This window comes from Delphinapterus leucas, chromosome 20, assembly GCF_059928025.1.
Source record: "Delphinapterus leucas isolate spDelLeu-1000000601 "Yukka" chromosome 20, BTC_Dleu_Yukka2, whole genome shotgun sequence".
NCBI classification, from domain to species: domain Eukaryota; kingdom Metazoa; phylum Chordata; class Mammalia; order Artiodactyla; family Monodontidae; genus Delphinapterus; species Delphinapterus leucas.
Window position 1 is genome coordinate 59,734,912 of NC_143148.1, and position 121,896 is coordinate 59,856,807.

Sequence of the window (121,896 nt, forward strand, 5' to 3'; positions counted from 1 at the left end):
TAAAAAAGATCAACAGGCTGTGCCTACAGGCTTGGAAGTGGTGGCATCTGTCCGTCGTCCCCTGCAGGTGCCTGAGGCCAACCTATCGGGATGGCACCCAGCCTTTGCTCTCCAGCCTCTGTGACCCCAGCGGGAGCCAGCGGCCAGCCTCAGCCGGGCAGGTGGCAGGGCCTTGGGGGGCCGGTGTCCCTGCGCAGAAGCGGCTGGCCCAGAGCTGCCTGTGTGTGTACGCCAGTGCATGTGCCTGAACATGTGCGTGCACACAGATGCACGCGTGCACACTGCCTGCCTCAGAGCCTGCCTGGGCAGGAACCTTGTGACAGGCACGATCTCCTGGACACCTGGGGCAGGGGAGGGGCACAGACTGGGAGGGAGTCACCAGGCCTCTGAGAACCAGCTCAGCTGAGACACCACCCTCCCAGCAGAGCCCCGGGGGTGGGCAGGGCTGGTGGGGTCATGCCCATTTTTCTGATGGGGAAATGGGGTCCCGGAGAGATGTTTTCCTAACATCGCTTTTAAATATCTAAATTCATCTCTTACGTCCAGGCCTGTCTGTGCATCCTCTGGGCAATGGGAGAGGTGAATTAATACAAAAATAATAGTAATGAAATAATAGTTTACATTCACTGAAGCGTATAATGAGCTCAGTGCTTTACATACACTGTCTGATGTAACCCCACAGACCCTGTGAGGTAGGGACGACTGTCAGACCCATTGACAGGTGGCTGAATGGGGCTCAGAGAGGTTAGGTCAGTTGCCTGAAGTCACACAGCAGGGAAATGGTGGTGCATGTGCTGTGACCACGACACCACACGGCCTCGGTCCCACTCTCCTGAGAGGGAGCTGACTGGCCTGGGCCCCCAGCCCGTGAGCGGGGCCAGGACCCTTCTCTCTGGGGTCCACCTGCCCCGGGCTGCCGCTCACACCACCTGCCCCTACGGACAATGGTCAGGGCGGGGTCCCTGGTCCCATAGTGGGGAGGCTGCAGAGCCCCCAGGTCAAGGGCAGGGTCTGGCTTTCTAGTGCGTGCAGTGGGGCTCGCTCCCGCTGCCTGGGAGACAGCCAGGGGACCATGGGCACACGCCAGCCGGGCAGGGAGTGGGACAGCACATTGCCTCCCCTTCCTCTCCCGTCAGCTGGAGCCCATGGCACGCATGTCCTTCAGCCCCTGAGGCTTTGGTCCCCTCATCCCAGAGCAGCAGGACATACAGGCTGCAGCCTCCACAGGGCTGATTCCAGGTCAGGGTCACCCCCAGGTCAGGGTCACCTCAGGTCAAGAGCACTCCCAGGTCAGGGTTACCCCAGGTCAGGGTTACCCCAGGTCATGGCCACCCCCGGGTCGGCATCCCTGGAGGGTCACCTTCCTGCCAAAAGGCGTGCACTGCCCCGTCCTTCCCTACTCTATGTTCTCCCCACTCAAGATCCCCTCTAACCATCTGGGTCTCCAGTGGTCCCTCCTAGCGAGCTGAGAAGCCCCCAGCGGCCTAGGGGGGCAGACCACGCGTGGCAGGTCCCTGTGCCCACGGCCCCCAGAGCTGCCACGCATGCTTTGGGGAGAGACTGGCCCTGGTGATTTGCCCCTCCAGGCTCATGGCAGCTCCAGGACCTCGGCTGGGCACGCGGTCAGACACAGGCAACGCCTGGCCCGGGACTCCCCTCCCCCGCAAGAAGGGAAAGTGGAGGACGAGCCCTGGCTGCCAGTCTCAGCACCTGGCCTGTTGTAGTCACTCGCTGTACCATGACCTGGAAAGCCATGTGCCTTTCTGAGCCACAGCTTCCTCACCTGTAACACAGCCGCTGACCAAACGCTATGGGCCAGGCGTGTGACACCTGGCGTCTCTCTTTTTTTTTTTTTAAACATCTTTATTGGAGTATGATTGCTCTACACTGGTGTGTTAGTTTCTGCTTTATAACAAAGTGAATCAGTTATACATATACTCATGTTCCCGTATCTCTTCCCTCTTGCGTCTCCCTCCCTCCCACCCTCCCTATCCCACCCCTCCAGGCGGTCACAAAGCACCGAGGTGATCTCCCTGTGCTATGCGGCTGCTTCCCGCTAGCTAGCTACCTTATGTTTAGCTGGCGTCTCTCTTAATCTCACCACAATGCTGGGAGTTGGGGATTGATTAGCAGGGTTGCAGGAAAACTGTTTACGATGTGTGCTCCCCTCTGGTCGGATAACGGAAGACAAGCGCACCGTGCTTTGTTCCCTGTTTGCCTTGGTGGCCCGGAAGCACGGAGCTTACTTTGAACCTCCTATGAGGTTTTTGGCTTTAGGTTTCTGTCTTGACCACCTGTGGTGTAGGCATCGTTTTTCCTAAGCCCCCTTTAGTCCGTTTTTGGAGCAGCAATACAAGCTTTACAGAAACAAAGGGGAATTAAAGCTCGCGGACAGACAGGGAGAGGGCTGTTGCCATCAGGGCAGTGTGAGGGGACAGGCCTAAAGAGAGGTCAGGGTCACAGGCTCCAGGGCGCTCAGAACGGCTTTGCCAGCCACCCAGAAGTCATTCCAGCAGATGCCCATTTAACGCCGACTGTATGCACAGCACTGCCCTTCCGGAATCTTCTCGCTCCTCCGTGTCTCTCTCAGGCCCCCTTCCGGTCCCCAGGGGTTGGCTCACACAGGCTTCCTGGACGGGGCCTCGTCCCCTCCAGTCCCCGCAGACCCTCGCTGGCTCGAGGCCGGCCCCCCTCCACCACAATCTCGAAGGCCAGAGGGAGAGGACTCCCCGGGTCGGGCACCCCGTGGCCATGAAGGAGACACATGGTCACAGTGCCTTTTCGGTCCCTGCAAAGTATTCCACTTTCTTCCTTTCTTCCCTCCTTCTCTCCAGCTGATGAAAGGAAAACAGCCAGAGGGCTGGGGAGGGAGGGACGTTCCTCGGGCCTCCGCCAGCGCCGCCCTCGCCCTCGGAGGCCAACAGAGCCAGGGCTTGTCTGGGATGAATATCTCCGTTATTCATTCGGGCTGCACCCCGTGGGGCCAGGGCCCCTCCCTGGCCAGCCGTCTGCATCGGGCCCCTCTGCAGGGAGGCGAGGGGACGGGGGCTTCGCCTTCCAGGACCACAGCGTGGGTCGTGCCTCCAGAGACCCCCAGAGCGCGGTCCATGGAGGTCCCCCCAGGAACCCTGAGCTCAGGTCAGTGTGCGGGGAAAGGACGTCCCCCACCTCACTGTGGCTCAGCCCCACCTGCCCCCGCTGCAGCTCTGCAGGTGCGATGTCAGCGCCCCGGGGGACGCCGCAGAGCTAGCCGTGAAATGGCAGGATGCTGGCAAACAGAGTGGGGGACAGAGGAGGGGAACGCGAGACCGTGGAGTCTGATCGCACCCCGGCAAAACTGCCGCCTGCGATGGAGGCTGGCGACCTGCCCGCGTGGGGGAGCCCCGCAGGGGTCTTCAGGGCGGCGTGCTCCCCGTACGTGCTGTGTGTGTGTGTGTGTGTGTGTGTGTGTGTGTACACATACGTACGCGCACGTATATGCTGTATAAACGTGCATGCTCTATGGATATACGTAAATATGTGCTTTTTTACGTATGATACACTTCATGATGAAAATTTTTTAATATTTATTTACTTATTTATTTGTTTAATTGGCTGCGCCGGCTCTTAGTTGCAGCATGCGGGATCTTCATTGCCACGTGCGAGATCTTCGTTGCGGCATGTGGGCTCTTAGTTGCGGCATGCGGGCTCTTAGTTGTGGCACGTGGTGGGATCTAGTTCCCTGAGCAGGGACTGAACCCAGGCCCCCTGCATTGGGAGCGCGGAGTCACGGAAGTCCCTGAAATTTAAATTAAAACTGGATAAAGCAGGGCAAGGAGATAGCAAGTCCTGGGGACAAGGTGTTGAGGTGGACCCGGTGGTCAGAGGTGCCCACTGAGCAGCCAGCCTGTGGCCAGAGACGAGCCGTCCGTGGCTGTCTGGGGAGGCCGGCTCTGGGCAGAGGAGGCCGAGGTGAAGGCCCTGGGTCGGGTGTGCGAGGGCTCCAGGCAGGGGTCCTGCTCTGGCAGCTGCTGGGAGAAGGCAGTGGGGAGGTGGTGACGGGTGCAGGAAGGTGACCGCAGTGGTCCAGCAGGTGGGAGCAGGGCCACCGAGGTGCAGGTGCCGGGAGGACGTCAGACCCTGGATGTGGTTGAAGGTGGAGCGGACGGGAGCTGCTGATAGATTGGATGTTGGGGTGGAGAGGAGGGGGCAGCATGACCCCAAGCATTTTGGCCAGAGTGGACTGTTCACAGAGAAGTGGACGGTTGGTGAAGCCGCGCTCCCTCTGAACGCTCTTGGGGAGGGTCCCTCCTGCCTCTTCCAGCTCCTGGGGCTCCAGGTGTCCTTGGCTTGTGGCCACATCCCTCCAGTCTCTGCCTCTGTCTTCACATGGTCTCTCTTCAGTGTCTGTGTCTCTCCTTTTCTGTCTCTTATAAGGACGGTGTCACTGGATTTAGGGCTTCCCTAACCTAGGATGACCTCATCTTAAATCAGTCACCTCTACAAAGACCCTATTTCCAAATAAGGCTGCGTTCACAGGTGCCGGGGGTTGGGACTTGGTGATATCTTTGACGGGGGACACAGTTCAGCCCACAGCTCCCGTGTGCCCTGCCCCCCACACTGCCTGGGCACAGACGGGGGTGGAGGAGCCACAAGCAATGAGACACAGACTAGAAGGTGAATCACTCCTGTTCGGACTCTCCAAGGAGGTGCACTGAGCTGAGGGGCCCAGAGCCCAGGTAGCTGACACGGAAGGTCTAAGAGGAACGTTCCAGGCACAGGGAACCTCAAAGCAAAGGCCCCGAGGTGTGCGTGAGCTCGAGGCTTTCTAGAAGGCCCAGGAGGCAAGACCCCGATGGTGCAGGGGCTTATGGGCCAGGGTGGGACTTGATTCCAATACCAGCGATGCTGTGGAGCATTTACAGAGGGGGATGTGGCCCCATCTGTGCTTGGAGAGACCCCCTGGCTGCTCTGGGGAGAGTGAAGTACAGGAACCATCAGGGAAACCAGGGATAGGGCATCACAGTCACCTGGCAGGAGATGGTGGCCTGGTCCAGCGAGAGAGGGGCACCAGGGATGCAGCCAGACAGAGGCCAACCCAGGTCTCCGGGCCCAGCAGCTTGGCGGCTGTGTGTTCATGGGCAACTGTCTCAACCCCTCTGGGCTTATCTGCAGAGTGAGGAGCAAGTTCTCCTGCTTGTCACACACTGGAAGGGACCCCATCCCCCCTTCCAGTGTCCTGGGGATCTAGCAGGCCGTGCCACCAGCCAGCCCTGCCCTCCCCAGGGAGGGACCCCACCCTTACCAGGCAGGCAGCTGGCAGTGGATCTGGAAAGGGCGAGGCCCGCCTGCTCGTTGTGGGTGGTCAGGTGACGGGCAGTGACAGGCAGCCGCTGGTATCTGCCACCCGGGAGGAGAGCCTGAACGCTTCTGTCCCTGCTGGAACCCAGGCCAGCCTCAGGCCAGGAACATGCCTGGGTGGGGGCCTGGCTCAAGGCCCCAGTGCTCAGCTTGCCCCCCGTCTGCTCGGCCGCCCCCAGCCGGCCCTCTCTGCAGCCCATGCAGCCTGTTGTGTGACCTGGGGCACGTGGAGTAACCTCTCTGACCCGTAGTGAAGGATTTCCCCAGTCCAGTAGGGGTTCCGGGAATCCTAGAACTTCCCAGGGTGCCGCAGGCCTGCACCAGCCGTGGCGTTGGGGGACCTGTGTTCACATCCTGGCTGCCCTAAACTGGGCCTCGTGGACTGGGGTCCGTGTCCATCCCGTTCTGTCCACGGTCCTGTCCCAGCGCCTGGAGGGGAGCCTGGCCGCCAGGTGAATGAGTGAATGAGCGGCTGGGTGAACCTGGCCGCCGCCCCCCCCCCCACGGTGGGCCCAGTCTGGGAGGGACCTCGCCCAAAGAAAGGTCACACGAGAGCAACCACAGGCCCAGTCGCCCCAGGCGCTTCGGCCCACAGTCCTTATTTTGTCTTATATGAATTTGTTGCCAGAGTTTCAAAATGGGGAGATTTCACTTTAAAACCTAGATTTCTGGCTTTTCCTAAAAACTCAGAGAGCTGCCTCTGTGCTGCATTTCCTGGCTCCAGCAGCTGCCCAGCAGGCGGGGTGGGCGCCAGGCGCTCATGCAGCCGTGAGCCCGTCAGCGGGAAGAAGCGTGGGGGCGGGTGCCAGCCCCCTCCCCCTCCTTGAAGAAACACGTGCTCATCCGGGCAGGGTCCTCCGCACTGGGGGACACAGAAACACATAAAACTAATGAAAAGCTCTGTCCACGGGGAGAAGCGGCTGAATAGGCGTGTCCGAGAGGGTGGGGCCGGGTGAGACCAGGGAGGCTGCCCCACCCGGGGGGGCGGGGCAGCGGCACAGGCCTGGAGGTCTCGCTCTGGAGCCCTCCTTCCTTCCTACGGCCCCAGAGGAGGGCGGACGGGACAGCAGGGCGCTGAGCAAGTGAACAGACGGTAGATGAGGGTAGATGAGAGGCTGGGACGGGGCGGCCTCCAGGAAGAGCCGTCGCTGCCCTGGAGGCCCAGCGGCCCTGTTGTCTTCAGCACCGGGCTGCGTGGGTGAGCGCCCGCCCCGTCGGCCTGCAGCCCCGCTCCACAACCCGCTGGCTCTACGTTCACCCTCCAGGTCTTGGTTTCCCCTTCCACGCAGAGCTGGTGGGTGCCGTGATGGGGGGGCTCCCTGCCCGGGCCTGGGGTGAGGTTGCCGAGGGGTGTCCTGCCGAGGCAGGGGTGGGTGGCTTAGTACGGGCGTGGCTCCGTCCCCGCGCTGCCCCTGGCTCTGTGGCCTCGGCCTTGGCTTTCCCATCTGTGGACAGTGGTGCCCCCTGCAGCCGGGCCCTGGGTGAGCTCTGGGGACAGCGGGGAGGGAGCCCAGTCCAGCCCCCTCCCACCACCACCCCCCTCCCCTCTTTGTGTTCTAGGAGGGGAGGTGACAGGTGCCGTCAGGGGAGGAACCGGCAGGGAGGATGCCGGAGGGGCCTTGGTGAGACGGTGACCCTGAGCTCTGGCAGAGCCAGCGTGAGGGCTGGGGTTGGGCAGCGAGGCAGGCTGGCCCTGCAGCCGGGACACGGGCTGGAGGCCATGGGTGGGGCCCCTGGCTCCCTGCACTTTGTCACACCTCACGTCCCTCGGGCCCTAAGTCCCAAGTGTCTCCAGGAGGAAGGGGCGGCCCCGCCTGGCCTCCTCCTCCGGCCTGCATGCCCCCCGCTACCCACAGACGTCACCCCAACAAGCCGAGGGCTCCCCAGACGTGAGCACCTACCGGGCCTCAGGAACTAGGAATGGATGTGAACAAAGGTGACCGGCCTGGCCCATTGGACAGCCTGACAAGCGCCAGTGAGAGGGAAACACGCGCTCCTCCCCCACTGCAGCCAGAGGAGCCCCCGGAGGCCCCGCGAGGGTGCGAGGGCCACAGAGCCGGGGTCCAAAGCCAGGTGGGAGCGAACCGGCCAGGAGGCACGGCAGGGGGACGGCAGCAGGGGCGAGGCCCTCAGGCGGGTCAGGGCTGCGGGTCAGGGAGCGAGGACCACCAGGCTACAGGGGGAGGGCGGCCTGACCGCGGACCCACCTCCACCCTCCTGCCCTGTGGCCTCCCGCCCTCTGGAGCAGAGAAGCCTGGAGGACGCCCCACGGAGGGCAGCCACCCCCACTCCTGGGATCTGGGGCTCTTCGGAGCCAGGCCGCTGCAGCCAGGGGTCCACCACCACCCAGCTCGGCCCCTCCCAAGCCCGGGTCACCCGCCCACAGCAAGGGCGCCTTTGGGGTTGCTTCACAGGGGACCTCAGTCAGCTGGGTCAGGCTGGCCCGCGGAGAGCTCAGCCAGGCCCTCAGAGCCCAGCTGCCCAGAGACTGGCCGAGGCTGCACTGCCAGAGGACAGCCTTGCAGGAAACACAGGGGGACAGTCCTGTCCAGGGCCACTTCTGGGTGTGTGGCTGTGGACGGATCACATCCCTTCTCAGAGCCTTGCTGTCCCGTCTGGGCACTGGGGTGATGGCAGACGCCCCTTGCAGCCGAGGGAGCCCCTGCAGCCTCGGGGACCCGCAGCAGGATCCCAACCCCCGTGTCCCTGTCAGGACGCGGGCCCGGCTTGTCCGTGGAGGGTGAGGCAGCAGGAGGGTGGACAGAGCTTGGAAGTGGCCAGAGCGGGGCGCCCAGCCCAGCCCAGCACCTACATGCTGAGCCTCAGTTTCCTCATCTGTAACGGGGGCCGAGTTCCTGCCTGCTTCCCAGGGGTACAGCCCTGAGTCCGGCCGGTGGCAGGCGTCTCGTCGGGCCGATTGCCCTCCCCCAAGCCCCCAACTCAGAACCCCACGTGGGGGCGTCCACTGATCTCTGGTCCTGAGGATGTGAAATCATCACTTTTAATTGAGAAAAGAGGCCGATAGGATCCTGAACCTGACGGGACAGTAATTAACGCAGCCAAGGAAGCTCATTAATCTTGTCACTCAGGAGATGGCTCGTTAAAGCCCACCGTCCCCGGGCCCCGCCGAGCACAGTGACCTCTACGTGGGCCCCCGTTTCTCATGTGGAGGCCTGCTCGGGGCGAGATGGGCTGCTTCCAAAAGCCAGGAAGTTTCCAAACCCCATCCGGGGGTCTGGGGGGCGCAGGCTGGGAATCCCACAGCCGTGTCCCAGTTCATTTACCTGCCGCAGCCTCAGCTTCCTCTCCTGTAAAATGGGTCTGATGCACACCCCGGGCTGGCTGGCGGGTGAGAGGACTGCCCGGGACGCCCTGTCCTGAGGCCTGGAGGAGCCAGAACCAAGCCCGGCCCCAGATAAGCCCGCAGAGCACGCGGGAGGCCCGATGCGTTCCGGGCTCCCCAGCCCCACTCTGCAGCGTTCCCACCTCTCCCTCCTCCCGCCTGGATCCCAGCTCTTCTCTGTCACACGTCAGGGTCACAGGGTGACAGCGTGTAAACTTCCCCGCACACTCTGACCCCAGCCCAGGCTTCAGACTCAGGCTTCAGACCCAGACTGGGCCTCTGGGCACTGGTCCTTGGTCTGCCCTGGGCAGCAAAGGTTTGGAGGTCCCTCTGTCACCCGAGGGTAGTGGAGCCTGAGAGGGCCACGGACAGAGCCACTCCAGATACCAGTGCCGTCACCACGGTGCCCGCGGGACTCCATGTTGAACGGTTAAAGTGATGGAGGACAACTTCGATGTTTATAATCAACAGTGGAGTGTGGGTCGTTTGGGGGAAAGGACGGAGACAGGCTTTCCAACAAAATCAAAATCACATGGAGCTTTGAACACCCTTCACCCTCCAGGGTGTTCCCAGCCTGACCCTGAGCCCAAGGTCCAGGGCCCGCTGAGGCTGGGGTGCTGGGCTTCGTGCCTTTCTGCTGGGGCCCTCGGGTGGGGGCAGGGTAGTTACGGACAACAGGGATTCAGGTCTCCAAGAGGAGACGTCTGCTCCGGACAGAGCCCAAGGCCTGGGTCTGCAGCCGTACCGAGGGCCGGGTCCAGCCTAGGGCCCGAGCAGCCTCCATCCTCCAACTTCCCCTCCGGGGCCCTCAGAACCCCTCCCTCTCACCTACCCTTCCCTTCTCTGCAGACGGGATGGGGGCTCGTGTAGCTGGAGCTCCGAGACAAGGGCAGGCCTGGGCGCTGTTCGTGCTTTTCCAGAACCGCCACTCGGCATTCAGAGTGGTGCCGTGTGGTCTGAGCGTCGCTGGGCCGCTGCCCTGGCCTGGCTGTGCCACTGTGTGCCCTTGGGCAACTCCTCGTCTGTGAAGTGAGTGCACTGGACGAGGTGCCCCCAGAGGTCCTTGTACTGGAGAAAACGCCCCGTCCACTGTGGCTTTCCAAACGGCTTCCATGAAGCCACCGTCCCAGGTCCTCACAGCCCCTCTGCCCTCCATGCCCTGACCAGCCTGCCCCGGACGAGGCGCCTCTTGGCTTTGGGACAGTCGGCTTCGTTCACCCCGGACTCGGCTGGGGGTTTCCCGGGGCTGCTGAGTCCCAGTATGCCCCCTGCACACGGGACCCAGGTGGTCCCTCTAAGCAGGGGAGAAGGACCCTCCGAGGGCCAGGTGAGGGGCAGCCGGAGTGCGCTAGGCTGAGCTTGGTACACTGCTACCCTCAAGGGTGTGAGACGAGTTCCCAGAACACCTTGCCAGCACACGTTCCTGGACTCGGGCACTACGTGGAGAGATGGGGAGCCCCAGGGCACGGTCTCCGTACCCCAAGGCCTGCCCCGGCAGCCCCCCGCCCACTGGCTGCTGTGCACGGAGCATCCCCGAGGCCTCATTTAGAAACGAGGGCCAGAGGCAGAGAGCGGGCAGCCCCTGCACGGCCCCGGGAGGGGTGTGCGGTTGTGGGGCATGCGTGTGCGTGTGAACGTGCGTGTTTGTGCATGTGTGTGCGTGCGTGCAAATCAGCGTGTTTGGGCGTGCGTCCGCATGTTTGTGGACGTACATGCCTGTGGGCACACGTGTGTGCAGCCGTGTGTGCTGAGGGGGACCTGACCCCGCCCTGCACACCACCCCTGCTGGCCCCCCAGACCTGGAGCCCCAGGTTTGAAGAGCATCCTCCTCTTGAGGGCTGGGCCCCAGGCTCCCCGATGCGTGTTTCCTCCTGTTCTGTGGCATTGTGTTGAGGGGTCGGGGGCGTGCCCCCTTACCGACAGAGGCCGCAGCGCTTCCCTAGGCGCCCCGTGAGGTCGGCAGCAGGGCTGGGCAGACCCGGCTCCTCTCCAGCCTGGGCCGGACCCTGGGCAGGAAGGGGCAGAGAGTGGGGCCTGAGCCACTGCAGCCTGGGCCCACCTCGAGCGGCAGCTGTGCGGAGCGGGGGACGGTGCAGCAGTAGGCAGAGAGCAAAAAAGGACATTCCCCAAGCGACTGACAGACGGGCCTCGTGGCAGAGGCTGTGCCAGCCCCCAGCTCGGGGAGGCTTCCGGGCGCAGGCAGCATTGGGGCTGCCCCGGGGAGGAGGGAAGGAGGCATCCAGGGAGGGCCCGGCCCGTGCAGGTGCCCGGGCAGGAGCACGCCTGGCCCGTGGCAACGCAGAGGGTGGCAGAGGCGAGCAGGTGCCTGGGCGAGTGGCGGCAGGTGAGGGCAGAGGGCAGCGGGGTGGGAGGGCCCAGGCAGCCCAGGTGTAGACCTCTCACAGGTGGGCACTGAAGCAGGCGCTCAGGGACGAGGGCGCAGGATTCCCCGCGGCCCCAGGCAAGCGTGCGTCCCCAGCGTCTCGACCTCCGCAGACTGCGCACCTTTCTTCCCCTGAAGTCTCCGGTCTCACTCCTCGGCCCTTCCCTGCTCAGCCTGTGCGGGCCAGTGTGGTCACTCCCATCCTGCAGCTCCGGCACCGAGGCCCCCGGAGAGCTGCTGGTGTCCAGGGGACCAGAGAGCGCCGGTCAGCACAGGTGTCGGGGGCGGTCCCTCGCGGGGGTGGTGGCCGGGCGGGGATCCTGCCTTTGATTCCTGGCGGCCCTCCTGATGCCAGCCGGCGGTCAGCAGCGCCGGCAAGCGCGTTCTGGGTCCACATGGGTCTTTGGGATGCGCCAGGCGAGCCGCTGCCACCTGGGGGCTGAGGTCGGGGGTGGGGGCTGAGGTCAGGGAGCGGCTTCTCGGGCAGAGCCCAGGCGTGGACAGCCAGCCCCTTCTCCTGCCACGTCCACTCTGCCCCAGGCCATTCTGCACCCCCAGCTCCGTCCTGTGCAGCGTCCGCCAGACCCTCCGGGCCCTGCTTGAAATTCCAGGGCTCCCAGCACCCTCAGAGTTATGGCCCTGGTTCTGCGTCGTGTCCAGAGTGAGGGCGTGGGGTGTCGGCAGGTTGTGGGGTTTGTTCTAGGAGGACTCGGCCAAGATGTGAGTCGGGAGCCTTTTCACACCCTCCAAATGCTGGTCTCAGAGGAACACGAGGACGGAGGCGAGTGGCCGGTACCCGGCGCCAGCCCTCGGCGGCTTCCGCGGGCGACGGGTCCTGCCTTTAAGCACGAATCGCGGCCTCCTCCCTGTCAATTTCGAAGACATCGTTTTCTCCCCACGTGCTCCTCTTATCTCCCTCCTGTTAAAGGATCTCAAATATGCACCCCGATAAGGCGGAACGCACCCCCGCTTCCCGGCCCCGTCCAACGCCAGCCTCCACTTTCCCCCAAAGTAATTAAGATAAATGCAGTTGATAATTTGCCTGGTGTTCTTAAACGGACCCTCGGGCCGTATCTCAGATATAATTTTACCTGCAGAGGTTTATCTGAGCGCTCGAGTAACAGATAGTTTTTTAAGCAAAGCAGCAGCTTTTGAAGCGAAAGGAAAAGGGAATGTTTGTAAAATAAATGTCAGAACGAGCCGCCGTCACAGCCCCTCAGCTCAGGGTCGGCGAACGGAGACCCCGCGCCGTCCGGGGCTGGCCAGGAAAGGGGCAGGGATGGGCTCAAGGGATGGGCTCAGGGGCACCGAGGGAGCGGGCCGGCGGGGGAGGCTGGACCAAGCCACAGGCCAGCGCCCAGGGAGGCGCAGCTCAGGAGGCTCGGCCAGGATGGGGAATCAGTGCAGTGGGCCAGGCTGGTGGTTCCCACTGTGGTGGGGAAGGCAGGGTCCTGCTCCAGGCTCTTCTTCGGACAGGCTGGAGTCCCCTGGTAGCCTCGGTTTCCCCGTCTGCATCCGGTCAGGCTGGAGCCCAGCTGCCCGTCACAGCCTGGTCCCACCCAACAGCGCCTACGTCTTGCTTCCTGACGGGCATCCGGGAAGTGGGGCGGGGGCCTGGGGTGGGTGTGTGTCCACGGCACCCCTGACCCGCCAGTAAAACCCGCGCTGGCCCGCCCCCTCGCCAGCACCGTGCACTCACCGCCCCAGCCTCACCGAGCCTCCCACCCGGGACACCCGTCCCCGACGCTTTGCCGGAAGGACCTCACCCGAGGCCCGGCCACGCATCGCTGAGGGTCACCTCCTCACGGGGGGCGGGGGGGGCCTCTCCGACCCCATGTCCCCGCCCCCCTCTGCCAGACCCCTCTCGCTCCCTTTGCCCCGTTCACGCCCGGCTGCTGTGAGCTCCGTCCTAACGGGCGTCACGATGCCTGTGCCTACCCACACCCCTCTGGGGCCCGACCTCCCCTCTGCAAGCCTCTGTTTCCGGCTGTAGCGGGGGTGAGCGCTGACCTTGCAGGGAGGCCATGAGGTCGAGGCGGTGTCCACACCGCCCTCTGTGGTCCTTGCTGTTGCCTCGGCGCCATCCCCTAAAGCTGTGAGCTCCTCGGGGAGGGACGGCTGGTGGAGGAGAGGGTCCAGCAGTCTGGGCCTTGCCCCATCCATGCCCTCCTCCGCACGCCCGCCCTGTCACCCAGCGCCACGCCACACACGGGCGCCGCCAGGCCGAGGCTGGGATAGAGCAGGCACACAGCCCACCCTCACGACCTCCTCCAAGCCTGAGCACCTCCAAGGGCACTGGGGGCGAGGGCTTCAGCACACATTTGGGACAAAGCCAGGACGGGACGAGGGGACGAAAGGGCAGACGCCTGTACCCCACTGAGCCGTGCGGCCTCACTCTCTGGCAGGATGGGAAACAGAAGGCCGGGCCCCTGCCGGTTAAGAAGGCACAGCCCCACCCTGCTGAGAAAGCACCATAACAGGAAAATTAAACCCTCCCACGTCTGGGCACGTCAGCAGCAGGGAGGCCGAGGGGGCCGCAGGGCGAGAGCGAGGTCCGGTGCTGGCCGGGCCCCCAAGCGGCCATGTCACCGGGTCATGGAAGATGGGGGCCGGGGTGGCCTGAGGGGTAGTCAGCTCGAGCCCCTCGTCTAGAGCTGGGGAAACTAAGGCCGGGGGGCCCAGGGGTGCGTGTGGGGTCGAGGCCCAGAGCTCTGACCAGACAGGGCCATCTGTGTGCTGAGCTGCCCAGTCCCCCGGTGTGCGGGGACAGTGCCACCCCCGAGATCATACCTGCTTCGCAGGTGGACACACGCATAACTGGGAGGGCTTCTTGGAAGAGGTGGGCTGGAGAGGAGCCTGGAGGAGCAGTGAGCACGTTCGGAGCTAACACCTGCAGGCTCAGTGCGTGCAGGGCCGTGTGGATGATTTGCTGTCCCGTCCAAGCCCCTGGCCACAGCCCTTTGACACCAGAGCTGTGATCACCCCGTTTTGCAGCCAGGAGGTGTCAGAGCCAGGATTCAAGCCCGGGCCCAGCTGACGCGCCCCCCCCCCCGCCCCCTCACGGTCTCCCTGGAAGTGGGTGAGAATCGGGAAGCTGGAAGAGGAGGGTACGGAGAGGCCCCGGCTGAAACGGGGCAGGTTGAAATGGGAGGTGAGGGCAGAGGGTCGGGAGCAGAGGCCAGACACGGTACAGGGCCTGGGGTCCGTGGGGAGGGAACACCAGAGGGCAGGGGCCCAAGGCCCATGGCGGGACACCCCTCACCAGGAGCTGCTGCCCACACCCCAGCTGGAGCCGGCCAGCACCACCGTGGGCTTGAGTTACCCAGAGGCTGGGGCCAGGTGGTGTTTCTCAGCGAAAAGGAGACGCCTGAACTCGTGGGGTTCCTGGGGGCAGGCCGGGATCTGGGGGATTGGATCTCCCCACTTCAAAGGGGCCCCAGGCCTGCTGAAACCCACACCAGCTAGCACCAAGGGGCTTTGCCAAGAGCCTGGGCAGGGGTGGGAACCCGAGACCCGGACACACGCTGTCCCCCACCTGCCCCACAGTCTGAGCACCCAAGATGGGCCCTTGTGCCCCCGGAGGGGCAGCCAGCATGGGGTGCTGCAGGCAGAGGACGTCAGGCCCGCCATCCTGGGACAGAGGACAGAGGCTGACGGGGTGGCTGAGCCCTGCCCACAGGTCAGCACGTGGAGGCAGGGCCGCCCCAGGGAGGAGGGGGCCCCGAGGTGGGGGCTGAGGTGCAGAGCTACTTTGTCCTGCACGGGGCAAGCGTGGTCCCCAGGGGACTGCCTCACACCCCTACGTGTGCACTACGTGCTGTGTGACTTGGCCAAGTCACACAACCTCTCTGAGCCTTCGTTTCCTCATCCATAGTTCCTGTTGACTTTTCACAGCAGAGGCAGAATCAGTTGCTCACCACTGTGTGGCCCATCATCCAGCAGAAACGTGGAGATCCCTGAGTGAGTGAGTGAGTGAGTGAATGAATGAATGAGTAACTGGGAAGCTGCAGGGAAGGCAGAGCCCTCCCCAGGCCTCGGCCTGCCCACCTCCAGGTAAGGGCACGCTTCCCGCCCCGTGACGCCGGGACTCACTTGAAAGCCTTGAGTCTCCACATTGTCAGGAGGGCGGCACGTCAGTACAACCCCCAAGAGTTGTCCCAGTGGTTCCCTAAGGCTATGTGACACATAGCAGCTTGAAACAATGAACCGTTATATACCGTTGCCGTGGGTGCCGAATTTGGGCGTGTATTCTGTGCGTTAGCCGCGAGTCGCCACGTCCAGCCCCTGTTCAAGGGGAGGGATCTGGGCTCCACCTTTTGGAGGGAGGAAGATGAAAGAATCTGTGGCCAAATGTTAAAACCGCAATAGTGCTTAATTTGACCATCTCTCTCCAAATCCCAAATGCACTTGCCCTTGACGGTGCCATTTCTCCTTTGGGTTCATCCTGCTGGTCTCACTTACACGTATTCGTGGCTCTGCTATTTGTAAAGGCCCAAATAGGACAAGCTAGCATCCACCCGTCCGGAGGGATCTGGGTATACGAGTAGCCGTTCCGCAGAACGTTCCGTAGCTGCGTGTGGGTGGAGCAATGGACAGGCAGACGTCAGCCAGACGTCGCCTTATGAGGGTCTGTGGGATTACCTCTAAGATTCACCGTTTAATGCAAAAAGTACAGTGCGTGTAGTAGACTATCTTTTGTTGAAGAAAGGGGTGAATGGGAATATTTATTCGTATTTTCTGGTATTTGCATCAAGAAACTCTGGAAGGAAACACAAGAAGCTGCCCCGTGTGCTGACCCAGCAGGACAGCGGAAGAGGGTCCATGGGCCGGGGGAGCCAGTGGGGGGGGGAGACCTCTCACTGCAGAACTTCAACCACAGGAACGTGTGATCTGTGCACACGAAATACCACGACAAGAAACGTAAAATCACCACCAGCCCAGCAGGAAGGCGACCAGCTGACCCCACCCCTGCAGGGCTCCCCCACCCGCCAGGCCGGACTGAGCTGCCCACGGGCCTCCTGTGGTCACCCAGCTCCCCGCAGTCCACGTCGGCTTCCTGGGGCTCTGCAGGCTCCATGTCCTCTCCGGGCCCCACCCCCCCAGGGCTTGCGGCCAAGCACCACATTGATGCTGACATGCTTCCCATTTTCTTTGCAGCCAAGAAATCCCCATCCCTGTGGAAGCTGCGCGGCGACCCAGCTGAGGGCCGACTCCCAGGTACGTAGAGGGGACCGCTGGAGTGGAGGCTGGCGGGCCGCACGCGGCCAGAGCTGCCCTGTCCCCGCCCTGCCACCCGTGTCTCCTTCCGTATTGCTCGCTCAGGCAGTAATGGGGGCTGCCAGCGGTCTCCCCGGACCACCTCCGGGGCCGGGTGTCAGGGCCGGCCCTCGGCTCTGAACCGCAGCCCTGGGCCAGGCTTGTCACCTGACGCTCTGTCCCCTGGCCAGCTCGTCAGGCCACTCGGGCCAGACCCCTCCTTTCCCGAGGGGCCTGCAGCACAGCTGATTCAAACCAGCAAATGAGCCTCTTACGCCTGTTTTCAGACCCTGCCCAGCCTTCCGCACAAGCCGCCCTACATCTGCTTTGTGTCCGTGAGCAGAACAGGACTCAGGGGGTGACGGGACGTAGCGGTTATGGTATTCACAGGGAAATACTTCGGTTCCCACCACACCGTCTGCTAAACACCCGGTGAGGAGCTTGTTCACTGCACTCTTTAGGAGCCAGCATCAGTCCCGGGGCATGGGTGGAGACCTTGAGCCCACTGAGGCGGGGCAGGTGCCGGGGCCACAGCCAGCAGGGGCCGAGGGATCAGGACCACGGCCATCAGCCGCCCAGGCCCGAGCCCCACCCACCCATCCCTCTCAGGGGGCGCAGTTTGGAGCCTGGACCTGCGGGGCCTCCATGGTGTCTGACAGCTACTTGGGCGTGACCGGCCACCCCCAGAAAGCTCCAGAAGCTGTGGGGAGGCCAAGCCCTGGGCCCTCCCCGCTCCTCACAGCAGCACCTGGGCAGTGTGCATAGGGGTGGTGAGGAAGGCCCCTCGAGGTCAGGGGCCCTTGTGCATCTGCCCACCTGGCCCCTGGGCTTCACTGCCTGGCAGATTCAGGAGCAGAGGCCCCACAGACCAGAGCCCGTCCTTGCTCCTAGGGAGGGGCGGACACCAGCCCCAAGTGGGTTCAGAGCCCCTGATGCCTGCCATGCGGGAGCCCCCTCCTCTGACCCTCCAGGTCCTGAGTTAAGTCCCACCTAGCATGCAGTAAGTGCTGCCTACCCACTGCCCTCCACGCCCAGCCTCTCTGGGCTGTCCAGGAGCTCTGAGCCAGGGTCAGGTGTCCACAGCTGTGCTGTGTCTGCTCCCCTGAACGCTGGGCATGGGGCAGATGTCCAGAAGCGCCACGTGAACCTGAACTTGAGAACAAGGGGTCAGCCCCCATATGGGGCCTTTCCACCAGGAGCAGCTAACTCACAGCCGCTGGAACCGAAAGGGCCCTTCAGACAACCGGGTCCGACCATCCCCCTCTGCCGATGGAGAAGGGGAGCCAGGAGATGGGCGGTGCTGCTGGCAGACAGGCAGCTAGCCCACCGCAGCCTGTGACCTCGGTCCTTGGAAGGCAGCAAGGCGATTCCCGAGTCCTGGCTCCGAATGTCTCTGCCTGAAAGAAGCATGACCCACTGCTGCTTGCAGCTTAGCGGCCAGAAGGAGCCACGTGGCCCGTGCTGCTTGCAGCAGGACACACGGACCGTCCTTCCGCAGGGCACAGCGCACTCGTGGGTCATGATGCAGTCTCCCCACCTTGAGCCCAACGGGGAGCCCTCTGACCAGAGCCCGGGCTTCTGGCGTTCAGAGTGACGAGTGTGCGGGCCCGAGGCCGCAGGTGCCCGAGAGCGGGGGAGGGGCGCCTGGGCTCAGGGCTTCCACTCCTCCTTAAAAACTCAGGCGGGACGGCCCAGGTGACCCCGACAGACCCCGACTCTCATGTGGCTTCAAGCAGTGCGGGGGAGAAGCAGCTTGGCAGCCCGTGCACAGACGGGGGACACGGAGGCCCGGGAGGCGCTGGCATCCGGGGGAGCCCCTGCGTGCCAGCGGCCGGCCAGGCTCTGTGCATTGCTGAGCCTCAGGACGGCCCTGCGAGGGAGGCTGTTACCATCACTACCCCAAGGGCGTGCAAACCCACTTTCCCCAGTCCTGGGCGCCTACTGTGTGCCAGACTCCAGGCCAGGGGCGCGGGCAGAGGAGCAGATGCAGACTCGCCCTCAAGGGCCCAGGCTCAGGCGGCAACAGAGCGAGTCGGCAACCCCCCCCAAACAACACACGTCCCACAAGGGGCTGACCCAGAGTTGGCAGAGGGTCGTCCCTGCAACAGCCCCATCGGGGGCTCCACTGGGATACCCATTTTCCAGGCACACGGCGACTAAGGGACTTGCCCCAGCAGCGTCACGAGGGGCCCGCCCTCCCCTTGGCCCCCACGGCTCTCTCGTGCGGGGGCCGTCCTGGGGGCCCTGACTGCTGCTGCCCCTACACCAGGCACAGCCTGGCTCTGAGCAGGTGTCCGGACCACATGTGGGGCTGGGAGGAGGCCCCGCAGGAACCCCCGGTGTCCTTCACTAGCCCTGAGGTCTTGGGCGAGTTACGCACCTCCCTGTGCTCCATAATCTCACCCGTAAATCAGCGATGACAGTAGCGCTTCTGACCTCTCGAGCCACTGTGAGGACCAGAGGAGTGGTTGGGAAGCACTCAGTGTCCTGGCCCCCAGTGAGGGCCCAGAAGGAGCTCAAGCTACTGCTACTGCCATCATTTATTCATTCAGCAAACTTCACCCACGAGCCCTGCCCCAAGGGCTCTCAGTCCACATGTGCAAAGGGAAGCTGAGGACTTGCCCCAGGCAGTGGAGCCCAGAGGAGCGGGGAGGTCCCTACCTAGGAGGGAGGGCGCCCCCAGGCTGATGGGATGGGGAGGGTCCAGTGGCGGGGCTGGCCTGGCAGGGGATGGGGCGGCGGTGGGGCGATGTGGCGCCCGCTGCTGGCCGGCACTGGAACCACGCCCAACCTGGGTCAGGAAGCCTCTGCCCCAGCCTCAGAGCTGGTGGCCTTCACATGGGGCTGAGCTCCCACGACTGTCTGGGGAGAGCCAAGAAAATCAGCGTTGCTGACAGCCGGCCGCGGGATTGCTCTGTGGACGAGACCCCCAGAGCCGCTAGGGGGATGGGAGTGGGGTCATGGAGAGAGAAGGAAGGGGTGAGGGCCATGCCCCCGGAGGCTCCCCTCACCCAGTGCTCCTAAAGCTCAGTGTTCTGGGTGGGGCTTTTCTCCAGAGGCCCGTGGGGCTGTGCTCTGGGTTAGGGTCACAGGCACAGGCCAGATACGTGTGCCCCCAAACAGGAGCTCAGCTCAGGGGCCCAAGAAAGGAGCCAGAACCTTCCGGAGACCGGGGGTCCGCAGGGCGAGGGCCTGGAGGCCGTCCTGTGTGATCCCAGGGTCAGGGGATGGGGCAGGTGAAGGACCAGGTGGGAGCCTCAGCCAGACGCCCCCTCCGTCCTTCCTGGGCTCTCCGCCCTGGCTGTCAGGTGCCCGTCACCCACCCCGGGGCCACTGCAGGTCTGGGAGCCACGTGCCACTTGGGGCTTTGCTGCTCAGGGCCCGGCTGGTGCCTCGCACGGCTTGCTTGGGGGTGGCCAGGGGTCTTCTCAGATCTCAGGCCTCGACAGTATTTTCTCTCTTTTTCCTTCCTTTTCCTCTCCAACCCCAATCCGCCCCCCCACTAAGCCCTTTCTCAGTCTGGCAGCAACTCTTTTCCCCTCTCATCTCTCAAGGTGCCGACGGAGCCAATCCCCCTCCCCTAAAAGTACAGGTTACGTGCCCGCCGCTTCTGCTCCCAGCCTGCCACGCCACCGTGGGAGCCACGAAGCCCCACAGTCCCCGACCCACTCTGTCCTTTCCTTGCAGGCTCCACTCAGGACCATGAGAGCAGGCCCCTCCAGGGCCCCTCGAGGGGCGAGGATGTCCGCCCAGCCCGCTTTCCGCGGCCCGCCTCAGACCACAGCATCCTCCTAGCACCCAGGACGGAGGGGCCATGCCTGGGGAGCAGCCCCTCGGAGCGCCACCCCCAACCATGACCGGAGACCTGCAGCTCTGCCCAGCGGCCAGTGGCACGGGGGGCCCCCTGCAACCTCCCAGTGAGGTCAGTGCCCCAGCCAACAGGACCGCCAAGACCACGGGCAGCGGGGCCCAAGCCATGGACAGCCCTGAGACTCAGGTGCGGCAGGCTGGGAAGGCGGGGCCCAAGGCCCCACTCCCCAGAACCCAGTCCCTGAGCAGCGCCCCTGGGAAGGGAAGCAGCCCCCAGGCCCCAGCAGGGAGGAACCTGGTGCAGGCTCGCGCACGGCGGGCGAGCAGGCTGGACAGCAGCCCCCAGCAGCTCTACGGTCTGAGCATCGCCAGCTCAAGGCCCAAACCCGCCCTGGACGAGAAGACCCCTGAGGGCCCGCAGCAAGAGGCCCCCCGGCCCCCAGAGGCCGAGGCCCCCCGGGGCCAAGGAACCAGAGCCCGTCTCAGGCCCGGCCCCCCCAGGGCTGAGGCCTCGCCTGGCCCGGAAGAGCTCAGCTTCCAAAAGTGCTTCCAGGAGACCCCCTCCAGCTTTACCTCCACCAACTATACCTCACCGAGCGCCACCCCTGGGCCCCCGCCCCTCAGGGCCCCCCAGAGCAGCGGCGCCAGCCCCTGCCGGCCGGCCTCCTACGTGGAATTCCAGGCCAGCAGGGCCGACGCCTGGCCTCCCACGGCTGAGAACAGCTTCCCAGGTGCTAGTTTCGGGGTGCCGCCCGCTGAGCCGGAGCCCTTTCCCGAAGGCGGCAGCCCCGGGGTGGTTGCCTTCCAGTACCCCTTCCCAGAGCTGCACGGAGCCGGCCCGAAAGCCTTCCCCGAGGACGCGGCCGGGCCCGAGTTCGCCGAGAGGGCGCTGGTGTTCGCCTTCCACCAGCCTCGGGGAGCGTGGCCCGAGGAGCCGGTGGGCACGGGCCCAGCCTACCCCCTGCCCGCCCGCTCGGGCCCCCCAGCCCCGCCCTGCTACCCTGGCCGGCCAGGCGGCCTCAACGCCCCCAGCGACCTTGGTGGTGCGCTCCCTCCCCCTGGCGCTGCTCGCCCGGCCCCCAGCCCCTTCTCGGAGAGCACGGCCACCTTCCGGGACAGTTTGCACGAGAGCATGACCAAAGTGCTCCCTGAGAGGCCGCCTTCGGCCCACGATGGGCTGGGGAGCCCCAGGGGGCCCCCAAACTCGCTGGCCCAGAGGCAGTTTCCCGGGCAGGCGTATGGAAGCCCCGGAGCCGGCGGGGTGGGCGCCAGCCCAGGGCCTCGGGACACGGAGCTGACTGCCTCCGGGCCCCCCGCCGCCAGACTGCCCCCGCTCTGGGACCCCGCCCCAGCCCCTTACCCCACGCCTCCCCTGGGCCCCCTGGCCACTACCAGGAGCGCATTCTTCGAAGCCCAGCCTGGCCCAGGCCAGCAGCTCAGCCTCCCCCAGAGCCCCCCGCTGCCCTGGCCCCAGGTGCTCCCGGCCGCCGGCCCCGGCCCCCACCAGATGGAGATGTTGAACCAGCTGCCTTTCCCCCCGGAAGTCCCCGAGTGGCAGGGGGGCAGCCAGGGAGCCCTGGCTGCTGCCACAGGCAAGACGCCCGGGCCGGGCGAGAAACTGGCGGTCCTGAGAAACAGCCCGGGCCAGCACAGCGGTGGCTCCCCTGGGCTGTTCGCCTACAACGGGCTGAAGGACCCTGGAGCCCAGCCCCCCTTCTTCGGGGTGGCCCAGCCCCAGGCCTCCCCCCGGGGCCCCCCCGGCCCCCCCCCGCCCAGGGTGGTGGGAGCCTCCCCCAGCGAGTCCCCCCTGCCCTCGCCGGCCACCCACACGGCCAGCAGCACCTGTTCGTCACTGTCCCCTCTGTCCAGCAGCCCAGCCAACCCCAGCTCGGATGAGGGCCAGCTCCCCGCGCCGCTCGGGCCATCCGCCTTCTTCCACCCACCCACGCACCCCCAGGACACCGGCAGCCCCTTCCCGTCCCCTGAGCCCTCGCACACCCTCCCCATCCACTACCAGCCAGAGCCAGTCAAGGCCTTCCCTTTCCCCACAGAGGGGCTGGAGGAGCCCCCGTTCCCTAGCTCGGGGCTCGAGGTGGGCAGCGTGGGCCTGGAGGGCTTCCCCCAGGAGCCGCCCCCCTACTCCGCCCACCACTTCCCCCTCAGCAGCGCCAGCCTGGACCAGCTGGACGTGCTGCTCACCTGTCGGCAGTGTGACCGGAACTACAGCAGCCTAGCCGCCTTCCTGGGGCACCGGCAGTTCTGCAGCCTGCTGCCGGCCAGGGCCAAGGATGGCCACCAGCAGCCCCCCGGGTTCCCCACGCCCCCCGTCACCCCCTCTGCACTGGCTGCCCCCAAAGCACCGGCCAGCGGGACCCCGAGCCCACTCAGCCACACCAGGACAGCGCCCTTCCTGCTGGGTGGGGACGTCCGGCCCGATGGCAGAGATGACCCCCTGAGGATGAGCTTCCTGCCCAGCCCGGCCGCCGCCCCCTTCCCACTGCCTGCAGGGGACCTGGACCTGGACGATGCCGCCAAGCTGGACAGCCTCATCACGGAGGCGCTCAACGGCCTGGAGTACCAGTCAGACAACCCTGAGATCGACAGCAGCTTCATCGACGTCTTCACTGACGAGGAACCTTCCGGCCCCCGGGGCCCCGCCACCGGGCAGCCCCCCAAGACCAGGCTGGGGGCAACGCCAGAGAACAAAGCCCAGCTCCCGCTCCCGGCGGTGGCTGCCCCGCTGGAGCCCCAGCCGACCCGGCCTGGCGACACGGGCTACCCGGCCGGCCCCAGGCCCAAAACCCGCTCCCTGGGCCCAGCGCCCTCAGAGGCAGATGGGGCCGGCCTGGCCGGCCAGCAGAGAAGAGGAAAGCGATTTAAGTTGTTCCGGAAAGAGCTGGACACGGTCAGCACCGCCAAGAGGCCGGGCAGGGGCTCCAGGGCCAGCCGCCTGAGGCCGAGGAGGAAAGGCCGGGCTGAGCCGGCCCTGTCCCGCCCGCGGGACCTCAGAACCCAGGCCCCCAAGAGCCACGCAGACCCGGGGGGACGGGCCCTCCTGGTGGAGACCCGGAGCTCCAGGCGCCTCCGACTGTCCCCCGGCCAGGACTGCAGGCGGAGGCGGCCGCGCGGCGGCACCTGGAGCAAGGAGCTCATCCACAAGATCGTGGAGCAGAAGAACCGGGCGGGCCAGCGCGGCCCAGCCCCGGGCACCGCGGACGGTGGGCCCCCCGACCGCGGCGGCGCCTCCGAGTCTGAGGAGGAGGTTGGCCCGCGGCTGCGAGGCTCACGCTTCAGAGGCCGGCCCCGCCCCAGCGGCCGGCGATGGCGCCGGGGCGAGAAGAGGAAGGAAGTGGACGGGCAGCAGCAGAAGCCCAGGAAGGCCGTGAGGCAGGAGACCGTGAGGCCTGAGGCCTCCCCGGGCCCAGAGGAGCCGGGCAGGCCGTGGCCAGGTCCCATCAAGAGTCCCGAGGCCCAGGGCCCATCGCACGGCTCAGAGGCTGGAGTGGGCCCTGAGGAGAGAGGCCCCCAGCGCCTCCTGCAGGGTCCCACGGGCGCCGAGACCCCAGAGGAAAGCCATCCCTCTCTGGACTTCCTCCGAGACACCGCGAGCCCTGAAATCGCTGAAGACCTTCCCCCTGAGGCCACAGAACTTCACAGAGAGGCTCTGAGCTCCTCTCCAGCCACCTGTGGGGGAGGAGACCCCTGCCCCCCAACCCCAGAGCAACCACAGCTCCGCAAGGAGGACACAGTGCCGCCCCGCGCGAGCTCGCCCCCGCTGGGTGCCCCCCGGTGCTCGGAGCCCCCTGCCTCCCCGCCAGGAGAGTCACTGGTGCCCGTCGCTAACGCAGCCGACACGGCCCACCCCGAACCCAGGACCCTCTTTTTGAAGACCCCTGGTCTTGGAGATTCCGTGGGGCTTCCAGCCGCCAAAAAGGGGCCTCAGCCCTGCAGCAGCCCTCCCGGCGGATTGTTCCTCAGACCCAAAGACCTGGCTGGCTGTTGCCACAAAGACCTGGGCTCTCAGTCCTCAGCCCCAGACAGCCCACCGGCCATCAGAGCAGGCCTCTGCCAGGGTGGCGAGGATGCCAGTTCCCAAGAGCCCAAGCCGCCCAGGAACCCACCCTACACAGTCGTCACGGGCCCAGGCAAAGCTGAATCGCCACCGGCCTTGGAGCGCACGGCCCTTTTCTCGGGGCTGCCTGGGCATGGCTTCGAGCCGCCAGTCTACGGCAGCCTCTCTGGGAACGGGGACACCCAGGTGCCGCGTGCGTGTGCTGCCCCTCCCCCGAGGAAACCTCAGCTAGACCCGCCGTACCCCTCGTTTCTGCCCAAGATGGGCTGGTCCCTGCTGGAGGAAGTGTCCCCCGTGCCGCCTGGCCATCTGCGCCCTTCTCCCAGCCTCTCAGGGGAAAAGGCATTCAGTCAGAGGTGTCCCAGTGAAGGGACTGTGGCCACCAGCCTCCCCACTTTGCCCGGCAAGGTTATCAAATGTAGCACCGCTTGTAGCGGTGACCTGTCAGAGGAGGAGCTCGAGATCAAAAGGCTGGTCACCGAACTGGAGTGTCAGCTGCAAAGCAAAGGCGCACAGGACGCCCCGGGAGAGCCGTGCGGAGCCAGCGTCACCAGTCCTGGGGAACTGAGTCCACACCCGGAGGGGGCAGAAACAACTGTGGCCACCACGGGGGCCACTCTAGGGGGCCCCCAGGAGGAGTGGCCCTCGTTCCACCCTGGAGAAGCAGCCCTGGCCCCCGGCGCCCACAAGGACGTGGCTCCTGGGGGTCCTTTCAGGCCCACTGGGGCCAGCCTCAGTTTCCGGCCAGTGCAGAAAGCTGGGGTCTCCAAGACGGGGCTCCCCAGGGCCGAAGGGGGCCTCGGGGCCCACCTGGAAGTCTGTTTACCAGAGCCCCCATGGGACATGGGGAGTTTAGCGAAGTGCAGCCCAAGCCCTGAGCCTTCACTTCCTAAGGGTAACAGGGCCGCCAGAATACAGCACAGCCAAGACCTCCCACTGCTCTTTCTCTGCCCACGGAGAGGGGGGCATTCCCCGGGATCCCACAGGGCACCTGGGCCCTGCCGAGACCCCTCAGAGCTGGAAGCGTTCGGCAGCCCTGTTGCTCCTCTTGCACCTGGTTTGGCATTTCGGGGGGCCAAGCTTCTGCCCCTGGGTGCCACCCCACATTCTGGGGCCAGTCACAACGGTGGCCCCAAGGGACACTCTGTGAGCAGCACAGGTGGGCCAGGAGGAGCAAGGCTCCTGTCCCCTGTAGCAGGGGGCCCTGGCCCTGAGGGTAATGAGGGGTTTGTACCAGCGGGGGCCTCCCCAAGTCGTGCCTCTGTGCCCGACCCCAGCCCTGGCAGGAGGCCCCAGGACCCAGCCTCGAGCCCCCTTCATCAGCTCCAGCTCCTGGTGGCCAGAGCGGCTGAGAGAGAAGATGACGCCCGGGGCTCACAGGGGCCCCCGCCTGATGACACCCAGAGTCCTCAGCACAGCGGCCCCTCAGATCCGGGAGAGGAGAGTGTGGAAGGTGGGAAAATGGCCTGCAGCCCTGCCCAAGGCTTCCCAGGGGGTATGCGGATGACAGCCGTCCCTGCTGTGGCCGGACGCCAGCTGGGGCCAGAGGGAGATGGACATCCAGGCTCACACGGCCAGGCCGAGAAGCCCGAGGGCCAAGTTGGAGCCAGCCAACTGCAGCCAGATGACCGGGGGAGGCCGGGGCGGCCGGCCCAGCTAGCCGGGCAGCTCCAGAGAAGCAGGGCGGCCGTGGGCCTTTGGAACGGGGCACGGACCACCCCAGGCCCCGCCTACTCTGAGGCAGAGTCTTCAGTCCCAGCCTTGGCAGCAGCCGACACGGGAGATGGGCCCGAGGACCAGACTCCAGAGGCAGTAGCTGGCCCGGGCCTTCAGAAGCATCTGTTGTTCACTGGCGAGAGCCCGGTGCCCCCCACCAGGGACCTGGCCATGCACACCCCCTCGCCCACTTCTGCAGCCACCCCTGACCCCTGCGGCCCCACGGAAGGCCCAGCTCACCGCCCTCTCTGGGGGGACTGTGGCCCCCTGGAAGACCCTCCCGAGGAGCCCAGCTTCGTCGGTGTCTTCACTCCCGCCCATGGAGGGGACTGCCCTGGAGGTCGCATGGCAAGGACCCTAGAGGGTTCCAGAAAGGAGAGACCCAGGGAAGCTCCTGCCTGTGTCACCCCTCCCCCCCCAGCGAGGGCCACCTCCCCGAGAGTGACCATCACGGCCGCTGCCCTATCCGGCATCCCTACCACTGGTGGCCTGGGGGCAGTCAGAGGCCCCAGGGCCGAGTGGCCAGACCCCAGGGGAGCCCTGTCCAGCACCCACCCCGATGGGGTGCCCAAGGGCCCCTCCTCAGAACCCCCAGGCAACAGGGAAAGCCACGGTGTCACCGCTGTGCCCACTGACCCTTCCACACGGGGGGCCATGGGGCCAGATCCCCACACCTGCCAGGAAGGTGAGGCAGAGGCCAGCCTCCAGGAACAGGAGGGCCTAGAGATGCCCGGGGCTGGGCGCCCTGCTGTTACAGAGGCATCCGAAGCCGGCACCAGGGGTCTGAGGGTCACCTGCCCTGCCACAGAGCTCCACCCAGGCAGAACCACAACTCCGAGCGGCACAGCCAGTGACTCCAGGCCGCGCTCCCCCCAAAGCCTCGGGGACACCCTCCACCAGAGACCCCAGGGGGATCCCCTCAGTCCCCAGGACCCCAGACAGAAGCCTCGTGGCTTTAAAAAGAAGCCAGTGTTCACTGAGAACGGCCACTGGAGGGGCGGAGCCCCCAGCGGGCAGCCCGTGACCTGTGAGGTCTGCTCAGCCTCCTTCCGCTCTGGGCCGGGCCTGAGCCGCCACAGAGCCAGGAAGCACGGGCTGCACAGGGCTACTGCCTCCCAGCCAAGCCCAGCGGCCCCACCTGCTCCCCAGACGTGCCACCCACCGGGAAAGAAGAGCCGCAGGGTGCCGGGGAAGGAGAGACCGAGGCGCCTGGTGGGAGACCCCAGCCAGGCCGGGAGGCTAAGCCCTGCTCGTGGCTCTGTGGCTCCTGAGGATGCCCTGGGTCCCGGGATGTCCAGGGGGCTTAGGCGGGGGCTCAGCCTTCTGGGAGCACCGGGCTGTCCCCCTCGCTGGGAACCACATCCCCCAGACACGGTCAAGCAAGGGGTGGACGTGAGGCCTGCAGAGCCCAGGAAACAGGACCAGCTGGAGAGGGATGAGGCCCGTTCCAAACAGACAAAGAAAGGCGGGGGCCAGAGGCGGGGCAGGCCGCCCGCAGACTTCCCCAGCGAGTCAGAGGGGAAAGCCAGCAAGAGGGCGAGAAAGCCAAGAGCGAGAAGGTTCCGGGAGGAGAGCGGTCTCCAGGGCCCCGCAGATGAGATTTCGGGGAGAAGAGGCTGGAGTCCATCAGCTGCCATTGCCAGCTGCCCAGCTCTCCCGAGCCGCCGCCTCTCACCAGAGGCAGAGCAGGAGGCCGAGTCCCCGCAGCCGCCTCGCGGCGCCACGGACCTGGAGGAGACGCCTGCTCGGAAGCCTCCTGGGGATCGGGTGGCCTGTCCAGGGATGGTGGAGGGGGCACCTCCTGGGCCAGAAGGGCCAGTGGGGCGGAAAGCAGCCTCGGCAAGAGGGTGCGGGGGACCCCGAGAGACCAGGATGTCTGGCGTCTGCAAAGAGCCGTCGAGGGCAGCTGGGGGTAAACCTGCAGGGGACAGCAGAGTGGCCGAGAGCAGAGCAGGGCAAGGTGTCCGGGAGGGGCACGAGGCCCCCTGGGACCCCCAGGCCCCTCCCGAGACTCGTGGTGCTGAAGCAGGCGGCACCATACGCAGTTGCCTGTGGGACCCCCTGCACAGTCCAGGAGAGGGGGTCCAGGGGCGGGAGAGCACTGCCCCTGGAGCCCCCAGCCCGAATCTCGGAGACCCTCTGAGCTTGTTTGATGATGAAGCCTCCTTTTCCCAGCTCTTCCCCCTGGGAGACCGCTTGGTTCGGAAGAAGAACCCCCGTGTCTATGGGAAGCGCTGTAAAAAGTCGAAGCCACCTCCCCAGCCCGCGCCCAGCAGCCGGGCAGGGGGCAGCGCCACTCTGTCCTCCTTCCGCCTGCCCACAGACCTCAGTGACTCTGGCTCGCTCTGCCTGTCCCATGAGGACCCGTGGGGTGACGAGGCTGCGGGTCTGCCAGAGTCCTTCCTCCTGGAGGGCTTCCTCAGCAGCAAGGTGCCTGGCATTGACCCCTGGGCCGTGGGCCCCAGCCTGTGGGCCCTGGAGCCCCACGCGGAGGCGGACCCCTGCTGCGCCGAGGACCACCCGTCAGAAAGCATCCCTGAGCTGCACATGGTCCCGGCAGCTTGGCGAGGCCTGGAGCTGCAGGCCCCCGCCGACGGGGCCACCTCTTCTCTAGGAGACGCGAGCCCCGAGCCCCCCAACCTAGAGCGAGAGCACCACGAGTGTGGCGTCCCCGGGAGCGCCGCGGGTCTGCAGGTGCAGGACCTGTGCTTCCTAGGACCCTGCGAAGACCCCGCAGGTCTCCCGGGCACCAGCTTCTTGGACTTCAAGGCCACGGCCAGTTCCCAGGGCCCACAAAGCAGGACAGAGGAGGCGGCCGGGGCAAGAAGGGCCCCAGGCGGAGGCCGGCCCACCAAGGCCAGGAGGGCGTCCTACAAGTGCCGGGTGTGCTTTCAGCGCTTCCACGGCCTGGGAGAGCTGGACCTCCACAAGCTGGCCCACAGCCCCTCGCCGCCCCCCACCTGTTACATGTGCGTGGAGCGCAGGTTCGGCTCCCGCGAGCTGCTGAGGGAGCACCTGCAGGAGAAGCACGTGCAGAGCAAGGCCGGGCTGTGGGCCTGCGGCATGTGCCGGCGGGAGGTCGCCGGCGTCTGGATGTACAACGAGCACCTGCGAGAGCACGCCGTGCGCTTCGCCCGCAAGGGGCAGGCGCGGAGGTCCCTGGGGGACCTGCCCGGATGTTGGGAGGAGGACGGCGTGGCCACGCGCTTCCTGAGCGGCATCGTGGGACAGGTCCCCAAACCCCACCGGGGCAAGCGCTCCATCGGCGGCAAGGCAGGCGGGGGCCCCGCGGAGGCGGCAGGGGCGGATGTGGGAGCTGGGAAGGAATTCCCGGGGGAGAGACGAAGACCCAAGGCCCGCGCCCCCGGCTCAGACCCGGACAGCGCCTCGGCCCAGGGCAGCCCGTCAGCCTGCGTGAACCCCGCCCCGCCCGGCGGCTTGTCCCCCGACGGCCGTTCGCACAGCGAGTCCCCGCCCCCAGCCGTCCCGGTGCACCAGGACTGCAAGGACCCCGCCCGCGACTGCCACCACTGCGGGAAGCGGTTCCCCAAGCCGTTCAAGCTGCAGCGCCACCTGGCGGTGCACAGCCCGCAGCGCGTCTACCTGTGCCCCCAGTGCCCGCGGGTGTACCCCGAGCACCAGGAGCTGCGCGTGCACCTGGGCGGCGATCACGGGCTGAGCGGGGAGCTGGAGCTGCAGCACACCCCGCTGTACGCCTGCGAGCTTTGCGCCAACGTCACGCACATCAGCAAGAGGTCCTTCGTCTGCAGCTCCTGCAACTACACCTTTGCCAAAAAGGAGCAGTTCGACCGGCACATGGACAAACACCGGAGGAGGGGGCAGCAGCCCTTCACCTTCCGCGGCGTGCGGAGGCCCGGCGCCCCCGGGCACAAGGCCTTGGTCCGAGAGGGCTCGCTTCCCAGCAAACGGCGCAGGGTGGCAACGTCCAGCAGCCCCCCCGGGTCCGGCGTGGACGGGCCTCTGTCCCGGGACAGCGGCCCCACCCTGAGCGAGCGGTCCCTCCCAGCCCTGCCCCAGCCCGGCCCAGAGGCAGCTCCCAGCACCACAGCAGGGCAGCCCGGGACCCCAGAGAGGCCCACAGACCCCGTGGGCCACCCGGTCGGCGGCGGCGATCTGCCCTCTGCCCTCCAGGAGCTCCTGCCCCCGTCTCTGTCTCCTTTCCCGGCGGCCTCGGCTGATGGCACAGATGGCCACGAGCCGGACCAGGCCCTGGAGAGCTCCGAGGACGAGGCTTCCCCAGGCAGCCCTGGGCGCTTCCTCCAGCAGGCTCTCCCCTTAGGGGGCTCTCTGCCCCAGCCGGGGGCCAGAGGCCAAGACGCAGAGGAAAAGAGGGCAGCTGGCCCGCTCTCAGGGAAACACAGGACCCCAAGCGCCCCTGGCAAATGTGCCCCTGACCATCACCCAGAAGCCCCCTCTCTGCTCTGGAAGGAGAAGCAGGTGTCCACGTGTCACGTGGCGCCTGCCGGGGGTGCAGGAGGCCCCTCCCTCAGAGGCAGTGCCAACAAGCCCGGGGGCTGCCAGAGCTCGTCCAAGGACAGGTCAGCCTCGTCCACCGCCAGCAAAGCACCCAAGTTCCCAGTACAACTGAAGAAGGCGGTGCCCAGCCCAGTGCCCACAGAGCTCCCCCATGGCACTGAGGACAGGCCAAAGCCCACCACCCTCAAAGTCAAGCCGGGCCCCGGCTCCCAGGGCGCTGGAGGCCCCCGGCAGGGCACCAAGGCAGCGGGCGGCAGCCAGCCCCAGCCGGCCAGCGGGCAGCTCCAAAGTGAGACAGCCACCACCCCAGCCAAGCCCAACAGCCCGGGCCAGGGCCCCGCCCCAGACAAGGCCCCCCCTCGAGCCCCAGCCAAGGGCTACCCCAAGGGACCAAGGGAAGCCAGTGACCAGGGGCCGCGAGGGAGCCTGGGCCCCAGGGAGGACGGGGACAGCAGTGAGAAGAAGAGGAAGGGCCGGGCGCCGGGGCCAACCAGGAATGAAGCCGTGGGGAGCCTAGGGAGAGGCCCCGCAGTCCCTGACAACCCCCCCCGGGCCCCGCGAAAGCAGGCGACTCCCAGCCGCGTGCCCCCTGCCAAGCCCAAGGCCAGTAGCCAGAACGGGACGACACCGCCCCAGCCCTCAGAGCCGCGGAAGGGGGAGCCCGGCCACGCCCAAGGGAGCAGCAGGCGCGGCAAGGAGGCGCTGGGCAAGGCCCTCCCCCAGGCCAGACCCCTGCATAGGCCCCCCAGGAGGGGCGGGGCTGTCCTCGGTGCTGAACCCCCCAACTCCCGGGCCTGCCGGACAGCCGAGTCCCAGAGCCACCTCCTCAGCCAACTTTTTGGGCAGAGACTAACCAGCTTCAAGATCCCTTTAAAAAAGGATGCTTCCGAGTAATTTATAGGAGCCAGCGCGTGCCTGGGAGTGGGGCTGGGGACGAACTGGCAAACGGGGGACCCTGGTCTATGCTGAGGAGCTCCAGTCCTCCGAGAGTTTACCTGGTGGCTACATCTTAACCCACCTGCCGTAGCGTGCAGATACTCAGACTTTGGTGTTAGACCTGCGACTCTGATGCCTTGAACAGGGCCTGGGGTGGACAGCAATCCCTTTCTAGCTGGAAGGTAAGGGTGAGGGGCGGGCCAGCTGCAGCCTCTTTGAGACCATGCAGCTGTTTTCTCAGTACCAGGACGTTAACGAGAAAGCCGCTCACCCCCACCCCAGCCCCGTGTGCCCCACAGCCAAGGCCCGGTACGCCAGAGAACCCCTCACTTTAAAGGTTTGCACAGGGCGCCCCACCTGTGTCATCTAGCAGGAGGTAAGTTGAGGCAGCCTCCGTCTTAGTGTCTTTGCTGCTGTTGCTGGAATTCCAAAGCGACCCTAGAAATCAGATGGGGGCAGAAGAGCCATCTGTGAGCTGCCCGGTGCCCCCCGCACCACCACCCCCCCCCGAGCACAACAGGCCTTCTCTGACCACAGGGTCGTGCCGGCCACTGTCCGTGCCACTGACGGAAGCGCCGGTCTCCAGATGCACCTTGACCCCTGGTCCTCCCTCCCCACCCGCGCTACCCCCAGCCCAGCCTCCGCAGTTGCCCTCTCTAGAGCCTTCCTTCTACGTGGAGCTCTCTGCTGCAAGTATCAGCAATTTTACTCTGAAGATCCTGGTGCTATTTTCATGTTGTAATGTGAATACAGGCTTCCTTGATTTGTTTTACCTGGGGGGTGGGGTCGGGCCAGGAGGCGCAATGTGCCACCCGGGCGGCCCAAGACACCAGTGGCCTGACAAGCCCTTCGCTGGCTCCCGACCGTCGGTGGGAGGCTCCAGCCCCACGGGCAGCTCACGCACTGACACGACCCAGGGGCTGGCTCGCGTGTCCTTTCTACAGAATCGTGTCTTCGCGGGGGCAGGAGGCAGGGAGAGGCTTCCTTCTGTTCTTAGGTATCTCTGAGGTTTGTGGTTTGTTTTGTTCTGTTTCTTCATTTTAGCCTTGGGTGCAATGTGTATGTCAAAAGTTTTAATTTTGATATTTCGAAAGAAACCGAATCAGGCCCATACTGCCTTTGTAGAAGGTACGTGTGCCACTCAGAGTGCCTCTTTAGTGCTAATGAATAAACCCGGGGGCTCTGAGGTTGTAAAATCTTAGCGCATCCATGCTGTCAAATATATGTCCACTGTTTTCACAGGGCACCTCCTCTGTGGCCTCTGTCCTCCCGCCAGCCCCACCCTGCCTGCCCCCCCGAGCCGCCGCTTCGTCCGTCCTGTCCCAGGGCCACCTGGCCCTGCAGAGCTGCCCCAGCCATAGAGTGGTCCCACCAGCCCCCAGACTTGTTGACACGGTGCACACAGTGCCTTAGTGCGGGGCGGGACCCTCTCAGGAAGGAACTAGCACAGCTGGGTTAGGGGACCCAGAGGGCAGCAAAGGCAGCAAGAGGGATCACACTCCCACCGCACGCTCAGACCCCTGGGGCCCACGTGTCCTGAAGACCCCCGTGTCCGGGACAAGCGCCCGGATGGTAGGCAGGGCCCGTCCAGAGTCGGGCACCAGCCCTGATCCCATCCTGCCCCTGACAGCTGCCTGGACACAGGGGTCTCTCAGAGCAGGCCTCAAACAACACATGTCGGGCCGGGGCGGGGGTGGGGGGGAGCCTCGCCAAGCCCTTCCACAGGGAGGGATCCTGCGCGTGACCCGAGACTGCCGAGCCCACGCCCCCCACCCCCCACGCCCTACGCACTCCCCCTTGTCATGCCAGGCCCCGGCCCTGCCATTCCCTCCGCCAGGGACGCCCTACCCTGTCCTCTCTCTCGGTCTCAGCCGCTCCCACCAAGTCCCCCTGCCCAGGTGGGCTGCCTCCATTTCCACCCCTACCGTGGTCCGGGAACAAGCCAGCGGCTTACGAAGTGGTGCGGGCTGGGAGTTGCGCTTTCCATGGGTGGAGCTGGAGCTGCGTCGGGGAAAGGCTATCTGGGGACTTGGTGGTGGATGCCCGTGGGCCGGCTGGGTCCACGGCACTGGGTGCCCCCCCCCATCGGCTCACCACACCTCGGGCAGCCTGGGGCCGGCGTCTGCATCCCCAGAAACATGACGGGGCGTCCAGGCCCTGCCCCAGACTGTGAATCCGGGGCTGGGGCGAGCCGGGCGCTCCGCGCCCTCGGGTGCCGAGGCTCACCACGTCGGGGACCCCCGCAGCTCTAGTCTTCTCAGGGCTGGACGTGAGCAAAACCCACCCTGCTGGACCCTGAGCCCACCCCGCAGCCGCAAGCCCCGTGGCATGGACAGCGCCAACCTGGCCAGCAGGTGGCAGCATTCGCCGGCTCAGCGGGGAAGGGGCAGCTCGGCTGCCGGGCCTCAGTGGGCAGCGGCCTCCAAGCCCCACACACACACATCACAGGTACACTGGGCACCCCCGTCCCCACCGACGGGCCCAGAGACACACACGACACACGGGGGTGCAGTCCTCCACGGCTTCGCACACACACACACACACACACACACACACCCCCACGTGAGTGACTGTGGGGCACATCCATGGGACCCAACCCTCGAGGCGTCCGGGGTGGGCATCCCGAAGGGCCCCATGTGAGCCGAGGGAGGGGACCGGACAGGGTGGGAGAGGGTCCAGGTGGGTATAGGCCTGTGCAGGGGCCACGGCTCCCTGATCCCCTGAGAAAGCTGAGAAGCAGAGCCCAGACCCCACTGCCCTCGCTGGCCTCGGGCAGAGACCCCCGGGCCTGGCTTCCCCACCTGGGAGGCCAGAGTGCCCCTCACCCTGAGACTGCAGGGTCCCCCGGGGCTGCCCTGCTCTGGGCAGGGGGCCGGGGAGACAGAGGGTCAGTAGCAAGGTCACATGAGCGCTGTATCGTACAACTGCACCCTCCCAGGTCCCAAACCTGACCCCGACCACCCCTCGGCCCCCAGCCTGGAGACGGGGCAGGAGAGAAGATGGTGCCTGGGACCAGGTAAGGAGGGCCAGGTGGAGGGGACGGGCGGGGGGAGCGGGTGGGGGTCTGCCAGAACTCGGTGGACAGGGCAGCAGGAGGGAGACGGCTGGTGGTGGAGCGGGCAGGCCAGGCTCCATCCCCAGGCCCCGTAAAGGGGGAGGCTTGCCCGCGTGGCTAGAGGGCACATTCGCAGGGACCCTGCTGGAGAATGTCATTAAAGTGGGCTTTCCTAGGCTCAGAGAATCCGGTCTCCCAGGGAGAGTGTGTAGACGGCTACGCTCACGCAGGTGGAAGAATCTGCAAGTACAGGGTCCCACAGAGAAAGCCTCAGACGCGCAAAGGGCCTCCAGGGAAGGGCTGGATCCTCCTCACCGGGGTCCATCCAAGCACCTCCCGTGCGGGGACAGGAGTTGGAGGCCGTGGGTCCCGTCCACGTCACCTGCGATCGTGCCGCGGGTGGGCTCTAGAATTGAGCCTGAGGCTGTGTCTCCCCAGACCCCGTGTCTCTGCCTGCCTGGTGGGTGGGCAGTTGGCCCGAGGTCCCGCTGCTGTGGCCGTGCCGAGCCTTTGGGGCATTGCTCCTTTCCGCCCGCCTGGGAGCTCAAGGCCACAGCCCCTTCCCACAGGGTAATGTCTACCTTGCTGACTGGCTGGCATGGCCTTGTGGGCTGCAACTCAAGGCCACCGGCCTCCTCCCCGGAGCCCCAGGCAGAGAGAGGATGCAGATGGCCCTCCCGGGGCCCAGGGTTTAGCTGGGCCTGAACACACCGCACCTCGGTCTCAGCTGCCAAGAGACCCAGGACCGTTGCTGGGGCCCAGGCAGGGGGGCGACCACCAGGGGCCAGAGACATCAGGCTCATCACCAGCCCTCTGGGCCTCAGTTTTCCTTTTTTTTTTTTTTTTTTTTTTATAAACTTATTTATTTATTTTTGGCTGCATTGGGTCTTCGTTGCCGCACTCGGGCTTTCTCTAGTTGCTGCGCAGGGGCTACTCTTCGTTGCGATGCGCGGGCTTCTCATTGCGGTGGCTTATCTTGTTGCGGAGCACGGGCTCTAGGCGCGCGGGCTTCAGTATTTGTGGCTCGCAGGTTCAGTTGTTGTGGCTCACGGGCTCTAGAGCGCAGGCTCAGTAGACATGGCACACGGGCTTAGTTGCTCTGTGGCGTGTGGGATCTTCCCGGACTAGGGCTTGAACCCGTGTCCCCTGCATTGGCAGGTGGATTCTTTACCACTGTGCCACCAGCGAAGTCCCTTCCTGCCTATTTAAATGGGCCCAACAATCACTGAAAACCCTTCCAGCCCTGACACTCGGGGCTCCCTCCGAGGGCTAAGTGCTGGGGCTCACTGGCTTTGCCCGGACCCTGTCCCCCCGCTGTCCACCTGGCTCCCTCCCTCCCCTCCCCTCCTTGAGGTCTTTGCTCAGGTGGCACCTCTTCTCTGTGGCCTCCCTAACCACCTGCTAAGATGGCAGCTGCACCCCCATTGCCCCAGGCCCCAGCCTGCTGTACTTAGACCTGATGTGCCCCACAGCCCACTCCTTAATCCTGGCTATTGTCCTGCCGCTGGACCCTGAGTGACGCGTCCTGTGTGCTGTTCACAGTTGTACCTCCAGTGCCCAGTATGGGAGCGCAATCCACGTCTGTGGGGGGAGCGGGGGGGGGGGGGGAAGGGGAGGGGGAGGGGGAAGGAAGGAAGGAGGGCGAACGAGGAAGTGTGCGCTTCCTATCTGGTGATGTAACCCACGTGACCCCCACTCTCTTGGTTGGGAAATGTCCAGATAATATTTCCTGTCTGCGCCTGGCTGGTAAATGGGCCACACCTGGGCAGCTGCATGAAGGGGTGGATCTCACTAATACCTGAGGACAGTCTGCTGGCAAGAACCTTTGCGTCCCGGGGTCTCAGAGGGTGCAGCTTGTTAGAGGTGCCGGTTTCAGAGAGGACTGCTGAGGCGGGAGGAGACCAGACTCGTTCCCCCCCGTCTCTGCTCCCCCAAGACGTCTGAGGGGTGGGCGGTGGATATCAAACAGGGACCACCTGAGCCCATCTCCCAGGCCGGAGCCAGTCCGAGCCACCACGGGGGCAGCCCGGGCAGCAGCCCGCCGCCCCGTACACCTCCCCTCCCCGCAGGGTGGCCCGGGCAGCATCTAGTCGTCACTGGCATCACCCGGCTTCTCCCCTGCCCCTCCTGCAGGCCGCCTCTGATCCCTAACTTAATTTATTTTGACATCCTTGCTGCCATTTGACCTCCCTATGGAGTCACGTGGTGCTTAGAACTCATTATACCCCCTTGAAACAGGAAGTTAATTAAACCCTTCACAGAGCCGGTGTTGACAAGCATCGGTGAGGGCCCCTGGCACAACTGCCCAGCGGCTCCAGGGCCTTGGGCTGACCAGCAGCGGTGGGAGCGAGGCCTGGGTCCCCTTCCCCCCAGCGCAGCCACCAGGGCCCATTCTGGAGCAGCAGGCGTGGGTTTCCTAAGGAGACTGCTGCTCTGCTGCTAACCTGCTGTGGGGCCTTGGGGGAGTGACTTCACTTCTCTGAGCCTCAGTTTCCTTGTCTGGCAAATGGGAATTCGAACCGTCCCTTCTTCAGAGAGCTGTTGGGAGCAGACGGTGCTCAGCACGGGCCCTGGCACTGAGGAACCGTCCACAACTCACTCATACCACTGCAAGCGTAAGGTAACAGCGTGCTGAGTACCACAGAAAAGGCACCTGGGCCCTGCAAGCTGGACCAGAGAGGAGCAGCCTAATGTGGTCTGGAAGCAGTCAGGACCTCCCTGAGGAAGGGTGAGGGGGCCAGGCAGTGGGAGGGAAGGGTGCACCGGGTAGCAGGAACAGCTTGTGCAAGGGCCCTGTGGCCACAGGCCACCGGGACCCACATTCAGGGAGGTTCAGAGGAGAAGGTAAGGGCAGGGCAGGGCCTGAGGTTATCATTCGCTTAACGGAAGGCCCGGCTGGCTTCAGCCTGTAGTGGGGCCAGGAGTGGCTGTGGGGATCCGGTAGCGGTCAGGGTGGTAGGTAAGGGAAGCTTGGAGCGGGGGTTGGGCTGACAACAGTGTCCCCACAGGGCCTCTCAGAGCTATACAGAGGTGAAGTCAGGGACACTGGGGGCACAGTGAAGCAGAAAGAGGCCCCTCACCTGACCTGGGCTTGGGACACGCTCCCCACGGTCTGTCCAGCCCTCCCAGCCTTTCCCTCAGCTGAGAACGCCCTTCTGCCACCACTCTCTCCTGAACAGTCTTCATCGTTCGGTGTCCAGCTTAAGTGTCTAGAACATTCTGTGGTTCCCTTGGTCATCACCTAGCAACCAGTGCAGAAGCTGGGATGTGGGAGGTGCCACAGTCAGCCCCCTCCCCACCGGCAGCCACTGCCTGGCCCCGGGTAGTCCTTCTGGGTCGGGGCAGCAGGGAGCATGCCCATCAGCAGAGCCAGGCCCACGGTTGCCAACCCACAGGGCAGAGGGCAGCGGTGAAGCAGACGTGAGCCCAGAGCCACAGTGGCACCAAGGCTAGGGGAGCCCTGAGGGTCATGCCCCCCACCCCCAGATGAGGAAGCCAAGGACCTAATTGCTTAAGGACTTGCTCAGGGTCACAGCCTCCAATGTGGCAGAGCCAAGGTTCAAACCCAGTTCTCCTGGGGCACAGCCAGGGTTAAGAACCCGGGCTCTGGAGTGCGACTGCCTGGGGTCACAGGAAGTGCCACCACTTCTGAGCTGTAGGGCCACTCTGAACCTCAGCGTCTTCATCACCACTACGACAGCCTTGGAAGCTGTGTCCTAGGCCCAGCTCTGCCACTTTCTGCCTGGGTGACCACCAGAGGTGGTCAAGGACATCATGAGAGACCATGAACCAGCCCAGAAGAAGGGCTCGGAAAAGGCTGGTGATGCCGCTAAAGACCTCGCCCCTAGAGCCATCCCCAGGAGACTTCCCTAGGCCCAGACAACCTTGGAGCCTTCCCGAGAGGCCTCCAGACTATTAGACCTTGAAATCCAGCAAAGCAGGAAACATCCAGGCCGTGGTCAGGGCAGCCCAGCTCCACGCCAAGCCCTTCTCAGCTCCACAGTGGGTGTTGCCAACCCCCAAGTAGACTGAATGCAGTTCTGTTTTCTCCACCAGTGATGTTTGGATGTGAATCTTGGCACTCCCACAGGGGATGCAGGTGGCCAGATGGAACCCTCTCCCATCTGAGCAGGGATCCCTACAAAACTCCACAGAGATGGCACCTCCTCCAGTTAGCCTTCCTTGATTTCCCCAGGCAGAGGCGGTCGCTCCTGCTCTGGGCTGAGCCGGGCCTGCCTTTCCACAGCATTTCTTGCTCCTCTTTCCTCAGTTTATCGTCCGTATCAACAGACCTCCCCTGAGGGTATAGTGGCCTGTGTGAGCGAGGTCCTGTGACACCGCCATCGGTCACAAGCAAGCTGGAGTTTCCTCATCTGTACGGTGGCGGTAATAATATCCCCGTGCAGGGCAGACAGAGGGGGCAAAGCATGGAAGCAAAGTGCCCCAGAAACATCACGGGCCTGGGTCAGGGCTGTCATGGCAGGTTTCTTTGTTTGTTTTTTATAAATTTATTTATTTTTAATTTTGGGTGCGTTGGGTCTCCGTTGCTGCACGCAGGGCTTCTCTGGTTGCGGAGAGCGGGGGCTACTCTTCGTTGCGTTGCGCGGGCTTCTCATTGCAGTGGCTTCTCTTGTTGTGGAGCATGGGCTCTAGGCGCACAGACTTCAGTAGTTGCGGCTCACGGGCTCAGGAGTTGTGGCGCACGGGCTTAGTTGCTCCGCAGCATGTGGGATCTTCCCAGACCAGGGCTCGAACTCGTGTCCCCTGCATTTGCAGGCGGATTCTTAACCACTGCACCACCAGGGAAGTCCCCTGTCACGGCGTTTGATGGGCACTTGACCCGCACAGGTGCACAGAGCCCTGCACTTGGCTTAAGGCTCTTCTGTTGCTGCCCGGAAATTCTTAATTTTTGAACAAGGGGCCCCACATTTTCATTTTTCACTGAGCCCTGAGAATGATTTAGTGGATCCTGGTCAGCAGGAGCTGCCTCTGCCTCTAAGTCCCTGGGCAACTGGGGTTGTCTCTCCTCTCAGAGCCTGAAGTGGCCAAAGTCCTGCCACTCTTTTCCTCCTGCACCCTAGACAGACATCACTAATTGATCGTGGTTCTCCTCCACCTGCTGACCCTCAGAACCCTCCTCAACACAGACCTCCAGGCATTCCAGCAGCACCAACCATAGTCACTTGCTATGCATGGAGCGTCAAACCCAGCACAGGTGCAGCCCGTGGCCACCTCCTCCAGGAATCCCCCTGACTGCCTGACTGTGAGGTTCCCATCCTGTAAAGAGGCCCCCTTTTGGGAAGGCAGCAGGCCCAATGAGAAACCCAGACAGGTGGGGCCCCTTGTCCAGTTGACAAACATGTGGGAGCCCTGGGCCGAGTGAACCAGCCATCCATGGGCCCCATGCTCCCCAGAGGAGGGGTGCAGCACCGGGTAACTCTAGGAAGGCTGTACCCCTTGGCCCTGGAGTGGGAAGAGCTGGTGAGCACGTGACCCCGGACAGGTCTCTTGGCCTCCCGGCCTTAGTGTTCTTCTCTGTCCAGTGGCAGTGGCTGGTCCTGGGGTGAACCTCAAACTTCTGCCCTGCCTGCCAATCTCCTGCCCTCCTGGGAGCAGCGGTAGGGCAGGGGAGAGTGCCCAGGTTCTGAGGGCAACCTTTTCCTCTTCCGTGGGGCAGGGGCAAAGGTAACAGGAGTCAGAATGAGGGGGGGGTCTCACGGGCAGAGTACTCAGTACCTAGCCAGCCTCCATATGTGACAGTTGTGATGATTATCTGCCATCAGATGGGTGGGCCCAGCTTTCTGGACAGGCATCCAGGTGTCCTGTTTGCAAAGGTCTTCCCATTAGCCCCTGGGCCCTGCTAACTTCCTATTTCTTGTGAATATCGGGGGTGGGGGCAGGCACCAAATGCAGGCCAAGAATGTTAAAAGAATACACTTGAGCCCCCAGGGACAACTCTAATGGTGTATGACTTTGAGCCTCCCTGGAAAATGGGGGGCCCCTGGGATCCCACGAACATATCCCAAAGAACAGAAGGCTCGGTCTCCATTTCCACGGCTGGAACAGGCAGTACTGACCTCGCTCCCTTCTGACTGTTCCAGGCGGGGGGGGGGGGGCTTAGGGGTTCGCTCAGTCCGCGAAGGGCCTTCTTCCTGGGCCTCCAGCAGGGGCGCCCTGAAGAGGCACGGCCGGGGGAGGAGAGGCCCAGAGGGGCAACGCCTGGGGGCAGCTGCGGGGGGAGCAGGCACAGGCCCAAGGGAGGAGGACCCGAAGTCCCCCACTCTCCACTTGGGGCTGCAGCCACCGGAGGTGGCGAACCCCAGGGATGCCGCTCTTCCACCACAGCCTTGGGCAGAAGCCCCACCCTGTCAGAGCCGGCTCCAAACCCCAAATCTGGTCCAAGGCAATGTGGAGCGTCAAGGCCTCGGGCTTCCTGACCCGGCCCTCACTGTCCCCCATCCCGCGGGCCGAGGAGGGTGGTCGCAGAGCCCAGAGGTTCTGGGCGGGACCGAGCCCTGGAGGCGGAGTTACAGAGCGGGGGGCGGAGTCATGGGCGGTGGAGGTCGGAGCCATGGTTTGGGGGCGTGGTCTGGGCGGGGCTTTGGTGTCCAGGAACCGAACCAGGTCAGGTCAGGCTGGGGGGCGGAGCTGCAGCTGCGCCGAGGGGGCGGGTCCAGGAAGGTCTGGAGCCCGGCCGGACGCGGGGCGGCGGGATGCCTTGGGTCGCCGAGTCTGAGCCGGGTCTGGGGACAAAGCGGTAGGGCCGAAGGAGTAGTCGAGGAGGCCACAGGTCTACCCAGGGCCGGGGGTGGGTTCAGCTCTCTGGGGGCGGGGCCAGAAGGCGGGGCGGGGCCATTGCGGCGAGGAAACAGGGCCAGTCCAGGGGCGGGCCAGGGCGGTGGGGCGGGGCGGGGCCAGGGCCGCGAGGTAACAAGATCCGCCCGGGGGCGGGCCAACTCTGTGCAGGCGGGGCGAGGCCGCGGCGCTGGGGGCGGGGCCAGCGGTGGGGGCGGGCCCGGAGGCGCGGCGCCGTGACGCGAACGCCCCGCCCGCACGCCCCGAGCGCCCGGGCCGAGGCCGCCCGGTTCGCCGCGCGCTGCCCGCAGGTTCCATTGAGAAGAGCCGAGCGGCGGCGGCGGCGGCGGCGGCGGCGGCGGCGGCGGCGTCTGCGCGGAGGCGGAGGAGCCGGCAGCAGCCCGCCGCCCGCCGGCCCCGGCGGTCCGCGCGGCCGCACAGCAGGGCCGAGCCTCCGGCCTCCGCAGCGGCGCCGGGCCGGACGCGGCGGGCTGGGGGCGCGGGCCGGGGCGGCCGCGGAGCCCAGGGGCCGGGGGCATGAGCCGCCCCGCGGCCCCGCCGCGCCCCCGCCGCCCGCCGCCGCCCGCCAGGGGCTAGAGGCGGCCGCCACGAGGGCGCGCGGCGCCGGAGACATGTCCAGGAGGAAACAGAGCAACCCCCGGCAGATCAAGCGTGAGTCAAACTTTGCCCGCCGGCCCCGACCCCCGCCAGTCCGCCCCCGGTCCGTGCCGCTCTGCCCGCGGCGCCCGCGACCTTCACCCCGCGCCGCGCCCCCCACGCTGTGTGCCAAGCGCGCCGTAATCTAATCTCCGCTGGCGGGCCGGTCCCCCGCGTCTCGGCACCGGCACCGGGGGTCCCGCCTGGTGGGGGTGTCCGCCCAGAGGGCCGGAACGGGGTTGCTGGGGGCGCGGCCACCTCGCGGCCTGCCCCTCCCCCGCATCCCCCGAGATGGTGCGGCGATAAGGCGGCCCGATCTGGGCTCAGATAAAGTTTAAAATATTCCATTCTGCAAGTCCCATCCTGATAAGATCGCTCTGTCGGGACGGGCTGAAATTGTGATCTTATCTCGCGCGGTTGACTCTCCCAGGCTTTGTATCTAGAGGGAGAAAGAGAGAGACCTGGGAGGGAGAGGGGGCACCCGGGGCGCGTGGAAGTGCACGGCCAAGAGGCGGAGACCCGCCGGCGCCCACCCCCACTCCCGCTGGCTTGCAGAGCTGCCTGGCTTGGGGGGTGGAGGTGTAGCTACCTCAGCCCACGCGCTGGGCTCCAGCCCTGTCTCTGGGTCTCGAACTCGAGCCTTCCCTGCCCGGGGACAGCCTCCTGGAGGTCCTCCCCTCCCTGGGTCCCAGCCAGGACTGCAGGGGCGCTGTGCTCTGGGTGGCTTGCGGTCACACACACCCTCTAGCCGAGGGGTCGGGGAGGGGTCTCCTGGGACTCAGTCCTGGGCCAGGGTCGCCTCCGCACGCGTCCAAGTGTCTCACCCGTGTGGCCCGCAGGCCACTCCCCCGGTGGGGGAGGGGGGCAGGCAGCTGCTGTGTCCACACGGATGATGCCCCCCCGAGATAAAGAGCGCCCCGTACTCTTGGGGCCACTCAGCTGCCTGAGCAGGGAGAGAGAGGGCAGTGCACAGGAAGCACGGCTCCCCACCCCACGCCAGTAATAACTTCGCGCCTCTGCTGCCAGGGCCAGAGTGCGGGGCCACATCTCCCCGGCCAGACCAGCAGGTCGCTGGGGCTGCCCAGGAGACGAAGAGGGGGCCAGACCACTGCCCAGCCCCATGTTCCCCCGCACTGCCTCTTCTGTCCACATGACCATTGCCACCAGAACCCTGTGTGCATGCTCCTGGGGGAGTGTCTACTCCCGAGGTCCCAGAGAGGGGGAAGGCAAGCATGAATCCGGGTTCCCGTAACCCGACTCCTCAGTGTGCAAGCGGGACCTGTTTTCCGAAAGTCGCTTTCTATCAAGTCAACTCAAGTATTAAAACCACCCACAGGTCCCGATCTGCGCTGGTTCTCTGGTTTCTTTTTCCCCTCCTCCCCTGTGCGCCTCTGTTCGGTCTGTTCTCGTGTGTGCGTGTGTATGTGTTTCAGCGTGATGAGAAATGCAGATAGCGCGGGCAGGGAGATCGCAGGTTGGGAGCCGATCGCCAGAGCCGATAAGGCCCAGAGCGGAGCGAGCGCCCAGGCTCAGCTGGGTCGACCGAGCGGTGCGTGTTGGGGACAGGGACCAAAGCGGGCGCGAGGGCGAGCCCCCGCGGTCCACCTTCAGCGCGCCCGGGAAGCGGGCTGGGGAGAGGGCCGGCCCTGGGAGGCGGGGCCGGGGCACCCTCCCTTCAGCCCGCGGCCCCGGGCGCCTCCTCCCCCTGGCAGATCTTGGCGCGTTAAGATGCGAGCGCTGATTGTCACCAAGCGGCGGCGCCCGCACGCCCGCCCTCTGCCGCCCGCCCTCTGCCTGCGGCTGTGCGTAGGGCCCTGGCGGCTGTGTGCCCGCCGCTCTGGCCTCACCTGCGACCAGGCCGCGGGTGTGGAGGGGAGGGGCCCGAGCGCTTGGGGCCGCCGCCCCCCCGGGCCCCCACCAAAGCCGGGGCGCAGCTGCCCGCGCCTCTGTGCGCCTTTTGTTCCGCGCAGAGATAGATGTGCCGCGCTGATAAGGCGCACAACCGATGGCGGCGGCGATAGGCGCTCCCATTTATTAACTTCAAACGTGGGAGCGGGGGAGGGCGAGGCGGGAGCGCGGCCTTGGCCGGCCAGATGGCTGCGACGATAGGCCGGGCCGCGCTGGCGGGGAGCGCGGGGCGGAGCGCAGCTCGGGACCCCCGGCGCCCTGGCCCGCCGAGGTTTCCTCCCGCCCGGGTCGATGTGAGCTCAGATAAGCGCCGGGCCGGTCGGCCGGATGGCGATCTCCCAAAGCGATAAGAGCCCTTATCTATGGCTACCAGGCCCCGCCGCGTTCGAGGCAACAACAGCGCGGGGGCGTCGCGGCTGGGGCGAGTGGGGGGCCTCCGACCTGCCGGGGAGGGGTGGAGGGGCGTGCGTCCGTTTGGGCGAGTTTTCATCCCAAACACACTTCATTGCCAGGAAGTTGATCCTCCCCCTGCGGGTGGTACAGTCCGTCAAAATGAAAGAAAACTGACTTTGCACCGGCCAGGAGCGGGGAGGAGGGGAGGGAGGACACCCAACCCTGATTCCTATTAGATGGTGTGAGATAGCAGAGTCAGGGTTGTCACCTCCAGAAGGAGAGAGGGTGTTTTCCCCCTTGAATCAAGTTGGGGTTGGTGTTCTTCCTGTCAAGTGGTAAGTGTAAGCTGCGTGGAGTTTTCTTGAAAAAAGAATCAAAGTGGCTTCTGTTGCCGAGCCGAGGTTGGGGGGGACACAGTGTGCTGGCATCTCTGAGCAGGTCCCCCAAATCAGAAGGGAAGGTCTGCTCAGACCTGCCTTCATTCACTTAGGACGTCTTCACTGAGCACTTGCTGAATGCGAGTACGGGGTCGCAGCCACTGCCCTGGGGAGCCAGGGGGGTGGTGAGCTGACCAGGGGCCAGCAGAGAGCAGTACGGAAACCGGGGAGGTGGGGGTGGATGGGGGCAGGTGGGGCACTGCCTGCAAGGGGGGACCCCCAGAGGGGGTCAGGAAGAGGCCAGCTGTTGGGGGTGCCTCCAGGGACAGTGGGCTAGCCTCAGTTTCCAACTCTGGACAGTGGGGACAGGAGCAAGCCCCCAGGTCAGACTGGGGATGCTGAGGGGACCACAGAGCCCTTTTGCAGTGGGAGGGCCCCTGGGGACCATGGCTCCAGATGCCAAGTGGAAATCGAGGCCAGCCAGGCGCGGGGCTCCCGGAAGAAGTCCCAGCCCGAACAGCTGCTCCATTGCAGATGGAGGTGTTTTTCACACGTTCTCGGAGCTTGATTAAGCAAATTATTGGTGGCCACAGGATGACTCATTCACTCCGAGCTTTAAGCCACCTGCCCCGCTCTCCCCAGCAGGCAGACGCCCACCTGGAGGCTGGCCGTGCCTCTGGTGAGGGCCGGTTCCGGAGAGAGACTGGGTTTGGCCGGAAGGGGGGTGAGGTGGTCTCTCAGTTTTTATGGACTTGAGAGGATTATCTGCACAGAGCGATGCACCTCCCCCTGCCAGGTATGGGAGGCTCCTGGGAAGCTGCCTGGTTCCCAGGGGTCACCTTGCAGTACCCACCACCCCACTGTGATGGCAGAGAAGCAAGGAAACACGGGGCTTTGGCAACCCGGCTGCCCGTAACTCGAGCCCCATGAGCAGGTGGCTGTGCCTTCTGCAGCCTCAGTTTCCCGTCTCTGGAAATCAGGTGTGACCTTGCCTGCCACCCGGGGGTGGACGGGCACCATGGCTGCCCTCAGCTGGCCTCCGCGCCCTCCTCAGAGCCCTGGGGGCATGGGGGCCAAGCTACATTGAGCCAGGGACCGGGGCCTTAGAGACGCAGAGACTGGCTCCCAGCCCCCATTCCCTGAACCTGGCCTTGAGCAGAGCTCTGGTGGGCGGCAGCCGGGGGCCCCCCCGGCCCCGAGCTCTCAGGCCCTGAGGCTGGGCCTTCACGCTGGTTTTCCTGCATTCCTGGGCCTTTGGGAAGACAGACGGCTCATTTGCTCGTTAGATAGTAATAATGATATCTATAGTAGCTAATACACACGGGGCTTACTCTGTGTCAGGCCACGTGTTATCTTAAGGCAGGTCCTGTTCTTACCGTTTACATCTTGGGGAAACCGAAGCACAGAGAAGTTAAGTTTCTCACCCAAGAAAATGACAGCCAGAGTTGGAAGGCAGGCAGCTGTGAACATCACGCCGCTTCCCACAGTCTCTTGCCTTTGTCTGCCTCTGGGCTTCCCCGGCCTCAGTCTCCACACCTGTGAAATGGGCCTCTGGCAGCAGAGGTGCCCAGGGGTCTTTCCCCAGCCCTGCCCTTGCCGAGTCTCCTGTGACCTCCTTCCGGAGATGTTTCTGCGCAGGGTAGGGGGGTGGGGTCCCAGGAGGCTTCATCCAGCCCTGCCAGTGCCCTGAGCCCCAGTATCATCCCGCCCACCTAGCCAGCCCCTCCCCAGAGGTCACTGGGAGCCCAGCATGGCACCAGCACCGCCAGGGATTTAAATGGGTCAGTTGGGGAAGAAAGGAGGAGGGAACACGATGCCATTAATTGTACCCCTTATCTCCTGTTTCTATGCCAACCAGACGTTCCTGGGGCTTGCCGGGCTCGGGAATAACACTCCCGGGCGGACTATCTACCATCGACAGGCCCTCTCCTGGAGGCAGCTGTTGCGTCCCGGCCGCTGTCGCCAGCCCCGTAGCCCCGGGCCCGGGTGCCTGGCTGGGCTCCTGCCACCGGCCCCCATACCCTTGGATCTTCCTGGCGCTGCCCCATGGCCCCTGTCCCCATTTCACAGACGGGGAGACTGAGGCCGCCATCACAAGTTCACTCTCTGGACCTCACCTGCTGTTCCCTACCCAGGCAGGAGTGACCTGGCCCGAGAGGGTGGCAGGAGAGGGGGCAGCAACACCTGCGGAGTGTGCCCCTGTGCCTCCGTGTCCTCGGCTTTGGCAGCAGGAGGCGGATGGCCCCGTGGGTAAGGGCTCAGCCGCCTTCAGGCCGCAGTGCATGTGTCCCTGTGAGGAGGGGAGGGCAGGCTCCCGTCAGGGCTGCCCCCTCACCAGGGCCTGGGTTCAAGCCGAGACTTGGAGGATTTCCCTCTGGCTTCTTTCAGCCCCTTCCAGCCTCAGTGCCTTCGCCTCGGTTTCCCCATCTGCAGAATGGGGATGCCGACACTGGTGGTCCCTGAGCACAGCTGTGAGCACAGACGGGAAATACACGTCTTTTCAGACAGCTGCCAGCATCCCCATCGTCCTCCCCCACAGTATCTTTGTGGTCCATCGGTCAAGTTAGATCTGTGGTTTCCAGCTTATCTGTGATGGACAAATCCCTTTTCCCAAGCTGTCCCCAGAGAATGAAACACATGCAAGGACCCTGCCTAGGAAGTGGGGCCCGCACCTGCCCCCCTCCCGTCTCTCCTCTTCGTGGCTGGCCTTCGCCTCCAGCCGTTCCAGCTACAACTTGCCAGGCAGGTGCCCGGGCTATGCACACTGCACACGTTGCTTGCCCTCTCCGGGCTGCGGTTTCCTCGTCAGAGAGGAGGGGAGTTGCCAACGAAGTTCCTCTGTCCCCCACCCACCCCTCACCTCCCCGCCTGAGCTCTGGATGGGTTTGGACCAAGCCAGCCCAGAGTTGAGGGGCTGTGGGGTTGGGCAGCCCACTGAGAGGACCCCAGGGCCTCCTGTGTCCCTGTGCCCATTTCACAGAGGAGGAGCTGGAGGCCTGGAAAGGAACGGCGGCTTGCCGAGGGTCCCCGGGCAGCATCAGTGTGGGCGGCCCCTCTCTGCCTCAGTTTGCCCCCTGGTTCAATGGGCACATCCCAGTCCAGTGCCCCATTTTGCAAATGAGGTTTTGAAGACATCAGGAGGCCGGGACTAAAGTCCTGCCTCCAGGCAAGGAGGCGATGAGGGCAGTCTGGGTCTGAGAGACGCCTGTCCTTCTTCCCCCCCCACCCCCCACCCCCCAACTTTCAACTCCAGCACCACAGCCCCGAGCTGAGTGGCCTCCGGGAGCGTCTCCTATTTTCTCATCTGTAGAACAGGGGTGACACGTGACACGGCATCTACCCCAGAGGCTGTGTCCGGTGCTCACGCGGGGCTTGGACACAGAAGGTGATGAGCAGAGCACACCTGGGATCCCAGGTGAGATAGGGGCTGGGCTGTTGGTTGATGGGTGGCGTGTTGCTCCCACCCACCCCAGCTGTCCCTGGGACCACTGGGCGGGCTGAGAACAGGGACCTTTGCCTCCGGGCCCGGGGTTTCCATCCCCACCTGGTGCCCCACAGCAGGGAGTGGGAGCTCAGAGATCGGGGCCCGCACCGTCCTCCGAGGGCTCCGGGCTGCAGGCCAGCCCTTGTCTCCGGAGCGGGAGGCCACTGCAGCGGGGGGCTGCCACGTGGCCTCGAGTCCTGGCCTTGCTGTGACCCTGTGGGCAGGTGGCCTCTCTCCTGCCTCGGTTCCTGCTTTTGGAGCAGAAGCTTAATAAGAGCACCTCCCTCCTGGGACCTGCATGTGGGGTCCGTGAGATTCCCAGATACAAACTGTAAAGTGCAGTCCCGCAGGCAGGTCCTTGGTGGACGTGGCAGCCCCGGGAGCTGCTGGTTGCACTACTGACGTTTTGCCAGAAGCCCCAAGGGCTGGACGCTTCACACAGAGGCCTGCCTCCCACCCTCCTCCCCTTTATGTGTTAGTTTTTGAAGAGGGAGGGAGTCGTGGGCCGGGTGCCCTGACTGCACCTTAGGCGGGGCGGGCCCAGGCCCCATCAGTCCCTTTCCTGCCCAAGGGTCTTACCTGCTGTTACGATTATCATTGTTATTGACTGACCCATTTTACAGGCAAGAAAACTGAGGCCCTGGGAGACAGTAACATGCTCAGGAACTTGTGATCCAGGAGCTGGGTCTGTGGACCCCAGAGGAGGGCTGAGGTTTCTCTGGGCAGTGCCCACTCGGCCCCCCAGTCACCTGTCCTGCCCTCCTGAGTCATCCTGTGTCCTCCCAGGGCCTCCTGGGCCCAGCTCCTCCCCGCCTCCCCTCCCTCCTCCCTCCCCCCGAGTCTCCTGTTTGGGAGAAGGCAGCGCCCGCTGGGGCAGGAATGTGGTGGCTGACCTTGGGCCAGAGCTGGGGCACAGATAGGCAGGCCCCTCCCCTCTACCTCCTGTCCCTCGATCTGCCTCCCCTGGGCCTGCCGGCTCCACAGCCGTGTTTTCCCCTCCCGTAAAAGAGGTGATGGGGCCCTGGTGTGCAGCTTCCACGAGCCCCGGCGTGGGGCGAGCTTGGCCCTGGCCCCAGTGCTCCTGGTTCCCACGGGCCCCACCCCAGGGCTGGAGCGGGGTGGGGACAGAGACCCAGCCAGTCAGCCTCAGAGCCTACCCCCTGTAAGCACTTCGCCGACGTCCCCTCCTGTGATTCTCCATACACCCACTGAGGTTGGGGTTCTCAAACCATTTTGCACCCCAAAAAGAGGATCAGAGAGGGTGGGTGGTTGCACCAGGGTCACACAGCACTCGAACGATGTGGAGATGGGGTTGATGGGGTAGTCTGTGCAACCCTGTGCCAGCTGCTAGACACCCCCAGAAGTGGCGGGCGGGCTGCTTCCTGGGAGGAGGGGGCTCTGCACTTGGGTGGCTGCCGGAGCTTCCCTGCGGTGGGGCTCTTGGGCTCTGCCGGGAGGCTCACCTTGCCTCCCTGAGCCTCAGTCTCCACCTCTGCAGGACGGGGATGTCTTGGGGACACCGGGCTGGGTGCAAGTCAGTTGGTTCCCCTACAAAGTACAGCTGTGATGCTGAGCTCGCAGGCAGCGAGGCTGGTGAGACCTTACAGCAGAGGTCCAGCCTGGGCCAGGGCCTCTGCGTCGTCTGTCGTTTGTCAAAGTTAAAATGAAGAGGAAGGGGGACACCTCTCCCCTCCCCCATCTCCCTTGCACTGCTTCCTGTCAGTTCCTCTTGGTGTCTCACTTTAAGCCCTCCAGCTTTCCCGATCTGCCCTGGCCACTTGCACCTGCCACAGCCTCCTGCCTTCATTTCCCTTTTCTCCACCCTGCAAGTCAGACCCGGGGAGCGGGAGGCCAGGGGGCCACAGGGCCAGGGGTCTCGGCTCCTTCCTGCGGTGGGCAGCGGGTAAGAGCTGCTAGAGAGCCCTCCACTGGAACAGCGGGCCCATGCTGCACTGCTGGACTCTCAGCCCCCAGGGAGGGCTTGGTGGGCCTGGGGAAGCCCCTCGCTGCTCTTCGGGCTGCTCTGGCATCGGGCCCTCGGCCCCTTGCAACGAGAGACAAAGCTGAGGCTTCCCCCATCTGACCCGAGTTTACTGGGGCCCCAAGCTCATCCCGAGACTAACCCCAGCTCATGGTCACTGGTCATTAGAGCAGGCGTTAGCTGAGCATTTACTAAGCCCCTGCTGGGTGCCCAGCACTTACAGCCGTGAGCTCACGTCCTCCCCTCACAGCCTTTGAGGGGGGCTCAGCAGTTAGCCCGGTGCATGGAGGGGAAACTGAGGCTTAGAGGGTTTAAAGGTCAGACTCAGGACCGCGGCTCGAGCTCCCCACCCTGGGAGTGAGGAGAGGATGGCGACGGTTGTGGTGTCCAGGGCCAGAGCTCTCCCTGCCGGGCTTGGTGCCACCCATGTTTACATCCAGGAAACTGAGGCTTTCCTGCTGTTCCAGGCAGCGTCCTACTCTGGTCTCCTTGGTGGCTGTGTGACCTTGGGCAAGTCCCTACCCCTCTTGGGCCAAAGTGGCCGCTGCCCAGCCTTCCAGCTGCAGGAGAGAGACCAGAGCCACAGCTGAACCGGCACACGAAGGCCAGGCCCTCCTGGGGCAGTTCCTGGTCACATGGGACCTCTAGGCAGCAGGTGGGGGGTGGTCCTCGGTTGAGACTCTCGCTCCGCATCTCAGCTTAAGTGCTCCCAGGGAATAAGTGGATTTGGAGGCCCTTTCCTCTGAATGGGCAGATGTGTTCTGTTTATGGGCCCTGGGTGCCCCATCCCCTGGGGCATCCCATGCCGGGGCCCTGAGGGCAGGCAGGAAGCCCCAGCATTTTAGGGCCACACTGAGCGTACCCCGAGCCTCAGGTCGGGACCTGCAGGCGCAGAGCCCACCAGGATGTCCCCACCCTGCTGGCTTTGTAGCTGATGTTTCCCCCTCCTGGGGCTTGGGGCCTGGAAGAGGCTTCCAGCAGAGGTGATGGGGACCCTGCGGGCCACAGGGCAGGAGGGCAGGCTGCCCACACCCCGGTCCCCCCACCATGCCCCCACACCACCCACCCTTTCCACTTCATGGGCCTGGCATGGCTCGGGAGGGCCTGGGACCACCCCAGCCCCACTGGGGCTCTGAGGTGGCCTCCTGCCTCAGTTTCCCCTCCTGCACAATATGCACACACCCAGCTCCGCTGAAACCAGCCATTTTCCCAGAGAGCAGAGGGGCCACCCCCCGCCACACACACACCCTCACTGCAGTGGCCTTGATGGTCAGTGGGCACCCAGGCCCTCATGGGCCCTGGCCAGGTCCTCCTCTCCATCCTGGCTTTGCCCGCCGGGGCCTGGTCCGCCCGAACTGTCTCCCCGGTCCAGGCCTCTGGCAGGCGCAGGTTTCAGCTCCCGTGATAACTCGGAAAGTTGAACTGGCCCCATTACCGCGCCGAGATGGTTGGCGAGATATGGCCTTGATAATGGGGGAGATACGGCGTCTCCGTGGCCAATGGCCCAGCCTCTCCACCCATTAACATTCCCCACCAGCGATCCCTCGCGCTATCTCCTCCATTTCCACTCCTCCCGCAGATAAGAATGGAAATTCTGACTTCATAGCTCACTGATTAAAGTGTCTGGATTTCTTGATAATACACAGATAAATTATGTTTTTGAAAAAGAAGGTAGGGAGGAGGGTGGGCAGGGTGGGGGCCGTCTCTCCCGGCCTGTCCTGTCCCCCTGGGCCGGCCATCAACCTTGGCACGTCCAGCCTGCACCTCCCAGGCCTCTGCGCAAAGGCAGTGTCCACGGGCCGGGCTGGGGAGGGAAGGTAGAGGCCTCTGCTGGGAAAGGCAGCAGCAGCGGCAGGGACCGTGTTGGAGGGAACGAGGGCCAAAGGTTGAGCCCTCGTGGGAGATTTAAACCTCACCAGCTCACCGGAGCTGGGTGTGTGGACCCGGCTGCCTTGCCTCTGTCTCCTGGGACGTATCTGTGGGCCTCGGTGTCCTCATGTGTCAAATGGGCCCAGGCTTGGGTCTCTCCTCTCTCTCCCTGACCCCTAGAACAAGCGGTGCCTACACAGTAGGTGTCCGGTCAATGTCAAGGAACCCGGCGGAGCCCCACTTGCCAGTTAGCTGGAGAAAGGGAGGGGCTCCCAGCTCTCTCTCCCCGCCCGGTCCCCAGCCACCCTGCCTTCGGAGGCCCGCCCGGCCGCCACGTGTGACGGCTGGCGCCCTGATGGGACTGCGGTGCCATCTCCGCGTCTGTCTGGGTAAAGCTGCCTCCTTCAGCGGATGAGATCCGGTGCTGATGGTGCGATGAGTGCGATTAGGGCCACCGTGGGACTAATCCTCCCCGCTGAGGGACAGGTGCGGCAGCCATGGGCGAGGGGACGCTACAGAGGGGAAACTAGGCATCCTCGCCCCCTCGATGCAGAAAGCCCGGCAGAGGAGCTGCCTGGGGCTCCCGGCAGGCGCAGGACAGCCGGCCATTTTCCCTGCTTTCTGCATTTATTTTTTAAGCAACTCTTGAGAAACGAGATTCTCTGTGGTCCCAGAGACAGGAGACCTGACTGGACAGTCAGTGACATTTCTGGGTGGCTCTGGGACTCCACGCTTAAAATCCGAATGGAGCCATTGTTAGCTGATAGCTCCCTTCCCTGAGCGCTTGCTATATGCCAGGCCTGGGCGTGACCTGTGTTATCCTTTAGAGTCCTCCCGGCATCCTGGGAGGGGCACCTCTGACCTCATTTCTCCTCGGAGGACTCAAGGCTCAGAGAGGTTGAGTAACCCACCCAAGGTCACACAGCATGGGAGGAAGCTGTAGAGACCTGACTTAGAGGCCTGGTCAAGGTCTGGGCCTCCCTCTTGGCTGCAGGCTCTGGGGATGTTGGCGGCCATGAGCTTCCACCTGCCCTAAGAGGACGTCCTCTCTGTTTTGGGGGAAAATGCCCAGGCACAGAGAGGGTGAGTGACTGCTCAGGGCCACACAGCCCTGTCCAAGAGCGATGGATGATGGGGCGGCTGCTCCTGCTTGCATCTGGAGGTCATTTCATCTGTCCTCAGAAAATGGGCCCCTTTGGTGATAAAGTTGGTTTCTTTCTGTCTTTGGGGTTTTATTTTGTTTCAGTATTCTAAAGGAAGTCAGCTATTTCCAGTATAGTGGGTGCGTATATGGCGGAGGGGGACCAGCGTAGGGTGGGGTGACTGGGTCTGAATCCTGCCGCCTGGGGAGGGCGCCTGGGCAAGTGACTTACGGCTTCCTCACCTGTGCAGTGGGTGTGACTGCACTTCCGGCCTCCTCGGCCTTTGAGGCAGGAGACGGGAGAGAAGCAGGGAGAGCATCCTGGGACACATGCTTTGGGGACGCGGGGTTCTCTCAGGGCACCTGCGGGGGTGCCTGCTGCACCTCCTCCTCGAATCCCACCAGCATTCTTCCTGGGCTGCTTGTGGCAAATGGCTCCAGGTTGCAGAGGCCCAGGCCCCTGTGCTCTCACACAGTGACCTGGGTGGTTCTGGGACATCGGTCCTGTGGCTCTGGGAGCCCTCCCCTTGGACCCTCTGCTTTCACCAGAGCCAGAGAGAGTGCAGAGGGAGGCTAGGGGGTCCAGCCTGCCCCCATCGCTGTGGCTCACAGGCACTTCCCTGTTCTGAGCCTCCGTTTCCACATCTGTAAAACGGGGCTGAAGACACTAAGACCTGCCCCACAGGCGCCGGGCTGGGAGTCAGTGGCCTGGGAGTCAGTGGCCCCTCTGGTCATCTCCCCTGGGGCCTCCCTGTCCCCGCCCAGCCGTGCCCTCCCGGGGCGCACAGGACTTCTCAAGGAAGGAGCTCAGTACCTGCTCTGCAGACCACCACCTTCAAGGCCAGGGAGGCCCAGGTTCAAATCCCGGGCCCCGCACAGCCTTACGGTGTCACCTCTCTGGGCCTCCCTGCCCTAGTCCTAAAACAGGAGTCAGCCCTCCTCAGGGCCCTTTTGCAGGGCTGATGAGAGGGATCTGGGTTCTCTCTCGGGGGCAGATGCTCCCCTGCCACCGCTGCCCTGTCACCCATCTCAGTGGTGACACCGACCCTCGGGACCCCTGCCCTTTCCAGCCAGGAGCTCCGGGCCTGGACACTGGGTGTGTTAGACACAGAGGGAGGGAGCCTGAGAGGGAGGCCCCTCGGCTCGGGTCCCGGGTGTGGGGGTGGGCTGGGGGGGTGTGTTCCGCCCCCTCCCCCCCCCAACCTGAAAGAAAGAAAAGGGAACTGCGATAAAGAGCAGATAGGCTTGGTGGTGGAGCAGCCCCATCGCTGTTATCTATCTGCCTGCCTCTCCGAGCGGTTCTGTTGTTTCCTCTTATCTCACCCACCAAAATGCCAGGAACAAAGCCTGTGCACATGCGCTCACACACACTCACACACCCGCGAGCCCACCGCCCTGCAACTCAGAGCCGCGAAAATGGTGCCACTAGATCTAAGGTGAAAGCAGGGGGACCGGGTTCTCGTAAAATCATCATCAATGTCTCCATCACTTCGCAAAGGAAGCGGAAAAATAGCCCTCCCTGAGACGAGGCAGCGAAGAATAAGAAGTGGCCCTACAGGCCCTCCCTGGAGGGAAGGACCGAGGCTCGGGGTGGGCAGCCTGGACTGGAGGCGAGGTCCCAGCTGTGCTGCTGCGTCCTGGCTGTGTGACCTTGGGTCAGTGTCTTTCCTGCTCTGAGTCATTCATAGTGGCAGGGAGGGGGATGATTTAAGGAAGTGCCTGCACTCTAACCAGAGTTCTCCCCGAGCAGCAGACCTGGGGCTAAGACGGGTCACCCTGAGCCTGGCACCCCTAGAAGCCACCCCCCAGAACCTGGTCCTCCCACCAGAGCCCCTTAGCCCTCAGGCTCCCCGGAATGGCCCAGCAGAGCCAGTCTCCCCGAGAGCCAGCCCAGGGCCCTCAGAGCCCAGTGCCACCCCCCCATCCCACCCAGCATGGTCTCCCCAGAATCGAGCCCCCCACGCCCCACCCCCACAGCCAGGGAACCCAGGGCCTAACCTGTGTGTCCTCAGCCAATGGAAATGGGCATGCAAATGAGCAGGAGTGAGGCCTAGGGATTGGCTAAGCACTGTGCGGGGGGGGGGGGGGGGGCGGGCCTCCTGCAGGGGGGCCCTTAGTGTGGGGAGACACTGTCCTGGGCAGGACCTTGCCCCAGTGATGGAAAACTGGGCGCAGGGGGATGGACAGGCAGGCCTTTGGGTGACCTGCTGCTGACCTGCAGAGCCCAGACCCCCACAGCCTGAGTTGGGGGGCCAGGACTTGGGCACTCCCGAGATCAGTGCGGCCAGCTCCCCTCCCACTCCACGTGTCTGGGGCACCTCCAGCCCCTGTGCGTGCTGTCCCCTCCCCCTCTGCCCTCCCCCGCTGGGATTTTCACCTGGACCCTCCCTCTGCCGGCCCGGTGTAGCACCAGGCTGGGGGCGGGGCCTCCGCACCATCCTAGGGAGTCACGGTCCAGCCCCTTTGCCAAACCTGCCTCTCGGTCTGTACAACGGGAGGGTCTGGCCTGTCTGCCTCCAGGGTTTCTGTGTGCTCCCTGGGCCTGTGTCCCCATTCACACAGTGAGGGCTCACACAGGAGGTTCTCCGGGGCGTCCTCCTCTATCTGTGGCTGTGGTGTGTTCTGGAAACAGGGTTCTCCACAGCTCCCATTTTAGAAATCTATCTGACAAGAGGCCATGTCCATAGGAAGCGTTCAAGAAACTTGGGGGGATTCTCACGATGTTCAAAGGCACTTTGCACCTCTGGGATGTCTTGTTGGCAAGATGGGGCCCAGAGTCCAGCCAGAGGCCCCCCCAGCTCCCACGGCACCCACAGGGCTCTGCGACCTGAAATGCAGCCACAGGCGTGGGCGTTTTTCAAAAATGCATACGTGGAAAGTAGCAGAGGGGCGAGGAGGGAAGGAGTTCGGGCTGAGATCAAGGGGAAGGAAACGGGGAGGGGGCCGTCAGACCAGAACCAGACTGCCGCTGGGCGACCACGGCGGGGCAGCAGCTCTGCCCTCCCCAGCACAGCGCAGGGCATACAGCAGGTGCTCCATAAATACTCCCTCGACCGGGCTCTAAATCTGCTCCCCACCCTGGGCCCTGTCCCAGGGGAGCAAAGCAAAACCAAGGAACAGAGGGAACTGGAAGGAAAACAGCCCCTGCAAGGGGTCGTGGCCACGTGGGTCGTGGCCACGTGGGTTGTGGGCAGAGCCTCGGCTTTGCTGCTTCGGGGCTGGCTGCCTGGGAACAGGGGTGGACGAGAGACTAGGCAGAGGCAGATGACGTGTGGGGGGAAGAGCGTTCCTGGCAGAGGGAACAGCAGAGGCAAGAGCCCTAACCGGGAAAGAGGCGTGACGGTTGGGGAGAGAGGACAGCAGCTGGGACAGGCCTGGTGCTCGGTCTGGGCTCACTGGGTATTCCTGGATGGGGGCGGGGGGGGGCGGAGGCGCCGGGCTGCAGGGGTTGGAGCCAGGCCAGGGAAACCTTGGCTCCCTCCGTGGGAGAGCAGCAGAGCTGGGCCATGACCGGCTGCAGAGGTTTGCCTGGGACCGTTCACGGGACCGGTCAGCTCATCTGACCTCCGTCATGGACATGATCCCCGGCATCTCCAGCCCCGATCCGTGGACGCAGGACCAGACCCCGGCAAGCCCTGGCCTATCTCTGCAGTCAGCAGTGGCCTGGAGCAGCGTTGTGGGGCAGACGCGTCGCTGTGGAGGGCTGTGTGTCTCTGAATCCCTAAGGAAGGGAACAGGCACTCAGGGAGCACCTGCTGTGTGCTCCACGGCACTGGGCGGCAGACTCGTGTGTGTGTGTGTGTGTGTGTGTGTGTGTGTGTGTGTGTGTGTGTGTGGTAAAATACAGATAATACAGAACTTACCGTTTAGCCATTTCAAGTGTGTACTTTAGTGGCAGTAAGTGCGTTCATGAGGCCGTGCAAGCATCAACACTATCCATTTCCAGAAATTTTCCATCTTCCCAACCGAAGCTCTGTCCCCATGGAACACTGACTCCCTCCTCCTTCCAGCCCTGGGTGACCTTCCTTCCACTTTTATCCAGGAATTTGAAGCTGTTGTTTTAACTCCCAACGTTTCAGTTGAGGAAACGGGCTCAGGGAGGTGAGGGGCCTGCCGGTGGGATTTAAGCCCAGGTGCACCGCCGCCCCCAGCTTCCTGGACACTGTGGCTCTGGGCCCCATGGAGACGAGGGATGCACTGGGCCAGGAGGTCTGGAGTCCAGCCCTGCACAGCCACCACCTCCCCGTGGGCCCAGGAAGCACCTCGGGACCTCAGTGGGAGCAGAGTAGATTGGCTGCCTATGACCCAGGCGCACCCAACAGGGAAACAGGCCCGCCCAAAGGACCCTGCTTCTTCCTTCCTTGCTGCACGCCATCCCCGGGGCACTGGAGAGACACCTGGGGTAGTGTGGCCCCAAGTCTGGACACTAGAGTCTCCCAGGCCCGGTGTACATCCCGCTGCTGATCTGCAGAGCATCAGGAGGGCCTGCCTGGAGGAAGAGGAGCTAGCCACCCCCCAGGGCCGTGGCACCATGGTGTGAATGAAACCCAGAGCCCAAGTGGGCGCGGGAGTCCCCGTGACGAGAAGACCCTCTCACGGGGGCCCTAGTGTGGGACCCGGGGCAGTCGTGCCCGAGGGCTGGGTCTGCAGATGAGCCCGGGCAGGCCTGCCCTCCTGGTACCTGGCCACGGGCCCCAAGGGGCTGCAGCCCCAGGGGTGAGAGCTGAGGAGGGCTCGGCGCCCGGCCCATCCCCCTCGGGGTCTCCCGCCCCGCCTATCAGATGGCAGGGCCCTGTCACACCGGAGCCTCATCCCCTACCAGGAAGCCGTCTGCCTCTGTCCATCTGACGGCAGGCCACGCGGGACGGCTCCATGAGCTGCGGCCCCACTCCCATCTGTCAGTCCTTATCGGCCCATCCGGAGAGAACCACTCCAGAGCCTGCGGCCCCTGTTCTCGGGCACGACTCCTGTCTCCTCCTCCCCGGGCCTCCGTCATACTCACGGCTCTATGCCGTGGCCTCGGCCACCCTGCCACGTGCCGTGGCCTTGACCGCCACTCCCGCCCCGCGCTGTGGCGTCGCCCCTCCCCCTCCCCACCAGTCACACGTGGGGTCTCTGCCACATGCTCCAAGTGCGTTCTTGACAACCGCCTCGGCCCACAAGTGGCCTCGGGGCCCTCCCCGCCCCACCCAGGCCACGTGGTCTGCACCCCTCCCCCGAGGAGCGTTCGTAATCGGTTCTCCAGAGTGAAACAATCTCGTGTAATCTATCAGCGGCTATCGGGCCCATCGGAGGGCCGGGAGTGGCCAGGCCCGGAGATGGCGCCAACCTCTAGCGTTGATAAAGTTTCCGAGTTCAGCAGTGATGAATGTTGAGTAAGCGCAGGCCGCCGATAGGATGTTGACTTGGCAGCCCTGCGGCTCCGGCTGAAACCAATCTCTCCCCTATCAGCCGGGCTGGGCTTTCTGGGCTTTCTCAGGCCCCGCTCTTTCTTCCCGCCTCCTCTGCTCCCCTTTCTCTCCGCCTTGCCCGCCTGGGCCCCTGCCCCCAGGGACCGAGGTGGGGGACCAGCCCGCTGGCCCTAGCCCGAGAGACGGGACAGGCTCTGGGCAGGGGAGGATGCGGAGCCAGACCAAGGAGGTGGCAGAGAACTGGGGACTGCCTGGAGGCGGTGGCCGGGCCTCAGCAGCTGCACGCTGGAGTCCTTCCTGCAATCCAGCATCCACATTCTTCCGCTTAGTTTCCCACGGTGCCGAGAATAAACCCCAGCCGGCCACCCTGCTGCTCCGGCTTCTCTGCCTCTCTCTCAGCCTTGGTGCTCTTTCCTCAGCTGCAGCACCCAAACCCACCGAACTCTTTCCCGATTCCGGGACTTTGCACTGGCACTTCCCTCTGTCTAGAGTTCCCCATTCACAGTCACAGCTTAAATACCGCCTCCTCCGAGGAGCCCTCAGTGACCACTCCCACACCCACCCACCATTCTTTATCCTGTACCCATCCTGGCCCTTCATGATACCCAAGGTGTGTGTTCACCCCCCACCCAGACTGTTTACCCCCATCTGGACCTGTTTGCTCACAGTTGACCCAGCACATGGAAGGCCTGGTGGAAGGAATCACGGTGCTCCTGCGAAGGACCCCCATCTGGGGTCATCTTTATCTCCTGCAAAGCCCTTCCCTGTCCGCACTGACAGCGGCTCTGTGAGGTCGGTGGGTTGATACCCATTTCCCACATGGGTAAACCAAGGCCTGGGCAGGTACCCTGGGCACAGCGCAGTCTCGGTTCTGCTTGGTCCTGAAGAGCCGTGTGGCCCGAGGTGCTGCTCTGTAAGGGTGGCTGCTCCTTGCCCCGCTGCCCTCTTTGCCCCGTGGAGCCTGTTTCCCCACAGGCTGGCGCTGATGCGGGTCCTGGCAGAGCTTCATAAACTGTCGAGGGCTGTGCACACTTGTCTCGGGGTCTGAGCCAGCGGGAGCAATAGTTCCTGGAGGGAGGGGCCCTGGGCGCCAGCTGCTTCACACCCCTGCTGACCCCCTACCACAGCCAGGGGAGCAGACGGACACCCCCCCGTTGCCTCAGGGAACAGTCCGAGGGGGCAGACGGCAGTCACACAGACCAGGGAGGGGGGCTGCCCACAGGGGAGGGAGGCCTTCTCCGAGGCTCAGGCTGTGTGGCGCGGAGCCAGGAAGGGACACTGAGGCTGAGTGAGGGGAGAGGAGGCCTGGGAGCCACACAGACCTGGGTCCAAGTGCCCCCCAAGCAGGCCCCCATCTGTACAAACAGGGACGGTGGGTTTGGGGGGCGGGCCTCGGCGAGAATGCAGGGCTCGGGAGGGGAGAGCAGGTGGCAGCCCGTCGCTCCCGTAGCTGTAAGGCCTTGGGCAAGCTTCTTTACCGCTCTGTGCCTCGGTTTCCCCACCTGGACGTTACAAGGATCAGAAGTCCCTCGTGGATGAGCCTAGAGCCCGGCCTGCTGCAGAGGCTGCCCGAGCGCTTGCTCTGCCACCGTCGTCATGGTCATGGTGATGGTGGCATTACTCCTGCCTGGGACAGGCCCAGCGCTGCCCGTGGTCCCTCCTGCCCTGTGCGGCCTCGAGGGGTGATGCGTGCCGGGGATCCGGGCGTGGCCCTGGGGCCGGGGCACTTAAGCCCCCCAAGTTCGCCTGTCGGTTGCAGGCTGGCCACAGGAGGAAGTGGTGGTGGCTGGGGGTGGTATGTGGTGCAGACCCCCGGGTGTCAGCGCCCCGTCTCCCCGCATCCTGTGGAGCCCCCATACTCACCCAGGCCTCAGAGCCCCAGGCAGGGCCGGCCGGCTTATTTTCCGCCAGTGGGGGCAGGTGGCCCGCTCAGGGTCCCCGGGGCTGAGTCCCTAGTCACACACACCCCCAACAAGCAGGCTCAGCCCCCAGGCTCCCCTCTGGGGCCATGCCAGACTCCCCCACCGCCACCACTGTGGACCCGGGTGGCCCCCAGCCATGCCCGGCTCTGAGCCCACCTGTTCCCCTCCCCCACCTGTCCCCCTCCCCCACCTGTCCCGCAGTCACCAGAGTTCCCGCAGCACCTACTGTGCACCAGAGCTGGGGATGTCCCAGTCTCCAGGTACAGAGACGGAGAAGGCAGTGATGGAGTAAGTGTGCAGCGAGAAGGCCGGGCGGTTCTGAGCCGGGACAGTTCAGGCCAGGACGGCCTCGCCAGAGCCAGGGGAGGGCGGGCACTGGCGTGGGTCGGGTGGGCCGCGGCCCACAGTCAGGGCTTCAGAGACGGAGAACCGAGGTGCACTCCACGCCCTTGCAGCCCAGTTGCCAGAGCTCCTGTGAGGAAGTGAGAGCACAGATGTGAACAGTAGGGGTCTGGGGGAGAGACAGGGAAGCCAGGACAGTGCACAGCCAAGCCGGGGTGCCAGGCGCTGCGTCAGCCAGGGGTGTGGAGAAGTGACTGGGAAAGGCAGTCTCAGATCCTGACTGACCCCTGCAAAGCTTTGGAGAGAAGCGGGTGGGGATTTGGGCTGCTGAAGTGTCTCTTTGTTGAGCCTGGGCTACAGGGGGCCCTGGGTTTTGTCTGGGTTACCTAGGACTGTCCTGCTCATCTTTCAGTGAACATGCCTCCAAAAGGTGAATGACACTTAAAAGGATGGATTTTTTTGTATGCAACTGATACCTGCCTACGGTATTTTAATGCGTTCAAAGCTGAAGTAGGTTGCAGCACTCGTGTTCCTTAGAGTACGGGGTCCCTGTTCCCGGAGAGCATGGGGCCTCCGCTGGCCTCCGCTCTGAGCACCCAAGTTCTTCCTCGACGCCGAGGGCTCTCCTCGCCCTCCCACGGCCCAGAGTGTGTTGTGACGCGGCTGGCCTCTCTCCTCGGCCTGGCTTACTCAGGACGGCCTGCCACCAGCACCTCCCGGGCGTGGCCTGGGTGCACGTGGGCTAGGAGGCTGCGCACATCAGTCCAGCTCACAGGCTGGCAGCAAAGGCAGGTGAATCCACGGCCACTCAGCCACAGCCGTGTTGGGGGCCTGCCCACCCAAGGCGGGGACCAAGCCTGAGAGGCCGAGGGTCCGGGCTCATGTCTGCTCCTCTGGAAGGAGAAGTGAGCCCCCTGCTGCAGGGTGCACCCGAGCACCATCCAGCCGACCCTTGGCGGGGAGTCAGGCTGCCCCCCCCAGCGCCCTCCCGTCTCCCCTGTCCCAGGGCCACGCCTGCCACCGGGTATCGGGGCAGGGGGCAGGACCAGCGTGGGAGGGCATCTGGACCCACGCCCCCAGCGCACACGGAGGTTCAGACCCTCGCCCTCCCCTCCGCGGGGCAGGCTGCCCACTCGAATAAGCCAAGATTATCTCGCCAACATCCTCTTTGTGGTCGCCCTGGCTGTCAGCAGGAACTGATCCTGGGTTGATGAGGGCCGCTGGCGGGTCACAGTGGAGGCCTGTGGGCCCCTCCCAGCCTGAGCTTCCCGAGGAAGAGAGGCCCACCCCCCTGTGCTCCGCGGGGGGTCCGCATCTCGTCCCTGTGGCCGTGGGTGCACCTTTATCGTAGGGTACAGCCCGCTAGGGGCAACGCCGGCTGCACCTTCCATGGCGTGGGCTGCGGGGCGGGGTCTCCCTCCGTCCTCCTGCTGGGCGCTGGGGGAGGGCAACAAAGCATCAGAGCAGCACCCCAGGGGACAATGCAAACAAATGTAAGGCTCCAGGGATGACCCAAGTGTGGGGAGAGATTTCATGGAGGTAGGAGGAGGCCTCAACCAGGCAGGGGGAGCTGTCCTGGCAGAGGGACGGCGTGGGCTAAGGGCCCAGGCCTGGAGGGGCGTGGACAGCGGAAGCAGTTTGGCTGTCATCCAGGGAGTGAGGGTGGAGGGAGCGGGGAGGAGCTGGGAGCCAGGACAGCCCTGTGCTAATGGGCCTGGACCTCCTGCCAGAGCGGCCCGGAGAGCAGTGGGCAGCTTCTAGCCACGTTTGGGGGGTGGACATGAGGTGGACCCTCCGAGGGTGTCCAGCATCCGTGCTGGGCCTTGGTACCCTAGCGGGAGGGTGGGCACAAGAGGACCCACAGGCGCCCAGGGGGCCTCCCAGATCGTCAGCCTCCCCCCACGATGCCTGCACCCATGCTGTGCGAGCTTCTCAGGGACCATGGGCCGGGACCCACCTTCCTTCTAAGTGCTGGCAAAAGTTTTAAGAAGTTCTGGTTAAATGGGACCCTTTCTAGGCCCTGGTGACCTTCCCTGGGGCCGAGGACCTGCCCCTGTCTGCCCGCCTCCCCCCTTTGCCCCTTTCCTGGCAGCCCTGGGCTCTGAGGCATGGGACACCCCTGCCCTTCACCAGAGCCCCGTACGCTGGGCTCCGCCTGCTGCCCCGTCCCTGTTGGGGGCTCCCCTTCTCGCCCGCTTCTCTCCATCCAGCTCAGCCTGGAAATCAGCCCAGCTCCTTGTTAGAACTGGGGGTAGAGAGCAAGTCACATGGTCCCGAGGGGCTGGGGCCGCCTCTGTGCTCGGGGCCTCTGTTTCCTCGTCCCCCAGCCCCAGCTGGACCAGAGCCCGTCCTGGCTGGAGGGGCCCAAGCCCCCGGGACACAGCGCAGCCGCCCTCAGGGAGAACAGGGCTGTCCCCACCGCCTCCTGTCCCTGCCGTGGCCCGAGCTGCCCCACTGCCCGGCGGTGGGAAAGTCTGAATCTGTTGCTATTTTCTCTCTGTTATCGGGCCCTTATCTGGCTGCTGTGTGCTGCCCAGAGGCCAGGGTCTCTCCCTGGCAGCGCCATGCCCCCTCCCGCCCACCGGCTGACCAGGGCCAGTGGGACAGGAGGCCGGACCATCCGCCGGCCTAGGGGGAGGTCTTTCTCTTCCACCCACACTGCCCTCCTCAGGCCCCAGACCCTCATTCCCCTCCCTCCAGCCGTGCCCCTTGGTCCCCACGCCCCTGTCCATGCCCCGCCCCCCATCGCACCCCCAGAGGGGCAGGTGTGGCACCTCCCCGGAGAGTTGAAACAATAACAACAGTTGTAATAATAACCCCAGGTCTGTGCTCGGCACCCACTGGCACCACATTGCTGAACCCTGACCCCAGCCCATGACAGGAGGCTGCTATAACCCACAGCTTTCCGTGAGGAAGCTGGGCTCGGGGAGGCGTGGCCTGCACAAGGCCACAGGCCTTGGCGTCCCGCTCTTCCTTCTGCCTGGAGTGCTCTTCCCCAGCCCCGCCCGCAGGCAGCCTCCTGTCCCATCCCAGATCTCCGCTCACTCGTCGCCTCCTCCAGGAAGCCTTCCCTGACTGTCACTCCACCTCTCCTTGGTGGCAATGACCACACTTGCATTTTTCACGTTTCTTTCCTGGGGGGTACGTGTTGGCTGCTGCAGGGTCCCCAGGACCTTGTGCAGGGAGATGGACTCGGGGGAGGTTTCATGAGTGAATGAAGAGCGCAGGAGTGAACGGCAGTTGAGAAGGAGGCCGTGGGCGCTCAGGTCCACCGCACCCCAGGCTGTGCAGGTGGGGATGTCGGGGGACGAGCAGGGCCGCGTGCCCACCAGCGTCCACCCCACCCCCAGGCCATCGGGCCTGCGTTCATGCTCCGGCCCTGACACAGAAGGGGGCCTGGCAGGTGCCCCCACCTTTCCTTCCTCCTCTGTGCATTGGGAACACAAAGGATCTCCCCACAGAGGCATAAATGGCTGTGTAATGGCAGCCACATAGCGGGGCCGCAGGAAAGACCCACGCCCGAGGTCAAGTGCGGAGTCCAGGTGGAGGATCGTGGGGCTTTGCTCTGGTTGTTCCTCGTAATGTTTCCAGTGGCTGGGGGGCGGGCACAGCCTGCAGGGGCCAGCGGGGTTCGGCCGGGGCCTCCAGATTCCCTGTCCCGTGCTCTGAGCCACCCCGCGCTGCACGCCACCTGGCAGGTGCACCCCAGGGCCACCTCGGGCGATTCTGCCCTCCTCAGCTGCCAGCTCCCGCTTTCGTTGGGGCAGTCATCCGAAGGACCCCCAGCTGCCTCCACATCACAGCCGGGAGGGCCATCAGTCATCGGCAGCCTGGGCCTCGGAAGGGAGTTGGGTCATCCCGCTGCACAGAGCCTGTCTCCGTAATTCAGTTTTAAAGCATGAAAAAAGGGAGTTGATGAAATTCCGCTATCAGCGCCAAGCCAATATGCAAAATATCTCACCCCCAATCAAATAGCTATTATGTTTTCATTTCCATTTCGGCGTCCGGCTTAATGAGCAGGAGACGGATCGGCTTGCGGGGCGTCTGCTCGCCGTGATAACTGAGGGGCTTTGGGCAGCGGGGGCCGTACCCAGTGCTGGTGACCACCGTCATCACCCGTGGACGCCCCCAGACAGGTGCTCGGCCTTGGGCCCAGGCCTCTCCCTCGCGCCGGGCAATGGGGCCAGTGTCACCCTCACCCCAGGTCATCGGCAGTGGGGGGAGGCACGGGGCCGCACCTGGAGCAGAGGAGGGCTGTGGCCTCAGCAGTGTCCACGTGGGTGATGTGTTTGGGGAGTCGGGCTCCTGCCGAGGGCCACAGGCAGGTCAGTCCACGTGGCCGGGCCTCCGTTGACTAATCTGCGAAGTGGGCATGACTCGGCCGCACCTCTGGGGTGTCGGAAGGCTCCCAGGCACTCGCCCATCGTGCCTGGCGTCAGGGCCTGCCTCTTGCTGGCCCTCCACCCCTGGGCTACGAGGTGGGCAGGGGGCTTAAGGGAAGACGTTTGTAGAAGGCTGAGCACGGGGCTCACATACAGGCAGTGCTTCATAATAGCAACGCCCTGCGGGGGCTGGGTGGCAGCAACTGAAGCTGCTGACGGTGGTGTTTCCTGCGCGCTTACTGCGTGCCGGGCGCTGACCGCGGCTCCACACAGGTGAAACCGAGTTTCGTCCTGCGGGGCCGGAGCCGTTGTGCTTTCCGACCACAGGAAGGTGGAGTGACTTGCCTGTAGTCACACAACAAGGACACCGCCTGCCTGGCCGTGGGTTGGCCTGGCTCAGTAGTTGGGGTGTCTGACCATAAAGGGCCCCACAGGGGTCGAGCAGGGTCCTTCCTAGCCCAGGGCACCCCGGGAAGCAGCTGCGTCTCACCCCAGCCAGTGGAGAAAGCTTCCTCCCAGGTGGAGTGGGGACCCAGGTGCACAGGTGGCCCCGGGGGTGTCGGGGGGGGCTCCAGCAGTGGCTCCGAGGCAGATGTGGGGCAGGGCTGGGGCAGGATTCGCAGCGTCACATCCCGCTGTGGGCCTGGAGCCGTTTGCTGGTTGATGACTGTCTCCTGTGTTATCAGAGTGTTAATTGTGCTGGAATGAATTAGCAGCATTAGGATAAATTGCTGAAGCCGGCAGCCTCTTTCACGCTTTGTGCGGAGCGGGTGCCTTTGTTCTCCCATAAATGGAGCCGCCAGGAGCTCAGGGCCTCCCTGGGTGGCTGAGGCCCACCTGGGAGGGAGAGGCGTGTGCCCGGCATCGCCTGGGTGCAGGGCTCTGGTCGCTGCAGTCCCTGAAAGCAGAGGCTTCACACCGGTTCTCCAGAGCCGGCCACTGAGGCCCTGAAGTCCCGGCGTCGGCAGGAGGGACCACAGCTCTGGGGCACCATCTCCAGCTCTGAATGAGCCGCAGAAGCACCTGGGCTTCTAGAAAGAGTTAGGCAAGCAGGCCTGCGAGCTGTCCGCCAGGGCAACCGGCAGTGCGGGCTGGGGGCCAGTCCCACGGGCCGGGGAGCCTCTGCTTTTCTGCCCCGGCGTCTGCCAGGGGAGGTCAGGGGGGGTCAGGCCTCCCCCCTGTCCCAGAGGCACGAGTCTGGGGTGTGCCCAGCCCACCGCGGAGCCCACCGTGTGGGCACGTTGATGAGAGACCGTGAGGCTTAGCCCAGGGCTGGTTCTGTGTGGTCTGAGCCCGGCCTCGGCCACGGGAAGTGACGGAAGGTGAGCGCCTGCGCTCCTGCTATCAGTACAGCTCTGAGGGGTCCCGGGGAGCCCGGGGCCTGTGGGTCTGTGGGGCCAGAGCTAGAATCCAGAGGGTGCAGCCGGGCAGGTGTCTGCACAGGAGGAGCTGGGGAAGGTGGTGGGGCAGGGGGCAGCGCTGCCCGGGCGCCTGTCTCGGGCCCCAGGGCCCAGCTGAGACGGGGTGGAGGGGCCTGTGGGGGATTCACAGAGCAGTGTGAAGCGGGACAGCTGTTTTCCGCCGTTCTCTCCACCCACAGCACTGGCACTGCCCCTCTGACCTCGGGGGCACAGGTTGCCACCCCGGCCTGCACTCGGGGACACGCTGTGGGTCTGGCTTCGCCACCCTCCTAGGTGGTCTGGGGACTCAGTCTGCCTCCCCCCCTGTGCGGAGGGCTCCATGGGGCACCCCCGGCGTGAGGCTTGAGGGAGGATTAGTGGGCCGCGGAGGCTGGACTGCAGACGCCGCGCACCCACCTGTGTCCCATCAGCCATTTAGCCCTTTAATCAGGCTGATGAGCTCTTCCTGTGTGCCAGGCACCGGGGCCCGCCCTCTGCACGTTCCCAGACCTCAGAACCTGAGTGTGGCAGCTTCCTGGAGGAGGGGTCCCAGGCACAGGGGGCAGGTGTGCAGAGCCCCGGGAGATGTTTACCTGCGGGGGTTGTGGATGTGCGCCAGGACCCTGGGACCCCGCAGAGGGTGCGCCTGCATTTCGGCAGCCCCCAGAGGCCCCGCCCAGAAGACGCCAGCGCTGCGCTGCGCTCACGCGTGGAGCGGAGGAGAGGGGAGGGGTCGAGCTGCCCGGGGCCAGCGTCCCGGCAAGAGCGGCCTGTGGGGTCGGCAGAGGCTGCAGGGCAGGTGAGGTGAGCAGGAGGCCGGGTGGCCCCCAGGTGTTGGTGCAGGGCTTGGGGTGGGTACACGGGTGGGGTTCGCACATCTACTCATGGGGGACCTGGGGGAGAGCCCCCGTGCTGACGGCCGCTCCCTCGAGGCCTCTGACCGCCTGGGGGGCCGAGACCCTGCTCGGACCCCACTGCGCCCAGCCCCGGGGCTGTGCCTGTGCTGGGGGGGTCAGGACGCCGGTTGTGGGGGGCAGCGCCTCACGACTCCCCTGGGGCTGTGTCTGCAGGTTCCCTCAGAGACATGGAGGCCAGAGAAGAGGCCCAGACCGCGGACACCAGCCTCCCGGAGCGAGAGGCCACAGCCCTGGAGCCCGAGCCCCCGAGCCCTTCCAGTCCAGGTGAGTCGGGCGGTGGACGTGGCAGGCTGGGCCCTGGCATCCTGGCACCCTTCCCCACGTCCGCATCCTCGCTGCGACTTCACAGGAGCCAGTTCCCACCGAGGACTCAAGTTTTCACACCTGCGAAATGGGCGTCGCACCGAGCGGTGTCTGTGGGCTGCCCATGCCCACTGGGGTTTGGAGGGGCTGGTCCGGGTAGAGGAGATGCACACACCTGCAGAGGGTCTGGAAAGCCCAGCCCTAGTGGCAGAGATGGGCAGAGCAAGGCCCCGGTGGGGAAGGTCTAGTCCAGGGTGAGGCAGGGGGTCATATGGGCACTGAGTGACCTGGGGAAAGCCACACCCCTTCCCGGCCTCCGTGTACCCTCGATGAAATGGGGTTGCCTGCCTCAGCACACGTGGGGCTCGGTACCGAGCAGGTTCTCCTGTTAAGGCAAATCACCCCATTTTACAGATGGGGGATGAGGCCCAGAGAGGTTAAGTGACTTGCCCAGGGTCGCACAGCCTGTAAGCACCTGAGCGGGATGCAACCCTAAGTCCGGGTTCAGGTTGGTTCTCCCGTCCCCTCTGTCTGCTCCCCACCCTACCCCACCCTGGATGCCTGGAACCTCTCCTGGGGCACTCCTGGCAGTTTCCCCAGGGTTTGGGGGCACTTTTCTGAAGCTGAGAACAGGACTCGGAAGGAGAGACTCCCACACACACAGCCGGGGCTGAATTAACCTGACACTAGGAGGCCTCCTCTGTCCGGGTCCCCGGAGGGGCCTCAAAGCTGGGCCATCCTCTCAGGCCAGCTGTGCCCTCAGAGACCCCCAAAGACCCCCCCAAGAGGATGGGCCTCACTGCGGTGGAGGCCCTGGGGGAGGTTAGTGCCCTCACCCCTGTTTTCCAGAAGGGGGAGCTGAGGCTGGGGAGTTAGCGGAGGGAGGATCGGCGGGGTGGGCTCTGCCCTGGCCCCTGCTCTGAGCCCCGATCCCCTCGCCCCCCTCCACCCTGCCGGCCGTGGACAGCAATCTCACTCACGTCCCCATTCCATACCACGAAGCCCTGTGCGCAGAGGCTGAGTTACCCCCAGACAGTAGTCCCATGGGGGAGACATAGCCATAAATGGGGCCGTTTTAGTGGGTGGTGTGCCCAGGAATGAAGGCAAGATGGGGTGGGTGTGGCAGTGAACAGAAACCTGCAGGACGGGTAGAGTTCCCCGTGCTACACACACCTGCACGTGCAAAGGCCCTGGGGTGGCACAGAGGGGACAGGAGGAGAGCCCTGCAGGGCTGGGACTGGGGGGTGGAGATCCTACACAGATGGTGGGGGGCTCCTCACTGTGGACCCCCATCCCCAGGATGTGCCAGTGTCAGAGTTTCCCCCGGCTGACCACATGCCCCCAATAAGCCTCATCCTCTGAGACCTGCTGGCCTGTGTCCCTTTGCCCAGCGGCAGCCCCTTGGGGTCACTGGGGCTGTGCAGTGAGGAGGAGGCTAGGCTAGCAGGACTTGAAACCAAGGCAGGGGCTCCCGTCACCCGCAGCTGCCCCGGGGCAGCAGGCGGGGTGGAGGCTCAGGGCCTGGGCTCTGGCGCTCGTGTTCACAGCTATTACTGTCTCTACCTTCACCGTCACCATCAGTGTTTAGTGCTGCGGCCAGCGTTCACCCCGGCCTGTCCCCGCCCGGGCTCCTGCCCTTTCTGAGCCTTGGTTTCCGCATCTGTAACGGGGCGCCAGCCCCTCCGAGGGCCCAGGGAGTGGCGAGGGGCCCCCCATCACCACCACCGTCACCATCGGGTGCTGCGTGCTAATGGGGGCCACGCTCCCCGAAGGGCTAGCGGCCGGTTACCGGTGGACTTTGCCCCGGGGAGCCGGGCCCCTTATCTGATCTGGGAGCTGGGCTGCACAGGGTGGGGGCGGGGGCGGGACTGGGGAGGAGCTGGAAAAAAACAGCCGGGGTTGCACCTGGCACAGGCCTCAGTGATAACGCGCTGATGGGCGCGATAAGACGGCAGGAGCAATGTCTGCCTGTCGGGCGGGCCCGGTGCGGCTCCCGCGCAGTGGCTGGAGCTCGGATGCCAGCCGCGTTGATTTATAGCCAAAAATAATAGGACTTTTATACCGTGTGATTGATTTATTCGATGTTAATCACGGCCCTTATCGTGGGTATTAATAATCTGCCTGGCGCGTGACGTCACCAAGGGGGGGCTTTTATGGGCGCTCATCGATTGGGGGCCGTGGTGGTTATCGGGCCCAGCAGGGAAGGCAAATATGCCCTTTGGGCTGGAATTGGGTGCGGGGCCTGGCGGAGGAGCCCCCAGCTGCCGGCCGAGGAGACCAGGGATCCGGGCCACACGTGTGCCTGCTGGCCTGGGCGTGCCGGGCGGGCAGCTACCGCGCCGCAGTTAATAAGGGGCTGAGGGCTTTTCAAGGCCAAAAATGAAGGGGGAGAAACTGAGATGTCTGACGGTGCCCCCTGAGAGCAAGCTGGTGGGGGGAGGGTGGTGGCCGGAACTGTGCCACATGCTCACCCACCTGGGCCTCGGTATCCCTCCCGGCCACAGGCTGGGGTGGGCGGGCAACTCGGTGCCCCCGAGGCTCACTAGAACCTTCTGATGTTTTCCTTCCTGCAGATGCTACTCCTCCACCCCCACCGCTACCACCCGCCCCCACGTCCCCAGGAGGCTCTGAGGAGACGGAGGGTCCGGAGCCGGAGACGAGGCTGGAGGAGGAAGAGGCCAGCAGCCCCTGGAGCGGGCCAGGTAAGCGCGCCTGTGTCCGGGGTCTGGCGGCCTTGTCTCTCTGGGGCAGCCCTGGGGCCCAGCCTTCTGGGGGTCCTGGGAGCTGGCCACCCTGACAGCACGGGTGCGACAGGCCCGGCCCACTGGCCAAGGAGATTGGTGGTGAAGCACCAGGCCCAGGTCTGTCCTGTTGCAAAGTCCAGCCAGCCCGTGGGCCAGCGGCTCCCCTGGAGGTGGGCGCCAAGCTGTGCCGGTGCTCAGGGCTAAACCCCAGGCCCCTAGCAGCAGATAAGCCTCTGAGGCTTCCCTGGAGGTGGGAATGCGAGTCTGGAGCGGCCCGAGTACCTGCGCCTTCCCAGCCCAGCTAGGGGCACAAGCCTGTGTGGGTGGAGAGGACCCACCCCTGGGGTGGCTGCAGCGCGTGGCAGGGGGCCGGAGGCCGTTCCAAGCCACCGGGTCCTGGATCAGGAGTGTCTTTAAAGGCGGTTTCGTGCTCCCAGCACTGCCCCACCCCCGCTTGTAGCTGGAATTCTGACCTCGGAGGGCCCACCAGATGTGTTGTGCCCGCGGCTCCCCACTTCCACCGACGTATGAGTATAGGGCAGGCTGGTCGTGTCGGCTGCTGCCATGCTTCCTAAGTACAAGTGACGCGGCTCAGGGGAACCGGGGCAGCTCGGAGGGGTCCTGGGAGCTGCTGGGTGAAGGAGGGAGGGCGTGGTCCTCGGGAACAGAGGTAGAGAATGGAGGTTGCACACTCAGGCCAGGCGCACATGCACGTAGCAAGCACATATCGAGCACCTGCTGTGTACCCGAGGTACAGCTCTGAGCAAACAGGGTCCTCAGAGAGCTGTGATGACACAAATGCAGTCAGTGGCCAGTGGAAAGGAGGCACATGGCAAGGGCCTCATCTTGCAGGGGGTCAGGGAGACCACACCAGGGCAGAGAGGACCCCCATGGTCTCCCAGGGGTGTCAGAGATGGTCTCCTGCCAGGTTCAATTTGAGTGGCCATGTGGACCCTTCATCAGGATCCCAAGGTGTCAAGAAAAGAGTGCTGGGATCGATTAGTGACGTCTGCGTGGCACCAAGGAGATGAGGTGGCACGTGTGCCTTCTGGTCCCCCTGCTGATTTAACACACCTCTTCCTACAGTAGGTAGGTGTCTGAGGCCCAGAGAGGGAGGGATGGGCCTGGTGGTCCCAGCCTAGATGGTGACCCCAGACCACAGGGAAACAGTCTACTGCCAGCATCTCCCACCTGCATGGGCCATGGTGCTGCCTGGGAGTGAAGCATCCTGGGTCAGACAGGCTGGGGGTCCCCTCTGCTGCCCCAGGACGGGAATGGGGCTTAGCACAGGGACACCGCTGCCCCCCGGATGGACTTGGCCGCCCCCCACCCCACTTCAGTGACTCAGTGACAGGCAGGGGAGGGGCCCCAAGGGCCCTGGCAGGGACGTCCTCTTCTCACAAGGAGCACCTGGCCAGGGACAGGTCATGTGTGTATGAGGCCCTCACAGCCCGGTCGGGCACAGCTGAGCCAGATACCCGCCTGCCGGGGCTGGGCCATTCCGCACACAGGGGACAGTGCTGTGGGGCTGGTGCCCGCGGTCAGACCACTCTGCCGCCTCCGTTTCCCCAGCTCTAGGACAGGGTAACAACGAAGCACCCAGAGACGCTGGCTCAGCACTGCCTCGGACCATGGCTCGCACACTCTAGGGACCGCCTGGGTGCCTGTGGGCCCTGATCGGCCACTGGGCAGGCGGGGGGCTGAGAGAGCAGCTGCTGGACAGGGTGACCGTGGGGAGGAATGTGCGAGGCGGTCCTCACACCAGCCCCTCGAGGCAGGGGTGAGGCGACCCTCCCCTTTACGGAGAGATCCAGGCACAGAGCAACTAAAGGGTCTGTCCACGTCACCACCCGCGAGGTGACACAGCCAGGATGCAGACCCACCACCTGGTTCTGGAGCTCAGGCAGCAAGTGTGTAGACGCCAGCCTCAGCTGTCCTCCGGTCGGTCCCCGCCCACCCTGCGGACTTAGTACCACCATCCCCGTTTTACAGATGGGAAGGCAGAGGCCCCTGGAGATTGGAACCTGGCCCCGGAGTGGCCGCGGGGGCCGTGGCTTGGGTGGGTGCACCCGGGAGCTTCCTGCGCTATTTGCGTCCTCGGGGGCTGGGGGGCTCCCTATCGGCCCCCACAGATAGGAATTTCTGTGCAGTGGGCAGCGATGGGCCGATAAGCAGCCTCCGGCCAACCGCCGTGGTGGCCGCCCCCTATCAGACCCCAAACAGGCCACACTTATCACCCGGCCGGGAAGCCAGAGAGGCCCCGTGGGCTCTTATCTCACAGGGGCCGCCGTGCTGGCGATAGGGTGGCAGGCTTGCCTGGGTCGCCGTCCCCAAGGGCAGTGCCCAGCCCAGGAACCGGCCGGGGGACAGGGGTGTCCAGGGGCCTTCGCTGCAGGTCCTTGTGCCCTGCGAGGTTCCCCGGCCCCTTTTCCTTCGCTGTCCCTCTGGGCCCCGCCCCTTCGTGTCTCCTCCCACCCCACCGTCTGAGTTTGTCTTTTGATCTCCACTTGCCCCTCCTGCCCCGTCCCCCATGGGGAAAAGTGCAGCCCTGGGGACCCGAGCTGTGCCTGGGGGCACCCCCACCTTCCCCTCTGGGATGGTGGGCTGGTCTGGACCACAGCGCAGCCTGTACCGTCTGGCTTCGAGGAGTGACTGGGCCCCAAGCCTCGGTTTCCCATGTGAGCTGCGTGAGGGTAGGCCCTGGAGGCCAGGGCTCGCACACACCTGGTGCTGCCCCTGCAGGTGGTCGCCCCCATCGCCCAGGGAGGGTGCTGACACTGCAGGGTCCCAGGGGCAGGTGACATCAGCCCGGCAGAGAGGCTGGGTCTCAGTGCCTCTCTCCAGCTGCATGGTGGGTGCAGCGCAGCTGCCCTGCCTACAGCAGTCAAGGCCCCGAGCAGGTGGCCACAAAGACCCCCAGGAGATACCACACGACACCAGGCAGGAGGGAGGCCTCCCGGCTCCTGTCCTCCCAGGGGGCTCTCGACACACACGCGCTGCAGACACAGCGAGGTCCTGGACCCTTGAGGGCTTTGTAAACACGAGAGTGCGGGTGTGCAAGGGGCCTGTTCTCTCCGGGCCTTGTTACTGTCCCCACGCTAGCTCCCTCCTCCCACCCGTGACCCGGCGACCCCAGAGCTCCCGACCCAGGCTGGGATGTGGTCAGTGTCGGGGTCACTTTTGGACGTTGTGACCATCATCGGGTCACTAGCTGCCGGCGGCTGGTTCTCAAGTGTGACTGCTTCGAGTGGGAACCACCCCCGCCCCAGCAGTGCTGAGAGGCCGGGGCCTGCCTGCCTGCCTGCCTGCCTGGGCTGGGGTCCAGCTTTGCTGAGCGACGGTGGGCTGGTTACTCGACCTCTCTGGGCCTCAGTTTCCTCGTCTGTACAAATGGGACGCAGGGCAGAGCAGCTCCCCACTCAGTGCCGTCATCTTGCCCTGGTGGCCCGGGTGCCTGTGGGTAGGGGAGGGGACGTGTAGGCAGGTTCCAGGGAGAAGCTGCTCTCTGAGACCAGAATTCCGCTGTCCAGCAGGAAGGTACTGCAACCCCTCGGCCAGCCGAGCACGTGGCCATGGAGCGGGGAAGGGGGGGGTCCACCTCTCATGCCCCTACTGGTGATGGGCACCTTGGCCCAGGGGTCCCCACTGACCGTCAGGAACCCGGGACCCAGGCTGGGTCAGAGACTGCTTGGTCTCGGAGATGACGCCTCCCTCCTCTGAGCAGTTCGGGCAGCAGCCGCCATGTGGGTGGGTGAGGCTGGAGCAGAGGCCACGCTGCACGGTGCAGGGTGAACGCCTGCTGCCTCGGGAGAGGCCGGGGCGTCCTGCGTCCTCGTGGAGCCCAAACGCCACCGGCGAGCCAGCCGTGGACTGGGTGGGAAGGCAGGGGTCCTAGACAGAAAGGTGACCCTGAGGGGCCTGAGGGCACGAGGTCCGCGTGGAGTTGGGAGTGGGGAATGCCGGGCAGAGGCACAGCCCACGCCAGGCTCCCGGGGGACTGAGCAGGGTGCCAGGTGGGCGGGGGGTTGGTCCCGAGGGAAACGGGGGTCCCCTCGGGTTGCCTCAGGGAAAGTGGATGAGAGCAGAGCAGGGGACCCACCCCGGGCTGAGGGTCTGTGGGGAATGGCCCGCCGTGGGCAGGGGGCTGCCCTGCCCGGCCCTACCCGGCCCTCATCTTCCCTTGAGCCGCTGGCTGGAGTGTGAAGGGAGAGGGGTTGGGCGGCAGGGACCCGGAGAGCTGGGTATTTTTATCTTTGAAATGACCTTGTTCGCTCGAGGGGCTGGCTGTTTAAAATTCTGATATGCAGATGGCTGAGAGCTATAATCTGAAATCCCCATGAAATCCCCAAAGCGCATCTGGGAGGGTAGCTGCCACTGCCTTAGCTCTGTGGTCCCCGGTGCTTATCAGGGTGCGCGGCCCCCAGTGACCCGCTGCCCCCTCTGTCTCCACACTTAACATCCAGAAAAAGCAGAGGGTCGGGCAGACAGGCAGCCCCTACAAGGGCTGAGAGCCCTGAGGGTCCCTTCCGACTGTGGGGTGCTGAGCCTGTCACCTACCTCATGACCCCCATCGGAGCCTCTGTCCAGTGGCAGTCACCATGACCTCAGGCTCCTGGCCAGGTCATGAGAAAACGGAGGGAGGGCAGTGAATGGACGCTAGGCCTGGGTTTGGGGCCCCAATCCTGGGTTTGGGGCCCCAGGGGTCCGGGAGCCTCCTCTGCAGCCAGATCTCGTGGGGGGTCCCCTCCACCCAGGGACTTGCCTGGGGTGGGCCAAGCAGGTGTCACTCCTCTGCCCTCCCCACCCCACTGTGTCCCGCACCGGGGAGGTGAGAGCGAGCACACATCCATCCAGTTCTCTGACAGCTTGTCTGGGAGGCAACGCGGTCATCCCGAGTTCAGGGCTGTCCACTGGGGGTGCCGTGCGTAGCTGGGGAGCAAGGTGATGAACCCAGGGGGCCCACAGGGGCTCCCCACCGGCTCTGGGGGCTAGTCAAGTGGCCTGGGCTCCACGGGTCCAGGAAGGAAGGGGGTGGCCAGTCCTGTGACCTGGCTGTGTGATCAGAGCCCCAGGACCGGGGTCCCCTTCACCTGTAAGTGTCTCAGGGCCTGGAACTCTTTCCTGGTGACCACTGTTTACAGAACAAATTTCAACTGACTGAACATCAGGTATCACCTTTTTTTTTTCTTTTTAATTTTATTTACTTTTGGCTGCGTTGGGTCTTTGTTGCTGCGCGCGGGCTTTCTCTAGTTGCGGCGAGCGCGGGCTACTCTTCGTTGCCGTGCGTGGGCTTCTCATTGCGGTGGCTTCTCTTGTCGTGGAGCACGGGCTCTAGGCGCGTGGGCTTCAGTAGTTGTAGCACGGGGTCTCAGTAGTTGTGGCGCACGGGCTTCGTTGCTCCACGGCATGTGGGATCTTCCCGGACCAGGGCTCGAACCCGTGTCCGCTGCATTTTGCGGCGGATTCTTAACCAGCGCGCCACCAGGGAAGCCCTGGGTGTCACGTTCTTTTGCCCTCAGCTTCTTCCTCGGCCCTAGAGGCAGAGAGGGGAAGGCTGGCCACGACCTCAGTCACTGCGCGCCAGCAGAGGGGACAGCCAGGTGGCCGGGCCAGGACAGCACCCAAGGATAAGTTGAAGTGGGCCGAGGGTGTTCAGGCAAGGAGCTGGCACGTGCAAAGACCCTGAGGTCTGGACGGCATGGGCGTGGCTGGAGCATTCGAGGCTGGAACAGGGTTGGGGAGAGATGAGACAGGGCACAAATGGCCCAGAGTTTGGGCTCAATGCCGTGGACCGTAGGGAGACGCCTCCGTTTTCTTGGCTGTAAAATGGGGCATGGGGTGTTAAGTGGGACGTTTGGTCAGCTGCCTTGCGAAGAGTGGGTTAGTGGGCGAGTACCTCCGGGCGCACGGGGAGGCGGGCAGCTGGTGGGAGGGGCCAGAGGCTGCATCCGTGCTGTTTCCTGCCTGGGGACTGCAGCCCGCTCCACCCCCCACCCCCCCCCACTGCCGCCTCCGCGCCGGGGTTCCGGGGTTCCGAGGGCCTGCTGGAGGCTGGGAATCCTCACGCCGGGAGCGTGAGCAAGGGCGATGGGCTGGCTATCTGGGCTGCACTCGGTTGACTAATCTCGCCGCCTGGTGTTTCTATGCAAACCTCAAGGTTTGTTATCGGGCGGTGGGCGGGCAGCTGAGGCAGGACGGCCTGTCCTGATGGACAGCTGGGGAGATGGGCCGATACGGCTTGGCCGCGCGTCCCCTCCCGCCAGCTCAGCACGTGTGGGTGGGAAAAATCATTTCAGCTATTTCGCGTTATCACTGGGCCTGGCATTGCGGCCCCATAGGCCTGTTTATCTTAGATTAGCGGGCGGGGGGTGGTGGTGAGGGGCACAGGAGGGGGCGATGGTGGATGGCAGGGTTCAGCCTGGGGTCAGCTCCAGAGGCCAGACCCAGCAGCTGTGTCAGGAGCCACCTCTTCTCGGTATCCCAGGGAAGGGCATCCAGCCCAGATGTCCCCCGAGGGCCATGTTCCTTGAAAACCCGCAGTGGGCCCTCCGCCCATCCTGACACCCCACCCCGACAGGTGAGCAGACCAAGACTCCAGGAGCTGGGGGGGTCCTAAGCAGGGGTCGTGTGTGCCCGCAGTCGGCCTTCCTTCCCAGGTGTTTACTGAGCACCTACTGCTGGCAGAAGTGGCAGGTGTGTTGTGTGGTGGTACAGGCCGTAGAAACAAAGGAGTGTGGGGTGTACAGCCCAGGGGCGGGCAAGAGAAGGAGGTCGTTTATTCACTCAATAAACACTTGTGTTTTAAGCGCCTGCTCGGTGCCAGCGGAGTCCAGGCCTCCAGGGACCTGTTGTTCTCATCAGGGAGACAGAGACTAAATAATAAAGAAGTGAAAACGTCCCATGTCCGAGGAGGTGAGGCTCGGAATAAAGGAGGGGTCAGTTCTGAGTCGGGTGTCCTGAGCCACATTTGGGCAAAGACCAGAAAAGGGAGGGGAACCAGCTGCCTCCTGGGGACAGTGTACCAGGCGAGGGCACAGCCAAGGCAAGAGCCCTGAGGCCAGGGTGGGCCCGGCAGGGGCGAGGAGGGAGGGGGTGGGCTCAGAGAGGGGAGGATCCCATTCTGTAGGTGGTTGTCTTGGAAGTGGGGTTCGGGGATTACAGGCTTCGGCCAGTGTGGGCCGAGGGTGAGCGACGGATACCTCGGCTGCCTGCTGTGCTCCGGGCCCTGAGCTCTTCCATGACACCCTCTCCAGCCCCTTCCCGGAGCCTCGGTCCCCAGGCCAGGGTAGGCGCCCAAACCCCTGGCCGGCGTCCACCGCCAAAGCTCAGAGCTGCCCACCTCTCCGAGCAGGGCCGTGTGGGGCAGAGCCCCCAGGCCGGGGCCGAGGTGGGGACCGAGAGCCCGCGGCCTCTCCTTCGCGGCTGGCCTGGCCTGCACGGATGCCGTGTCCTGCGTGCCCAGTGGGCACCAGTGGCCCAGGCACCGGGCCACACACGGCACCCAAAAAAGGCCCTGAGCAGAGGGGCCTCCGCTCCCTCTACCCTGAGGGGATGCTGAAGCCATGGCCTCCCCCGTGGTCGGGCTGCTGACCCCTCAGCCCTGGGCAGTCCCCTCGCTGTGGTTAGCAGTTCTTCACCCTGGAGGTGCTGACCGCCCGGCACCATCAGCCTGGCCAGTGGGGAGCCACCCTTTGGCCCAGTTCTGACTTCAGCCTCTGCCCCTGACAAAGGCCTGGGCCTCGGGGTCAGGTGGGGGCCAGGACCCATGAGAGGGGCAGGGGGTCAGCGGGCCGCTCTTCAGCGAGACTCAACCGCCATCCTGTCAGACTCCCCTGCCGTGGAGCCCGTTCTGCTCGCTCACTTGCATTTTCATTTATTGAGCACCTACTGCGTGCTGGTCCCTGCCATAGACCCTGGGGATGCAGCCAGCCGCTGCCCTCCAGGAGCCGCGGCCCAAGCAGAGAATGGTCAGCAGGGGCACAGAGGCTAGGCAAGGAATGTGACTGAGAAGTGCAGGGGGTGGCGAGCCCCTCACCCTCGGGGATTTGCACCGAGAGCTCGGGGGCGGGGGGCAGCCCTGCAGACACCTGGGAAAACTGCCTGCAGTGCCAGCGCAAAGGCCCAGTGGTGAGACCATGGGGGGTGACCTGGGGGCAGCGGGAGGGCTGGTTGCTGCATGGTGAGTGGACTATAGGGGCTCAAGGGTGGACCTGGGACCTGTGAAAAGGGTGAGACGGAAACGTGGCAGCCGGTGCTGTGCTCACTGCGTTTCACATGTGGGCCCTGAGGCCCAACTGAGCAGGGCCGGAGCCCACAGTTCCGCCCCCCAGCCCCGCCCCACGGGGTTCTCCCGGGTCCCCACCGTCCTGGGGGCGGCTGGGGGCCGATGCCTGGCCTCCTGCCCCGCGCTGCCCGCTGACCTCACCGCCTTCCGGGAGTGGCTATCTGCGGCCGTGGGCGCTAATCGAGCCGCTTCCTCCTCCGCCCTCCACCGGCTTCCTGCCCGGGCCGCCCCCCCAGGCTGGGCGTCTGAGCGTCCGCCTTTGCCCCACCAGGGCCTCCCAGACATCAGGGGGTGCAGGTCTGCCCAGCCCCACCTGGGAGCCTCTGGAGATGGCCGCCCCTTCTGGAAGTTTCCTTCCCAGTCATCCTCCTGGGCCCAAGCTCAGACTCACCGTGGCCCGGCCGTGCGGCCTGGGACCCATCAGCTCCCCTCCCTACCGTTGCCTCCCTGGTGGAAAGCCAGACGCACGGACGCACGCGTGGGGGGACCTGGGATGACAGGCTGGCCTGCACGGCAGGCGCTCACGGCCACTCTGCTCTGTCGCCTTTGTCGGTGCCGTTGCCAGTGCGGGTGGGTTCTCTTCCCAGGACCAGGGCGGGCACTGCTGCTGGCGCTGTCCCCGGGGCTTGTGCGGTCACGGTTACTGGGGCCAGTACGGTCACCCTTGCCCCTGTTACCGTCACCAGCACTGTTACCGTCCCGCTACTCCGGGCTGGCAGGGCCCTCGCCACTGGTGCCAGGGCAGACCTGGCTTCTAGCTGTCACCTCTCCCTCTGGGGTCCTAGGGGCCACGGCGCCCCTCTCTGGGCTCAGGCTGCTCTTCTGTGGGACGGGGACAGGACATTCAGGCTGTCTGGAGGAACCGGATGGGCAGGGCAGCGGGGGGACGGGGGGTGGCAGCGTGTGCGATGCGGCGGCCCCCTCCAAGCACGCGCGGGGTCCCACAGCCCCAGCTGGGGCGTATCGGGGTCCGGGGCCCACCGCCGGGGTTCTGGGCTCCGTCTGTCACGGGATCTCCCCGAAGCTCAGGGTGCGGGTGGCTCTGCCGGGCCCACCTGACAGGTGAGGAGACCGAGGCTGGGCGAGCTGAGAGGGTCTCCCAGACCCAGGACGGGAGCCGCCCGGCCCGGCCCCTGATCTGATGCTGTCCCCTGAGCCCCCACCCCATGCGGCGCTGGGCTCCTCATTTATTTATTTATTTGTTATTAGGTCTCTGTCTCTGTGCGTAACTTCTTATTTCCTCACCGCATGTTTCCATTACGATAAGATCGGTCCCTGGAGATGGGACAAAGGGGCTGCCATCGGCTTGAGGGCTGGTCATATCCTGCCCGAAAGGGCCGAGCGGGGCCTGAAATGAGCGATGCTATCGGGGGCTTATTGTGTGTTGGGGGGGAGGGGTCCTGCCTCCTTGGCCACCCCCTCCCCCTGCAAGCAGAGCCTCTGTGGCCACCCCTCCTTGGCCCCATCCCCCCACAGCACGCCCCAGACCCCGTGCCTCGGGCAGATGGCCCTGGCATCCACCCGGCTGTCCCAGGTCCACCCGTGGTCTCTGTGGGGCTGGGAGCTGCTGGGTGCAGCAGGCCGTCCACCCCCAGCCCCGCGAGCGCTCACACACGTCCAGGTGCTCAGGCTGGAGCTGCCCGAGCCCCTCAGGGTGCTGAGATGCCCCTGCCTTGACTCAGCAGTTCAGCTTCTAGGAATTTACCCCCGAAAAATCATCTCAGCGCGGACAGGCGTGGGGTGGTGGGGATAGACATCACGGCCGTGTGGAAGATAGCAAGCCATTTATTTTTTTATTTCTGCTCTGGTCGGCAGAATTTCTCCAAGAAAGGGGAGAAATGATTCTAAAAGAAGCAAATTGCACGCAGATACCCGTGCTGCTTTGCCCGTGCGTGCGTCTTCCCACGAACACCCAGATCTGGGGCTGATGTTGGTGCAGCCCCACCGCCGCCCACCACCTTCCCTGGTTCCTGGGCCCTGGCTAGTTCAGCCAAAATTCTGCCGCCCCGGCCCCTGAAGGCCCAGGACCTTGCTGGGTCTCAGGGCAGGAGCAGTGACCTTGGCGGGTGACAGCACCGGGTCCCGAGGCTGAGACCCCGGTGGAGCTCGGCTGTGGCGGTGGCGGCACACTGCTCGATCGAGGGCCCAGGGGGGGAGCCCTGGGTGTTCCTGGGCAGGAGGGAGCTGTGTCTGGGGTGGGGACCAGCCTGGGCCCGGTCTGTCCTCCAAGCCTCCTGTTCCCGGGCCCCTGCCCAAGCATTATTCCTCCTTATCTCCCCCTGAAGGGGCAGGAAGAAGGACAGAGCACCGGACAGGGGTCGGGAGCCTGGGCTTGAACTCAGTCACCCCCTCGCACTGTGTGGCCAGGTCCCCTCTGACCCTCGGTCTCCTCGTCTGTGAAGGCGGGGAATAACCACCCCTTAGGGCATGTGGTGATTTGAGGACTGAGTCATCAGTGCCCTGAGAGCAGGTGTCTGCTGGTTCCACACGCTGCAGTGAGCGCGCACGGCTTACGAGAGGGGCTTTAGCAGTTCCCTCGTGCTGGTCATCCTCAGGGGCCCTGGGGCCTAGTGTGCCAGTTTGAGCCGTGGCACCTTGGGCAAGACATAGCCCTCCCCGGGCTCAGCCTCCTTTGTGGGCGGAGCAGCCAGGGTGCTCATAAAGGATCCGCAGGAGTTCAGGGCCCATCATGTTCTCTGGAAGGAGCTTCTTATTCCCTAAAGGGCCGGTCCTGCGGGGTGGTGCAGTGTCAGGACATTTTCGATGGTGTTGGCCAACCGCAGTGCCCGCTGCTGCCCCTTGGGCGGGGGTAGGACGGGACTGGCCCGAGGCTGGGGGCAGCACCGAGGTCCTGGCAGCGGCAGGGCGGGGCACCCTCCCTTTACCCGCTTGACCACCCGGCCTCCACCCAGACCCTCGCTTGCCCTCATGCCCACCCCTCCTGCCCATCTGCAGCAGAGAGACAGCGCTCCGAGGGACAGGAGGGTGGGGCCCGGGGACACAGGGAGCAGGGTGGGCCGGCCGGGCCAGCTGGGAGGCGGTGAGCTGGAGGCTGACCGGAAGGAAGGGCCCTCGGTGGCGGTGGCGTTGGCTCCTGGAAAAACAGGGCAGGGGCCGGGAGGCCCAGGCTGATAGGAGCCTGATAAGCTACTTGCACAGGAGGTGTTTTCTTTACCTTATCTCACCGGTCCTGCTTCCAGCCCACCCTCCAGGACCAGGCTGGGCTGGGGAGAGCCAGGGGCCCCCACCCATCCCTGTTCTCAGTCTGCAGGGTCTCCCAGGACCCAAAGGACCAGGGGCTGCGGGGGCCCTCCACCCACTTCACAGGCGGGAAGGCTAAGGCCCAGAGACCTAGGGTACCTTTTGTTTTTTATGCTTTTTGAGAAGGCTGGAGAGACCTCAAGGCCTCCCATTTTGAGGCGCCTGGGGAGCCGCGGTGCTCAGGCTCCGTGGGACGGGGGGCAAGGCTCTGACCCGGGTGGGGATGGTGAAGGGGCCGTCAGAAACCTGGTGTGGGGCTGGGCCCCATGCTGCGCTGTTGGCTATCCGCAGGCGGTCCCAGCTCCACCATTAGCTGGGGCCAGGGTTCAGCCCGATAAAGACAGGCTGTTGTTCTGTGTCAAAAAATCAATAATCCCCAGCGATGTCCCAGTGATAGGAGGAGAAGTTCACAGCACCAGCTGGCGGGGGCGGAGGGGGGGTGGGCAGGGCAAGGGCTCCAGAACCTGGGGGCCACCCGCCCTGCCCGGCCGTTACCCAGCTGGCTGGTGGGGCCGATCCACGGTGGACTCCAGGCCCAGGGGGCAGCGTGTCCTCCTCCTTGCCCACCCACCATGCCGCCTCTTTGCAGATGGGAAGCTGGAGCCCGAGGTGAGGCTCTGGGCCTCTGTGCGTCCCGGGGTCAGGGGAGGTGAGAGCAGACAGGAGGAGGACCGCCCCCGCCCGCCCCCTGCCCAGCCCAGCAGGACCAGATGCCCCTTCTCCCAGGCCTGTGGCTCGTCAGCAGGGCCCGGGCGTCCAGCCCCAGTTCCGCGTCTGGCCGCTGTCCTCCAGACTCAGGTGCTCACGGGGGTCCACTGGGCCCAGGTGCTTTTAGGACACAGCCAGCTGACAGTGACCCTGGCCCAAGGGGCTGACATTCTAGCGGAGAGACTGGGAGTCAGTAAAATACACACGTGGACTCCACGGTGCTGGACGTGGTAGCAGCTCAGGGCACCGCAAGCCGGCAGAGGTGGGGAGGGGCCGGCAGCCGATGGCGGCGCCCCCAGTGCACGCGTGAGGGGACTGGGGAACACAGGTCCAGCCAGGGCGTGCCCCCGGAGGGCCCTCCCCAGCCCGGGCCCTGTGACAGGCACCGTGCCTAGCGCCCATTGGCCCACGTTGGACCGGCCACAGTGCCGCCCTGCCAGCCCCCTCTGCCGTCGGCTCCAGGAACCTCGCCTGCCTGCCGGCTCCACCCCACGCTCGGGCTGCCCCGTGTGACGCAGCCACCGGGCAGAGCCTGGCAGGAGAGGGGAGGCTGACAGGCAGCAGGTGTGGGGGGCAGGTGTGTCCCACCCCGAGGGAGGGCCTTGAGAGGCTCTCTCGGGTCTGAGCTCTGGAACCCTCTCCAGTCTAGCCCCTGCCACCGGCCACTGTGGGTGCAGGGTCTGTGGGCAGCTTCTTAGGAAGGACGTTCTGGGCTCGAAGCCCTTTGAAAACCTCTGGCCTGGAATGAGAAGGCCACCCCGTCCAGGCAGGCTCAGGCTCTGCACAGCCTGCCCAGCCCGGAACTCAGGGGGCTGGGTGCCGGCAGAGGGCACCAGGGCCAGCAGAGAGGCGTGAGACTTCCCCAGGCGGCGGTAGGACCAGACACATCCAGGGGCCTCTGGGGGCAGCTCCCAGGAACGTTCTCTCCTCTAATGTTCCCCGTCAGGGAAATGGGCGTCCATCCATCTTGGTCACGGTCACAGCTCCAGAGCCGGGCCCTCAGTAACATAAACAGCACAACAGTGTTGCGGGGAGCTTGGCCGCAGGACGGGCGCGGGCTGGGTCGGCATCTTAGGGAGAGGTGTTCACCGTCCGAGGGCAGCAGCCGGCGCTGGGCTCCAGCAGGTCGTGGCCCTGCAGGAACCAGAGCCTGGCTCGGCCATGGTGTCCGCTTCCCCCAACGAGGCCAGAGATCCCAGGCCATACGTGACATCTGGTATTTAACCTGTGACAGCCAGTCCCCATTTTCATGTGTGCCCTCAACTCATAGCTCCCCGGCCCCTCCAGCTTCCTCTCCCAATTCCGGTCCCTCCTGCCAGGGTCCGGGCCCTCCGAGGGGCTCTGTGGGGATGCCCAGGCTGGTGGAGACCCTCACCCAGCCCCGGAGAGCGCTTGGAGGATTAACAGCTCAAGTGGCTTTGCTCCTGAGCCAGCGCTCATGTGCGCCCGCGGCTCCCTCGGCCCGTCTTCCCTGGAGGGTACACGTCAGCTTGTTCCTTCCATCTAGGCTGTGCTGTCTGCCGTGCGGTCGGGGTCCCGGGGCCGGGCCTGTGTGCAGGGCTGGCGTCGGGAGTGTTTCCTGCCCCGCTCAGCTCCGTTGCTGCCACCTGTGAAATGGGGACAGGATTGTGCTTGGGGTCCGGAGCGTCCGGCCCCTTGATGTGCCAGGTTTGCTGTGGGTGAGGGCACACCGCCTGCACTGGGGTTGTGGCTTTGGGGTCAGAGGGATCTGGGCTTCGCTCTCCTGTGCTACGTGCTGGCCATGTGACCTCAGACAGTCCCTTGATCTCTCCAACTGCTTTCCTCAACTGGAAGAGAGCAGAAGAAACGGACCACACCCATTTTTACCCCAAGCTTTTTTAACCATGTTCCCTTGACACTTTGTCCCCATGAGTCACAGATGAGAGCCGGAGTCTTTCCAAAGGCGCCGTGGTCACTGGTGACACCCAGGGTTAGGATCAAGCTCCGCCCCTTTTTGTTTCCTGATGCGGCATTCAGGTGTGGCCTGATCCAGGGGACGGGCCAGTGCCCCATGGCCGTGGGTCTCCTGGTCCTGGAGCCCCAGGCTGCATGGGCCTGTCAGCCTTCTTCCTGCCCCGAAAGGCAGCACAGTGCGGAGAAAAGCCTGCCAGCAGCCAGGGTGGGAGTCTCGCCAGGGCCTGGGCCTGGGAAACCAGCCCAGATGGGAGAAGCTGCGCAGCTCCGGCAGATGTGCGGGCCGCCTGCAGAGCAGCTGGCTGCCCACCATGCACAGTCCCACAGCCCTCCGCATGCCCCAGGGCCCAGGTCTCCCCCCTCCTCGGGGCCTTGTTGCCCCATCTGTAAACAGGAATCAGAAACGGGCCAACAGGGTGGAGCCCAGAAGTGGGGGTGTTCCGAGGAGCTGATGGGAATTTGCTGTCCACTGGCCGTTTCTCTCCAGGCCCCATTTGCCCCCTCCCGCCGGATCACGGGAGGGTCACACGCGAGCAGGGCCTCGCATCCATGCAGCCGAACCCTCCCCTCCCAGCCCAGAGGCTCCATGACCACAGATCAGAAGGGAGGGAGAGCAGCCCCGGGCCTTGAGTGCCCAGACGGGCCCCCGCAGCCTCGGTGGCGCCCGCCCCACATGGTCGGGCTCTCGCCTCTCGTACCGCCCAGGAGGTGGTCTTCTGTGCCTGCCCGGGAGCCCTGTTCGGTGTATCCACGAGATTAGGGCTCTGCCCCGCCATGGGCAGCAACCCCCACAGCGTACCGGGGCCGGGACACCCAGGCAGACGGCTGCCGGTGGCTGCAGCTGTGTCCCGCTGCCGCGGCACTTGCCGTGGAGACGAGCACGGTGGTCACGCGGCACCGCACCTGGGCTGCAGGAAGCCCCATCAGTGCTGAGAGCAGCCACTGGTGTCGTCTGTTTTGGGGATGGGTCCCCCCCAGGCCCAGAGGGGCTGAGAGCCTGGCCAGGGTCGTGCAGGGACTGCAGCTCAGCCGGCCCCCTGCCAACTTCCCGTGGTCACCGAGCACCCACCCTGCCGGGCCCTGCCCTTCGGCCCTGCACCTGTTGTGTCACGTGACCTTGCAACGACCTGGGAGGGGGGCACTCTCATCCCCCACTTCACACGAGAGGAAGTCACGGGCAGAAAGGGACACGCCCTGGTACCGACCCCGGTCCTGGAGCCTCGGGGCTGACGGGGGTCAGGCCTCATCCCCTGGCAGCTGGGTTACTAGGAGCTCCCTCCCCCCGCCAGGCATCTCAGTCCCAGAAGGGCAGGGACAGCCCTGTTGCTGAGAGCTGCAGGACAGACGCCACCTCCACCCCCTGTCCCCTTATCTCTCTGTCTTCCTAGGGCCTCAGCTGCCACCCAGTCAGGACGGTCAAGTTGGGGGCAGGAAAACGGCTGGGCTTGAGAGCTGGTGACCATGGGCAGGTCCCACCACCCTCAGTTCCGGACCATGGGGGGCCCGGTGAGCTGCATCTGCAGTGGGAGGGGCTGAGCCAGCATATGAGTAAGCATGAGCAGGCTAAGGGGACAGCGAGGCGGCTCGCCCCGCCCCGCAGACCCCCACTGACCCCGCTGCCTGGTCTGCTGCGTGACCTTGAGTGAGGTGCTTGCTCTCTCTGGGCCTGGTTCCACGTTGGTGGAACCCCTTGGGGCCCAAAGCCTCCCAGCCCGCCCTGCTCTGGGCCCAGGCCCTTGGAGACTTCTAGAACCCTGCCGGGGCGGGGCCTGCTCACCCCTGGCGTTTTCTCTCCCTCTCTCCTTTTTCTCTCCCTTTTTTGTGACTTTTATCAAAGGCAAACAGCGTGATCCTGAGATAGGGCCACTCCCGACAAAGCCAGGGCCAGCTGGCCCCAGGGAGCCGCAGGGTGGGGCCCGGGCGGGATGATGAGGCCGATTAGATAAGTGGGTGCTGGCAGTGACCCCAGGGTGGGCGCCCACACGCGGATCCCAGAGCCCACCGTCCAGGGCGGGGGCTGCCAGGCGCTGGCCTTTGTACTCTGGAGGCCAGTGGCCATTAGCACAGAGCCTGGCCCCTGGAAGGAGGGGCCAGCCGGCAGGGCGCAGGAGGCCTCCCTGAGCTCACCACCACTCCCGCAAACAGCAGGGCTACCCGGTCAGCGCTGCCAGCCCGCCCGCGGGGCCATGGCTCGGTGAACCTGGGGCCTAGCGGGGCTGGGCTTGGTGGGCCCCGGAGCCAGATGGGTCCGGGTTGGAGCCCTAGATCCTCTGTTAGAAAGGATCTCAGGTCTGGTGGGGTGACTGCAGCCCTTGCTGCGCAGCCTGGAGCAGGTCTCGAGCTCTCTGGGTGTTATTGAAGGAGGGCGCCAAGGGCTCCAGGGCGTGGGGCAGAGCCAAGTCTGAGGGCAGCTCCGTGCAGCCCTGGCGGGGCCGTAGGACTCGGGACACCCGGGCGCCGGGGGAGAGGAAACGCGGGGCCGGCCGCGCTGACCGACAGGCTGTCTCGACTCTCGTCGCAGCCGCCAGCCCAGCAGGTGAACCGAGGCTCAGCGAGAGCCGGGCAGAGGCAGGACTCAGCCCGCTTGTTGACTGCAGACCCCATTTCTCCCAGCCGCCACCCCATCTGCTGGGCTCCCAGGATGGGGTCCTGAGCCTGGCCTGGGGCGGCGATGCCCAGTCCTGCCTCCTTCCCCTGGCCCCTCGGGACGCCATCGAAGGGTTTTAAGACCTAAACAGGTGTTTAAATCGCAGAAATATGCAAAGGCTGAATTTTCTCATCTGGATCCTCACAGATGCTTGGGGGTGAAATTGAATCCCAGCGCGGCGTATTTGCTCTGGAGACGACGTGTGTGGGGTTGTATGACAGAATAACTTAGGCTTTGTCCTGACTCTGTGCCGGTAGTGATGGCCCGACCCCCGTGGGGAGGTCCACCCGGGCAGCGCAGGGCGTGCCCCTCCTCCAGAGGAGACCAGGCTGCGGATGGGGAAACGTGAGGGCAGAGCAGGGAGAGTCAGCCCTGCAACGGGAGAGCGGGGGCTCGCCTGCCGCCCCTCACCTCCCCTGCAGCAGCCTCTCCCCGCCCTCTTCTCTGTCGCCTCCTGCCTATGACTAGGAAGACCCAGAAAAGGGTGTCAAGGCCCTGGCCAAGAGCATGCTGGGGCTCTGGTTCAAATCCTTCCTGCTAGCTGTGTACCTTGGGCCAGTTGCTTAACCTCTCTGAGCCTCAGTCTCTCCCTCTGTACGCTGGGGGGAATAACTGCGGCATGGCTGGGAGGAATCCCTGTGAATTACGCCAAGCGCTTGACTAAGGCTCGATAAACAGAAGCCAGGAATTGTGTTAGGACTGGGAGTTCCCAGGGCAAATGGCATCACCCCTGCTGTCCAGCTGTGGGGACGGAGGCCATGGTACAGAGGTCAGGGAGGATTCGGCCACGACCTCACCGGAGCTGGAGTTCTCTGTGCCCCGCTCTGGAGCTGGGAGGAGCAAACAGAGACATGGGTCACAGGAGGCTGCCAGGGCAGAGGACATCTCCACCTGGAAGTCCACCCTGACTGGCCCACCATTGGAGCTGCCGCCGCCCATGTTTCCTGGGAGCCCTGAGGGCAGAGGCCATGCCTCCCTCAGCTCTGCCCCAGGTACCCACGTCGGGTTTTGTGAGTCCAAAGACTGGGTTCTGGCCCCACCTCCGGCCCAGGCTCGCAGTGTGGCTTGAGCACTCCTGGGCCTCCCTGGGCCCCAAGTTTCCTGTCAGTGTGGTTGGGAGCTGACCACTTCCATGGCCACCACTGTCTAGGTCCTCCAGCTCTTTCAGAGGCTGTTTAAGAATAGCTGTGTCTTCCTGTCTGTCACTCTCCCAGCCAGCTCCCATCCCCAGCTCAGCATCTCCTGCCCCCAGCCCCTTCCTCACTCATTCATACTTTCATTCATTCTCAACCTTGAACTGAGCCCCCACCAGGTGCCCAGTCTGCGAGGAGTAGGTGGTCTTGCCTCTCCTGACCCCCGTTCTTTGGGATACAGTTTTATTTCTTGTTGGGAGAGGGTCTCTGATAGGTGCTAACTGGGCTTTAACACCTGCTTGACTCTGCAAGGGGTTGGGCAGGAACTGGGAGCTGGAAATAGTTTATCTGAGTGGATGGATGTTGAACATCACCAGGGCCACCATAGACAGTTGCACAGGCTGTGCACTGCACAAGGGCACTGAACGAGCTGGGGCTGAGATCCAGCCATGTTCCCATCATGGAGCCAGGCATCTGCTATGGCCCTGCATCCACCCACATGGGGTACCCTTTCTAATGCCCAGCCTCTCAGGGACGGCCTCCCCTGGACCACGGAGGGGGCTTCCAATGGGGACCACTGCCCGATCCTCAGCCCACATCGCTCAGATCCCTGGCCTCCCTGCCTTTCCCAGGCCTCGACCATCCCCCAGCAAGCCCTGAGTGGTGGGTTCTGCCCCGTCGTGCAGAACGGCCGCCTTTATCAGGAGCCGTCCTCCCTCTGGTGGTGCGTGATACCCAGGAGATGGAGTGGCTGCCACGGGAAGCACCAGCCACGCCGTTATCTGGGAGCTGGGGCTGCCAGCCCTGGGGCGCGATTAGGGGCCACGGCAGTTTGTGGTGCAGCGTGGGCGGGTGTGGGGGCTCACTGGCTCTGCCCCTTCCTCTGGGGGGCTACCAGTACTGGGGATGAGCTAGGGCCAGGGCTCTGAGAGAGGGGCCTCAGGACCCCACAGGTGCAGCGAGCCAGGGGTAGACTGGGGGCCTGGGGCTGCACCCCACCCTCGCTCGCCCGCGGAGTGAGCTGGGCCAGCCACCTCCGGCCCCGCCGTGTCCCTGAGTCTGTGTGGGACTTGGCCCGCACTGGGGAAGACTGGACTGAATTCCCCACTTCTCTGCCCCCCAGGAAGGTGGGCGCCGGCCTCAGATGGACGGCACTGTCTCGTACTGGGGGACCCAAGCCTGACAAGCCAGGAACAGGCCCTGGACACTGAAAGGAAAATATGTGACAGCAACAGTGGGAGTCGTGGTCACTACCCCTGGCTCGTCTGTGGCCCAGCAGCAGAACTGAAGTCCAGAAAGGGTGTGGGCCGACCCCATGCGGCTTAGCGCAGGTCTGGCTGTCTGGACGGGCACCGGCCATGGTGTTGGGAAGCGGGATGATTCCGCCTTGACCCCACCGTGCTGAGGGGGCGGATGGGAGGGGGCAGGTGGTACCCAGCTCAGCCCACGGTGGGCTCCCCAGCCAGCCTCAGAAGGAGAGCATGGACCCGTCGGATGGCTGGCCAGACCATTTGGATGGATAAGTGAGTGCCCAGCAAACCTGCCTTTAGACAGCCTCTCCCCACACGCCCACGCCCTGGGGCCAGCTGGGCGGGGTACCAGAGACCCAAATATACCCAGGACAGCAGCGGCCCGGGCTCAGATCCTGGCATCCCACTGCCAGCTATGTGGCCTCTCGGGGCCTCAGTTTCCTCATCTGTATTGCGGGGTGGGGGGGGACCAGGAGAGGACCGACATCATAGGGCCATTCGGGCAGGAACGGGCGACCACATGCCGGTTGGCACCTTGCAGGCCCGGGGGGGGGCGCCATGGGCAGAGTCCTGGCTGGGACCCTGGCATCCTGGGTGCACAGGTAGAGGACACGGCCCCTTGTGGGCGGGATGCAGAGTGACATGGCCGGCCTCTGTCCCCCTCGCCGCGGGGCCGATAAAGGGCGCCGCCTCCTGGCCACGTCCTGGTCCCCTGCCATCTTATCTGCCCTGGGGAAGACAAGGACCCAGTTAGAACATTGTAGCCGGGCCTCCTGGTGTATTTACACGTTATCTGTGCCATTAGGCCGGCAGTTATCTGATAATCGGGCCCATTAAGGCCACAGCCCGCCCGATCGGGGATCCAGGAAGCGGGGCCAATGCAGCAGCGCTTGCTCGGGGCCCAGGCCAGGCCACGTGAGGCCTCTGTGGGCCCAGGCAGCCCAGGTGGCACCCGAGGCACAAGGCGGCCCCGCCTTCCTGGGCAGAGGGCGCGTGGCCTGGGGAGAGACTGCCCTGGGAGGGCATGGCCACCATCATCCCCTCGGCTTTGAGGACACTAAGGCTCGAGACGGCAGGTAACGTGCCAGGTGTGCGTCTCCCAGGGCGGCCCGGGCAAATTCACACCACCTTGGTGCCTCGAAACATCAGAAGTCTACCCTCTCACAGCTCCGGAGCCAGAAGTCCCGAATCAAGGCGTGGGCAGGGCCGCATTCCTGCAGAGGCTCCAGATGCAGTGTCCCCCCAGCTGTATCCCACCAGTCCCCGCCCCGTCTTCAAGTGGACTTGTTCCTGTGTCTCTTTTTTTCTGTGTGTCTCTTACGAGGACATTTGTTATTGGCTGTAGGGCCTACCGGATAATCCGACGGTCTCACCTTGAGATCCGATCTCAATCACATCTGCAAAGACCTTTTGTCCAAACAAGGGAACATTCCCAGGTTGCGGGCCACCGTCCAGCCCCCCCCACAGGTCACGTGGGTCGTGCGCTGAGGCCGGGCTGAACCTGGGAGCCCACCTGCAGACCCTGTGCGACCCCAAGCTCCCTCCCCGTGAGAAGGACTGTGGCGGGGCTCCTGGCAGAGGCCGGTCTGTCCACGTCAACAGAACTGAATCCTGCCGGGGGCCGGGCACAGATGCCACTCCCCTAGCTGACACACGAGCCACAGCCCGGGCCACGCAAGCTGGCAGAGTCCGGGAGCTTGGCCCTGATCACAGCACAGGTGGCCACGGCCCGCGAGCCTTAGGCCCTCAGCCGGGTGGCAGGCCGCTCGGACAGGCAGCCGCCGACCAAGGGCCTCGGCAGGAGTTGGGTCCAGACCTTTCCAGGGGGCAGGCGGGGGTCCCGCAGGGAGTGATGCTGGTGCTACCCGAGCGCATCGGCCGGCAGTGGGCAGGGGAGGGGAGGAACACTTGGCTCCAGGCCTGGCTCCCCCTGCTGGGCCCTGTGCTGAGGTGCTAAGAGGATTGGGAGGTGCGGGGTCCCAGCATTTCACAGCTGCCCACACAGGCGTGCTCTGCGGATTCTGGGGCTCAAGCTGATGGGAAGGGGCTGGGAGGACCGTGTGGAGGGGACGGGAGGCGGTCTTATCGGCGTCATCGTCCTCCACTCTGTGCCTGCCCCCACGTGAGGCAGTAGGGGTGACCCGGCTCCGTGTGTGCGTCCTAGGCTGTGCAAGGCACACGCGTCCCAACGCAGCCGCCAAGGTCCCGCCGAGCGGTGCGCCCACCTGCTCAGTGCAGCTGCAGGCGCCCCTGCTGTCCTATCTCTGCGGCCTGCAATCCCCCGGAACAGGTCTCACTTCAGGGGCTGGCCTGGCCCCCAGGACCCGGCACCAGCCCCCATCCCCGTAACCTGGGCCAGGGCCACCCTCCCGCTTCTGCCCTCAGCCCCCCAACTGCTCCTGGGGGGGCGGGTGCCACAGGACGGACTGGACCTGGGACCCGGACCTCCTCACACCTCTGACATCTCTCCCCGCAGACGAGCTGAAGCTGCTGCTACAGGACGGACAGAGGTGCGTGCGGGCTCGGTGCAGCCTCGCCGAGGGCCTGTCCTGGGGCCCATTCCGCGGGAGCATCCAGACCAGAACCTCGTCCCCCGGGCAGGCGGAACCGGTAAGGAGCCCTGACCCCGGCCGCAGCGGCCAGGACAGTGTCTGGCCCAGGGCACAGGCCCCTTCAGCCCCCTGAGCCAGGCCCGGGCTAGACTCCCGTGCAGAAGCAACTGCCACTCCACGTGAAACATGTCAGGAGATGCAGCCATGGAGGAGTTAACTGCCCGGGAACACAGGGAAGGCTGCCTGGAGGAGGTGACGTGGGGCCTCTGGGACCTCGGGGTGACACAGGGAGGGCTGCCTGGAGGAGGCGATGCGGGGCCTCTGGGACCTCGGGGTGACACAGGGAGGGCTGCCTGGAGGAGGGGTTCTTTCAGCAGGCACTTAATGAATGAGTAGACGTTGGCGAGGCAGAGAAAGAGAAGGGCTTTCAAGGGAAGGGAGCAATAAGGAACCAAGTGGTGGGACTGGACCTGGCCTGTGGCCTGTGGCTGGGGAAGCAGGCAGGGACTGCCCCCCAGCACTGGGCTTCACGGGTGGGGCCACCCCTCGTGGTAAGCGAGGTGGTTATTCGTTGCGTTTCCGTGCCTGTGGGCCCCCAGACGGCAGGGAGAGGGCGCTGCCTGAGCGTCTCTAGCGCGTGCTGACGACCACTGGGCTGTCGTTTGTCTCAGGGTTGCTGCTGAGCTGCTCTCAGTTGTTGGCAAGTCGGTGTGGCGTCCTCTTGCAAAGGGTACAAATGCTCATTTTAAAATACGTTTCGGTTAAGAAAGGGCGTTGACGTATGGGAAGCAAGTGTGGGGCAGTGGAATGGGCACGTACGGTGTGGTGGGAACCAGGAGGGGCCTGTGCCGGATGAGAGTTCAGGAAGCACCTCCTAGCCATGGTGACGCTTGCCTGGGAGGCCGGGCAGCACCCGGGTTGGTCCCCTCAAGCCCAGGCTCAGGTGCCCCAAATGTGCAGGCACAGCCATGGCCTGGGCCCTTCTGATTCCTAACGTGGCATTCGGGTGTGGCTGGATCCAGGGTACACACTGCTGGCAGGTGCCCTGTGATGCTGGGCCTCGTGGGCCTCTGATGGGCCTTCAGTGGCAGTGGCGGGGCTGTGGGGGGGCTTCCCCCCAGCCCTGCGCCTGGAGGCCAAATGCTGCCTTAACAGCTCTGACCATCTCCAACCTGGCAGAGCCCCTGTCTCTCTGCCAAGGAAACCAGGGCCCCAGGAACTTGGCCTGCAGCAGGGCTGGTAGAGAGCCGTGGCCAGGATCCCCAGCTGCTACTCTCGGACTACTGCTCACAGCCCGCACCCACTCCCGTGTGCAGTGCACCCTGAGCTGTGGGTCACGCTGCCTCAGAACCTCAGAGCTGGGGCCCGGGCCTCGGGAGATTGGAGACGTCTCAGCTGAGGCCCCTGGGCTGCCCACGCTGCCTCTCCCAGCTGAGTGGCCAGGTTCAGAGGGGCGGTGCTCACCCAGGCCACTCAGCCAGGGGGTGGGAGGCGGCCCAGGACTGAGGGCCCCCACTTTCAAGGCCAGGCCGTCCCCATGGCACAGGGTCCAGGTCCTGGGGCCTCCTACCCTGTGGCTGTTTGGCCGTGTGCCCCCAGGCAGGCCTCCACCTCTCTGAACTTCTGTCTCCTCAGCCTTTGGGACCTCAGCGGGGGGACACAGGGGAGCCCTGAAGGGTCCTTGAGACCTGCAAGGTCCTGCAGACCCTGCAACCTCCCCGCAGAGGAGAGGGTGGGCAGAGCAGCAGTTCCTCTGTGACGTGGTGGCCTCCCAGGGCAGCCGGGCGGGTTAAACGCAGTGATCCACACGTGGTGCTTACCACAGGGCGTGGCTTGGCAGGCAGCATGGCCAGCAGCCCTGCGGGAGGGATGACCCTCTTGCCCCGTGGCCCCAAGCAGGGAGAAAGCAGTGGGAGCTCCAGTGTGGATTTCAGCTCCTTGGAAGGAGCCACATTTTGGCTCCATTGTGTGACCAAGACTGTGGTATTTACAGCAGTCCCTATAGGCAGTGAGCTCCCCGTCACTGGAGGTGTACAAGCAGCAGTTGACTCTTAAGAGAGAGGGTAGGCCGTTGGGGGGAGTTAAGAGGAGCTCCGTGACTCTCGTGTCTGGACTCTCAGAGAATAGCCGTAAGCAGTGATGGGACAAAGCCGGGATGGCTGAGGACTGGGGAGCTCAGTGTGTCCTGAGCAGGGCCTGCACCTCTCTCCTCTGCTCTCTCCTTGGGGACAGTCAACCCCTTCCAAGATGGACAGTTCCAAGTGCGTGTTCCAGACACACTGCTGTGCGCCCATCCTTATACTCGGCCCCTCGTTTTCTCCACCCCCCATGAGGCGGGTACTGCTGTTCCCATTTCCCAGATGAGGAAACTGAGGCTCCAGGAGGTTAGGTAACTTGCCAAAGTCACCAGGACCAAACAGCAGAGGGGAAATCACTATTTTCCTAACCACAGAGACCCCTGCAGGACGGGGATGGGGGGCTGGAGATGCCCGCACCAGCCCTGGGATCCCCACCGCACCCCCACCCCCAGGCCCTCCCCTCCCGCCTGCAGCCTCCTCTCCGGGGGTTTTGTCCTCCTTGGGCCCAGGGCGCAGGTCAGCCTGGGGAGACTTGGCGTGAGGTTGGAAACCCTCTCCAAGCGGAGAGATAATCCAGGGAGTGCGCCAGAGAAGCGGGCCTCTGAGGCTCTGAGGCTCTGCAGAGGGGCCCAGGGAGGAAGGAGCTGCCTGCTCTTCCCTGCAGCTTTATCTCCTGCAGAATTAAATCCTTGATTAACCCTTATCTCCCCAGCAGGCGCTATCTCCGCCTTGGCGCCGAGTGTCCAGACACACGTACAAGATGATTGATTTCTTAAAGATATGCGTGCCTTTCCGATACTTCATTTATTGTCTAAATATTTTCGCTAACATTTCAGCAGGCCCCTTATCGAGCTCAGCTGATGGGCCCCGGTTCTCTCCCCCCCCCCCATACCTCCCGCCCCTGATCGTCCTGTCACCCGCCAGGCAGTTTGTCTTCGCTGTTTGGAGAGGGGAGCGGGAGAGGGGCGACGCTGGGGCGTGGCAACCCTTTCCTCCTGGTCTCCTCAGGCCCAGGCTGCTCGCAGGCCAGAGGAGAGGCGGGGCGTCTCCCCTCACAGCCCCCGCACACACCGGGCGTCGGGGGTGGCACCCCAGAAAGGACACAGCACGCAGAGCCTGCCAGGAGTCGAGAATTGGTTCTGACACCAACTTGCCGTGGGACCTCAAGGTCCCCCAGGATCCAGCTGTGGTTCCACCACAGAAACCCAGGGCTTGGAGGTGCAGCAGGTCTAAAACTTGTACTCAGATGCAGAGGAAATGTTCAGGATGGATGGATGGGTGGTGGGTGGATGTGTAGGTGGATAAATGGATTGTATGTGGAGGGGTAGATGGTGGAGGGATGGATGGATGGATGGATAGACAGGTAGATGGAAGATGGATAGGTAAAGGTGGGTGGATGGTGCATGGATTGGTGAGTGGTGGATGGATGGTGGGTGCGTGGATGCGTGGATGGATAAATGGATGGTGGATGGATGGTGGGTGCGTGGATGCGTGGATGGATGGATAAATGGATGGTGGATGGATGGTGGGTGCGTGGATGCGTGGATGGATAAATGGAGGTGAATGGATGAGTGGTGGTGGATGGATAGGTTGGTTAGTGGATGTGTGGATGGTTAAATGGATGGTGGATGGATGGGTGGGTGAGTGGAGGTGTGGATGGATAAATGGATGGCAGATAGACAGGGAGAAGGTAGATGGACGGTGGATGGACTGGGAGAAGGTGGATGGACAATGGATGGTAGAGGGATGGGTGGATGGTTGGGTGGATGGTTATGGAGGGGCAGTTGAGTGGATATTGAATGGATAAATAGATGGTGGATGGACAGATAAATGGCGGATGGATGATGGACAGTAGATGGACGAGTAGCCGGTGGATGGGTAGGTGGATGGTGGATAGATGGGTAGATGGCTGCATGCACAGGTAGATGGTGAATGGAAGGCTGAATGCTACATGGATGGGCAGAAGGTGCATGGATGGCTGGATGGTGGATGGACAGGTGATGGTTGATGGAGGAGGGATGGTGGATGGACGGGTAGAAGAAGGATGGTGGATGGTAGATGGATGGGGAGAAAATGGATGGACGGGAAGATGGTGGATGGACGTGTGGAGGGTGGATGGAAGGGTATATGGTGGATGGAGGGGGGATGGTGGATGGACAGGTAGAAGGTGGATGGACACATGGATTGTAGATAGACACGTGGATGGTGGATAGATGGCTGGATATGTTGGATGGATGGGTGGATGATAGATGGACGAGTAGCAGGTGGATGGTGGGTGGATGGATGGGTGGGTAGGTAGATACATGAATGGTGGATGGACAAGTAGATGGTGGATGGACGGGAGGTTAGTGGATAGATGGGTGGGTGGGTGGATGGATGGACACATAGATGCTGGATGGATGGGTCAGTGGTAGATGGACAAGTAGCAGGTAGTGAATGGTGGATGGACAGGTAGAAGGTGGATACATGGGTGGATGGCAGGGGGAATGATGAAAGGATGGGTAGAAGGTGGATGGATGGGTGGGTGAGTGGATGAATGGGAGGATGGATGGATGGACAGGTAGACGGTGGACTGATGGGTGGAAGGCAGAACGATGGGCAGAGGTGGATGGATGGGTGGGTGAGTGGATGTGTGGATGAATAAACGGATGGATGGTGGATGGGTGGGTGGATGTGGATGGATGGGTGAGCGGATATGTGGATGGATAAATGGAGAGTGGATTGCCGTGTGGATGGTAAGAGGAGGGTGGATGGTGGATGGATGGGTGGGTGGATGGATGGGTGGATGGATACATGGGTGATAGATGGACAGGTGGATGGTGGGTGGACGGGTGGGTGGTAGATGGAAGGTTGAATGCTAGGTAGATGGTAGATGGAAGGTTGAATGCTAGATGGATGGTCAGAAGGTGGATGGATGGCTGGATGGTGGATGGACAGGATGGTGGATGGACAGGTGGGTGAGTGGATGTGTGCACGGATAAAGAATGGTGGATGGACGGGTAGATGGTGGATGGATGGATGGATGGACAGGTAAAAGGTGAATGAACGGGTGTATAGTGGATTGATGGGTAGAAGGTGGATGGACGGGTGGATGGTGGATAGATAGGTGAGTCAGTGGATGTGTTGATGGATTAATGGATGGTGGATGAATGGGTAGAAGGTAGATGGATGAGTAGATGGTGAATGGATAGATGTTGGCAGGATGGGTGGATGGATGGATGAATGAACAAATGGGCCCTCACTCACTCGGCCCGCCGATCCGTCTGTCCAGTTGTCCTCCCACGGCTCTCCCACTTTAGCCACGAGGCCACCGTGACATCAGTGAGAGCTGGGAGGGTACCCCCTGGATGGCACGCAGGGCAGCAGGTCTGAGCAGCAAGCCCCTGCCTGTGAGGCTGACGTGGGACCATCCAGGCCCAGCCACCAGCTGACCGCACACAGATGGGCTCTGAGCGGCCCTCCATGGGGCCCCTCCAAAGGCCACTGTCAGCGGTCATTGCTTGGCGCAGCCAGACTCCCAGCAGGACAATCCCGGGCCAGGGGGAGACGGCGCTGCGGTGCATGAGCCCGGTGCCCTCCTGGCGAGGCCCCTCTTCCTCTGGCTGTGATAGGGAGTAATTCCCAAGGGAAGGCGCTCAGCCCAGGCATGGTGCATCATGGGTCTTTCTTTGCCAGATGGGGCCATGCCTTGAGCCGCCTGTGTCGTGCTTCTCTTGCCTCATGAAACGTCTGGTGCCAAGGGCGGAAAGCCATTGCCTCTGGCAATGGTGAGTGGGACGCAGGCGGGGGCTTCTCAGGACACGCTGAAAGGGAGAGACGAGTGCAGGCCCCGATCAGAGCCTACCCCAGGCCTGCCCCAGGTTCCCGACCTCCCGCGAACCTGCCCGCAGTGCCCTGGGGAGGCGTTCTGCAGGCCCCCACCTCCCCTCGACGCTACTTCACGCGCTGTATGGCGAGTTTGGGAACAGCCTCAGATACGTCTGTCACAGCGGATGCGGTAGAGATAGGGTTTCTGATGGCTATCAGCGGGCACAGAACCCAGACACTGACCTCTTTGTTGGGGGAACAAGGAGGGTTCTCAGATGCACCCAGAGAGTTTAAAGTGGCCGCCCGCTGTCCCGGGGCTGGGTGGGGCAGCCTGGAGTCAGGAGGGAGGGACAGGGCGACCCCCAGGGCTAAGGCAGGGTAGGGGCCAAGCTTTTTGCAGACGCCGCACCCGGCCTGTCTGGGGTGAGCCGGACCCAGACCCAGACCCAGCAGTGAGCCTGGGGCGCCGGTGGAGGGGAGGTGGCCGGCAGTACACACATCTCTGATCCTTTTAGGCTCGCACCCCGCTGCCCACGGGCAGGGCCAGGAAGGGAACCTGCCTCGGCCCGGTGCCTCTGACCACCAGAGAAAAGGGCTTCTGTTCCAGGGCTGCTTGGAATTGGGGGATGGGGGGAGAAAATAAATAATGGGGCAGGGGTCGAGCTGTAGCCCTAGCGCACGGCAGGGTCCAGCTGCCCGGGACAGTGTGCGTTGCCACCCCACAGGGACGGGGACAGGGGCAGACTGGGCATGGCCGTGCTCCTCTCCCCGGAGCCGTGGGGCGCCGGCTCCTGCACCCCTAGGGTCCATGCGCAGGCAGGGAGGCTGGTGATGGTGGGCCCAGCCTGCCCCATTTAAGTGGGGGCCAGGGCCCCCCAGTGTTAAGGGCTGAGGGAACGAGGGTGAAGGGTCTGGTGGTCGTACGGCCTGGATCTCCTGGCCCCTCTCCCTCCTGTGAGTCAGGCGTGGGGTGCAGGATGCAAGCCCCCTCCAGGTCCCCCACGTCCCCTGCCCCTCACCCGCCCAGGGCAGCCACCAGGCGAGTGGCTGCTCCCAGCAGGAGGCACACAGCCGGGAACACAGCGCCGCCGTCTCCCCTCCACTCAGATGGACGCGGAAAATTCAGGGGTTCTGCAGCGTCAGCAGAGCTGTGCGCGGCCGCTTTTATCATGCCGCGAACACGCCGCTCCCGGGAGTGATAAGCATTAAACCGACCGGGAGGCTGTCAGTCTCAGTTTGAGGGTTTAGAAATATTGGGACGAATAATTAGATTTCATATCGTTACCGCAGCACCCATCAAAGGATCAGGCAGATTAATTTTTTTTCTCCCTCCTCCACTCATTAATATTCATTAGAGACTCAGGGAGACCCTGGCCTCCGCCTCTCTGCTGGCCCAGGTCAGGATAGCTGGGACGTGGGCGCCGCCGGTCAATCGCTGCTGTGCCAGCACCGCCCCCGGTTCCGCTTTGGCCCCCCAGCCTGTCCCCAGCCTGTCCCCAGCTGTGGGTGACGGGGACCCCCAGGTCTGCAGCTGTCCGTTAAAGCATGCTGCTTGGTGGAGACACTCGCCCCCAGTTGATACCTGGGGGTTGCTGGCCTGCCGCCCCAGTGGACATCAGCCTCCTAGGTCCGAAGGCACAGCCTCTGCCCACCGTGTCCTGCGGGCCCAGGGAATGGAGAAGCAAGGGTGGCAGGACTCCTGTTTGTCCTGTGTTTGTCACGTGCCAGGCGGGCACTGTCTGAAAGGAGGGCTTCACACAGGCTTCCACTTCCCAGTGCTCCGGGGTGACTGAGTCAAAGAGGGATGTGACCCACCCCCAGAGCAGGTGGCAGCACAAGGACGGTGGAGGGAGCCCACGGGCTCGGGGCATTGCCGTTTGGCAGAGGTGCCGGGCCCAGGGAGGGCGGGCATGGTGCTATTGGGCACAGTCAGGGAGTCTGGACTGGACCCGATGCCCAGCTCTGGAGCCCACGTGCTCCCTGCAGGCAAAGCTCAGTAAAGCCGCGGTCTTGGACCAGGCGGGGAGGTGCCCAGAACACGTCAGGGGACCTCCCATGTGTCACTTGTTCCAGCCATCCCGTAGCTTCCTGGCCAGGTGCCCCCATCCAGGTGACGGCAAGTGACACTGGTCCTTGAGTTAGAGGTTCTGATACACAGTTTGACTAAAAAGCTTTTATTTGCATAAAACAAAGAAAATACTCAGACACGAATGTGCTGTGCTTTTCCACACGGCGCCCAGTGGCGGAGCTTGGGGACCCCCTGCAGGAGAGGAGCCGTCCACAACCCATCCAGCCCTGGGGCTGTGGCCTGAGGGGCGGCTGCGGTCTCACCCTTTCTGCGGCCAGTCAGGGCCAGGGTCTGTACCTCATCGCCTCCGTGTGGCAAGGGCCAGCCCCCTCCCAGAACCATGTGGGACAGGGGACGTATGTTTGCAGTGCCGCCTGGGGAGGGTGGGGGAGAAATCAGGCCACCCCTTCTGGGGGCCGCTGGCAGCCCCGAGTGAGGAGTGCTCTTCTGCTCTGGGCGCTGCAGAGGCCTGGCTCGCAGACCAGGCCGCCGGAGAGAGCGTGTCTGGGCGAGGGGCTGACCACGGTCTGCGGGCCGCAGGGAGGCCAGGTGCTGAGCCAGCCTCGGTGGGGGGACGTCTTGCTGCCCGGGATGGGACGAGACGTCTATGGGCCCCAGGATGGACTGGACGAAGGTGGGCCTGCTTACTCTGTAGGTCTCTGGGGGCCTGTGTGGGAGGAGCCTGCGTCCGGTCCAGTGCCCCACCAGGGAGGGGGCAGCAAGAACGGAGGTCCGGGTGTGCCTCCCCGCTCTGCCACTCACTGGCTGTGTAACCTTAGGCAAGTTGCTCCACCTCTCTGGGCCTCAGTTTCCAAGGGAAACTAGCACCTGACCCGTGGCAGGCACTGGATCCCTGCTGCATGCGTGTTGCCAGTGCTTGGCGAGGACCCGCAGCCTGGACAGGGCGCCCACGGGGTAGACTCTCAGGCATCCCTCACAGGGAGCCCCCCGCTGCCCCGCCCAGCCTCTCTCCTGCTGGGTCCTGCTGACCCCCCTCCCCGCCCCCAGAGCCCGGCCCTGACCCTGCTGCTGGAGGATGAGGCCTGCTGGCTGAGGACGCTGCCCCAGGCCCTGACCGAGGCCGAAGCCAACTCGGAGATCTACAGGAAGGGTTGGTATCCTGGCGTTTCCCTCACTGCCTTCCGGAGGGTGGGGCGTCATGGCTCCCCCTGGGCCGGCTCTTAAAGGGAAACCAGCCTGCTTGGGCCGGGCCGAGGGGCTGGCCACCGCTGCCACCACATGCCCAGTGCCCCCATTAATGCTTGCCTAGGGCTGGACAGGTGTCAGCCCCGGGGGTCGGGGAGAGCGGGCCCAGGCCAGGACTGCCCTCAGGGCCTCTGGGAGACCACAGGGACAGTGGACACTGGCAGGGCCTGGTGGGCCCACCTGGGGGTGCCCGCTGGACCAGGGCCCTGTGCGGCCTGACTCCCTCCAGGAGTGGTCAGGAGGGCCATGTCCAAACCCAGCTGGGGGGCCTGGGACAGGTCCCCTCACCTTCTGGGGCCTCTGTTTTGTGAAGCCGAGGAAAGCTCCACGCCCCACATCCCTCCTGCAAACCTGCACTTTCCAGGAGTGGCCCTGGGAGGGCGGGGTGCCCCCCCCCCATTACAGATGAGGCAGCTCAGGGAGGATGTGCGGATAGACACGTGACAGCAAGAGCCATCCACCACATGGCCACGGGAAATCCACCTCCTTCTTCTGGGGCGGGGGGGCTCCGCTTTGGTAGAATGTTCTGGGGGTGTCACCATCGCCTCCCCTCCTGAGCACACTGGACTAAAATGTCCTGTGGGCAGCCTTGTTTCAGGACAGGGACAGAGCCAGTGCCCAGCTGGGGGTACGTACACCTGGCGGGGACGTAGCCCAGTTAGCAGTGCCTGGCCTGCCCCCCCCTGCTCGCCTGGTCAACAGGGTTCATCTGCCTGGGCAGGACAAGGGTCCCTGTGGTGCTGATGCTAGCCAGGTGGCCTGGTCCCGTGGGCAGCTCAGCCCGCGTCCTGTTGGCCAAGGCTGCCCCCCGCTGGCCACCGTGGCAACAGCCATGCTGGCTGAGTAGCGAGGAGCTGGGAGGCCTTTCTAGGGCGCAGGTGAGCGGCTCCCAAGCCCTCCCGGCCGCTCTGCTCCCCTCTCCCCGAAGAGGGCCCTCCCGCTCCGACAGACACAGGCAGGGAGGCCCAAAGAGCAGGCAACACCTAGTTGCCCTGAGGAGGCAGGTGCGCCACGGAAACCAGCCGGCCACAGCTGCGAACCCGGGTGTGGCTTCGCCCCGGCCACCACGCCGGCTTCGGAACCCCCATGCCTAAGCTGGGGCGGCGCAGAGGGCATCAGGAGGATAAGATGGGCAGGGGTTTTTGCAGAGGCGCGGCCGTGGTGGCCTAGAGCTGCCGGCGCCCCGTCACAGACGCCCTCCCCCCGCAGATGGCGCCCTCTGGTGCAGGCTCACCAGGCCGGTGGCCGCGGGCGGACAGCTGAGCGTACTCCTCGCGGCCGAGCCCCACAGTGCCCCCAGCCAGCCTGTGAAGGAGCCAGTGGAGCCCGAGGGTCTGGCCCCCTCCCCCGCCACCGACATCCAGCTCCTGCCCCAGCAGGCGGGCATGGCGTCCATCCTCGCGACTGCAGTTGTCAACAGTGAGTAACCCGCTGCCTGCCCGCCCCCCACCCCAGGCTCAGAGCTGCAGGCGGTGCCCAGCTCAGGATCTGCAAAGACTGGTCACCACTGCCACCCGAGCAGAGGAGGGCGTGTGCCCCGGGGGCATGCGCGGGGGCCTAGCAGTGGGGTTCCAGGAGGGGCTCCAGGGTGCAGTCAGCGTGCAGGGGGCCACGTGGTGAGCTCCCAGATGCTGACGGGGGGGCGGGCCCACAGCCTTCCCGGAGGCTCTGCAGCAGAGCGGGCTTCTCACCACAGCGCCTCTGGCACACGCTCCGCGGGGTCCGGAAGGCCCTTCTAGGTCACCAGCTGGAGAGGCCGCGCGGGGCAGGGGTGGAGTCTGGGACACATGCACCGTGGGGTGCATGTGTCCCCTGGGGCAGAGCCGCCAGTGAGAAGAGCTGCAGTGGAGGGACCACGTTTGTCACTCCTCCCTACAAGCAGCAGAGGGTCTGAGAACCGATGAGATTCACTCGTTTCTCATTTCTCAAATCCTTGTTCAACGTCCACACCGAACCAAGCGGTCAAGGCGCTGGGGTTAGCGAGGTGGGGACAGCTGCCCGCCCTGAGGGGGCAGGCGGCCGCAGGCACATCCACGAAGGAGGGCAAGTGGTGATGTGGGCAGTGGCTGGGGGGCTCGGGAGACCCGCGTGCCGGGGAGAGCAGCTGAGCGGACGGCCCCGGACCAGGGCTGGGACTCCTTCTCAGAGAAACGACCGCGGCAGGGGGCTTTCAGGCAGCAAAGACGACCCTATTCAGTTCTAAAATTGCATGGGTGCTAGAGGGAGACTGTAGGGTTATAAAATTGGAGACTGTAGGGTTATAAAATTGGGAGAAAAGTGACCTTTTTAAGCAGGTCAAACGTGATGACGGCTTTAAGCAGGTGGAGGCGCCACGGCAGAGGCCAGAGGGGCACTGGAGTGAACAGGGCCTGCTGGGGGGGCGGGGGGGAAGCGGCAGCGTGAGGCTGGGGCTGCAGCACGGCCGCGGGGCGGACACTGTCCGTCCCATCGCAGTCAGGGTGGAGGGCCCGTTCTGAGCACCTGACCCGAGACGCCTGTTGGGCACTAAGTGGAGCCCAGGAGGCGACTGGGGGACACGTGCTGGGGCTCAGGGTGCGGTCAGAGTTGGGGAGCTCCAGGCAGGACGAGGCCCCAGAGAGAGACAGGAGACACTAGAGCCAGGGGTGAGGGGAGGCATCTGCCAGTGGCCCGCCGTGTCCCAGCTGTGTTGAGAGCAAGGGCAGGCAGCACGGAGGTCACCGTGACCCAGACGCTGGCAGCCAAGTGAGGAGGGTGACACCGGAGGGGGGGGGACAAGCACAGGCGGGTGGCCCGTCCCCAGAGCCTGCATGGAGGGACTGGGCCGGACAGGGCAAGGCCACTGCCCCAGGGAGAATGGGGTCCTGCAGGGGAGCTGAGAGGGTGGTGGTGAGCAAACAGGGGTCTTGTCTGACGTTGAGGTTTCAGGAAAGAAGGGTGCTGGATGGAAGGGTCACCCCACCAGGGCAGGGAATGGCATCTGGTGTCCGGGGGGCTGCCTCTCTGTCTCTTTTGGGTGGGTAGGTGGGGGGGGGGGCTGCAGGGAGCCCCAGGTGCTGGAGGGCTTCCTCTCAAGCCTGCCCAGGAGCAGCCTCTCTGGGCCTCGGTTTCCCTCCCCTCGGGTCTGACACCTGTGAGGGCATGGTGGGCTAGACATCGTTTATACCAACCCCACATGGGCCTCTCCTACTGGTGGTCTAGAAGGGCTTTCAGAACCCGAGCTCCAAAGTCAATCAGACCCGGTTTAATTGAGACTCCACCGCTCTGGGCCTGTTTTCTCATCTGTGGAAGCAGTAAAGGTAATGCCGGTCTTGAGGTCTCTGTGCGGGTTACCTGGGCTGCATCCACCCGGGACTTGGCCCGAGGTCAGCCCTGGGTTGGTGGGGCGACGACCGTCCTTGCTAAGTTTTAGGGCCGGGGCTGGGGCCCACACGGCCTCCCAGTCCCTTTGCTATGCCGCAAGCAGCAGCACAGTCCCCAGCACTGACCCTGCAGATACCAGCAGAAGCCCCTCAGACCCAGATCCCAGCTCAAGGCCTCAGCGCTGCCTTGAGACCCCCAAACCCCCAAATAAAAGGGAACTTGAAAACCAGAAAAATAACACAGTACGAAGAGTTGAGCCGGAAACACTGCAGGCACAGGGGCATGAGGAGTGCCCACCTCACTTGACAGACAGGTACTAAATTCCTGAAGAGAGGCAGAAGGTAGAAACCTGGCAGCCCCCGGGGGGCAGGCAGACCACCTGTTCAGTACTGCCAACCAACGGGCTGAAATACGTCCTAACCCGCACAAGTGCCCCCTCCATTCTGTGTGAAGGTCAAGGTCGAGACCCAGAACAAGGTCTCCCCCCTGCCCTGGGTTCAGCCAAGGGGTGGCTGGCCAAGGAGCAGGGACAGAAACAACAAAACATTCCTTATCATTCTGCTGAAGCACCCACCAGAGAATGCTCACCAGCTGGCAAATCACCCCCGCCATCCAAACCCTAAACCGCAAAGGTAGAGGCAGCCCACTTGGGTTAAATGTGGTGAATTCAGGAAGTTCTGACCAAAGAGCCATCAGGTGTATGGGGGGGGGCGGGGAAGGGCGGTGCACCGGGAGGCTCCTCGCGCTCTGCAGCTCCTGGCCTCAGCCCCCTGCCTACCCAGAGCCACGCTCACCTCTCGCCCTGCTGCCCCAGTGCTTGGGGACTCAGGCACCCAGCGGCCCACACACCTGCTCACACGCACACACCTGTCTCCTCGTCCTCCTCCACGGGCACCCAGCTCCACGCCAGCCCGCAAGTCCCGTCGCCCCCGCCAAGTCACAGAGACAATTAGGTCACGGACCCCAGCCTCGCTTCTTCCGTGGGCACCCCCAAGAGACCACAGTGTCTCCTTATGGGGCTCCCTGTCGGGACGCAGCCCAGGGGCCACCCTCGGGGTCACTCACACCCCATCCGCAAGTCCCCATAGCATCCTGAAGATCCGTAGAGAGGGGACACGGAGTTACCAAGGGACACCTGAGAAGGCAAAGCAGTGAAGAGGGACAGCCCAGGTCACAAACCCCACCCCCCCAAGCTGGCAGACGCCGGGGCACAGCCCTCGTGTTGCAGAGGGCCCACGGCCTGCCCCGGGTGCTAGGCGGCCAGCGCTGCTGCCGGGGCACCCCTCAGGCTGCACCCGCCTCTCCCGCCCGCAGAAGACGTCTTTCCCTGCAAGGACTGCGGCATCTGGTACCGCAGCGAGCGGAACCTACAAGCCCACCTCCTGTACTACTGCGCCAGCCGCCAGGGCACCAGCTCCCCCGCTGCGGCCGCCCCCGATGAGAAGCCCAAGGAGACCCACCCCAACGAGCGGGTCTGCCCCTTCCCCCAGTGCCGCAAAAGCTGCCCCAGCGCCAGCTCCCTGGAGATCCACATGCGCAGCCACAGCGGTGAGCCCCGCCCCCAACAGCGTGTCTCCCCACCCAAGCCATGCATGCTCACTGCATTTTTCCTGGGGTTGCACAACTGCCGTGGACGTGCCCGAGTGGTCCTCCCACCACGCCGAGCAGCCTCCCACAGGGCCCCAGGCCACGCGCCCCGCCTGCGACCGGCTGGGTGGTCGGCTGAGGGCTGGGCCCCCGATGGGGTCCTAGGAGGCAGAGCTTAGGGGCCCTCCACACGTGCCCGTACCGTAGTCCTCGGCTGGCTAGGCTCCCTTACCAGGCCCCGTGTTCCAGGAGAGCGCCCCTTCGTGTGTCTCATCTGCCTGTCCGCCTTCACCACCAAGGCCAACTGCGAGCGGCACCTCAAGGTGCACACAGACACGCTGACGGGTAAGCGGGGCCAGGAAGGGGGCGGCGGGGTCTGTGGGGCGCAGCCACCGGCAGGGCTCTGACACCACAGCCCACCTGCAGGTGTGTGCCACAGCTGCGGCTTCATCTCCACCACGAGGGACATCCTCTACAGCCACCTAGTGACCAACCACATGGTCTGCCAGCCCGGCTCTAAGGTTGAGATCTACTCATCAGGGGCTGGGCACCCCACTGCCAAGCTCCCCGCAGGTGAGCCCCTGGTGACCCTGAGGACTGGGAAGGGGGAAGCAGGCTCGGCCACGAGGGGGGGGGGGTGGGTTTCGGCCTCGACCCTCCACCACCTCTGCGCCCAGCCCAGCTCTCCCTTCCCGCCCTCCCCAGCTTCAGGTCTGGCCCAGGCAGGTCCTGCTCCAGGCCTGAAGTGTGGCCCCTGGCGTCTCCCCGCAGACAGTCTGGCCGCCTTCCAGCAGCACACGGCGCTGCACGGCCCCCTGGCCTCTGCAGACCTGGGTCTGGTGCCCGCCCCATCACCGGGACTGGACAGGAAGGCCCTGACAGAGACCACCAACGGAGAGACCAGACCGGGCCCCCAGAACGGGGGTGGCGGCGAGCCCCCGGCGACCCCCAGGAGCATCAAGGTGGAGGCGGCAGAGGAGCCCGAGGCGGAGCCAGGGCCCCCGGCCCTGTCGCGGACGCCATCACCGCCCAGCGCCGGCCCCAGCCCCGTCCGCGTGAAAGCGGAGCTGTCCAGCCCCACGCCCGGCTCCAGCCCAGGGCCCGGCGCGCTCTTCCTGCCGCAGTTGCCCACGGCGCCGCCTGCCTCCGAGATCCTGGCCAAAATGTCCGAGCTGGTGCACAGCCGGCTGCAGGCGGGCGCGGGGGTGGGCGCGCCGGCTGGCCTCTTCACGGGGGCCCCCAAGGGCGCCACGTGCTTCGACTGCGACATCACCTTCAACAACGTCAACAACTTCTACGTGCACAAGCGCCTCTACTGCTCCGGCCGCCGCCCGCCCGACGACACGCCCCCTGCCCGCCGGCCCAAGGCGGCCCCAGCCCCGCCGCGCGCGCCCCCCGCCCCGCCGCCCGCCGAGGCCGACGAGCAGCGCTCACCGCCGGGCCCCGGGGCGCGCGAGGACGAGGCGGGGGGCGCGGCTACGCCCGAGGCGGAGGCCGAGGCCGAGGCGGGCGGCCGGGGCAGCGAAGGCAGCCCAAGCCCGGGCAGCGGGGCAGACGAGGACGACGACCCCCGCCGGACGCTGTGCGAGGCCTGCAACATCCGTTTCAGCCGCCACGAGACCTATACGGTGCACAAGCGGTACTACTGCGCCTCTCGTCACGACCCGCCGCCGCGCCGGCCTGCGCCCGCCGGAACCGCCGCGACCCCCGCGCCCGCTGCGCCGCCCGTGCGCACGCGCAGGCGCCGCAAGCTCTACGAACTGCACGTGGCCGGACCCGCCCCGCCCCCGGTCGGACCCGCCCAGCCCGTCGCGCCAGGCCACGCCCCCACGCCGCCTGCGTCGCCGGCGCCGCGGCCCGGAAGCGGAAACGGAGGCGGAAGCGGAAGCGGCCCAGACCCGGCGGAAGGCCCCATCGACCTGAGCAAAAAGCCGCGGCGCCAGGCTCCCGCCGCCGCCCCAGGCCCTGCGCCCGGCCTACCGGCCCTGGCCGACTACCACGAGTGCACAGCCTGCCGCGTGAGCTTCCACAGCCTCGAGGCGTACTTGGCGCACAAGAAGTTCTCGTGCCCCTCCGCCCCGCGCCGCCTGCGCGCCGCCCCCGAGGACCCGCCCGCCATCGTCTGTCCCTACTGCCCCCCGAACGGCGTGGTGCGCGGCGACCTCATCGAGCACTTCCGCCTGGCGCACGGCCTGCTGCTGGGCAAGCCCACGGCCGGCTCCGGCCCTGGCGCCGAGGCCCGGACGCCTTCGCCCGCCGCCCCCCGCGACGGCCTCAATGGCCAGGACCCTTGGGAGCCGCCCGCCGGCAGCCCCCGGCCCGGCCCGCCCCCAGCCACGTCCCCCGAGGCCGTGCCGGCACCCCCTTCCCAGTCGGACAAAGGCGTACAGACCCCCAGCCAGGGGACGCCGGCCTCCGTGCCCAACGGCAACCACAGGTACTGTCGCCTGTGCAACATCAGGTTCAGCAGCCTGTCCACTTTCATCGCCCACAAGAAGTATTACTGCTCCTCGCATGCGGCCGAGCACGTGAAGTGAGCGCCCGGCGCTGCTGCCCTGCAGGGGGACCCGGGACGCTCCAGGCACAGACCTCGTCAGAGAGGCTGCAGCGGGCAGCGCCCGCCTGGACCTTGGCACTTAATAAAGAAGTTCAGTTTGCTGAGCACCGTGGTGGAGCAGTCTAGTTCTCTGAGCAGGGGGGGCCCTGCGGGGAGGGCAAGGGCAGGGCCAGCAGCACCTGTAAGTACACGCAGGACACTGCAGGCCGGAGTCCCACAGTGGCCCTAAGAGCTGGATCGCGCCCCGCACTCGGGGCTGATGCTCTGGGCGCCCTTGGGGCACGGGGAGAGCAGGCACTGCCCTTCTAGGTCCACCTAGGTCCACTGCTGCCCTCCAGGATCCAGCCAGAAGCTCTGGTTTGGCCACCAGACACCAAAGGGAGGAGCTTAATCCTGGCCAGCGGACAGCTCTTGCACCTGCTCAGTCACAGGCCACCAAGGAATCCAGGGAGGGGAGCATGGTGGGGAGGATGAAGCCCTGCAGTTGCCGAGGCTGATGCGGGAGAAGGGAGAGTGAGCCGCTGACAGGCACTGGGGCCCACAGCGAGCGACCCCTGGGACCTGGGGGCTGCGGTGGGCACGAGGCTGGGGCCACACCACCCCCGGTCTGCCCTGCTGCTGCTGACCATGACCTGGGCCAAACCCAAGCAGGAGGAGTCCAACTGTGGTCTTGGCACTTGGCAGCTGGGGGGCTGTGGGCACCCTCCAGCCTGGTGTCCCTGTTTGCAGTACAGAATGTCTCTTCCGATATACCAGGCCGCCTACTGCAGATGAAAGGGAAACCTGACCTCTCACCTTTCTCTGCTTCCGAACATCAGAAGTGCTTCCTGCCACGCACCCAGACACTCTCCTGCTCGATCGAGGCAGGTTTCCTTCCGCCCAGCCCTCAGGGGTGACAGGCTAAGGAGCTTGTGTTCGGACAGGAACAGTCCCCACACCGCGCCCACAGGTACATGGGACACGGCCCCCTCCCGCTTGCCCCCAGCTGGCCCTGAGTACCAGGGTGTGACCAGGGCTGCTGGACAGTCGGGGGCCCCAGGAGCCAAGCTGCTTTCCTGGTAAATGCCCCGCCTTGTGAAGACCTTCCTGGATCTGCCCTCCTGGACTAGGGCAGGGAGGCTCCCAGACCCCTCAACTCTGCTCAGTGTTGCACCCCGGAGAGTCTGAGGCTCCGCCTCAGTCCCACCACCAAATGCGGCAGATGTCATTCGCCCTAAGGCAGGGGACGTCCCTGTGTGCTGATAAGCACATGCTCAAAGGGGAAGGATGGGGGAGGCAGGGGAAGCATCTGTGCTCACCCCCACCCTTGCACCATGTGAGTGGAGGACAGCGCCACACAGAAAAGGGCCTCGGTGTCCACGCCCACCCGACCCCTGACCCCCACCCCAGGCCTGAACTGCTGGCCAGGCCAAGCCTTGTGCCAGGGAGGTTCTGGGCCCTGCAGCTGGGTCCTGGGTCACATGCCCCCTGCTCTCCGCCCAACCCCGGTGCATGGCCAGCACCCTGCGGCCCTTGCCCCACTCAAGGTCCCCAGTGCTAGGCTCTCCACCCACAGCCCGGAGCCCGCCTTTACCCTCCTCAGACCCCCATTTCCCACACGCTGCCTCCTCTCATGCCACCCCATGTTCTCCCCAAGAACCTGCCACCACCGTCCCAGCTGCAGCCCAGGGACAGCGCTTGGCCTGCTTCCCACCTCTCTGGGAGCCCTGATGCTCCCAGACCAGCCCCCCGCCCCCATCCCCGAAGCTCACTCCACTTACGGTCCTGGGCGGGCACACGGGTTCCCGGGCCCCTATGTCTCTCTAGCCCAGCCATGCCCCCCGCCCAGACCAGTGCACCCACTACATGTCCTTCAAGGGCCCTGACACGTCCAAGACTGAGCTCTCCCTGCTGCGTCTTCTCCCCACACCTGCGCAGACGTGGCCATCAACCCTCTGCCCCCGGAGCTGGTGACAGCAGCACCCTCACCTCACACCTCAGTGTCACAGCAGCTGTGAACGCGAAACCCGCCTCTGCCCATCCTGGCCCCCAGGTCCACAAGTTCGCCTCGCTTCTCTCTCAGGCCGATTCCAAACCTCGGCGCATCTCACTGCCTCCGGGGATGGCCGCCCCCGATGGACTGCACTGTCCCCCGCCAACACGACTCTTCACCGCCAGGTCGGGTGGTTGGGAGATCAGGTGGTGTCGCACCCTGCTTCAAGCCTTCAGCGGCTCCTGTTGCACAGAGGTGGCCGCCAGGCCCTGGTCGTCGCCCCATGGCCTGTTCATGCTGCTCCAGGCTCTCGGCGCCGCCTGCTCCCCGCAAGGGGCTGCCCTTGTCACGCGGTTTAGAGACCTTCCCTGACCCTCCGTCCTAACACCCTGCTCATTTCCCCATCATAGTGGTCACTCTCGGAGTCACCTGGTTTGATTTTCTTACCCCCTTCTCCCTACCCCACAGGTCTCGCCGGCCTTGACCACTGCCTCCAGGGCACCTGGCCCACGGCCCGGGCCCGGGGAGGGGCACGTGGTCAGTCCAGCCCCCCACCACGCCCCAGTCGTCACAGCCCTCTGCAAAGCCAGCCCCGCCTGCCCACCTCCTGGGTTCCCTCCTCCATCCCATTCTCTGCTGGGCTCCTGCCTTCGGCCGCCCCCCAACGCTGTGCCAATTGCACCTCCCCAAGCCAGCTCTTAGCAGGTGACACTACACACAGCTTGCACAGCACTCGGTCCACATTCAAGGCCACCGTCCAACCCCAACTCCTCCTAATTGGGCCGCCCCCCCCACCCCGAGTCCTGTGTGCAAACCTCATCCAGGTCTCCGCAGCCCCGCGCACCCTGCGCCGTGTGCTGCCCGTCCACCCCTGGGGAAACCCTGGCACTAGGGATCACTGCAGGTAGACGTTCCTGGCACCAGGGGTCAGTAGTGACTCGTTTACATGGGCCAGCAGGCCAGGTGCCAAGACCTCTCGGCCGGCCAGGGCACCCGCCCTCTGTCTCCTGAGGACCCAGAAAGAAGGGTGGAAGGCGGAGGCGGTTCCCAGATGCAAAGGGAACAGGAAGAACGTGGAGGAGGGCGGCGTGCAGCCCGAGGACCTGCATAGTCTGGAGCCGCGTAGTCTCCACCGAAGGCGCAACAGAGATGACCGGCGAGCAAGGGAGGAGCCCCGAGGGCAGGGCCATGGGTGCGGGGGCGCACGGGAGAAGGCGGCGGGCCCAGGCAGAGTCCCGGCAGGCATCAGGCGGGTCATACAGCTGCCCGTGCAGCAGCCCTGGAGGTACAGCCTCTACCCTCCTCCTCCATCACCGTCCTCACAGGAGGACGTGGGCTCCGGGAGGGGGCGCGACCGGACATCAATCAAGCCGGTGCTGGGAGCACCACCGCTGAGCGCGCTGCCGTGGCCACCTCCCTTCTGAGGCTCCGGCCCAGCCTTGCTCGCAGACCTGCCCTCGCCTGCCTCTCACGGGTAGCAGCTCTGAGCAGCTGAGCCCAGGCCCCCCACTGCACGGCCAAGGCCGGCCTCGGCGCCTCCGTGTAGGGACAGCCGCAGGGGACGACTTAGGAGGGCGGTTCCCTGGGACACGGTTGGTCCCCGTTCCCGAGAGCACTCTTCTCCGGGGCAGCCACGTCGCATCACCCGAGCCCCAGTGGAGAATACACATTCCAGGGGCCCCGGACGGGCTGAACAGGCCAGGGCCTGGGAATCGGCCTTGATCAGGTCCCAGCAGATTCTTCTCTGGCCAGTTTGAGAAACACCTGCAGGGCAGGTGGTCAGACACTGTTCATGCCTTCATGGTCAGCCCAACAGGCGCAGGACGGCCCTGCCGAGGGGCCTCTGTCAGCTGGGGCAGGACGCAGACCTCAGCCCTTCAGAACCGCACGTCCCGACACTCCGTCCCAATACCATTCTGCCTTCACTGATCATCAAATGATCCTCGGAAGCCCCGGCCCCGCTAAGTCCAGGCCACGCTGCTGAGCAGAGCCGCCGGGGGCGGCAGCCACGCCCAGACTGCGGAGGTACCCTGGGCAGAGGCCGAAGGGCACGCGGCTGGGAGAGCGGACTGGGACTCCGAGGGGTCCGGCCGCGTTACTTAACTAGGGGCTCGCGGGTGGGAACCGCCCCCAGCCGCCGTCCCAGAGAGAAGTGCCAGGCAGCACCCCGAGGAAAGGAGGGGACCCCGTCCCTGACGCTGTGCTTGCGGGCGGCGCAGCCCCGAGTCCTGACCGGTGTGATGGGGCACCCTCGCTCCGGGAGCACGACCAGGCCCGAGGCTCCTTTGTTGCCACACGGCTGCCACCGTCACGCTCGCCCCTGATCCCCACCCCCACCCCAGAGCATGGCAGCACTAGAACTAATGCCCCGATGGAACCAGCCTGAGCACCGGCTCCCTGTGCACCTAACATGCCCAGGGGGCGAGCAAGCCCCTCCCTACGTGCAAACGGCCGCACCCTGTGCTCAGGGGCTGGGCGCTGGGGGCTGGAATCCTGCCAGCGCTGTGCTGCTGCGGCCGACCCGTCCCAGGGAAGCCGACCAGGGCACCTGCAGAGGGAAGCGGCCACCGGGACGTCCACATGACACTGTGAGGTCGCATCAGTGGGCGACAAGAGATAATTCAAAACAGAAGCTTGAGATTCAGACGTGTCTGGAGATTCAAAATAGTATAGGACTTTGCACGGCAAGAGAGGACAAGGGCTGACTGGGTGTCACGAGTCTAACACCAGCTCTGAGTTACTACTCACCGCCCCCGAGACAGGGCCACTAGCCAGTATTTCCGAGAACCCCAAAATGCATAGGCTTTAAAAGACCCCCAGGGTCTGAGGACCAAATTCTTGAGGGACACACATGTGACCTGACCCCCGCCCCTACCCAGGAGGGGCCACCCCGGGACCCACGCCACTAACTCAGTGGGAATCAAAGCAAAGGCTGCTGCCAGGGAGGATCCCGACACCACGAGGCGGCTCGAAGGACAAGGAGACGACGCCCACAGCCCCGCCCCGCAGGCTCGGTTGGGAGAGGCCCTGCCCCTGGCACACGCGGGAGCCCAGCCACCTCTGCCACGGGGGTCGCCACTCGGACGCAAGAAAGCCGGGGGCGGGGGGCGGGGTACGCTGCATGAAGCCCGACTCCCCACACCCCGGGCTGGTGGGTCTGTAACGTCTCTGAACGTGTCAGCCCCGATGGCTTGATTCCATCCACAATGTGAAGAGGCCCCAGCGGACCCCGAATCCAGATGATCCCCAGCAGCCCCTTCTTGACACCCAGGTGCAACTCTTAGAATTCTGTCGTTAACAGCCCTCTGATCAGGCCCACGGCAAGAAACGCAGCCGACAACGCCAACCTCTCCACGGAAGCTGAGGAACGAAGCCTGCTCCCCACGCGTCCCCGCCTCCGCCTGGGCCGTGCGTGGCCACGCCCTGCTCCGTGCGCGGCCACGCCCTGCTCCGTGCGTGGCCACGCCCTGCTCCGCTCCGCGTGCGGACCTGCCGAGGGGACTCAAGCTGCTCCTCACCGCCCACAGTGAGGCCCCGCCCCACCAGGGCCAGGCGGAAAACGTAGTGTGGGGCGGGGAGGCGGAGGGCAGAGAGGGAGAGCACAGCTGGCCGGCGCTTGAGACCGAAAGCACACCTGCTGCCCCCGCCCCCTGTCCACAGTCAGGTGTTTTCTGAGGCTGTGACTCGACGCTGGGTGGGAGCAGAGCTTCTAGCCAGACGAACGGCCCTCGTACACTCATGCACATGCTCCCAGCCTCTCGTCTGCAGTGGGTGAGCCGTGATCTCGTGGACGGAGCACCTTTACAGGAGCCCCTCGGGCGTGGCCGGGACACACCACTCTGGCCAGTTCTCTGGGTTCCCTGGATGTCACCTTCACGCCGCCCAGGGCCTCTGCAGGGACATCCCTTACAGGCTGGTCTCTGACACTTAAAGAGTTCCTGCAGGCCCCCTGCAGCTGACACGAATGCCCTTTATCACGCAGAGGGTAGTCAAAGCTGGACCCGCCACCTCATTAGGTCCTGCTCGAAAGCGAGGCCACTCTGAGCTCCATGGAAATCACGTCTCAGCACTCCAGGTGACAGGGCTGACCCCGTGAGTCAGCACAGAGAAATCTCCCCAACGACGCTAGCCTTCCATGACACTCCAGCCACCCAGCAGAGGGCAGCTGGGAAGGAGCAAGGACACGCACACACCTCCTCTGCTTTGACACCAGCGGCTCTGAGTGTGCGCCAGGGAATCCAGGGGTGCCCCCACCCCCAACCTTTCCAGAGGGCCAGCAAGGTCCTCCTTTGACCGAAGTTGCATGAGTGGCACAAAAGCCAAGGCGGGTGTGACAAGTGGACCTTAGCACTGACCGAGGTAGCAGATCTGGCAGATACGGCAATGGGCACCCTGGCCCTCCCATCCCCGTCTCACAGGAAAGCAACAGAAACCAGTTTAAATTAACAATGTCCTTGATGGGGGCTTCCCTGGTGGCGCAGTGGTTGAGAGTCCGCCTGCCGATGCAGGGGACACGGGTTCGTGCCCCGGTCCGGGAAGATCCCACATGCCGCGGAGCGGCTGGGCCCGTGAGCCATGGGTGCTGAGCCTGCGCGTCCGGAGCCTGTGCTCCGCAACGGGAGAGGCCACAACAGTGAGAGGCCCACGTACCGCAAAAAAAAAAAAAAATGACAGCAAGGTATCAGAGTTTAAAAATGTGTAGAGGTGAAACTGCGTTTACTGTGTATATATCACCCCAATTTAAAAAGCAAAAAGCTCACAGCAGGATACTGAGGTGAAGGGGGGACACCTGGGGCACAGCAGCCCGATGGGACCTGAAACTTCCTGCAAGGGTCTGCATCCTGTGAGGGTCTCTGAGCAGTGGCCCCGTCATACCTGTGCCTTTCTTCCTGAGCACGTGTGTGTGTGTGTGTGTCCCCCCACAGATGCTGACTGCACACCTACAAGCCACAGTCCCCAGAACTTCAGACCAGCCTCACCGCCTCTGGGCGCCCTTCCCACTCCAGACAAGGGACCGTGGCCTGGGGAGGGGGACGCCCGCGTAGAAACCACACGCTGCCACTGCCTCTGCCACGACACCTCTCCGGGAGCAGGAGAAGTGCCCTCGCACAAAGGGCCACTGGTGCCATCGTGCCCAGCAGCAGCGTCTGTAGAGGGCCCGTTGGTGGCAGACTGTCCAGCACCCCCTCAGAGCAAAGGAGCCCCGTGTAAGCGGCTGTGAATCGCTCGGGAGAGAGAAGACCAGACCGTCTTAAGGGCCTAGGCGCTGAGTCGTGGGAGCCTTGAGGTGCTGATGGGCATTTGAGAAACTGCGGGATGCCTGTCAGGACGCGGGACACAGAGGGGCCTGGTGGTTGGGGTGTCCTTGGACCGACGGTGGCCGGGCACTCTGCTCCCGGGACAGAGCAGCTGTGCAGGGGCGTGCAGGGCCGCCCCCCGAGGACTGAGCCCCAGGAGGCTCTGGGATGGGGGAGTCTGAACTGTATTCGGTGCGGCGGCAAGCGGCCAGCCTCCCCGGGTCTGCCTCCGCCTGCTTCCAACCCTGGTCCGCTCCGCCCACCTGCAGAGAGTGTCCTGGGGTGGCCAGAGCAGAGGACCGCAGGCTGGGGGCCTCAAGGCAGGTGAGGGTGTGGGCAGCGCCCCTCCGCAGGCTCTGGGGAGCATCTGTCTTGCCGGCTTCGCCCCCATGCTGGTCTTGCTCAGGTCTTAGGGTCCCTGGCTGTGGGCACTTCCCTCCGAGCTCTCCCTCCACCTTCTCTCCTCTGCGTCTGTGTCTCTCCTCTTCTGTCTCTTTTAGGGACACCCTTACGGGGTTTAGGGCCACCCTAATCCAGGATGACTTCAGTGAAATTCTCACCTTAATCCCATCTGTAAGACCCTTCTCCCAAACAAGGGCACAGGCTGAGGCACCAGGTGGACGTGACCTTGGGGGACACCTTCCAACCCGATGCCCCCTGAGGCTCTCAGGGAGACGTGGCCTCCCCTCCTCCCTGGGAGCTCCTGAAGAGTCAGGGCTGCCACCTCCTTCACATCACCCGGCTCCCCACGGACGGACGGACGAGAACAGCTCCATTTAATCCCTTTGCTACTCTGGGCTGCGCTGGTTTCCCCTGAGGGAAGTGCTCCGCGGCAGCTGAGGCCGGGCCAGGCGCTCTGCTGCCCGAGGATGACGGCTACCGCGTATGTAGGCCTGTTTCCAAGCTGGGCCCCAGGTGGGCTCCCATCCCATGCATGTAGCTGGGCCTCCAGGCTCCAAGTTCAGCCACCTCTGTGCTTAGCAGCGACCCTGGCTGTGACCTTGGCAGCAAACCCACCCTGAGGCCCTGGTGTGGGGGGGAGATTGAGCCCGTTTCTTCAACCCTAGAAAGAAAAACAGAGCAGGGTAAACAGGAAGAGCCACAGAGAGATGGAGAGAAAAGGGGACGAAAGTGGGGGGTGCCGAGGGGAGGAGCCAGGGCCGCCCGTGTCCACAGCATCCTGGGGGGGGGCAGGGGGCTGGGCAGGGCTGTGGGCTCGCTGGCTGCCTCTCCCACCCTCCGAAGGGACAGCCAAGCACCCACGCCCTGCTCCGCCCAGGCCACGCCGGCGCCCCCGCGGACTGTGCTGAGTCAGCCTCAGGAGGGCCCTGGGGGGTCCGCCACGAGTGATTTTCTAGCAGCTTTACCGAGGTATACCTCACATGCCATACAATTCACCCACTTAAGTGCACGACTCACTAGTTTTCCACAGATTCGCAGAGGTGTGCAGCCATTGCCATAGTCAAGTTTAGAACAGTCTCATCACCCCCAACCTCCACGGCGTCCCCCCCAGCCCCCCGCAACGACTGATGGACTTTCTGTCTCTGCAGATTCACCCGTCCCGGACGTTTCACATACACGGAATCACTCAGTGCGCGTGCTCGTGTCTGGCTTCTGTCTCTCAGCGTGTTTCCCAGGTGCATCCAGGCTGTGTCGGTGCGTCACTCCCTTTAAGGCAGCGTTGTATCCACCGCGCGCATGAACCGCGTTCTGCTGTTCATTCGGTGACGCACGCTGATCAGCTACGTGAACGACGCTGCTGCCAGCATCCACGCGCGCGTGTCTATGTGGATGTGCGCGTCCAGATACCCGGGCGTGGAATCGCGGGGTCACGCGCTAACCGTGTCTTTAACCTTTTGGGGAAACACCAGACCGGTTTCCACGGCGGTAGCACCATTTTACACCCCACCCCCAGCAGTGGCAGGGTCTGCTTTCTCCCTGCCCTCATCCACACGCGCTGTCTCTCTCTCCTTAGCTGTCCTGTCCCCCAGGTGTGCGGCAGTGCCTCACTGCAGTTTCAGCTGATTTGCTGATGGCTAATGATGTTGGCCATCTTTTCCTGTGCTTGTTGGTCATTCGTATTTCTTTGGAGAAGTGACTCTTTAGACCCTTTGCCCATTCCTACAAGGTTTTTATGTTCACTTTGAAGTGAAAAAACAGAACCTGGAGGTCATCGAGTCTAAAAATGATAGGAACGGGCTCTGGCCTCAGACACCCAATCCCACCTTGGTGCCTCCCAGCCACACGGCCACGAGCAGCTCACCTCCAGGACCCTTGGTGTCCTCGCCAGCCCAACGGGGTGAGGGCATGCCCACAGCAGGAACTCCGTAGTGAAGTTCACAGAGCGCCACGGCAGAGCCCTTCTGAACCCGAGCCCCAGGGCAGGCGGCGTGACCATGTCCCACCTCTGCAGGCAGAAGAGCAGTCGGGCGCCCAGAGCCAGCAGGTGGAGGAGAAGTGGCGGGGAGAATGAACACCCCTGTCCCCAAGGGGACAGAAGCAGAGCTGGGGGCAACGCTTGTCCTGAACTGACAGATTCTAGGTGGGCTCTGGGGAGGGAGAATAGGAGGAGGACACAGTGGACACACAGACGACGCAGGCGTGAGGCCCAGCTCGCCCAGCAGGAGCTGGCTCAGCAGCTTCACTCCCTGAGCTCGCCTCGCCGTGTCTGTGAAATGGGAAGGTCTCGCAGGATCCCACCACACCCTCAAAGGTCAGGGGTAGACGCCACTCTCCCAGCAGTACCGTCCCATTCACCCCACAGGAGTCAGAAAGGGCTCCAGGCCCCCAGCCCTGGCAGGCTGGGACCCGTATCACCTGGCGGGGCCACTGCCGCCCTTCCTTCCACAGGGTGTCACGTAGGGAATCCCAGGGACCTCCTTGGTTCCAGCCTGAGCTCAAGGCTGGACTGCTTGTCAATGGGCCCCTGAGTGGCCCAGCTGAGAGTCCCTCCTCTGCCCACCAGGTCCACCCCATCTGATCTGGCCTGGCACGTGGCTCATCCGAGGGGGTCAGTGGTGGGTCTTGGAGCTGGAGGCTGGAGAGGACAAGGCCCCCAGAGCAGGGCCCCCAGGCTTTGGAAATTCACAAACCAAAAACTGTTCACAATGACCTCTGGTCTCTCTCCTTCTCTCTTCTCCTTCCTTCCTTCCCCAGATACATTCATTTTTTAAAACTACTGTTTAATCATCTCAATATTTCATAAAAACACATTTTAACATAAAAATGTTAGGAGGAGGACATAATCTCAGAACAAAAGAGAGTCTTTTACGCGAAGCAAATATGACTTCATGAAATCCCCGATTTTGCTCTCATTTCACTGCAGACTCATAGAAACTCTACCACAGAGCACAGGTCCCTGGGTCAGGGCTTGGGAACCTCTGTTACCATCTGAAGCTTCCCGCCCCAACTTCCTTTTACAGAGGATGAAACAGAGGGTCCAAGGGGTTAAACGCCTGTCACTGGCAGTGCTAGGCAGGACCCTGCTGCTCCGTGCCACAGCACACAGACCCAAATCTGGCTGCATTTAGCCAGAATCCACACCGAGCTTGCACATTCACCCCGACGTGCAGACACCCCCTTCTACACTTCCAGTTTATTGCATCACCCCCGAAGGAGACCCCCTCCACCAGCACTCACGCCCCAATCCGCTCACCCCTGCAGCCTCTCATCTGCTCCATCTCTGAGGACTTGCCTGTTCTGCGCGCTTCCTATAAGTGGAATCCCACCTCCCAGGCCTCGGGCACCTGGCTTGGTTCACTTGGCACACACCCGGGGCTGTCCGCACTGCTGCGTGTGTCCAAACCCCCCTCCTTAAGGCTGGTCAGCGTGCTGCCATGTGTAGGCTGAGCTTTGTGGAACCACGATCCAGGGAGGCATGTCTGACTTGTCAGGTTTTACATGTGTTCGTGGCAGCTGGTAGGCGACAGCTCTGAATCACGAGGCTGGTAGAACAGAGCCCTGTCAGCCCCACTGAGTGGCCTGTCCTGCTTCCTCTCATCGTCCCTAAGATGACGCCCAGGAAAGCCCCTGCCTGCCCCAGGGACACAAGTCATAGCCGTCGTCTCTCCAGAAAGCAGTGACCCTGCCCAGGGGCCCATCGCGCGACACCTGGCCAGCTGCATCCCCACGCCCCTGGGGTCTAGCTTCTTGCAAGGCAGACTCCGGCCCAGTTGTCCCTGGTTGCCCCCAGCCGCGTGAACCTGAGCCTCACCCCTCACTTCCACACGCCTTCCTGTGTGCTGTCCCCTCTGGCTGGGGTACCCTTCCTGATCTTCCCCACCCCCAAGTGTTGCTCCCTCCTCAGGATCCAAGTGCTGTTACCCACTGCTCTCACAAAGGGACCGGAGTAACCTCTCCTTCCTCGGAACGCTCTCCCTTGGGGCCGGTTGTGGGCTGAATTGTGTCCCCTCGAAAGGTATGTCCACGTCCTGACCCCCTGCACCTGTGGATGTGGCCTTATTTGGAAATAGGGCCTTTGCAGATGTCAGCAGGTTAAACTGAGGTCATTCTAGGTTCGGGTGTGTCCTGAATTCAGTACAGGGATTGGTGTCCATATAAGAAGAGACCGGGACATGGAGAGACCCAGAGACACAGGGCGAGGCCGGGAGGCACAGAGGCAGAGATGAGAGGGATGCAGCCACAAGCCCAGGACTCTAGCAATCTCTGAAGCTGGAGGAGGGAAGGAAGCACCCACCCCTGGGGCCTCTGGACACCTTGATTTCACACTTGTCGCCTCCAGAACCAGGAGAGAATTAGACGTCTGTGTTTTAAGCCCCCGGCGTGTGGCACTCTGTCAGCTGTGCGAAGCTCATATGGGGCCTTATAATTTATACTGTGAATAATCATCCTTTATATGTGGATTTACCTCCTGTGTCAGGCAGAAGCCTCCTTGAAGACAAAGCCTGCATTTATTATCGCTACACCCACAGCCTGGCACTTGGCAGTGGCTGGAGGATGGGGTGGGGGGGCGCGGTGGACAGCTGGGCAGCTCTTCCTGGACCCTGCCCCACGGATGAGGAAGGCCCTTCAAAGGCCAGTGTCCCCAAGTCCCCAAGAGTCAACAGCCGTCAGCATCTCCGTGTTTCTTCTTTTCTTTTTTTTTAAGTGCTTTCTTTACCTTTTTTTTTTAAAGCATATTTCCTTTTTACTTATTTGTATTTTGGCCACACTGCGCGGCATGGGGGATGGTTCCCTGAGCAGGGCTCGAACCCAGGCCTCCGCAGTGAAAGCACCGAGTCCTAACTGCTAGGCCACCAGGGGACTCCTATGTTTTTTCCTAAAGCCACAGGTTTGAAGCATTGCAGGTGATGTGCGTTCATGTTCCTCCCCCGAACCTGCCGTGAAAAGCAAGTTAAATGGGCATTTGGGAGGTGACACGTCCGTCATCCCGTAAGGCCACACGTTAGCTGCAGTGAGCCAGATGTGAGACCGTATCAACGCTCAGTTAAAGGCAGTGTATGTCGGGGAGTGCTGTGCTGGCCAGACGACACTTCCCCATCGAGCGGGGTCTGGGGAGGAGGGATGCAGCCGGTCAGCGTTCCCTGGACAGGGGTGCACAGGCCCCGGGCTGGCTGGGAGGACCCAGGCCGTGCAGAACTGGCACGGGTGGCCGCTCTAGGAGGGGGCACCCCCGGGACTCCCACTGGCATTCGGAGCTGTCTCCTCCACTCCCTTAAGTGGGGTGAGGGGCAGGGGTGGCAGGATCATCAATCGGTCTAGAGAAAACGACAGGGCTTCAGTGAAAGCGCCAGTGTTTCCAGAGCCTCGGCCCGGGCT

General features: G+C 64.4%; 2 protein-coding genes across 4 annotated transcripts; both read left to right on the forward strand.

Moving 5' to 3' along the window:
* Positions 1 to 14,717: 14,717 nt before the first annotated feature.
* ZNF469 (zinc finger protein 469) lies at positions 14,718 to 33,031 on the forward strand. Its single transcript, XM_030760919.2, has 2 exons — positions 14,718 to 16,283; positions 20,010 to 33,031. Exon 2 carries the CDS (start codon positions 20,137 to 20,139, stop codon positions 31,309 to 31,311), a length of 11,175 nt encoding a protein of 3,724 aa, XP_030616779.2. The 5' UTR covers positions 14,718 to 16,283; positions 20,010 to 20,136; the 3' UTR covers positions 31,312 to 33,031.
* An 8,491-nt stretch (positions 33,032 to 41,522) lies between these two features.
* Positions 41,523 to 108,953, forward strand: ZFPM1 (zinc finger protein, FOG family member 1). Of its 3 annotated transcripts, none has more exons than XM_089903401.1 (10): positions 41,523 to 41,875; positions 67,541 to 67,651; positions 70,264 to 70,392; positions 92,129 to 92,262; positions 101,166 to 101,268; positions 102,573 to 102,782; positions 106,020 to 106,253; positions 106,542 to 106,637; positions 106,719 to 106,865; positions 106,998 to 108,953. In XM_089903401.1, the coding sequence occupies exons 1-10, from the start codon at positions 41,836 to 41,838 to the stop codon at positions 108,827 to 108,829; spliced, it is 3,036 nt and encodes a 1,011-aa protein (XP_089759527.1). In that variant the 5' UTR covers positions 41,523 to 41,835; the 3' UTR covers positions 108,830 to 108,953. The 3 variants fall into 3 exon arrangements, with proteins under 3 accessions (XP_089759527.1, XP_089759528.1, XP_022438649.2); XM_089903402.1 differs by having other exon boundaries at positions 41,526 to 41,875; positions 107,064 to 108,953; XM_022582941.3 differs by lacking the exon at positions 41,523 to 41,875 and adding an exon at positions 66,609 to 67,269.
* The last annotated feature ends 12,943 nt before the right edge of the window (positions 108,954 to 121,896 follow it).

What these genes read in the sequence shown, in the direction of transcription:
- ZFPM1 (XM_022582941.3), top strand. Translation starts at nt 67,056, where the DNA reads ATGTTTACCTGCGGGGGTTGTGGATGTGCGCCAGGACCCTGGGACCCC. An exon ending in CAGCCCCTGGAGCGGGCCAG is followed by an intron (nt 70,393 to 92,128) that starts GTAAGCGCGCCT and finishes CTCTCCCCGCAG; the next exon opens with ACGAGCTGAAGCTGCTGCTA. An exon ending in CACTGCCAAGCTCCCCGCAG is followed by an intron (nt 106,866 to 106,997) that starts GTGAGCCCCTGG and finishes CGCCCTCCCCAG; the next exon opens with CTTCAGGTCTGGCCCAGGCA.
- ZNF469 (XM_030760919.2), top strand. Translation starts at nt 20,137, where the DNA reads ATGCCTGGGGAGCAGCCCCTCGGAGCGCCACCCCCAACCATGACCGGA.